This window comes from Eucyclogobius newberryi, unplaced genomic scaffold (genome assembly GCF_026437365.1).
Source record: "Eucyclogobius newberryi isolate DKJ021-1_F unplaced genomic scaffold, fEucNew1.0.hap1 SCAF_8, whole genome shotgun sequence".
In the NCBI taxonomy this organism is placed as follows: Eukaryota; Metazoa; Chordata; class Actinopteri; order Gobiiformes; family Gobiidae; genus Eucyclogobius; species Eucyclogobius newberryi.
In genome coordinates, this window is record NW_027316500.1 from 18,247,608 (window position 1) to 18,355,377 (window position 107,770).

Here is a 107,770-nt window from a genome sequence, read left to right on the forward strand (position 1 = left end):
TGTCTGTGTGTGTGTGTGTGCGCGTGCGTGCGTGTGCGTGCTGTATGGCAAGGTCAAAATATGCTATGGCCTTCATCGTCTTTCTCTTGAGTGAGACCCCATTTCTGATCCTCTCTTCCAAGAGCAGCAATCACGCTCTGCCTTGCCCTCCACTCTTCAAACATAAGAGCACTCAAAAGGCTGATTTCCTGCTCCTCAAAGGGAGCAGATTTCTTTTGTCAATTGAGGAGCCAGGTCAAAACAATATCTGTTTGCAAATCATGTCTGAAAATATAAAATTGTCATTAGATTTGGATATCTACTCTCCAAGTCTCCTCAACAATTCTTATGGGACTTTAAGTATGTATGGAAATCAGGTTAATTCGCAGTATCTTTTCGCATGTATGTTATAATACACCAGACTATTAAGTATGATGTGTTGAGGCTATAGTTGTATGGGATAAGAATTATTAACCCATTGTTTACTGAATCTATTTCTTTTTTAACTCTTTCATTCCTAATGTGAATTATTGTTCTCTCTCTTAGATGGCATCCAAGCACCTTAGAGCTTTATGTGAATGGGCTACAAAATAATGTGCTGTGCATGCGCTTATGACAGTGAGACTTTGCTGCCACTTGTATTTTCTAGCCAATGTTCTGATCATGTTAGTAATATTCCATAAGAAATAATATGTTATAATATATTATGTCAGAATACAGCCTCTGGATTTAGTATGTGCATGTATATTTATTTAGGATATTTAGGATTTGGGATGAAGAGGTGAATAGATATGACAATTTATAGTCACCTGCAAGTCTCATGACCAGTTTTGAGAATAATACACATTATTTTCTACAGTCTGTTTGTTATCAAATCAAATCAAAATCACTGTCTTATGTTTTCTTATGGAACCAATGAGAAAGCTAACTGACCACAAGACGGAGAATTCAAACAGTAAATTGTGTCTGTGTAATCATCCAGGTAGGTACATGATACACAAACATGTAATTCTGTCACCTGGACATAAGTTTTTATGTGAGTACTATATGTTTTGCCCCACTCATGCAAGTAGCTTCTTCAGTTCTGAGTTGCGGAAAGAAAACTTTTGTCCAATTGACAGAATTCCTCATATCTTTTATGATCAAATAGTAAATAGTTTGTGTCCATTGAAATGTGTACAGATGAATACTGTCAAAAAATAGCCTAATCATAATGTGCAAAGTTATATGGGGAAAAAATATCTATTTTACAAGACAATACACACTATGGACACACTACTGGTAATCCTAATGCCTAGTAAACCTCAGTGTCTAATGCATTAGGAGCAAAAGTGGCTTAGAAATCCCATGCAGTGCAATAGGCTAAGGTTTAACTGTAATTACAGTACTGCTAAAATATCCTGCTTCAGAAAGGTTGGTCTTATTGTTACTGACTTGGTAAATTGGAGCTCTTGCTGAGTTCACCCACAGTGCAGCCTCAGCTATGAATGACCAGCTCCGGTGACCGTGTAGTAGTATCACAGCCCCATCTAGTGACAAGTATAGGTAAAATGGCACATATTCGTTGGGCCTTTAGGAAAGGTGAAAAAAGGAAGTTTACTTATTTTGGTCAGGACAGTGCGTGTTAGTGAACATACATGATATACATGCTGTAAACACACCACACTATAGCTATGGGCCATCCGTTGTTTCACTCTCACAACACACTCTCATTCATACTCTCAGCATACTATTGTACATGTTTTTAGTGGTAGGGGAAACCAGAGCATCTAAGATAAGATAAGATAATCCTTTAATATCCACACAAGGGGAAATTTCGTTGTTACAACGCAGTAGAACAGGAGGAAAGGACAGATTATAAGAAGTTTCAAAACACACTCTTAATAGAACTCTTATGAACAAAACAAAAAACTCTTATTGACAAAACTCCTCTCCTATCTTAATAGGGGATGGAGGGGGGGAAATAAAATAAAATAAAATAGATAATAAAAATACAAAATAAAGATAAAAAACAGATAATAATAATAATAAAATAATGATAATAGAATAAAATTAAAAAAATAAAAATAAAGTAAAAATAACTAGCACAAGACTAGGTAATACTATTAGCAGGTAAGTAAACCGTATAAAAAAACAAAATAGAACACTCTTATTTACAGGTATTGCACATGGTTGATTCAGTATTGCACATGAATATGATGGTATTGCACATGGTTACATCAGTATTGCACATGTTCAGGGCTAGCAGTGTTTGTTGTAGAGTCTGACAGCAGCAGGAAGGAAAGATCTGCGAAACCTTTCCTTCACACAGCGAGGGTGGATCAGTCTCTCACTGAAGCTGCTCTCCAGAGTGGACAGAGTGTCCTGCAGAGGGTGAGACTCATGGTCCAGCATAGATGTGAATTTAGCCAGGACCCGTCTGTCCCCCACCTCCTCCACCGAGTCCAGAGCGCAGCCCAGGACGGAGCTGGACTTCTGAAGGAATCCAGAGAAAACACAAGGAGAGCATGCAAACTCTTGCAGAAAGGACCATGCTGCTTGGAAGTCGAACCCAAGACCTTCTTGCTGTGAAGTGAGAGTGCTAACCGCTGCGCTACGGTGCAGTTCAAAATTGGGAAGGGCGTTGACAAACAACCTGGAAAGTTATTGAAATGGCACTAAACAGATTGATTTCCTGAGCTGTATGCCAAGGTGACCCAGAGCCAATCTTAGTTTATTTTTTATTTTTATGTGATCTCTCAGTGATCTCTTTTGACTGATATTGGAGAAGGAGGTGAACCAGAAGAAATCCTTTAACAACAAGCAAGGACAATCTTCCTCCTGAGCAGGCACACTGAAGTCTTTTCATCATCCACGTTTCTCCTTGTCATCTCAGCCCTCTCCCACTGCGGGATGGCATCAGCCGGTCTTCAGAATATTAGCCATGGTGGAAAAGAGGGTCAGGAGATATGCACTTGGCCACACAATGCATTGTTTTCAAAACGTCTTGTAAATGAGCATAAATAAGAAATTACAATTAATCATATTGCTTGAACAAATTTGTTCATTCAGAAATAACATCTGAAGATGGGTTGCAGACCAAAAGCCATCAACCAAAAAGACACTCTTTAAATTTGTCTCTTTGCTTATTTTGCTCTCAGTCCAGACTCAGTTGTCCAGAAATCATTTAAACTATTGTTCATAACTACAAGGTCTGCATGTATTTGGAATTATGATTTTATTGAAACAATTATAATTATATCAAGATTTTTTTTTGTCGACGGCATTTACGCTTTTAAGATAGGTATAGTCTTTATTTTTTATTTATTTTTTGTTACATTTTGTTGCTTCATTCCACATTCATCATCAACATGCATGACTTAAAAACACAAATACATGAGCTTTAATCACAATTGGACCAAGTAACAGAGGCAAAAACCAAAGTCTGAACTTGTCTGAACCTATTTCTGATCAGTGCCATGATCCTACTAACTCTGCTCTTTACTGTGAATGATTGATATTACATATTATTGATTTATTATATTTTAGTAATTCAAATATGAACAAGAACAAAACAAGTGGCACTGATGAGTAGTCTATTACTTAATTACAATGCACCTTAACACAATGAGGCTATTTAGATTACTCCAGGGTCAAGCAAGGCAAAACTTTGAATGAATACAGAATTAATTTAAATTTGACACTGCTGTTCATTTTGGCCCATTTACTCATCTTAAGTAAGTTTGTTTTGGGTGTGTGAGTAGTGGTGTGGGTGCAGTGCAGTGTGATCTAACAGCAGCTGACAGGCAGGTTCCAGGGCTCTCTCTGGGGTCCTCGGTGTGTGTTTGTGTATGTGAGCATCTACCGCTCAAGTGATGTGTGCTAATTGGCGGCTCAGCAGGACAGAGGGAGCTGGTCTTCTCAAGTGCTCATGTACAATCATACTCACACAGACTCTCTCTCTCTCAGTACCGCTCACACATGTCTATGCTCTTTTAGCCTTTCTACATTTAACATGAATCCACCGGTCTGCAGTCTCTTCACTTATTCATTTATCCGCCACTATCCTCTAACCAACCTCTCGACAGAGTTAACCTGAAACGACAGCTGTGCGCCTCTGTCTCACTGGACATATGAGAGATATGCACATAGCTTAGTGTATGAAGTTACACAGAGGACGAGACAGAGAGGAGATCAATGTTGAGCAAGGGTGGCAGATGTGCCGTGTGGGATCGATGTGGCTTCACTGGTGTGTGATGTGTTATGTACCTGGACAGACTGGGGACAGAGGAGATGAGACCTTCACCTTTGAAAGGCCAAAAACTCTGTGACAGGCAGGAAATATCCACGAAGAGGACGTTCAGATCAATTCACTATAGGCAGTACAAACAGATGAAAGTTTTGGCGTGAATATTAATAATCTCCTTTACAGGAGACCTTGGTGGTCTTTTCAAGTTCCTGTCCAAGTTGAATGTCTAACAAACAGTACACAACAGTTTTCCAGTAGCCTATTATATGTGTTTATATATAAAAACCCAAATGGATACATTTGAAAATAAGTTTTAAGAAGCGGAGAAAAAAAGTTAAAGCACACAAGGTCCAAAATAAAAGTTCAATTTAGTCCAGCTTTTTTCACATTTGTCTATTTCAGAGTTGAGTCTTTGTGTTATTTCCCCCCCTAGTCTGTATGTCAGTTATGGTGTCGATCCAGTCCATAGTCGTCGGTGCAGTTTGTGTCATCAATTTTTTTTGCCTTTTTCCCAGCTGCCAGAAGTATGTTCCAAAGGTATCCATTTATGTTCTCCATGGCAGGGGTTTTGAGGCCCAATACATAGTTTTAAAATTGAGTGGGACGGCGGTGTCAAAAACAAAAAACAGTCTGCAATTATTTGTTCATTTCTGTCTAATATTTTTGTGTAACAGGACACTCCCAGAACACTCTCCAACATTCAGTCCCTCCCTGTGAGTAATGAGCACTTTGTCATGGTGTTATAAAAATGGGTGACATTCTTCCAACATAATTCCTTCCAAATATGAGATTTTGTAGTCCTGTATTATAAATGTGTTCATATTAAGGCAGTAATCGTGGGACTTAATTGTCCTAATCATGCAATTCCCAGTTTTACCTTCTCTTTGCTCATGCACCAGAATGTGAATGTTTGGAGTGTGTCAGTTATTTTTACAGCATGTCTGACAGTCAGCATATGATCTTGAGACAGCGTGACAGCCGCCTTCACACCTCACTCACACAACAACACTACAACATGTGAGTGGTGACTGACAAGCTCCCTCCCAGAGCCAGACCTGCTGCACTCACCTGCGGCCAAAGGGCCCTCAGACACAAGGTGACAAGGTCAAGGGTCACGGAATGGACTGGGGGCAAAAAAGAGGAATAGAAAAGGCACAAAAGGGCTGAAGATTGATAAATGTCAGGACCTACGAGCTATTGTGTTACTTCAAATACAGTCAATACAATTACGTTAAATACATTATAAACATGCGGTTTAGGGTGATCTACAAGCAAAACTTCTCACCAACAACTACTAAGGAACCATGAAAACATCCAGCATCGAAACAAAACTTGGTTTGATCAGGGGGTTCTATTGGTGAATTAGTTAATTAATGAAAAAGACAGATATTAGGTTATAACCAATTTATTAACAAATACCAATTCCCAAACTCACTAACAGTACACATCAATGCAATAGGTAATGGCCTTCTCCAGCTCCTTCACAATTCAATACTCAAATACAGAAAAAATAAACAAAATTGTTTATAGGTATAGATGTAATGAAAAAATTAACAAAAATATACCAAATGACAACCACTTTCAAAATAAGCTAAAACCATATTTCACATAAAAATATTAACAAAAAAGCCAGGAAATTGTATGATCTTTCTGTCAAATACTTGAAACACATGCATCCACATTTACTAACACTTACACTTATGTGCAACATGTTAAGGTTAAAATGTGCAGAGATCATTGTGATATTACCCATCTCCTTGTCTGACAGGAGAGTTATGACGCTGTTCAGAGTATAAACAAGATTATTATATACCTTTTGAGCAATTGGTTAGAAGGGATTTAATCTGTATTGAACTTCACTCGAACGTTTAGTTATTAGTAAATGACATGTATTAATAGGCTTCGTCACTTGTTCTTCAGTAAATGTAAAGTTTTCAAGAAAATAAATAATCTACTTTTGTTTACCTTCATTGTCGTGCTTACATTGTGCTACTTTATGAATCAAGACTTTCTGACCTATTGTAGAATTGTTAATGAGACAAATTCTGTACAAAACAATGTATGTTATTGTTTGCACACATCAGACTGAAGGAGATATCTGATAAGAGTTATTTTTCCCATTTGCTCTGTATCATTACGATGGGCCTCTCCCATTGCCTGTGTGCCAATTTCATGTCACGGTTCAGCGGGTCTGTGTGTCCCGTCGGACAATGACAGGCATGTTGTTGACATGAGCACTGGCTTGTTCATCTGCATGCTTGTTTGTTTGTGTTTCTGAAGTCCTCAGCCATACACTATATTCTCTGAAGGTGGCACACTGACATTTTGAGGAATATAAAAATGTATTGAATTTGATTTGATTGTTTTGGGGATGGCACCGAAAAACAGGAGTCAACAACAAGCTCATGCAAACAAATTTAAACTGGGCGTAGAAGAAAACTCACCAGGGCACATTGTAGCATGAGGCTGTGAGTGAAGAAAAACAATAGAGATAATTTATATAGATATTAAAATAAAGTAGAGAAGAATGTCTGACTTCATCTTCACAAAATTCTCAAATGTACACAGACCTAAATGAACCACGTGCTGCGCTCAAGGGCAGCCTAGCTGTAGGCCTCCTCCCAAAGCAGACGTAAAATGTCCTGCTCAACTATGTCACAATTGCAGCCAAAGCCTGAGCAACGTCAAACACACTAACACACAACCTTTTCCACATAACAGTAACAATACGTGAGTGCGTTACATGTACAAACCTAAAATGCCAAGTCTTTCCTACCTTTTTATTGCTTTCCCCCAGGTAACTTGCCGCATTTGACGAGTACCCGAGTACCATCGCTATGGATTTTAACATGTCATTTTAGATTTCCTCAGTTGAAAGGCAATAAAGCACAAACGTTGGAAAATAATTTGTGGCTAGAATTTTCTTTGCATTTTGCACATTATTCTGGGCTGTACAGAAAATAAGAAGATGGATATACTTTTAATGTTAATAAGATGCTTTGTCAAATAATATAATACAAAATATATTAACTATATATAAATAACTAAAAATAGCATTTAACTCTTTTTCTTGGCAGACTTTAAGACCCTACACTCGACATAGGGTTGATACACAGCACATGCCATTTTTAATGTTATACATGGCCTGTGCGTATGTGTGTCATGCATGATTTGTCAAGGTATGGATAGGACAAACGTGCACACAAGAGACATACATGACTGCGAACAGGCATCAAATTAGTGAGATAGCACGCAGAGAAGACATTTAGGTGTTGGAGCGTGAAGGGGTTCCCCTGCTAATACAGATATAATGATGTGGCTATAACAGCACTATAATAACAGTGTCCTTCTTACTCGTGCGTCTGCTGCCAACCTACACTTGTATTTGCTCTGTGACTCACACCTAAAACATAAGAGAAAGATAGACAGCGGAGAACAGAAAAGTCATAAACAAGGTTGAGAGGGTTGTTTTGAATGTAGTGAAAGGCAGGGAGACCAACAGCATCCCAGATAATAATTGCTTAACATGCAGTAGAAATTGATGTGCATTCTACCTCATTATATGTGTTTGGATATTAGAAGTTGTATAGAGTGTACCTAAATGTTAGACTTTGTATGTCCAGTATAATCATGTTTGCTTTTTTTTTTTTTTTTTTTCTTCCAGGTGACTGCAATAACCTAGCACCCTGCTGAAATATTCCAAGGGCTGCAACCCTAAGGTGGCTTGTTAGAACAAAGATCAAACCCACTAGCTCTAGAAGTATTACAAGAAAAGAAAAGCATTAAACCCGAGTCAGGGTCACATAGGACACACACATTCTTCTACACATTCGTTCACACAACATATCACAACACACTAGTCCCTGGCATTTCAGTGATTTTGAGCATCATCTCTGGTCAAATCGCCATCTTCACATTTGTGACACCTCAGCTCAACAAGGTCCCTGCAAACACATGGGTGGTGAAGGCATGCCTCTGCCTTGTCTCTACTGCCATCACATTCTCACTTCCTGATGCAGGCAGACAGACAGTGGTCCTCTGGGACACAGAAACACTTCTCTCCTTTGCCCCTACCTCCCTGTCCTCCCAGCCCTCCCCTCTTTCCGTGATCCAGTGCTCTCTCTCATGGGGCAGGAGAAGGTGGGGGCATCGAGGCTGGTGATACTCGGATGCAGCAGTCTCAGGTTTGTTCCTGTGGGAGTGCTGCAATAAAAATATGGTATAGTCAAGATAGAATAGTGATATTCTTACCGTTATATCACTAACAATTTTCTCTGTGTTAAATTGCATCATTCAAAACAGACAGTCCACAAATGTATTAAACTCTTACAGCTGTAGAGTCCATCAAGTGTCATAATTTCATAAAACACATGTTTGTTTTTCAATGTATAACAGTGAAATACAGATTAATTACATACACCTCTGCTTATCGCTGCACTGTCACTAGGTAACTGCAAGGCTACTGCTCCATCCACCTGTATTTTAGCACATGCCACACTGCACTTAACACACAAACACACAGTCATGTTCAGAGTCAACAAGAGGAAGCTGACCCAGCAAAGCATATGGCAGTTGATGAATGGACAGGAAGTGGAGATACGGGGTCAATGGAAGGATGTGAAAGATATTGGGTAAATAATAAATAATACTCCAGATTAATTATTGAGTGGGTCCATTGATGCATTCCTGCTGGAGAGTTGAGTAAACAAGTCTTGGTTCATTCATGAAAAATAAAAGTGATGTGTTGCAGAAGTTTCAGTCCTTATTTGGTGAGTGATGTATTTCCGGCACTTCATCAACTCTTACCGTAAGTAAAGTTTTGGTGAACGGGATCCTGAATTTAGTTTTCTAAACATGGGTTGCAAAGTCTGCCAATTCTTCCAAGGGCCAAAACACATTGTGTTTTTTTACTATTTTAAACTATACTACACTATTTTAATTAGTTTTTATTGATTTATTGTGACTTACTCTGTGTTGCGTTTTTAAAATGTGTTTTTAATGTTGTAAAGGACTTTAAATTGCATTTTTTCTACTAAACGTGTCCTACAAATAAAATTTGATTGATTCTTTTATTTTTAACTTAAAGAGAATAGACACAAAGATGAAAATTGTTTGATGGGTAACAAATAGGTAACAACATAGCCTCTACCTTTTGGCCATTTTAAGCTGCAAAAATCATCAGGTTTGACTCATGAAATTTCCCCATGTGTGGACAATAAAGGATTATCTTAAAACAGATGAGTGTGTTTTGTATTAATGTTAATGATCAGTATGGGATGAGAAAGCAGACAGCGACAAACACCTTTTATGAGCCAACATTAGGTAAAACAGATTTGGTATTCTGAGCACCAATAAATTCTACAGTGCATAGTGCCACGCAACACATTTAATCAAAGATTAAGCAGCCTTGAAATGTTGGTATGGCAGCAAGGGGTGGGGGTCAAAGCAGCATGCCCATGTCAGCCTTAGACACCCCCTTCATTGTGTGCTTTCCCTATGGGCTGACAGGAGGCACGGGCGCCTGGTCAGGGGTAGACAGCCACCTGACATCTCCCACCTGCATGACCTTTACCATGCTTGACCCCCTACAGGAGACAATCACCTCATGGCAAACAGCCCCATGGGAGATGTCCATGCACGGAACACTTCTGGGTGGTACAGATAAAAGTAGGCATATGAGGATAAAGTGAATAAAAAAAACAAAAAATCCAGATATAAAGCAAGCAAAATCCATCCATTTTATAGATCAATCATTCATGGCACAAGTCAAAGGCTCCTTTAAGGACTATCAGCGTGACGTCATCAAAAGTGGACAACTTCCCCATCAACGTTGGGTTTGGTTTTATCCATCAAAAGTAAGTTTAGCTCTTATCTATTTACTAAATTAAAAATAGGTTTTATTGGAAAGTGTTCTTGGAAAGGTATTTGACATGTTTCATTGTCCCGGGGATCCCACACTTCCTGCATTATTCTTTTTTATTAACATGCGCAGTTGTGTTAGCTTTGTGGTAGCATTTGCTAAACATTATGTAAAGCTCTCTTTCTCATTGGCATCACTTGTACATCTCATGATCTATTTTGTATTATCTAACATGTTTGTATCTTATCTTTAGGGTACCTTTTATATTTTGAAGTCAGTTTTCTGCGTTCATGAATCCAATAACCAAACGCAGACTGCCTTCGTCTTTGAGGAGTCTGTTGACAGACATCAGCCCGAAAGAAGAATGCACAGACCTACAGCCCGACCCGGAGATCAGGGATGGGATTATACTACCGCCCAGGGGAGCAGCTGTGACACCAGAGGAGCTTCTGCCTTCACCCCACGACCAAAGCACTGTAGAAGGCATAGATAAAAGCAAGAGCAGAGCAGTGTGCATGCTTTGCAGCTGTAAACCCTCGTTGTATACCTGTCCTCGGTGTAATGTGCCTTACTGCAGTCTGTCCTGTTACAAGAGCCCCGAGCACTCGGTTTGTTCAGAGGACTTTTATAAAGAGTCTGTTCTTCAGGAACTGAAGGAGATGGGCAAAACTGAAGAGGAAGGAAAAAAGAAAATGCAAGAAATCCTCTTAGGACTCAGAAATCAGGCAGAAAACACAGAAGGTGGCATGGAGAGTCTGTTGAAAGACGAAGGGGTTTTGTCAAGGGAATCAGAACATGCTCCAGAAGACTCAAATATCGACGTAGAGGCCATTGAACTTTTGGCAAGACTTGCAGAATTACAGGAGGATGATGAAGAAAATACAGAGGAGATTGAGACTATTTTGAGAAGCCTTCAAAAATTAGGAACCGGGGACAATGGTGATGCACTAGAGGATGAAGATAGCCAGGATGAAAATGATGAGATGGATATAGCTGAACGACTCCAAGAATTGGATATAGATGAACTCTCAGAGGAACAACTGTGGAGCCTTTTGAACAAAGACGAAAAGAAAAAGTTTGTAGGTTTAATTAAACATGGTGCTTTTAATGGACTTGTTTCTCTGTGGAAGCCGTGGTGGGAAGAACATGAGGAGAGTGAACGGGTACTGATAGAGGTGCTCCAAGATGAAATGGATAAAAAGAAAAAAAAAACAGAAGCACACAAAGAGGAAAAGGAATCTAATACTTTAGTTAAACAGGGGAAAGGGAAAATAAAAGACTCAGACTACAGCCAAGTGTCTGCCCAAACTGGTGGTGTCCCTCCGGTTTCTTCAAAAATCCCTAAGTTGAGTTGTCTTTGTCCAAATCCTTCCCCTTTGGTTGGCTTCTCTTTGGTCAATGCAGTTTTCAGTTACTCATTCACTCTGTCTTTCTTTAATGGAGACAATGCCTCTCTCTTGTTTGAACTGTGTGACATGGTCTTAGCGTTGTCTGAATCACTGAATTCAAACAAAATATTCAATTCAGTCCAAGAGGCATTAGATTCTGGGGAAACTTTAATTCTAGGTGAAGGCTGCCTCAGTAAGGATGACCCCTATGCTCCTGCCAGAGCAGTAGAAGCTGTAGCTCACATTCTGACAGGAAGAAACAGGGAGGATTCAACTGGATACTGTCTGTCTGCTCTGAGTCAACTCCGCTCAGTATTGTCACAGGCCAGAGCAGCCTTATCTAAAGAGGGAGATGGGGGAAACAAGAGAAAGAAGTACTTTATGGCCAGCAAAAAATGTGAGTTTCTCCAAGCTTGGGTGGTGGAAAACGAACATAATATAAATATTCTTGCTATTGAGTTGTGGAATGAACACAGTAAAAGACAGAAAGACATTGTTTCAATGACTAAGGCCAAGGCTGAGGTTGAGCAGAGCTGGAAGAAAGGAAGGCGAAGAGGAAATGGTAAATTGGTAGAGGAATTGTAGAGTGCTACCTATCTGAATGTGTGGTCATTTGTTTTTGTGTTTTCCAATAAACGTTTAAAACACTGTGGCCTTGTTAAGATAATTCTTTGTATTATGACATAAACACTGATTTGAATAGATCTATGAAACAGACGCCTACAATACAACATGAAGTGCTGCTACTTTTAATGGCAGCCAACTGAAAAAGGTACATCTACCGCCACTTTCTGTAGTTGTACGTCTTCAAAAAATGTGTTTACGCTATATCGCAGAGAGAAAGAGGGCGAAAAAGAGAGGAGAGAGAGTTACAAAATTAAGTAAAATAAAATAAAGGATTTATGCACGGGCGTCTGTAAGTGACGTCTACGTTGACATTTGATCACGTGGTGCGGAAGCTCGTTGACGCTGCAACAGAAAACATGGCAGCGCTCTTGAGATCAGCCCGGTTACTTAACTACAAGCCTTCATGCTTGCTTCAGATCGCAGGGACCAAAAGTAATGGAGTGACGGCTGGCCGATTGTACAGCGGAGTAAATGGAGGCAGAATCATTGGAGTGTGTCCCCGACCGCTCCGTCCAGCGTCAGGAAATGCTCACAGGTATCCGCTACGCGTTAGCTAAGGGGCTTTGCACGCGTGATGCTGTAATGTCATTGAGGGTCAATGACAGACTCTCACACACACGTATATATTATTATAGCTCTGTACAACGTAATCATTCACATCATATTAGGCATTTAGAGTTTGTTGTATTTATAATGTCACTTTTGTTTATTGCACAGTCACAGTTGACAGTCAATTTGAGCCATTGTAGATCCATCACAAATATTTCTTTGTCTTTTTTGTCTTAACCAAAATAAGACAAAAGACAGAGACGTTGAGCTGTGTTTTTATTTTTTGTAGATGCGATCTTACTGTATGTATTTGTCCCATACATTGCCCTTCAAACATTTGGTCCAATATTACTGTAATAAATGTTTGTACAAAGGGCCCTGTTATTATGCACCTCCATTATTTGTAAGAGCTTTTATAAAATCCTTACACAGTACACACTCACTGCAATATTCTTACCCTAATTGTAAAATTTTTGAAGATTTGGCAAATATTTGGCACTGATCCCGTGGACAAACTGGGAATGACAGACTGGGGTAGCCTAAAAAAAATCTGTTCCAATATTGGAATCGATAGAATATCCATCCTTATTATAAATTAATATATATATGCTCTTTACTGCTGCAATATTTATTATTCTCTTCTCATTTCAGGCGTTTATTACCATATACAACTGGGTTGATGCGTAGCTATGCAGTTGCCACAGAGCAGAAAGAAGAGGGAAGTGCAGCTGTGCGGTCAAAGCAGGCACAGCAGTTTGACTGGGCTTTGAGCAAGTTAGACAGTTCTGTGAGAAGGACTGGCCGTATCACTAAAACACTGCTCCTCCGCATCTTCCATGACATCTGCAGAACGGGTAATGTTACAAAAATATACAAGTGCAATAGGACTAGATCTGTTTGTGATTAACTCTTGCTTCTACGTAATATTCAGGTTATCCCAGTGGCAATCAAGCACTGTTATTACTGCGGAGCTGTGGATCACTGTTACCAGAGATTCCTCCAGGAGAACGCACAGAACTGGCTCACCACATCTGGGAGAAGTTGCAGGAGCTGGGTGAGAAATCGGAATCAACTGTTGTTTTTTTTGGTTGCAATTTGTGATTGTATTTACACTTTTGAACTGGCATTGATGTAACATTTTATATGTCATTATGTCACCATTTCACAGGTGCTCAGTATGATGTTAGTCATTACAATGCCTTGTTGAAGGTTTACTTGCAGAATGAGTTTAAATTTTCTCCTATGGACTTTCTGGCAAAGATGGAAAGTGAAAACATCCTTCCCAACAGAGTCAGTTACCCACAGTTTACTAGCAAATTACCTGTTTGCATGTGTTACATTAAAACAAGTATTGTATATTGTCTATATTATTTTGTACAGGTTACCTATCAGAGGCTTATTGCGGCATACTGTCAAAATGGAGACATTGAAGGAGCGAGGTAAAGAAATGTGCTGGTGATTTGAACCTGTCAAGCGCGGAGACGTTTTTAAAACCCTTAACTATTTTGTTTTACTGACTTGTTTAGTGCAATATTAGGATTCATGAAGAGCAAAGACTTGCCAATCACAGAGGCAGTCTTCAATTCTCTGGTCACAGGCCATGCTTGTGCAGGGTAAGGGTTGTTTTATATGTTTTCACTGGAATGAAAATTAAACCGTTTATTTATTGAAATTCTGAGAAATAATCTTGATGTTCCTTCATTGTGCAGTGACATTGAGAGCGCTAAAAACATCCTAACAGTGATGAGAAATGCTGGAATTGAACCAGGCCCTGACACCTATGTCTCACTGCTGAATGCCCATGCACAAAACGGAGACATGGAGAATGTGAAAGCGGTTTGTGAACCTGTTCTACTATTATGCATATGAATCAAATCTTGTTCACATATTTTGGTTGTTCTGCGGTGTGACCCAATGGCAATTAGATTCAGTTGAAAAAGCTATTCCCTTTTTTTTTGGCATCACATTGACAATCTATATCAGTGAAACCTTATTGATGTGTCCGAATAAAAAAATCACACTGCATGGGACACTTATCACAGAAAATAGAAGAGATTAATCTGAATAATACCGGGTTCTGATTCTGATTCTCTAATTCAGTTTGCTTCTACTATGCAGTTCAACTGTAGTGTGCAACAAGAGACAAATCTGTAATGAGCTGTTTGGTTTTGTATTTGTTACAAATTTACTCACAGTGACACAGTATTGTATCTTAGACCCTGGAAGCTGCAGGAAGTGCAGACTGTAGTTTGATGGACAGAGACCTTATGCAAGTTATCTTCACGTTGGCAAAGGCTGGACATCATCAACACACCTTGGAAATAGTAGAGCGTATGAGGCACGAGAGGGGCTACATCCCAGGTAAAATTTCCCGTGCCCATTCAGATCCAAGTATAATTATTTTGTAATTTTGCTTATCCTTTAACTTTTTATTGTAGATGCTATGAATTTGTGTTTGAATCTTATCACGCATGGCCAAGAAGACACTGCCTTTCACATGCTGAAGAGTTTCCCCACGTTGCAAATGGATAATGTTAGCCCAGACTCGTTAAACCTTGGCAACTTTTTCCTCAGACATTGTGTCACCATGAAAACGGTAAATGGGAACAGAACGTGGGTGAAATCTGTGTCAAAATATTTACGTCCAGCCAACGTAATCATATGAATTCTGTTTTTTGTTTTTTTTCCAGTCTATAGAAAAGATTGGGCAGTACTGCAAAGAGCTTCATGAGGCCAACATGCACACATCACCTCTTATTTTTGCATTGTCTTGTGCTCTGGAAGCCAAGAAAACTGGTAAAGACGTTTACTGAATTTACTTTACTTTAATTTTGTTCGTTCTAACTAACTATAACTATATATTTTTTTTATTTTACAGCTATGTCTATTGAGCTGATGAAGACGTTGAAAGACCAAAATATGCCAGTCAGAGCACACTTCTTCTGGCCGCTCCTCACTGCTCATGTCAAGGACAAAAACAGTGCTGGTAAGAAGACACTTGCAATAAAAGGCACTAGGGGCAAAACACCGGCGGGGCAAAACACCGGCGGGGCAAAAAGCAAAACACCGGCGGGGCAAAAAGCAAAACACCGGCGGGGCAAAAAGCAAAACACCGGCGGGGCAAAAAGCAAAACACCGGCGGGGCAAAAAGCAAAACACCGGCGGGGCAAAACACCGGCTACCGGCCACGCTATAACAAACATTGAACAATGAATACAAAAACAATGGACAATGAGCAAACTCATCCCCGTCCGAGATGAGCCCGATGAGGGTGGTGTCGTCCGCAAACTTGATTAGTTTTACGGAGGCGTGGCTGGAGGTGCAGCAGTTTGTGTACAGGGAGAAGAGCAGGGAAGAAAGTACACAGCCCTGTGGAGCTCCTGTGCTGATAGTCCGCGTGGCTGAGACAGTCTTCCCCAGCCGCACGTACTGCCTCCGATCCGTCAGAAACACCAGGGCGCAAGACACCAGGGCATTTATGAGCTGTTATGAGCTCTTACATGCTTGTACACTTTAATTGGCTCTTTAATCAATAGATATCACTGTGAATCTTTATCCCTAACTGACGGGCCATATTCCACCCCTGCACGGCTCACCCCTATACTACCCACTTTTAAACCTAATAATAAGCCAATAAGCTTACACTTAATTGAATACTCTTTTCTTTTCCATGTTGTTATGGCTCTGACATAGAGCTGTCTTTTTCAGTGGCATATTAAGAAAATGTGGTAGTCTGGTTTGGTTTTGTGTATTATGACTTCTACGTCCTCTGTACCAGAAAGGGCTTTTAAAGGAGTGTTTCTCTCAAATATTAATGCAGCTTTGAGTGGTACTGGGACAGGTTTCACTGTGTGAGGGCAGTCAAGGGCAAAGAGGTTTGATCCTTGCATGGGAGAGTGAGAGGGTCTGAGGATAGAACCATGTGGGTGTATGTGTATTTTATACACTTAGATGAGCACCCTCTCTGCAGGAATCTAGGAATAGATCAAAGTTTTGAAGGAGTTTCAATGCTTAGGGCAGATGAACTCTAGTCTAGACTAAAACGACCCTTGACCTTTAGCCAGAGCACTCAGACATTAAAATATCATGAATGTTGTTGGGATGTTTTGAAAATATGCAGAATTTCAATATCATTACAGCTATATCGTTTATAGTAAAAAATGCTGCAAAAAGAGCTGATGATAAAAAATAACATTTTGAAAAGTAATGTTGAAAACTTTCAACTAGGGTTAATTGGGTGAAATTTCTGCTCTTTTGTGATTGACATTTTACAGACATTTCACATTTCTCTAATAATTAAATGTAAACTATATAAATAAATATATAAAGACACAGTTTTGTTGGATTTCAGTCATCGGTTTAACAAAAAATATGGAGATATTTGTCTTTGTCAAAATTGCTCACCCCTACCTTGAAATAGATTTGACTTTTGAAAACCCTGCTTGCAAAAGGCAAATTTTTTAGCAAATGAACATGTTTTTATTGATTACCGTGTAATGTTCAGGTGTCTGGAGGGGTCAGCAGGTGAATTCATTACCACACAAATGCTGTCCAATTTGTTAAGGAGCTGCTTAACTTGAAGCTGTTTTTTATGTTGAGCTCTAGCTCTCTCTTTGGGGTTTTTAGACTTATTAATAAGTCATGTATTTTCCCCCAGTCCGTTAATTGAGATAATTTGAGCTGGCAGAAAGGAGAAATTGGATAAACAAGGTTAGATATTGACTCCATTGGGTTGAGATGAATTTGCTTGTTTTGAATGATGAAGGGGATGTGAGGTTAGATGGGAACGATAAAGAAGGAGACAGACCACAATTAATTCACTCTGCAGATGCCTTAACCACATAGTCCTAAGATCACAAGGACCTCTGTCTGCATCCGTTTTGATATTAGAAGGCAGCATGATAAAGAAACTTGCTTTCAATGGTGTTTGCCTTAACCCTCTCTCTTTCTCTCATGTCTACCCAATGGCCCAGTGGCTGTAGGAGGTGTGTGTCCACATGTGTGAGGGGGACTTTGGGCGGCCAGTGCAGGTGATGTGACTGATTCAGAGTGACTTGATTTCATGTAAATGCAAGCGCTCTGAGGGAATTCACTTTGGATTACGCGCCCCGCTGTGCACGTCCCATGAAATATTAAGCTCCATGTCACTTTTTGTCCACAGGTGTCACTAGCGGGCAAATTCGTCCGGAGCCTTGGAAATGAAGGGTAGCAATGGGGAGAGTAAAGGGGAGGGGGTTGTGGCGGTGTGGTTTTGGCGGGTGTAGTGGAAGCATATGCTAGCCTGTACAGCCCACCTGCCGCTAGCTACTAGCTATTGCTTGTCAGTCTCAAAGACGCACTATGTTATTACTTCTGACACAAAAGTGAGAAGTGAATGTCTTTGAGTTGCTCAAATAAATGTACCGTATATATATTATTATAAACATTTAAGATTGAGTCCATCTGCCAACTAAATATTTCATAAACTTTAAAATAGGCACTTATCCTCTCGCATCTAGAACACTTGTTTGTGCTCAAATGGCCAAGCTTAGTTTGTATCATGCCAGATGTTTGCCCAGACAGGATCATGAAGGCAGTCTTTCACAAAAAAATATATTTGCACATTCTTCCACTTGTGTAAAGTTTTGACATTGCCTCTGAGCTTGTGAAGACTACCTCTGCAGAAGAGCAGAGGAGCTGTAGAGACAGATGGTGCCGGAGTGGGGAAAGAGGAAGTGACAGGTACTCATGTCCAAGGACCACTGAGATGACAGCGACCGGATCCTGTTTTCCTCTCCTCTGCGCTCTCATCTGTGACAGTTAACCTGGAGACATGAATCTGATGTTGATATCTTGTGACCAGTGCCATGCTTAACTCGCTGCTAAGATACTTGCCTGCTTTGATGGTATGTCAGACTCGGTGCTGACCAACCTGCAGAAGCCCTCACAGGTCCTCTTATGTGCCCAATGTTTTATTTAAACAGTTCAGACAGGACAGAGAGCAACTGGGCTTACTCGCATCCAAAAACTGGAAAGTGACCATGAGGGACATGGATGCAAATGATATTCTAAAAAACGCTTTGGATTGTTTTTCTTATACTTGTGTGTGCGTGTGGTCCTGTAGTTGCCCTGAAAGTTTTTAAGTTAAAAAAAACGACTAAAACCGTAAAACTATAGGTGCTTACCAAAAGTCCAAAAGGCGGGCAAAATGGCATCAGCTCATGTTTTCAGTTCTCATTCACTTTATGGTTTGTGTGGCACACCGTGAAATTTATTATGGATTATTCAGAAGGAAGGTAGGTACATCTTCATCCCGTTCATAAAAAAGGCCAGGATGAAAGCGATTAGGGGTGGGAATAGACAACATGACTGCCGAATGGATGGATCTTTCCATTGAGAAGAGAGCCTAAGATTTGCTTGTTTCTTGAGAGCTGCCCGGCCTGATAGTGAGAGGGCCGGATGAATGAGTGATATGGTGGGAAAGCTGAATGGATGGCTGGATGGACTGAGTGCCTCAGGTAGCCATATACCTGGGTTAATGCAGGTTTTAATGGCACATAAAAGCCCAACCTTCATCTTTTATTTAACTTCAGTGAGAGACTGCCAGGTAAACACATGTGTCCCATGAGGCTGGGCAACAGCGAGCGTCTATAAATGTGTATGTGGTAAACAGCATGTGTCAACTCTAGAAGCACTTTGGCTAGTTTGCAAAGGTCCTCATGAGAACAAGGTGTATTGGTACTCTCAACGGGTCAAATTGGGCCATTACTATTTTTGTCCTAAAGCTGCATAGCAATACACTCAAAGATCTGTTGTTAGACAATCAGGTCTATTTTGTTTTTGATTAAGCATGTTCTCTTACAAGGCGCCTTGTCCATATGCACACAGTCTTAAGGGCTTTTTGAGTGGCTTTCCATATGCATGTCTTTTCTGGCCTACTTCCTCAGGTTTAGACCCTAGGCTTAGCCATAGAGTTGTGATTGTGGAAGAGCCCACTTCATGCTAAGTGTGTGTATTTGTTCACATTTAATTTGACTGACTTGCATTACTTTGCTCTTAACTTGAGCTGCTCCGTTTCTATGACTAGTATCTACGTTTAAACATACTATATTTAAGTCTTATCAACTTATTTTTATTCAGGCTTCAGCTGCATATTGGTTTCATCAACTTCATTATTATTATAATTAACTAAATAATTCATTTCTTTCTGTTTAAACGGTCATAATATTTATACATTGTGACAAATAAAAATTGTTCCCTTTCATATGCTGCCACCTTATTTTAAGTTGAACCTAGTCAGTTTCTACAGTTAAGTGTCTGTTCTGCTGTTCTTTGCAGCTGTTGTAGAAATTGTGAAGGCCATGCAAGATCTCGGTGTGCCCCCTGATGTAGACACACTGTCCACCTACATTCTACCTGCTTTCACCAGCTCGGAGGAGGCCCGACAGGCCCTCAAGGTATCTCTCTTTCTCACTGTATTGTTACTTACACAGAGCTTGTCTGTTAATACCAGTGCATATTTTTCTGTTAGGATGCCGGCGTCTCACCAGAGTCAGAGGGTTTCTTTTCTTCAGAGGTTCGCGCGCTGGCAGTCCAAGACCTGGCTGGGCTGTACACTTTATGTAAGTCTTTTCCACACACTTCTCATCTCCATCATGAGCGCCTGTCATCCTACCAAACCGGTGCTTCGCCTGCGGCCGAATTGGTACTGCATTAACACTCTGCGTTTGCCCACTTAGTCCTGTGTGCTCATCAGGCCTTTTAAGAGATTAGCCTGTGTGAATATGTAAAGAGCGGAGCAGGAGAGGTGCCTCCGCTGACAGAGGGACTATATGGAGGAGGTGTTTAATAATGAATAGCACCTCCTGTTTTCTGTTTTCTTATCATTTTGGACATGGCCATCTATGCCCCCCTTTTAAACTCTGCTCTTTATATTTTAAACATTACTGTCATGGATAAATATTTTATTGGATTGTACGCTTTTACACATATTTAAGATGAATGTACACATAAGGAGTTGAAACATTTTGTTTCATGATTATAGTCTTTTGGGTGCTTTATATTTTGCTTGTTACTTTCAACTTTTTTTCTTTTTTAAGTATCCAATGCCTCTGTCCCCACGCCTGAACTGATATCTTTCCGTGGGAGTCTCATCATGGGATTCAGAAAGTGAGTATTTCCTTTTTATCCAATATTCTATATCAGGCCAAATTTTGTCTTGTGTCAACTGAGTCGTTTAGGGAAGCTTGTAGCACTATAGAGGTCACAGCAGCAGCATATGCTATGATTGTGACATTTGCAGCCTATCACACCATCTACAGCGCCTGTGTGCGCATGGCCAGCTGCAGGGAAAACCTCACACTCACATACATGGACGCCTCATGCATATGGAGGCAGTTGTCCCTTGGCCGCAGCCCCAAAGCACCGTGGGAGATATGTAAATTACCAGATGCCCAGCAACATTGCCCCCCCTGTACACAAACCCCCACATATATTTGTTGTCTTTTTTACTCCCTCCCTCATAAATACACAGTTAACCTGAGCCAAACCAGCCTTTGACCACTGGGCTTTTGTCAAGGGCTGTTTATGAATATTTACAGTACTACACACCCACTCAAAAACAGTCAGGCCCAAAGCAAAGCTGGAGGTGAGCAAAAAGCGCTGACTTTTCCAATGGGACTTTGAAATATTAAAACTTTGTTGAACTTCTGCTTAACTTTGGTCAAAACAGCTCTGCGAACAAAGTAAAGAGCTGGTTTGTTAATAAAACAATTGCTAGAGCTTTGTAGTTTATTTTGAATAGTTTATATAAACAAAATACATTACATTCTTTGAATAGTTGAAAATAAACGTCTAAAGTACATTCAAATACAAGGTGAATTAGATGCGAAAAATAGTTTTCTGCAAATTTAGTAAATGTGGTGCTGCTCTTTGAAAAAAAAAAAAAAAACAGTCTTTTAACTGCACTGGCATACCCGTTACCTGCATTATAGTCAAGCTTCCCCTGCTTTTCCCGAACCTGGCGTTCTGCCCTTTCTCGTATAGCTCAACACACATGCACAATGTGCTCCTCTGACTGTTTCCTGACAGGGTCATAATTGGGCTTGTCACTGGAAAAGTGTGTGTGTGTGTGTCATTGCAATGCAGGATTTGCCCTGTCAGCGACAAGGTCAGGAGATAATTTAATCATTTAAGCCCTTTTCTACTCTCTTTTCACACCCTCTCCCCTTCACTGACTCCCTCCTTTCGTCTAGTGAGCTGACAACACCACAAATGTCACCCAGTCATCATTTAGCCTATGCGTCTGCACCGTTGTGGTTTCCCAGGCTTTTGTCCTGCTGTCTTCTTCGTACTGTGTGATTGGAAAGAAACTCTAAACTGTCTTGTCCTAATGTATTGTGTTGCACAGTCCCTACAAAGGAACATGACACTTACATGACATAGCTTTGATTGTTACATGAACTCACACATCCTGAATTTTCTGGAGGCTTTCTGCCTGTAAAGAGATGAGAAAGTCTCTTCTGATTTATTTTTTTATTGTATGTCCCTCACTAAGATTTTTCTCAAACAAATCTATCAATAAAAGAAGCCACTCTTCTTAAAAACGGTCCAACTTGAGATCCAGCACGTTCATCATGTTTTTAATAGCACTGTGAGCTCATGTCTTGTCCTTTACTGCCCCCTGCAGATCGACTGATGTGGAGAGCATGGTCAAGGTAAGACATTGGAATTGTTTTAGGTGGTGTTTTAGTGGCAGTTATATTTTTCTTAGCAAATGATTTGTCTACAATGTCTAAAATAAAGTATACTTTTAATAATACATTATTATAAAATGTAATGGTAATGCATATTTTCTTTAATATATTTCTAATAACTTGTTAATACTACTATTACACTAAAATGTCTAACTATACAAACAAAGTAATTGACTTTTACGTAAATCCTCATATGGCACAAAAGGCGGTTTAAAGACAAGAGATATATAATCTGTAAAGACCTATGCATTTCTTTTGTCCTGATAACTTGTCTGATCTGTGCATTTGGATTATTTTTTTTCTATGTGTCATTCATTGTTACAGATTACGGAGTTGTTGTTCCAAAACGAGAGCTTCTATGGGGAAAATACCAAGCCTGCTGGTAAACACTTTCTTTCTGTCACTGACAACTCCTAAGCTGACAGTGTCCTTGTAAGCAAGTTTGGTGTTGGCAGAAAGAGAAGTAAGCGAGTGGGTGTCTCCTTATGTATCATCTATCACAGATCTAACTCTGAGCATGACAAGTACATCCACAGTCACCTTGCAGCTATAATCCAGATGACAGAAAAACGCACACTTCCTCTGCATAGGAAGCAGTTGTGTTTTTGAATCTCGACAGTGTCATTGGCAGTAGACCGCTGACTCGACTGCTTTGCGTTATGAAGCTGGTGTATTTACATCTAGGTGTTGTCATCGGAAATAGAGCCAGGCTGCTGACAAAGTGTTGAGAAATTAAATTGTATGAATGCATATTATTTATGGAAATTGGACAGTGGTGACCAAAGTTATAAGAACCCATAAAATATGATGTACAATATTCATACAGTTTTGCTAAAGCCCCTAAAATATCATACAAAGCGGTTGCATTTGTTTTCTTGTATGTGCATGGATTATGTATGTCTCTTGTTTCAACAAAGTAAATATATTTATAATATCATAATTGCTTTATTCAAAAGCTTATAGGCACATTCAAATTGCTTTATTGACCTTTAAGATTCCTGAACATGCAAGACACTGCACATGTGAAGTCAAACATTACAAGTCGACATGAAATACAATGACAGAAGTAAAATTACCCCAGATATTACAAGACTTATTAAGATTACAAAACACAACATTACTTATATTTTTGCTTAAGAAATTTGTTTAGAAAGTTACAAGTTACAAAAAAGCTGATTAAAAACAGAACCGCCAATCTTCTTATGCGGCCTTCAGTAATTACGGACACTACTCTGTGAGGGTGAGTAGGTCCCACTGGTAGAACCACAGTGTTTGTGTGTATGTGCTGGTGGAAGAGATGGAGACTGTTATCCATGTCACATCCAGTTAGCCGCTCCGTGTGTGGCTCTGTGTGCTGAAGTAGGGGGAGGCTGTCACTGCTAGCTATCGCACATTCACTCACACTCTCAAACGGTCTGATAGCAGCCTCCGTCAGCACATCTGTAGAGGTCACGGAAAAAATTGTATAACCGCACAAATTCGCCAAGTGACTGACACGGTGCCAAATGAAATGCATTCCCAAGAGAAAATTCCTTTTTTCTGTGTTTCCCCTCATCCAGAAGCAGCAGGCTTCTTTTTGTACAACCTGATTGAAAACATGCCAGAGAAGGAAGTGCAGGCGCAAGAAGACAAACTGAGGAAATACTTCAGTCAGCTTCGTGAACAGGTACAAGCATCAGACCATTTATACACGTCTCGCATCAAAACGGTTTACGACTTGTGAACTGGGATTATTTACAGTGTTGACACAGATTATTTGCCAGAGGACCACCGCCTCCCTGTGTTCTACTTATGAGGGTAAAAGTCTGATTTGGACAGTGAGGCATGTCGTGGAAGATTAAACCATGTTTTACACTTTGGGGTCAAGGGTCCTCTCTGGCCTTTTGGAGTTCACGAAAATGTGTGCCGTACATGTGAACATTGTTATGTAGGTTAAACAACTTACCCTAACCCCTAGTTATTTGGAAGGCAAACTATTTAAATTGTAATTGTCCTGTTTTGTCTTTCTGGTCATGTTTTTTTGCATTTGTCCTCTTGTGTTCATTTGTGTGCTTTGGGACAACAGATGAATGAATGGAGGACTTCTGTCTATTACACCTTGGGTTGTGAGTGAAGTGCAGTTTTTAAAAATAAATAACAAGTTTTTTGTGTGTTTTTTGCAGAATATAATCATTTCAGCAAATATCTACAGAGGCATCAGAAACCAACTAGAAGCTCACCATGTTCCAGAACTAATCAAAGTAAAGAAGTTTACCTGAATATCTTGAGTTGGAGTGTTAAAGCTGTAGCAAAGGTTCCCCTCCGTGTGATTGAAGAAACTAGAATTTTGGGGTGCATGATAAAACAAATTATAGTAAGCATCATGGATGTTTGGGATTAGATGGTAAATTAATTGATACAAATTAAAATGTATAATCAAGCCAGTAATTAAATAATAACTGCAGAAAGTGAATCCTTACTGCTATGTATATATTTAGCAGGTACAGTATGTAGGTTAGGATAATGGCCCTATCCAATGGGTTGGCTATCCACTGGGAGAGTGAAGGTTGTATGCATGCAAGCTTTTTGTTTTACCATACAATTGGTTTCTCTTTAGGATGTGATTACTTTGGTGGATCCTAAAGAGAAATTGTCTAATGGATTTGCACAAGCTGCTCCTCGTGTCATTGTAAGTTAAGTTACAACCAAATCTTATCTTTCCCATTGTGCATACCACTTACATTTATTAAATTGCTGTTCTTAAAGGACGGTGAGAATAAGCTGTTGACTTTGGAAAAGAAACTTGAAGAACTGAAAAGTGAGAACAAACCCTTGGGCCCCACAATGAAACAGATATTGCAGACTCTTTCAACTGAGGAGGTTTGACCTTTTCAATAAATACAATTTAAATTATAATAATGTTATTTGTTTTCTGATGCCATGTTCTTTGTGTGGCCAGAACCTCCAACGCGCTCTTGAGCTAAAGCAACAACACGAGGAGGAGATGACTATTGCATCGTACGCCATTCTCATCAGCCTGTGCTGCCGCCACGACAACGTAGAGGAAGCGCTCAACCTGAAGAGGGAAATGTGCGTGTTTTCAGACAGAGACAGGAATAATCTACTCACACAGGCAGCACTATGACCACTAGCACCACATTAAAGTTTAACTTGAGTGGTATTAGGGGAGACATTAATGCAAGGTGCAGCCACTTTAAAACACAGAAAACTCCATCACACCGCTCATGTTTGCCATTTATTGTCTACCTGTTTTTGTGTGTAGCCTTAGATGGGTTGCACTTATCGGTACTACCCAATGCATTAATGTGTTGAATTCATTATTGTCTTTGTAGGAGTCGTATGGATTCATCTGTGGCTCTTGATGCCAATAAATACATTGCGCTGGTGAAAACTCTCTCTAAGAATGGCAAAGTGGAAGGTAAGTTTTTAGCGTGTAATTAAACTGCACAGTGTAAGAAGTGTGAGTTTGTCTAAAAACGTGGCGTCACAATTACTATTTCTTTGACATTAAGTCTAAAAGTACTTCAGCTTAAATACTTCAGTGTTGTGTGTGTGTCCCCAAATCTGTCAAATCCCTCCTACACTTTCCACAAAACCACATTAGCCGTCCATTTTCTGAATGCTACGGTGGGTTTCCTTCAGCCTATCGAAGACCCAATTACCATCAGTTTGGCTGCTCTGCTTTTTGCTCACAATGACAGGCAAAATGTTTCCCTTGTCTGTCCTCTCCTCCCCTTTTCGCTCTCTTCCCATCTTCCTCCACATCTCTCTCTTTGACCCTCTCTGTCTCCGAGCATGTCATTCTCTCATTCGACCCCCCTCACCCACATCCACGTCAGGGAGAAATGAGAGGGACCCAAAATTACAGGACTGTGTATTTTGGAGGAATTATTGAAATCTGCCTTGATGCTAATGGCATATCATGTCCAACCAAAGTGCTTGAACATTTCACAGACACACAGATGGACACACAAATTTGCATGTGAATTCAAGCAAAAGGCATTTGGTCGGGATGACGCTTGGGGTGTATGCGCAACGCTAACGCATTTGCCATTAGCCAGAGTGTGCATATGGAGTGGACGCTTGTCACCCACATTAGCACACATGGCTAACCTCGATGTTAGCTTGTCCCGCCCAGACGCTGGTCCTGTGGGCTCCCAGCGCACACCAGGCCCAGCTGAAGATCATGTCTCCTGGCATCTCGATTTATTTCTCACCCTCCTAATGGCTTTGTTGTTTATGCCCTTGGTTCAGAGCCAACACTCCCACCTTACTTTTTACTTTGTTTCCTTAAAACTTTGCCCCAAAGTCACCTTAATTTTAACTTTAGAATCTCTCTTACAAGCACCGTCAGTGAGTATTCTTTGTCCATGTATCTTAATACACGTAATTTTGTCCACTAGTGGCACAAAATTTGCATTTGCTTGCATAAAGAACATCAAGATCAACAGATGTTTTTAGTGACTTGATCCTGACCTGCTTGGAATCGGTCCATTTTCTTTCATAAATAATCTTAATCCAGCATAATGCTGTTATTAATCATCTATAGGATAAACCATTAAAAACTTGACCCCTGCTGTAAATCATATAATGTCCCATAGCCCACTATTTGTATAAGAATGATCAGAATGCGTTAAGGTAATTGGGGGCAGTTTCCCTTCATAGCAGTGCAAGGTTCACACCCATGAATACTCTGTTAACTCTTCTCCTATCACAGCCAGTGTGTCTTTTTGACCTGTCCTTGTACACATACTCCTCTAAACACAAGGTGCTAGCCCATCGCTGGCCCTCCACCCTCAGTGTGTTGGGGAAAGAGTAGCAAGTGAAGTCTTGGAGCATTAGATGAACCAGTGGACTGTGTGATGTTTGTTTACCTGGCCTGTCTGTCTCGGTTTTTGGGTGTGTGCGTGCGTTGCAGGCCTGGCTCGCTTAGCTGGCATGATGCTCCGTTGAGCTGATGGATATGCATACTGGCTAAACGGACAGATGAAAGGAGATGTGGGGGTTGAGTACTGGACGGGCCCATGTTTGCTAGTGAGGCTCCATTTGGGCAGATTATGTCCGAGCCACTGGTCACAGTGATTAGCGGGTCTGTCAGAGGGTGATGGAGAGAGCTATGAATAGAGGGAGGCCAACAGGGATGCACACACACAGAGTGAAGTCCATCTGCTTTGATGAACACTTCTCACTAATCAACAGGTCGGGTCATTAGAGCGCCTGTTAAATTATGATACATCCATTAGATTGCTTTACTTTGGACACTAGTTTGTGTGTAAGAAATGAAGAACAGGTGCGGAAAGTAAAATGAAAAATTGCATTATTAACACAGCCATTATGCTGTTTATATTAATTATGGAAAAAGTTTGCTAACAATTAAACGGGACATTTTGTCACTATTTGATACAATCCATGAGTCATTAAATGGGCTCATGGGAAACATGGGGTTGGAATTGCCGTGACTTTGTACCACTAAACTATTACATTTCCTCAATGTCAATTCCCATCATCTGATAGATACCCAAACTCAAATCTATTCTAAATACACTGTTGAATTTCCTTTGCTATAAATGAAGTATATTTGATAAACAAAACTGTTAAACTTGGCTTGTATGTGCTTCTATTGCATTAGTCTTTAAAATGTTAAATTATCTGTACAGCAGAGGCCCACTATAAATGTATTCAGATGTATTCTGTCTCTGTTTCAAACTGTTGTATGGATTAGTATCTGTGCTAGAGAGCGGCTGTATCGCTGTCAACCCATTAGCAGCTGTCTAAATAGACGGTAAATGTGTCTTAATTACCTTACCCCCAATACATCTCATGTACACACATACACACATCGTGTATCTGTTGGCCAGATGGGCACGTGGCCTTGTAAAAAGCCCTCCATTAACGACTGGACTTGACCAAACGGATCCACCCTCAGCCCGCTTACAGGGTCTCACTGAGGCCACGGCAGCCTCTTGTCGCCACATACCTATAATTTAGCCCCCCAAGTACTTTGCACATGGCCACAGCAAAAAGCTGGCTTCCATTGTAGGTGTTCAATAATTGTAGTCTCGTTTAGAAAACCGCAAGTAGCAATTAGCACAGAGTTGGCATTATACAGGGTTGCATTTGCATCCCTGCTGCGTGCAAAATGCTGTTTTAATATGGGTTTGTTTTCCCCACATGAAATTAGCTAAAGAGGCCATGTGACACACCCTACACTTCCTACAGTCAAAGGCTGCTTGCCTTTCCATGTTTACAGCCTTGTTCTTTCTTTCTCCGTCTTTGTTTGGCGAACTTTAACAGTAAAAGTTGACTATAGGACTTTGATGTAATAAAACACCTGTTCTACATTACAGAGGCAGTGGACATCCTGAAAGAGATGAAGGAGAAGGACGTAGTGTTGGTTGACACTCATCTCACCATGCTCTTCCACACGCTCAACTCTGTGGTGGCCAAAGGAGATGCAGACGCTATTCGACGCCTTCAGGAGACCATCTTCACCCTAGGACTGGCCAAGCCCACTGCCAACCTCTGCTCTCCACTTGTTACAGCCTATCTGGACAGGTAAATGTGACACATGTCACCAGGAAAAAGGCACACATCCTCCTAGTCCAAATATAATAATCCCCATTTCCATGTTGTTTTCAGTTTATTTCCATGGCAGGAGCTTGACAGTCAGCAGCCAGCCAGCAAGCTGACTTTGTTTACAGATTTGTCTCTTTGTATGCCAAATGTTGTTGCCAGGAGTGTGCATGTACGTGTGTCTAAATAGGTTGCTCATGCCTCACTATGATCATAGCTGTTGCTGAATTCTGGGTCAGTGATTTAGATACAGAGCATGTGGATGTTGATCATGTTGTGTGTCTTTGTACCGTCACATTCACCAGCCAGGCACAGTTTGTTTGACAATTCACCAGCTGCCACTATTCCACGAGCCCCTGCTCTTGTCTGCTGACACGCCCATTGGCTCTGAGAAAAGCCTTTTATAATGATGCCCATCATATACTGTACATACTATGTGTGGTCAACATTCCTGGGTTCACCATTCAACTGTTCCGTTGTGCTGCTTTACTTGGATCTGGTCATTGTTAATGCATGTTAATTATGTACAGATCACTAATTGCAGGATTGAGCACAGCAGCAGAGTGCAATGTTAGGGGCCTGTAGAACTGTAGCTAGCTCTTACATACACTTTGTTCACCTGCACAGTAGAACACGCAAAGCTTTATTTACATATCAGCATGCACTTGGGTTCCCCAGTTGCTCTTTGTTTTGTTAAAACTCTGGCACAAATTAGAGAGTTTCTAGGTTCACTCGGTAATCACTGCCTCAGTGAGATTAGCCGGCTAATTTACTCCTGGGTCATCAGTAGCAGCCAAAACACACATACACATGCATGCATGTGGTTTTTCACAGCCATGATCACAAATCGAGTGCCAGTTGTACACCATCCAAGTGATACTGTGTTTATCGGCAGTTAGCAAAAAGGCAAAACTGCCTCTGTGATTGTATCATCACCTGCTCGCCATTACAGACATAAGCTTTGTGAGCCACTAGTTACAGATGGTTGTATTAAATGTTTTGCATTCATTTTTACACAGTCTAGCCTTTTATTTATCACATTTTTATATAGAACAAAAATACACAATGGCCTAATCAATAACATTTAAATACTGTATATTCAAGTCATAAATGTCACATGGATGTTGATGAAGACTTTGTTTATGTTTTTGAATGCATTCCCCTATTTGTGTCTGGGCTTCGACTCTCATATCTGGGCTCTTAAATGTTGTGCCTCTAGCTTGAGCTGCCTCCTTCCTGATTCTTGTTGCCTTGGACCTTCATTCCGTCAGTCAGAGGACAGACAGACGGTGGGGTGGAGGGACAGAGAAGAGCCATGAAAGGGGACAAAGCAGGCATCACTCCGCCTGCTCCCAGCTCATGGCTGCGTCAGCGCTAATGACTTAATGAACACTTCTACGACAGATTAGCCCTTGACAGCCCATCATACGCACCGCCCCGTTAGCGCTCATAGCGTCCGATCAGCATTGTGTGTGCTAGCTGGCTAGCCTGTCTTGCCTCATATATGTGGTGATTAGTGACACAAAATGCTAATGAGACCACTGAAATGAAGAGCTGGCTGAAGATGATAAGACGGGAGGATGATTGCAAATAAAATAAGAGAAGAGGGCTGACTAGAGATGAGTGGCTCTTCCACTCCCACTCATTTCTGTTGTTTTAAAGTGTGTACACTAAGGGGGCAATTTAAGCGAGACACCAACCATTGAAAAGTGTTGTGGCTAAATGAAGTCACAGGTGGATGGATGGCAAATGTAAAAAGTTTACTCGAGAGTAGATTGGCCTTAGCTGTTTTTACATTACTCATTCACCTTGTGCTTGTTCACCTTTGTTCATATTGGCAAGAATATTAGTACTTGCTATTTTACAGCATTTATAAAAGCGGGCTAGCGGTGTCAGGATCAGTGTCAAACGCGTTTGAAAACACTGATTTGGTCCTCCCCCTTTGCTGAGGACAGTGGCTTGATAACAGGCTTGCCAATGTGCTCAGAACAAAGACTATGACGGAGGGGGAGCAAGACGTGGCTAAATGAGCTTCCTTGTCTAATCCTTCAGGTTTCTTCAGGAAAGCACTCATTTTTTCAGAGCTTAATTGGCTGGAAAGTGGCTGACATGCAAAGTTAGGGACATTAACGGGGCTGTGCGTTGTGCAGTAAATGGCAATGCAAAGTGACAGTTAAATTGTACCTAGGGGAAATTATCCTTCTTTCGACATGCTTAGCTTTTTTGGGGTGGATCTCCAAGTGGAAAGATAGCGAGAGGGGAGGGTGTAATTGCAATGCCAGGCCATTTTTTAGCCAAGAGTGACAGGATGTTTTTTGAAGATGTCTCATTAGAAAGCAGGGATTATAAGTAGGTGTGGATGATCATGTTAAGGTGGACAGGCTCAGGAATATTAACACAAAAAAAATCTCTCAAATATCCTGCAGCTTGATTACGGTATTTTAAGTCCAGTCACGGACAGCCTCTACAACAGGCAATTACAAACGGCTCGTGATTTTTATTTTGGCAAGCAAGCCCATAGTCTGTACTTGTTCTAATAATTATTCACACTTTTTTAAAAATCTCTTTGTACTTCCTCTTGGATGATATTCAATCACTGTTGTGCAGTTGAACATGCTCTCGACTGGTGCTTCCACATGATGTTGTCCCTCTTCATTTCAATTAGCAGACCGCTTCACCTTATAACTCTTAATAATTTCTCTTCCGTTACACCGCGCTTTCTCAGGTTCTCAGTCAAGGTTGCTCTAAACATTTTTGAGTTTTATTTTTTAACATACTTTTTGGATATGTTTCTCCTATTGGCGTCTCTAATTGACCAAAGGAAAAAATACTTCAGAAATTCTACCCATGGGCTCCACGTCTGGCCCCGTCTCACTCCCTGTGTCTGCCCACTACCTTCCCCTCTTGGTGCCCTATCTGCTTTGACCTCTACGTGATTGACATGTTAAGTACCCAATCAACAGTTTGATGGCAACGTTGTCACAATAGATGGGATTGAGTGGTCTCTCTCTCTCACTCCCCCTTTTTGTTCTACTTCTGGTTTTATTCCTGTCATGACTTTGAGTGTATATTTCGAGTTACCGCTATCAGTCAGTGCACACATTTGGTTGGTTCACATGGGTTGAATGGACAGTTTGGTGGTTAGGGGGGAATGGATGACATGAGACCACTCAAAACCGTGGAAGGAGGGGGTTGCTAATGTTGTTGCCATATTCTGGTAAATTGCTCAGTTGGGGGCCGAGGTCGTGGCAGTGGAGTGTGAGCTGACAGCATGCGATCTAAAGGCAAGGACGGTTATAAAAGAAAATCAGGACAAAAGTGTAAGTTCATAGAGGAATCGACATTGAGAGGGAAGGAGATGACGATAAGGGGGTCAGGAAATGGGAAGGGGGGGGGCATTTCAGGGTTTTTGAAAGGCTAAAGATCATGTCTGTTCCTTTGTCCGTGCTTATGTTCCTCTGTAAAAGCCTGTCTAGATTGGCATAGACAGGTGTGTAGCGCTGCCTGCTCGTATGAGACAATGATGTACGAGGGGCAAAAGGCTTCATCTGCTGCACTTGTGCTGTCATCAGTTCAAAGGCCTCTATTGTTGCGGCCGGTCATGGTACTTGAATACGAGGTCATAAGGTTAACGCCCCCGCGATTCTCTCTTCTGACACTTTCCTGTACGTGGCTGATTGGATGGAGCGGGCGTCTAACTTCTTTTCTCCGTGTGTCTAATAGTAATGACCTCTCCGGGGCTCTGAACGCTGCGATGGAGTGTCAGCAACGCTATAGACATCTTCCTCGAATTCATGACATCATTGTGTGCCTGGTGCAGCAGGGCGACACAGAACTTCTTCAGAAAGGTAGAGGAAAAGAACCATAAAGCACCACTACAATCATTACTACTACAATTACTACTACGGTACTAACCCTGATGTACAGTGATGGACTCATGCCATGTCTTGCAAAAGAAGCTCATCCTATCATATATTACATTTTGAAAGCCATTGAGTAAAAGGGTTAAGTATGTTCAGGGCAAGTGTGTTTCAAGAGACAAAAAGTTTTAAATCAAAGCCTCAGAGCACCTCTTTACTTTGTCTCTTCTCACTTTCTACTGTGTCGACTGCAACTCTTTCAAAGGTCATTGATTTACTCTTTAATCAGTAAATCCTGAACAAGGAGCAGTTGGAGTTGACTATTAACCCTAATTTGAACATGAATGTACTTTTAGCATTATTGTTATTATTATTGTTTTTCTCTTTTTCCATTGTGCCGGTTTCAAAGCTGCAAAAGTGAGATAATTTTGCTGAAATAAGCTTTCAAAAGTTAGCTAAGAGAGCTTAGGCAAATGTTTGGGTGTTTGTTTTAGACAAGACAACTTTTTTTGTTTTTGGTGATTTGTGCCAGAAATATTTGTTATTGTAGTTAGTTAACCCTGCTATTTAATTTTCTTTTTTTTTCTTTCTCTCTTCTAGCCATGGACTTTGTGAGCCAGGAGCGTGGAGAGATGACTATGTTATATGATCTTTTCTTCGCCTTTTTGCAGACGGGACGCTACCGCGAGGCTCGCAAAGTCATTGAGGTTCTACCATTATTTTTCTGCTTTAGTTGTTTTCTTGCATGTTCTGTGATAACGTGACCAAATGCATAACATAACTACTGTACAACTACGAGCACTCATTTCACCCGGCACTGCAGATATTACCGTCTTTCCTTTTGTTATTATGCCTCACCCAATCTCAATATTTGTCTCCTGTTTTTTTTCAGGTCAGTCAGGAAGTCAGGAAAGTGCAGATTACTTTAGAGCAAAAAAGAGGGCAGATTGTTGTTTTATCCACCCTGAAATAGAATGACTACACGTTTGTGAGATTGAGCCCAACATCAGAGCAGTCAAAACAAGGCCTTTATGTCAGATTAGGATAAGAACAAAATAAAGGTCAAAATGCCTCCCTTTCTTTTCTGCTGATCATGTCCTAATGTACACTGTAAAAGAAGGATTTGTCAAACCCTCTGAGATATTAACCACATGTTGTTTTTGTATTCCACCCATGGATTTCCCTCTTCTTAACCTTATTCATTTTGTGACATTGACTATATATATATATATATATATATATATATATATATATATATATATATATTACACATCATTGTAGACACATCCAGGAGAGTTGATAAAAATAACATACGGTAATTCAATTCAGAACATAATCTCTAAACTATAGGGTTAGGAGTTTTTATCAAGATAAAATGGGATATTTTGTTATTTGTGGAGGAAATTATGCTACTTCAAAAATTACAGTCTTTATAATTTACTAAGTGCATCTACTCAAGTTGTGTCTCCTAATTTTAGGTTGTTGTTTTTTTGTTTTGTTCCCCAATTCAAAGTACCTCTAGACACAGGCTACATACCTCTGATGTCTTTTCTAAATTGAACCAAATAACAGCAGTTTTGGAAGATTTTCTTGTCTATTGTTTTGTAGCCTCTCTTCATTGTTCGTTATATTTACACTTGCACAATTGACACATTTGAAGAGTCCTAAATGTGCCTCTTAAACACTTCAAATGGTGAAAAAAACCTGTGCTAAAGTTAAGTCCCTCACGTCCTGTAATTAGATGATACAGAATATAGTGTTTGTAGCAATTTAGATAGTCCTCTCTTATCGCTTTAATAGCCACACGGCACACATACTTTTCCTCAGAAGGTGTCAAGTGGAAGTCCAGAGTGGAGTCTCGCTTTAGGCTGTGTTTGGTATAATTGGCAGCTGATTAATCACTGCTAATTAAATGTAATGATAGAGAAAGGTGGCAGTTAGGTAGAGGATTGTCAGGTGGCCGTGCCTATTATAGTCTGTGTTGTGATGGTCAAGGTTAGGTAGTATTTCTATAGAGTGGGGAGTCATTATGTGTTTTTGACTGTTGGGGAGAGGGGTTTGCTGCATCAATCCGAATGTGTGTGCCCAGTTAAGTGGCTCAGTGATTAGTGGAATTGCAACATCAGGAATTGAGATGAAGAGCGTTAAGTGGAAGAGTGTGCCGTCCCTACTTTTTATTAAAGCAAGAGTAAATTGTTACAGAGTATTGTATGGACAGGAACTTAACATGCCTGTCTGCTTTGTTGTATTTTCTGATTCATGGCACATCTTGTGACCGCTGGATTTGGTTTTCTACAGATTAGGGAGATTTGCACTGAATCGCAAAGATGGAACATGGTGTGTATTTTCAAAACCCTCCCTGCAGGAGCCAACAAGACTTTAGCAAGTAAATAGAATCTAGGCCTTAGTCCCCATAAGAAGATTAGACGAGTGAGAGAGAGGGAGAGAGTGAGGGCTGCAACACATTTTAATTTGTCCCTTTTGGCTGGTTAGGTAATAACATAATTCCTCTGGCAGGGACAGATAGAGGGATGGATGGAGAGGCAGAGGAGAGAGGCGGCTGAGATTTGAAGGGAAGGTTTGGATTGAGGGAATGAGGATTGGAGACGTGTAATGATGGCAGCCAAGGGTTAGTCAAAGAAAAAAGATGAGGCAGGTCTTTACTGGACTTTCCCTCCTCAAGATATGATGAGCTTCCTCAAAGAGGCCAGCGCGGCTTGAGTGCAGCTGATCCTCGCTCAGATTAACCTCCAGCAGATCACTCTTTTTTTTTTTTCCCCTTCAGACAGATTACCAGAAAGGAAGGGATGGGAGATTTCTCAATCCTGGTTTTATTCAGATTGTATCAAAGCCCCATGAGACAGATGAAATTCTGATCACTGTTGTCCATGATAATAATCATCTAGTCAGTCTGTGTATCAAGCTAAATCTGAGCTACAAAAGCCCACACATCACTCTATATCAGCCCTTATTGGATGGGTAAGCCCACACTCGCTCAGTGAACAAGCATCTATGTCCGAAAATTCTGCAAAACACAAGTTGTTCTCACTGACAAAAGAGGCATTTATGGAGACACTGTGATAACATTTGTTTCATTCACCAGTTTGTCATAGATACAGCCATTATATAAAGTGTTCAAATGGAACGTTTGTACGGTGTTCATGGTGGCAGAACGGTTAGAGCTCTCGCCTCCCAATAAGGAGATCATGGTTTAGGTAACTGTAAATTGGCCCAATTCACTTTCACAATGAAAGTGAGAGTGAATGTTTGTCTCTGTGTCTGTGTTAACCCTGTGACAAGCTGGCCTCTGTCCAGGGTGCACCCCCCCTAAGGCCCAAAGTCACTGGGATAGGCTCCAGTCACCTGCAACCCCCAACTGGAACGAGCAGTAGAACATGAATGAATGAATGGAACGTTGTACTTGTGTGGCATAATAATGTGGCCTCCGTGTCTTGAGAGATCGATTCCCAGTTCTGAAACTTTTCTGGACCTCTTCAAACCCTTTTCATGCTGTATTCTGTTCAATCCAATAAATCCCATGGAATTAAAATTCTTTGAAAAAATGGATCATCATCGCACCGTCCCTATAGTGAATTTGTGCCTGAATATTTCATGTGACCTTTTGACCTCTATCATTCATATTGATGTCATGTCATCCCTGTATAGATGACAGCTCGTCTCTGCTCAACTCGGGCAGCTTGGCTTTGGTTGTTATTTATTAATCTCACTTGTCTGCATTTTGTTTTTTTGTAGACTCCGGGGTTGAGAGCGAAACCTGGACGTCTAAATTGGTTTGCCGAGAAATGCATTACTTCAAACCAGGTAACACTTATAGGTAATAATGCTGATGAAAAGCAGGATCAACTCATAGCATCAATATATTTCTTTATAGATGGAGGCCTTGGAACAAATGGTAGAAATTACATCAAAGCTGTTTGAGTGCGACAGAGATGAAATGTATAATTACATCCTCCGACTATGCAGTAAGTTTATTTAAATATTTTTGTTGCCTATTTTGCCTATTTCTTGCGTTACATTTATGACTGTCGGGATGCCATCTTGATCCATGTCCCGTGCACCATCAAGGCTTAATATAGAGGTGGTGAAAAGTCTGCAAAAGCATGGTGTGATTGCTGTGGTGGAGAGCAGACCGAGACTGTTTGTGATTGAAGTGTTGGAGCTGATTGTGCGTGTTCAGAGAAGGAGAGGCTAATGGACGGACACACAATAACACATACACACAACAATAGATCGTGTATCTCCCAAATTACACCATAGTTGAGGGTCGGTCAGTTGATCAGATTAATACTTTGATTGCCCTCTCCCAGCACAGGGGGCTTTATCTGAAATTAGCCACTGCTGCAGGCTGAGTGGGCTATGATGACCAATATTTATCTGTGATGCACAACACACAGGTTTGGTCACGTTACAATACAAATGTTCTCATGCGCCGCTCTTTTTTTCAGAGGACACAAATGACTGGCAGAAAGCAGAAGTCATATGGACAAAGATGCAGGAGGAAAACGTGATTCCCAGAGAGAGGACCTTGCATTTATTGGCGGATGTCTTGAAGAATAATGGCCAGGAGGTCCCCTTCGAGGTTCCCCAGGTAGACTACAGCTTCACAATGTGCCTCATATTTTAACTACTCATTAGGTTACTCCATTATTCAGAGAAGTAATTGCCCCCATTGTTTGGGGTGGGGGATATTAAAGAAAAGCAGAGAAGGTCCCCAGGAGCTTAGGAGAAGTGTTTGAATATGCCTGAGGTCACACCTACAGTCATGCAGCAATAATGTGCAAGCGCATTGTACAGAGACTGAACTGGCAAAACAATACAGCCAAACCTTTCGTTTTTAGCTAACAGTAATGAAGAAAGGTGATTCTAAAGGTACAAATGCTTAATGACTTCATACCAAGTGAACCTTATCAAATGATGTAATGCCAGAAAAGCCTCTGAAACCCTTATCACCCCGGCCTTCACCCGTCTCTGCTCTTCAGATCCTATTTTCTGCATGTAATGAACAGAAGCTTAAGTGCAGTCAATCAGAGCAACCCTCTGATGAAAGACATTAATGCCTGATCTGTGTAAATCTGTAATGCTAGACCAATTTAGCCAGCAGCTAAATGCCACCGTATGGCGGCATCTGGACATCTTAATGTTCCAGTGTTTCACTGGATTCAGAGAAGGAACTAAAATAATGGAGTGAATGGAGATGTTTTCTGTACAGCCAATGCATTCCTTTGTTATTCTCATTTTGTTCATCGTTCCACTTGTGAGCATCCTGTAGCCTGGAGCATGACGAGACGAGAAGTGATTGCTGTAGCCTCGAGCACTGAACTTTGTGACCCTTGGGGCTCCTTGAGTTGACACTACTTCTCTCCGCACACATGCTCTCAAACACACACATGCACACACACACACTTCTGCCCCTGGGGTGCAAGACCTAATTTGCCCCCAGCCAATACAGCTTAACCCCTCCCCTTGGCGCTGTATGGGTGAGCGGGCATTAGGAGGCTATGGCCTGCATACCCAGCAGTGAGCATTGTCATACACAAACACGCAGACTCGTTCCAGCAACTTGTCTGAATAAATGTTTGTGGTGGTAAACAAAACAGTGTTTTGTTGTGATAGAAACTTCACATTTTGATTTTGCGGACTGTTGTTTTGCAGACATGGTTTGAACGCTCTGCCACCACACAGAAGACCAAGTCAACTGCATCCGCCCCACCTTCTGACTCGACTTCCACTGACACTGACTATAATGTGAAACTGCTCACCATGTGTAAAAAAGGCAACGCCAAAGGTAATCCTGTTCACCCTGATGACATTTCACAGTTTAAACCAAGATATCGGTGTATTTGATATTGAGAGGTGGTTCTGTGTTGTTCTGTAGAGGCCTATGTGATGGTGAAAGAGATGAACAAAAATGGGGTTTCACTTGGCCCTGCCTCCTATGATCAACTGATTCGTGCCCTGCTGGCTGAAGGAGCAATAGAGGATGCCATGGTGGTGAATGACATGTAGGTTTATTTCAGCAACAACTGTGATTTATGACCAATTCAGTTTTAAATTAATGCACAATTACCTAAGTTGCGTGACAATAGTTTTCTGATGTTAAATAATGGGATGCAGATGGCCCTGGTTGTGAAAATGGAAAACAAATGTAGTGTGTATTTTGGACTTCTTTCCTGTCCAGCCCCAGGTTACCTCTGGGTGAAACTATCTCCTCAAAAGACAGCAAGATTATAGCCTGATTGTGTTTTAACACAGCCCTTCTAGATATGATCAATGATTCCCACTAAGTCCTAAAACAAAATCACATGTGCAGATTAATTTAGGTTTTCAGAGAAGAGGTTGAGTTTGTGCAAAAACGTCAATCTCCTTCCAATTAGTAATGTATCATGTGTTTCCGATGTACGGGTCGTATCGGGGCTGTGGCCTGAGGACAAGATGAAAAGACGGGTATTAAAATGTGAGCTTAGAGCAATGATCTTCTGTTTGTCTTTTTAGATAATCTCCTGCCATTTTGTTTATCTCTTGTCCCTCTCTTTATAATATACTAGCAAAAACACAAATGTTCTGAAAAAAAAAGATGCCATTAATAATTTATGGAACAGTAGAAAGATGTGTAAAACCATCTCTTACACAATCAGTCTATTTACACCGCTCAGTCCCTCACAGTATGAGAAATAATTGTATCAATTTTGGTGCAATGTTCTAACAAGAGCAATGCAATATGAGCGATAACCCATCTCCTGTCTCTGTTTGAATTAGTTTGTGTCTTCCCTGCCTGGATAAAAGCTTAGTTTATCTGTGGGCTAAATGAGAAGTGGAATGAGCTGAGCGCAGAGCCAGCCAAAGATGGAAATGAACAGAAACGAAGATAAAACCATCTAAATGGAACCCGTGTTGACTGAGGGGAGGAGGGCTAGATTTAATCACATATGAGGTTAATGAAGACGCTATAGGACTTAATTCTTGGAGCAAACAGGAGGGTGTGTGTTTGTTTTTGGGGTAATCTGAACAGAATTGAGCAGCAGGGCGCTTATAGTAAGATTAACAGATTGTAGGAGTGTGGTGATGCAGATGAGAAAGAGGATGTTGGATTCAGTGAGTAAAGCAGCTGCATAGAAGGAGCAGAGAGACTGCCAAGTGTGTGTTTAGGAAAGGTGCGTACTGAAGACCCTCTAGATCTGTTTTGTGATAAATCATTTGAACTCCACACTCCCACAGATGTGGCTCTGCCCCAATCCCCCTGCGACCCTGTTCCTGCCTCAATCTCTATCCTGACCCTGCCCCAGCAGCAGCTCCTGGTGTCGCCACGGTGATGAGGATTGCATGGCTGATGCTCAATTGAGCAGAAGGATTAATCCGGCTGCAAAGCTATATTATTGAATAGACAATTTTGATTGAGGTTTTAAAGGCAGAGAATGAAGGGCGCTAACAAACTGTACCAGCGGGAGGGAAGTGAGAAGTAGGTTCCCATATTGTAACAGTATTAAGGAAGATTAAATTGATCAAATCATCAGTTTTGAGGCTGCTCAGCAGGTGTTTTACAAGATGCTTATTAATTGTGTGTGTGTTTTAATGGTTATTCACTAAAGTTATGTGGAAAAGAGCATTTGCTTTCTCATAAATATTTTCAGTGTTTACTATTGACTGTTTTTTACCTTCAAAAAACATGCATTATCTATGTAATCCCTAGAGGGTTTTACTGTAACAAAGGTTTCACACAATAATCTTCTGGACAAAGTTGTAGACTTTTCACATTCCATCAAATTCTGTAAAGTATTTTTCCTATAGTGAACAAATCTTTGCCTTTTTAATAACACAATAATTTTGTCTTTCTCTTTTTCTTCATCAGTGCAACCTCGCACATCTCATATTTTAAACTGAGTAATATTGCAACAAACCTGCTCATCATTACTCAAAGCAAGAAAGGACAAGTGGACGGTAAGAATCAATGAATGGATGTAGTTTATACTAAAACACTCAACTGAACTTTTGCTCTGATTTGCAGATGCACTTCTGAGTCTTAAATCTATGATTCAGGCCAACCATGTGCCCTCTAAACTCGCCGTTACTAGACTGGTGCAGGCTTTGGGCAGTCAGGGCAACGTGGACAGTATCCAAGAGGTGGAGACCATCATGAAGGAGCTCAATACACCTCTCAACCTGTCCGGCATGCTGTTTATCAACAATACTGCACTGGCCCGTATCAAAAAGTATGTATATACTGAATTTAAGGTTTTAGTATTACGTAGATCATTATTTTGCATGATGTTGTTCTTTGTAAACTGTGATATTGATCTAAAATTGCTAAAACAAATTGGTACATTGACTTCCTGTTTCAAAACTGCAGAACTGAGATTTTATCCAGGCAAGCAGCAGATTTTCATTTGTGTTTTTATGGTTGAAAAAATAGTTACTTACGATTTTATTCATCCCCTTTTAATATGTTGAAAGTATTTTGATAAATATTATTCTCCCAAGTGTTCAGTATCACAAGCCAAGTTCAAAGCTTGCGTCCTCTTTAAGTAAAACCGCTTAAAGCCTGCAGCATGTCATGTTTGAATGGAAAAACAAAGGCTGAGTGGGATTATTCATAAAACCTTTTAATGTAATAACCCATCCTCCACCACTTCTTTGTCGTTTCTCCAACACCGGACACCAAATCTACACAATGCGCATCAAATGTTTATCGCGGCATTAGCCCTGTTGTCGTCCTACAAACTCGGAGGGACGTAGGAAGTGAAGAACAGCGCAACAGCCTCACGCCTGACTGGTCATTGTGGCGCGGGCCTGTCAGCTTGAACCTTGACCTCTGGAAGCTGCGCCCTGAGCCGCTCTGACACGTGCATCCCCTGTGTGCCTGAGTCGGGCTGACTGGTTAAGAGCTCGGACGGAAAGAACGGCGCCGGACTGCAACACCGAGCGCCACATTTAGAGGGTCCCAACTAAATTATTCAGACGGACCCATTCGCAACAATCAGCGCTGATATGTTTCCCCACCAGCCAACGCATGTACATATACATAGATGCACACGCCGGTACATGTAAAATATTTATTAGAACTGGTGGCGGCGAGGGAGCGCGGACCGAAACAAGTGTGACTAAAGCGGGGCTGCCTAATTGAGCTGTTTGAGATTTTTTTGGGGTGGATTTTGTGAGCTTTTTGGGGTCATGTAAGAAGTAAAAGAAGCAGCTTTACTCATATCGTGAGGAATTCATATGATGGAAAATGTACCAAAAATGTGTCTCATTAAGAAATATCTATCTCATTAAATATAAAATTAAATATAAATGGATAATTGAACCTGTGTTATAATTTTAACTTTTTTTTTTCAGTGGTGACCTGGAATCAGCTGTGGAAATTATGGACTCCGTTTACAACAGTCCGGACACGGCTCCACTCAGCATGTCTTTTGTTTTCCGAAAAGTCTTAGAAGATGGCAATGACAAGGCCTTTGACAGATGTAAGGCACACACTTTCCACCTTAAATAACCACTTTATAACTGTGTTTAACCTTTCAACTTGAATTCAATCAATGCAGTGAGTGCCACAGCCGAACGTCTTGCCAATCACTTTGCCTGCTACAGACCAGCTGCAGACATCTTTCTCCAGCTTCTGGAAATGGACAAAGTGGAGGACGCCAAGTTCATGCTGGCTGTGAGTATGACAAATCAATTAGGACTATAAGATTAGTACAGAGTTCAATGTTAGACCTTTGCTTTCAGACGGTTTACTTTTTTTAAGATGCCATTTAGATATAGACAGAAGAGGCAAGTTTACTTTCTAGAAGAACAGCAGTTTAGTACACAATATTGACTTTTTTTAGAAGTATCCCCATAGCAATATCTATATTATGTCAGTCCTTCAGGACAGGAATGTGTTAAACAAATGTATTACGTTTAAATATCAGATGAATATGATGTCCACAAAAGGGCGTCTATCGCTACCAGGGCCGGTTCTAACCCGTGTTCTAATCTTGGGTGGGCGGACAGAAAAAGTAGGTAGACAATTATATAATACTACAAACGGTCTCATGTGCCCCTGTTTTTTGCACAGAATGTGACCATCATTGGCTGCGTTACACATTTTGTTTTTTCTATTATAGCAAACAGCAAAACAAGATGACAAGAACAGATCATTGGGTATTAAAATAAATGTTAAAAGTAGAATGGATACTCATTTAGACTGTGGACCTAGATTGACAATAGATTGTGTGTTGTAAATTCAGTTTGGCCGTTCATCACAGATATTGAATGGAAAGTACAATTATTAAGTTCACATCTGCAGATAAGTGTTGGCATTGTAATATTTAGATTATTTGTTCACTTTTACTGGCCTAATTGTTTTAAGTACAGCTATGTGACAAATGATGCTTAAAGACCCAGGCTACATTCCAGGCACTGTCTGGTCATTGTCTAAGCACAAAGCTGTTGTGGCCAGTGGTCATTTTGACATGACGTGACCTCTGAAAGTCAGCTTCTCTCAGCCTCGCACACGGCCAACTGCTTGCAACTCCAGTGTCTGCGCAGATGAGGTGTCTTGATAAGCGGATTTTAATTTTTTCAGTTTTATCACAAATGGTGTTTCTTTTTCCAACAGAAAGCCCTGCACTGACGACACTGCGCTCTCACATACGACTGATTGAATTTAGTAATATTATTTAGCTTCTGTGTGCGCCCTAACAGAGCTGAGTCCTGCACGCAACCAACAGTGTGAGAAAGTAAATGAGCTAGGAAGATAAAACAATTGCGTGCGTGCCGAGTCTCTTGTGTACGGAGTCTTTCGCTGCTCAATGCCCACTCTTCTCTATATCTAGAACTGGCCATGCACTATATCTTTATTTTGTACAGTTAAAATGAAAATAAAAAAGCAGATGGTAATCAGCTCTTCTTCTAGTGTATTTGTAGAGCACATTTCATACACAAGGCAATTAAAAGTGCTTCACACAACAGGAAAAATGCGTTATCATCACAAAGAAATTACAGACCACATACATAGCATTACAGACACTCTTTCCCATATTTATTTGACATTGCAGCATGACGGGTGTCTCCGGGATGGACACATCACTTTTAGATTGATTCTGTCCCATATCAGTGCGCTATCTGCAAACTGCAACATGTCTGTGCTGAGCGTATGTGTCTTACGACGACGCTCTCGTAACAATATACCGTACTTTAGATTCAGATTTCTTTTTATATACCTTTTAAAACATCTTAGTCAAGTCTTTGCCATTAAGAAACATACAAGTTTTAAGGCTCAATGGAAAGAATATTTACTATTGAACTGAACAAGATGATTTCATGTAGGCAGCACTATCAAGGGTGCTTGCAATGTTTTCCGATTTTAAATAAAGGTGAAATTGAATATTTGAGTAGTACCGGAGTTGGGTGGTACGCATAGTCTGAGACAAATCTTAGGAGGTCCTCAAGACAAAAAAAGATTGGAAACCAGCCTGAACCACAGTCCTAAACTTTCTTACCAACATATGGATACTCATAAGTCATACTGGGATTGCGTTGACCTACATTTCAATTGAAGCTCACAACGTTTTTGCAGTTGTGTCAGAACATTACAGCTCCCTGATGTATTTGTTGGCAGTAAAAGCGAACAATCTTCTTCTGCCGTTGCTAACTTATTTATCAAACCTCTTTGGATTTATGCCTTTATGTCCTCATCTTGAAATGAATGTACAAAAACCCTTGGCCACATTCACCCATGAGTCTGGTGGGCTCAAATTGGCCTCCTACTACTTAATTTATTTAACACAGTTCATAGATTACAGCTCAGTGACTTTGGATTGAGCCTGGGGATATGAAGATGAAGACTTTAGATGGTTAGGAGACAGGAAGATGGAAGATAGATGGTGTAAATGAAAGGGAGGAGAGGGAGAGGAGGAAATTGAAAGATCCATGTTGCTGATGTGCACTTAAAGTTTCTTCTCATTGCTGCAGCATTATTCCTTTTTCAGTTGCTAAATAATTACCCCACATGTCGGACGGAAGTGCACTGTAATGATTCTTCAAGGCATTCATTTCTTACATTTTGTTGACTTGCATAAAATGTGAAGATGGGCTGAAAGAAGCCACTCTTTTTTGAGAAGCAAGAACGGCCTAGATCAAAAGGGTTCTTTTTGTTGTTTTAGTACCAAAATGTTAGCACAAGATTAAGCTACAGTCTCCATGCTGAAAGTTCAGTATGTACATTACATCATAAAACATGAACAAAACTGTAAATTACAACTTCTCTTTTGTAGCGCTGTAATGCAGTGGCTGAGCAGAAAGACATTCTGACATCGTATCTCTCCAAAAAGTCTCAAACTCCTGGACAGGTAACATCATCCTATATTTTACAGTGACAAGTATTATTCTCAGTATGATTATTTTTCCTTGCATTCTTATTACTGCAAATGTGTGTAATATTATGGTCAGTTAAATACATCATGACATGGCCACTTTATGTTTTTGTCCACAGCTGGGTAAGATAAAGACTCTGATGGACCTTATTCCAGACTTCACAGAGAAGAAAGTGCTGTATCCGTACCTGATGAAATGCCATGGTACAGACTAAGAACATTACTCATGCTGTTAGCTCTTGTGCAGTGAATGGCTGGGTGCTCTGTGTAGCATTAGTGAATGCATTAACAATGCATTAGGTCACGACTGGTGTCTTAAGTGTGTCGGCCTGTAGAAGGACATTCAGAGTTACCAGAACACATGTTGTCTAATGAGTTAGCCGCTCTGGTTAGCCAAGCGTACTAATCTCAACACCAATCACCACTTAACTTGTTCATTTTCAGAGTGTTCACTTTTATTGTCTTTTATTAAACTTGAGTTTAACAAATATTATAGCTCCACCTATTTTTAAATGTGACAGAAATGGGTTCTTGGATCCTACTTTTAGGCTGCATACAATAGGTAGGACTAAACTGTTTTTCTACATTTAAAAGGTTGTACTCAGGTCAAGTTGGTAATACAAAAAGAGTTCAGCAGATTGGTTAAAATTATTTTTCATACCGTGTCTATTTGGGAACAATGGACCTTTTACATGGTTAACAAAGTCATACGACAAGTACTGGTATCTTAATCATTATTCTTTCTCCATAGGCAGAGTGGACAGGATACCAGTATAGATTGACATTGTACTCTGTGCCTCTGTCTCTGCAGTTCTGGATAAGGACTTGGATTCAGCCAAAGCTCTGCATGAGCAGATGCAGAAGGAGGGAGTGGAGGTGGATGAGCTGTCACTCAAGCGGTTGGCAGTGCTTTACCGTCAAGTTGGAGAAACTGTGCCCTTCCCTGAGCCCCCTGTGAGTGTCTGAAATCATTTGATGATTTATTTTTCAAACATTAACCTTTTTAGGATTGAGCACTACTATTTGAATAACTTTTTAAACAATGTTTGTATTTGTTGTACATTATCAAAGCACAATCATCCATCATTATACATGCAGGAATTATGTACATGGAACATTAATAAGTGTCACTGGTCCACCCCTTTAGATGCATCTCTGTTGTGTTCTTGGTGTTGGTGTAGACCACACTGTTTCACACACAAAGCACAAACTGGTGTGAGTGCGAGGGGTCCGACAGTATTCCTCCACTTTAGCTGCGAAGCTCTCATAATAGACCTACCCCCCCCAAACAGCTGACAATGTATATATCTTCACACTGCATGTCCATATACTTTTCAACACATGCTTCGCCATGCGTCAATATTAGGGCTCCACCACCTCCCACTTTAACCCCTGGCCACACATGATTAAACGATAACAACAAAATGACAACTGATTTGGTGGAATTGAATGTATTATGAAAATATGGATTACTATTAACCTGTTATAGAAGCACAAAAGACAAATCACACACAGATTTAGGATTTTACAAGGTTGATTTGTAGCCATGGATACATAAAATATCACACTCTTAACATATTATAATATTGATCATAATTTTTACTTTGTGCAAGCTTGTGTTTTTTGAGATGATGAAATAAACATAACAGGGTTTGTTGGAATGTTCATTTAGACTGAGGTGAATTTGTTGTGACTAAAGTAATACTATCAGTTTGATAATAAAAAGCAACACAGCCGCCAACTCTGTGTTGTTCATTTAAGGCTTCAAAAACAGAATTTGTATGATTTTTAAATGCCGTAACAGTAATTTGCTAATAAACTACCTGTCCTTAGGACAATAAAACAATCTCATAGTTGCAGGCTACATATGCAGCGTGTAAGTGAGATGGCGTCACTCTTCTAGTCTTTTTGACTCCTATTGCTTTTGAGTAGTGGTCTACATGGCACATTTTGTAAGTCTGTGTCTGCTTATCTTTGGCCCTCTAAACCTCAGCACTTTGCGGTAGCAGTGAGTCCCCTCGGGGCAGGTGTATAAAGAACCTTACCTTCTCTGCACTCACCTACGCCAGAAAAATGAAGCAGGAGAGAGAGCGAGAGGGATGGGGTGAGCGAGTGAGGTAGAGGTAGCAGCTGCTGCATAATTCACAGTGTCAGGATAGTTAAGTGAGCTTTAAATGCACAAGAGGGGATGACAGAGAGGTGAAAGTCAAAATGGCCACTGTTCTCAAAAGTTTGAATGTTAGAAACTTGCCACACAATAACACTTGGGCTTATCTATTGTATTAAAAGTGCATTATGCAGCTTCTCTGGCAACAGTCCCTGGAGATGAAATTCCTTGCCTGCAATTGCAGAGTCTTATAGCAAAAATACCTTGCATTCTTACAGGGACGAGGTTACCTCTCCACAGATCTGATCTGTAATGTGGTGGCTTCACCTGTTTGTCTACATAGAGATAGATTGTTAAATGTGGAACATTCAAGAAAAAGCAATAGCAGCAGATTCTGGACCCACCACCTGAAACGTTACATAATTCACTTATAAGAGTTGCTTAATTAGAGGGAAGACAAACTATTGTTTAAAATGTCACCAAGTTTAGCTCATTTTAAGAAAGCTCCATAATAATATAACAAATGGTAGATTTTGTGGTAAACTTTGGTGAGCTTTAATTTGACTGGCTTGTTGCCTGTTCCTGCATTTCTTATTTATTTTAAAAGGACAATGACTTCTTTTTACTAATCTCTAAAACAAATCACACATTTCACCCGAAGACCTTTATTGAAACATGTGGCACCTGTAACAAAGCTCAGCTAAACCTCCCTAAACTCATTTAGAAAAAGTTGTATTTGTAAAATAAAATGTTTTTTCATGGTAGGAGAAACATTTTAACTTAATTCTTTTTAACACTAGTTTTGTTTTTTCAGGAATCATTTAAGTTTTATGCAGACAAGTTGAGAGAGAAGTCTCCCAGAGCCCAGGCGACAGAAGAATAAAGACTTTCCTCTTCCTCCAAACATTGCTTGTTTTTCTTTTTTTTTTACCTCAGTTGTTGAAATGTCTAATATTTTGTAAGTGTGACTGTCCAATCTCTATAAAAGCAATAGAGAAAATAAAAGAAAAATAATAAAAAGTTGAGGCTGTACATACATATTTATGCAAATAAATGTTACAATCGGATAGCTGTGTCTTGTGGTTAATCCATTCTACCCGATCTTTTTAGGTATGATTAGTCTAATGTTAAATGTAGGATTTGTATATACCTCCCTGTTACTTATTGTAATGTGTGAAAGTAAATGCAATATTAAGAACAACAAAAGATTTGAATACGTAATTTATTATATATATTATGCTGGTGTTTGTATTGTTGATCATACTTTGCACCAGTGCATAAGTACTTTACATAATCATCAATCTGAACTTGTACCAGCTTTTGTGACAGTGGCTTACTAAATCTCTTTTTAGTGCTGCCTTTTCTGGCACACATTGTTGGGCTTAATATCCTTATATATACATAAAGATCATGTTGTAGAAAAAAAAAAAAAGATTAAAATGGAACAAGCAAAATCTGCAGATGGATATCTGCCAATGTGCTGCTCTAATCACTTGCCAAGATCATTTTACCATAATCTTTGACGCAGAACTCTGCTGCCATCCAGTAGCAAACAGTGTTACTGCATTATTGACTGAGAATGTGTGGTGTTCCCAGTGAAGTAAATGGCATTTTCTTTTCTTTAAGTGTAAGGGGTACACACGCCATGCACAGCACGGGAGACTGAATCTATTCACTTCATTTTGTTCATTCTATATTATATCTTACATCTATAATCATGCTCCCCCATGTAGAAGGGGACTATAGAAATTTGAAGTGAAATTATTAGTCATAAAATTGCAATAGCACATTTTCCCTTTATACCATAACCATAACATTGGCTCATTATCGAACCAGTCGAAGTAGCTAATGTGTGGCTCAAGTCAATTGCCATAATGATTTTCACCAGTCCTGGCTGGACTTTTGTTTGATGAACTTAAGACATATGAAGTAGAGAAGCATGAATCCCAGACAAACTGCCAGCAGCACCAAGTAACATGAGTACAGAGGGTAGCTGTTCATACCCAACACTTCTACCAGCTGCAAGAGAAAGACCAAAATGAGCGTTCCATCTTCAACACGTTTCATCTTTGAATATACTCAATTGCAACTCACTCTTATGCCATCGACCTGAAAGGTGAAATTCCCCACAGTGACCGGATACTTGACGCCTTTGAATTGCACCTGTAGCATTCCCTCAAAGCCCCAGCGCATGAAGGAGGCGTAGGACAGCCACGATGCCACTGCAGGAATGTAGAACACAAGGATGACACAATATACAGGGCACACAACAATTACTCAAATACTTTTCATTTTAATCGCACCAAGCCACATATTCTGCATACTGATGACGAAGCCCCCCGTCAGGTAGAAGATGGTGAACAGAGAGTTTCCCATGAAGGCAGAGGTCTGCAGCGTGGGCAGAGCTGCAGCCACAAACAGAGCCATGGCCCGGCTGCAATAAACCATGAGCCACACCAACAAGAAGTTCAGCAGAAAGCGGGTTGGAGCAGTGTTCAGGCCGGCAAGCCAATAGATGGGCAAACCATAAACCAGTGTGAAAACGCAGTGTTCTGGCAATTCCCCCAAGACCTGAAAGTAAAAGTATAATGCATCCAAAGTTGTTAACCTCACAAAACCTTGGGAATAATACTAATATAATTGCTATTGGGCTTTCTGGTATAAATTCAAGCTTGAAAAGCAGTTGGGCAGCTCAGATATAGTGTTGCACTGACCCCTACTGGACATTATTGTTATTAGGAGAATTACCTTAGCAAAGAAGTAGGATGAGACTGAATACATGCCATCCTCCAGCTCATGGTAAAGCATTGCTCTTTCTGTGTGACCTTCAGACACAAGTTAGAAAATATATTGATATAAAAGATATAACTTGACATAACCTTTACCTACTCAACAGTTGATGATATCTGTTCTTATTACTCATTTTTATTGCATGCACTTATCAGTATAAAACAGAACTAGATATTTGACATATGCAGACTCACATTTAGCTATGACGTCCAGCACCACAGCGAATGGCGTGAGAGCTCCGATCATGTAGAGAAGTGCCACTGTGTCTTGTATGGACAGCGGCTCTGGCCCTAATCCGTAGTAAAGGAACCCGACAAGCAAAGACATGAGGAGGGCCTCAAAACCATGGACCAATATCGTGACCAGGTCTCTGTAGTCGTTATATATGTGACGCCTGAAAGAATATTTAGGTTGCACTTTACTCTACAGCAATGACCATGAAAACACTTTTACTTACCACACTATTTCTACCTTTGTACCATGTTATTACTGTTCTACAAACTTCAAGAAGACACATTATGCTTTCATGGGATATTTACTATTAAACTATAATATTTGTAGATCATTATTTTACATTTTGTTAATTGTAAACAACAATAATGATCTAAAATGACTTTGTAGTATAACTGGGTCTATTGAGATCCTGTTCAAAACTGATATGACCCGCCATTTCCACTTAAGAAGATTGTGCAAACATGAATGAATCAAAATATAATAAATGAGAAAGCTGATGATGAGGGAACACTGTTATAACAAGCGCATAAAAGTCGGTTTTACATCATATGTCTCCTTTAAGTGACAATAGTTATAACTGAGTGTGTAGAATATTCTGTAAACTGCCGTTACCTGATCAGTACTGTGAATTGATGTAATCTGCCTGGTAGTTCACTGGCTTGATTTGTAATTGTGATCAACTCCTCCCCTGCGACAATATCAGGCATCGAATGGCTGTAAAGTAATTGTATATATTATTACATATAAGGTCAAAGAAAAGCACAATAGACAGGCAGCTCACTTGTTTTCTTGGGAGGAGGAGGCACTGCTTCTGTCTAATTTCCACATGTGGTCATCTGTATCTTTCACCTTTTCTTTGAACTGCTCGGCTAGAACTCGGGCCCTCTGCAAACACTCGGCCTCCAGCTCCGCACTGCGTCTGTTTATACTGATGAGATCCACTGCATCCAAACGGGTAAATAAATAAGACTATACACACGAGTCCTGCTAGAATGGCTTGGTGTGAATACAATAAATACCATAGAAGTCAGAGGGGTTGCAGTAGCGGGGGCAGGGGTATCCCAGAGCGGTGAAGTAAGGCACTATGTCCCGCGCAGCACCGCAGTAGACCGCCGAGCCAGAGGACAGCAAAACCACTTGGTCAAAGAGCTGGAAGATGTCGGAGCGAGGCTGGTGCACTGAGAGCAGGACGAGGCGGTTTCCACGGGCCAGCCGGGACAGAGTGATCACCAGGTTGTGAGCGGTGAAGCTGTCTAATCCTGAAGTGGGCTCATCGAGAATCAAAATACCTACAATACATTATCCAAGGGGGTTATACATTTCTTTATAATGTGCTAGAAAGCTCAAATGTGTGAGTTTTGCTTAATATGGCCTGATTTAAATGTACTCATAATAGTGAAAAGTGAAATGAACTTGAGTGAGGGATTGAGTCATGTCTGAATAAATTGGAGCTCCTTTATCTCACCTGGATTCCACAGAAGCTGCACAGCTATGCTCACTCTGCGCCTCTCTCCTCCTGAAACGCCCCTCACGTAATCATTCCCCACCCTGGTGTTGGCGCACTGTCGCAGCCTCAGCTCAGCAATGACATCATCTACCTGTGATTTGTGACCACACACAAGTCAGAGACAAGGCACATTTTAAGAATACTTATAAAGGTTTGCTTTATTCACCCTCTTGTCCCTCTGGGCCTTTGAGAAGTGAGTGGGCAGCCTCAGTTTGGCCACAAAAACAAGAGTCTCTCGCACAGTGAGATGAGGCAAAAGCCGGTCATCTTGACGCACATGAGCGATGGTCTTCCTCACGACTCTGGGTGTGTTGGGTTTGCCATTGATCAGAACGTGGCCCGATGTCATTGTACCACCCTCATCTCGACAGGTTATAATGTCCAACAGGGATGTTTTACCACAGCCTGTGGAAACGTGTTCAAAGTATGTTGAAAAGCATGATTGAAAGCATGTCTATAATTAAATCAATTGCAGGTAACTTCTACTTATGCACACACTTTACCTGAGCTGCCGATGATGGCCAGCATTTGTCCACTGCGCACTCGCAGGTTGAGTTTATTTATAGCAGTCTGTTTATTCCCTTTGATCTCCCAAGGCAATTTGAACTCTGATAATCTTTCATACCAAGGGATCTGTGCAGCGGTGTCCACCTACATATCAGTAAGAATATGAATTAATAACACAATAATATATTGTGTTATATGCAGAAGTAAAAACTGAAACAGTGGGACAGAGCTGCTGTGCTTGCCTCATATTGTAGGTTGTTAACCTCCAGCTCATTGCACCCTCCGCTGTAGGTGAAGTAGAGACTGCTGTCTTCTTCAGAAAAAAACAAGTCCGTGTCTTTGTCCTGTGAGTAAGAGGCAGAAAAATTCTAACGCACATGCTTTAATGTTTTTATATTTACCAACATTACTCCATTTCTTCCAAATTGAAAAAAACCCAAAACAACTTTCTTTATGTCAGAGAGAACATAATGTTTTTTTTTAAATAATTTGCTATTGTACTTAGTCACAGTCTTCAAAGCTATAGATTTGTCTGTATCTATTGCACTTTACATGTACGTTAAGTTACCGGTAATCACAAAATGTGTTTGCAATGGGAATTCATTCAGAACTAACCTGTGATGACAATCCGCACGGAGAGGCGACACTGGTGTCCATGTCTGAGTCCATAGCGATGCAGGTCACCGCCCTCTGCTCGGTCCTGCTGCTCCTCTCGTTCTTATGTTGACCGGAGTTAGACTTCAAACTCTTGTTTCATTTAGTGTCCTAGAACTGCTAAGCACAGTCAGTAACTCTCCTTTGGCATCTTGAAAATGGGAGTGAGGTGTACTACTTGAGCCTCATGCCCTAAAATGCCTACTCAAGGCGTTTTTTTTCTTTTGAACCATGGATCAAAGTTCTTGAGATAACAGTATTAGTGTTTATTGTCCCAGTGGGACCATACTGCTTAGCTGCAGCAGCAGTCTGTCCCTGATTGTGCACCACAGATACACTTGACTTACACATGTCTCTGTAGATATTATATTATAGGTGAAGAGGCTGGCGACATGAACGGATTTTACTCACTCAAGTCAGAGGAGCAGGAGAAGGGAACAAGCTTCAAACAGTCGTTCAAACTGGTGAAAGGAGAAGCATGGAAGAACAGTGGAGAGGGACTGTCCGAGTCATCCTGCTGCCTCAGTGTCAACAAGATCTCCTATACAGTCAGGTACACACTCACCTTTATAACAGTTAAACAGCCTTTGTGTTTACTTATACTAAATTGAGTATGCTTTTCAGTGAGCGCGTGGGTCCATGGTGGGACTTGCCCTCCTACAAGAAGAGATGGACCCGGCAGATCCTCAATGATGTATCTTTCCATGTGGCCAGTGGGCAGATCATGGGAATCCTGGGAAATTCAGGTTATCACACAACTTTTAAAATATTATGTAAGTAATTATATATTATTAATTCATGTTGATGGGAAAGTTTGTGTGTAAAGGCTCAGGAAAGACCACACTGTTGGATGCAATTTCTGGGAGGATTGGAAACAGTGGCGTACTTTTGGGTGAGGTCTTCATAAATGGGAGGAAACTGAAAAGAGAGGAGTATCAGGACTGTTTCTCCTACGTACTACAGGTAACATCCAACCAACAACTCAACCATTATCTTATAATCAGACTAAACATTTTAAGGCAAGATCTAAATGCAAACTAAGTAGTTATTGCCAAATCATAGTTGGTTAAATAAACTACAAAGATACTAATTTTTTTCCTGTTATTAGGCCCGAGCGCCACAAGCTGGCGAGAGGCCTATTAATCTCGTAAGGCCGTGCGAAGCACGGCTGCGAAAGTGCGCACGTAGTGCGCACGAAATCGAGCGCGAAGCGCTCGACCACTTCCAAACACTCACTAACGCACTCCTTCACTCACGCACGCCCCGTGCATACTAATTAGTAGTAGGAAAATGGAACATTACCGTTGTAAACGGGCGAAGCCCGTGCAAAAGTGCGCACTAAACGAGCACTTTACATTGAGATGACGACCGCGAAGCAGTCGTCATCCCCATATAAAGCACTCATTTGCGCTAAGTAGCTCACGAATACGTTCCCCATCTCTTGCATGTTCCGTGCATATAAGCATGTAATGCAAAAATTGAACATTATTACTGTATAGAGGGCCAAAAACACAAAGTGGGCGGAGCCCACTCAAAATTATCGAAAGTACCCGTCAGTGACCAGGGACCCACACCATGAGGTAGGAAAGCGCGAGCGCTTTCCGAAAATGTATAGTTTATGATATTTGAAAAATGGGAAACATTGTTTTCGCATCGGAATATTCTTCTTCTTCTTCTTCTTCTTCTTCTTCTTCTTCTCGGGACCAACCCCCCTATTTTTCACCCAGTGAACATTGACGAAAAGTCACAAAAATGTTCACACCTCTAAAAATCGTGCCTCTCTACATTCTGGCTATTTCCCTTTTCTAAAATAAAAAAAAATTGGCGCGTCAGCGCCCCCAAATGTACCAAAAATGCATTGAGAGATGGGAAATGACCCAAAAAAAATCTGATCGTAGAATCATGAAATTTGGCGCAGAGGTAGATGGTGACAAGAGAAGTAAAAAATATTATTACGGCAACGCCGTCCGCCCAACCAAATGTCGGCCATATTGCTTCAAAAATGGCTAAACATGACTTCTGAGTTTTTCCAAACGTCGTACTTTTATGAACTCCTCCCAGGGCGTTAGCCCTAAAAAGCTGAAATTTGGTAAAAATGCTACTGAGGAGTGGGACATCAAAAGTTATCCAAATTACATTGATACCTCTCACGGTCTCTGTGCGGCGAAGCCGCAAACTGTAGCTAGAATTTCAGAAATCTCCCATATTTAAAATTTCTGCCGTTTGCGCGGATAAAGTCCGAATTGCGTCAAAATTAGAATCAGTTGTTAAACTCTTTGCCCTAAACCTACTTGAAGTGAAATAAATTCATTTGGCGCCACAGCGCCCCCTACAGATTTTATATGGAGGTTAAATGTTTAGTTTTGCGAAATTATATGAAATTTGACACACAACTCAATTTTAGCATCCCCATCAAAAAAGTCAATGAGACCCATGTCATAATTGTTATGGCGTTGCCGTAACGATGACCGAAACCTTTCATGTTATTCCAATGGGGAAATCGCCAGAACATGTTTACACTTTAGACCTTCACAAACTCCTCCCAGGGCGTCAGCCCTATTAACCTGAAATTTGGTGAGACTCATCTTCAGGACCATCAAAAGTTATCCACATTTTTATTCAAAGAGTCACGGTGTCTGTGCGGCAAAGCCGCACATTTTGCCAAGAATTCAAAATAAAATAGCTTTTTGATGGTAAAACAAAGGGGAGAAGATGTGACAGCGTCACAGATTCAGCAGTAGGCGTAATAAAAGGACAATTGGGGCGCGTTAGCGCCCCCTCCTCTTGCGGCGTGGCGGCGGCGTGGCGGCGGCGTGGCGAGGGCCGATCATTGCCGCTTGCGGCTATATTTACTTATTACTATTGCTGCACCATTAAGACTAACCTGTCTCTGTACAAAGTTAACTTAACACCCCTGATTGCCTCCTCATATTCTTAATTTCTCCATGAGAGGTGTTCATGTGTAGCCAAAGCCTGAATTAAAAGTGTGGGATTTAAGCTGGCCTCTTCTCGGGCTGATAGGACCCTGTGCTCTCTCAGCCTGGTTATTAACTTCCCTGCTAAGCTGCAGTTGAGGAGGCGATTTGGTCAGCTGATACAAAATTCATTCTGATGAGTGACTAAGTAAATTAAGGATTGGGGGGGGGGCAGTGTGTGTTAATTAACACAGTCAATTGGTGGAGCAATATGTTTTTGTGGACATAATATATATAAGACAACAATCAGCTGCACCAATGGTCAGCAAATACACCGACTATCTCACAACATCAAATCATTATGATTTTAAAGAAGCCCAATGTCTGACTATGCATATCCTTATGTATTAAGTGTTTTATTTTATTTCTTGTAGAGTGATAACTTGTTAAGTTATCTGACAGTAGAAGAGACGCTGACTTACACAGCACAGCTCGCTTTGAGGAAACATTCAGCTGAAGCAATAAAGAAAAAGGTTATAAGAGAAAGTTCACACCACACACATTTCATAGATATATATTTTAAAGTCACTGTACCTCTACATGCTTCTTGCAGGTGTCTGCGGTGATGGCAGAGTTGAGTCTGACTCATGTGGCCCACAGTGTCATTGGAGGTCGAGTATTTCCTGGGATTTCAGGTGGAGAGAGGAGAAGAGTGTCTATAGCCAGCCAGCTACTTCAAGATCCAAGTAAATATTTTCTTCTATTTCAAATTAAATCTAATCTAATTTTGAGAGCATTCCTAATTTGAGGCTAGAGAGGGATTCCTCAATAAAATGTTTCACATCAATTAAAAGAACTTTGGACATTTGAGTGGGTATAAAAAGGGACACTGATAGAACTCTTGAAGAAAGTTTAGTGCAAAAGTGGCTTCTCCCCAAAGGGTTTCAAAAGTCCGGACTGAGGGAGACAAAGGGATCAGAGCAGGAGATTAATGAAGAAAAACAGCATAAAGGACAGAAGGAGCGATGGAGAGGAGTAATGAAAGTCTGGGTTATCTCACAGCAAAGAAATAAGCAGGACCCACCTCAGACCGGATGTGTGCGCCGGCACATCCCAGGTGGAGTTTATCTGCTCTGTAATGCTCCCGGGAGGATGAAGGGTCTCGGGCCTCATTCAGGATTAAATGGCCGTGGGCACACACACACACGGGCACACACACACACACACACACACACACACACACACTCTCCTACACACACTCCTACACACACACACTCTCTCTCCTACACACTGAACAGCACTTACACAAGGAGTAATGAGAACTTCCCATTTGATGCTTCTCCAATCAACCAGGAAATGAATTAATCTCACAATTAAAGTATCTGCTAATTCCCCTCCACTTCCATAAAGCAAAGAGACAATCTTTTAATTGTCCTAATTAGAGTAATTACCTAAAATAAGAACTCTCTTATCTTCACAAGTCAAGTTGGGCCCACTGAGATTCTGCCAATGCTTAAAAGTTTGCAGAATGAAACTTGAGGAGTCATTTGTGTGAAACAAGTACTAAAGGTGTGTGGTGCTGTCACAGAGGTGGTCCTGCTGGATGAGCCCACCACAGGCCTGGACAGCATGACAGCCAATCAGATCGTGATGCTGCTGGCAGAACTGGCCAGCAGAGACCGCATCGTCATCGTCACCATCCACCAGCCACGCTCCGAACTATTCAGAGTTTGTATCCATGATGTTCAGAGAAATGCTGAGTGAGAATACAAACACGCTTTGTCAAACTGCCACCGTTTGGTCTCAGGTCTTCAGCAGGATTGCCGTCATGAGTCGTGGAGAGCTTGTGTTCTGTGGACAACCTGAGGAAATGGTGGACTTCTTCAGCCAGTGTGGATATGAGTGTCCAGAATACTGCAATCCTTTTGATATTTACGGTACTCCCTGCACAGTCCGACACATGTTTATTATCAGTCACTTACATTCACAGTGGAACATGATGAGTTACAGTGGACTTGACCTCTGTGGACACGCGCAGCAGTGAAAGAGAAGCAGCCACGTTAAACCGCATGCATGAGATCACCTCATCTTATCAGAGGTCCGGCATCTACACCGGGATGTTGGCCAAAATAGAGCAAAGCTTGCAGCAATTAGACAAAGCAACAATCCCCTTCAAAAGCAAAGAGTCACCGAGTGGAGCAGCTAAACTAGAGGTTCTGCTGAGGTAAGTGAAGGTTTCAACTGACATGCAACAATAGTTTTCTCCTGCGATTAGAGTCACGTTATTATTTTGAAACGTTTGGTACAAAAATAATGATCTTATGCCAATTACCACTTTAAATTATATTATATTATTATTATTAAATTATACTACAGAATGTCTTCAGTGTTCAAATATAGTTAGGCATTTATGGAACCGTTTTATTCTGTATCACACATCAAATACTAAAAAGGTGGCCTTTACTTTTGGCCTCAGATTCTGTAATGTGTAGATGCAGGTCAAACACATTAATAATAAAACATCCAATGTATTAGCTCCACAAATAATAAATGTGTTTGTGTTGTGTATGTAGACGAACAGCAAGAAACCTATCCAGGGACCGAATGGGTGTCCTGATGCGCCTGTCCCAGAACCTGATCTATGGACTCTTTGTGGCCTTTTTTGTCATGCGTCTGGATGCTGACGTGTCCAAAGGTGCCATCCAGGACCGCATTGGCATCATCTATCAGAGCATTGGTGCCTCTCCCTACACCGGCATGCTCAACGCTGTTGCTCTCTGTAAGTGCCACAACACACACCTGACATGCATAAACTTACACAGTGTGTTAAGGTTCAATAGCCGCGAGTAACTCCTAAAGTACAGATATCTCTATTATCTGAGCTCATGACTCAAAGTAACCCTCACTCATCATTAACCTAAAAACATAATTAAGATATGGACAACCATGTTGTAACATTATTGACAAGAGGTCACAGACAGAGGACGACCTAATATTTAGACAAAATTAGATACAATGTTTGTTTTATGGTTATTAATGTCAATAATGTTACCTAAACTACTGACTGGCAGACTGCTGACTACTGCACTGCAGTGAAACTTAACAACCAACCTGGCTGAGTTATACAGATATCAATTTGGCAGAGCCAGGTTACACATCAACTGCCTCTTATCAGTTATCCTTATCATGATGTCCTTCAGCATCATAAAATAACTGTTAGTTTAAAGGAGACTGGGATAAAACTGATTACTTGAACAAGTCAGTTTAAAATACAAATGTAGTAACATATCAACAAAGTAATAGGCAAGGCAAGGCAAGTTTATTTGTAGAGCACATTTCATACACAAGGCAATTCAAAGTGCTTCACAGCAGGAAAAATGCATTCAAATCACAAAGAAATTACAGAAACAGAAATACAATAAAATTAACTAAATTAAAAATTATCAATCCAACTGATTTTCTAAACTAATAAAATCACAAACAAAAGAGAAGAGTGCAAAGAAAAAATCCTTTCAGTCATATGCGCAGCTAAACAAAACTGTTTTTAGCTTAGATTTGAACATTGTCAGAGTAGAAGCCTGTCTCACATCTTCAGGAAGACTGTTCCAGATTTTAGCTGCATAAAACTGAAATGCAGATTCCCCATGTTTTGTCCTGACTCTGGGCACCAGCAGGAGGCCGGTCCCTGAGGTCCTCAGAGTCCGAGATGGTTCATATGGCACTAACATGTACGGGATGTACTTTGGTGCTAGGCCATGGAGAGACTTGTACACAAGCAGAGCTGCTTTAAAGTCTATTCTCTGAGCCACAGGGAGCCAGTGCAGAGACCTGAGAACAGGACTAATGTGATCATACTTCCTGGTTCTAGTCAGGACCCGAGCAGCAGCGTTCTGGATGTACTGCAGCTGTTTTACAGCTCGTTTGGAGAGGCCAGTGAGCAGGCCGTTACAGTAGTCTAATCTACTGGAGACAAATGCATGGATAAGTCTCTCTAAATCTGGTTTAGACACTATATTTTTGATTTTGGCAATGTTTTTTAGATGGTAAAAAGCTGCTGATGTTATTGATTTGACGTGGCTATTAAAGTTCAAGTCTGAGTCCATTATTACCCCCAGATTTCTAATTTGGTTTGTAGGTTTTAGAGCGAGACTCTGGAGGTGACCGCTAACACTTTCTCTTTGTTTCTGTGGGCCAAAAACGATTATTTCAGTCTTGTCTGAGTTCAGCTGGAGAAAGTTGTTTTGCATCCACACACTGATCTGTTGGATGCAGTGACAGAGTGAATCCACTGGTCCATATTCACCTGCCGATAGTGAAACATAGATCTGAGTGTCGTCTGCATAATTGTGATAGGACACATTTTCACTGCGTATCAACTGACCTAACGGCAGCATGTAGAGGTTGAACAGAAGGGGACCCAGGACTGACCCTTGGGGCACTCCACAGGTCAGGGTCATGTGGTCTGAGACACAGCTACCAATTTCAACAAAGTACTTCCTGTCTTCCAGATAGGACCTTAACCAGTTTAGGGCAGTGCCAGTGATGCCCACCCAGTCCTCTAGTCTCTGTAAGAGGATCCCATGATCGACAGTGTCAAAAGCAGCACTCAGATCTAACAGAATTAAGACCGAGGCTTTGCCCGTGTCAGTGTTCAGGCGGATGTCATTTGTCACCTTGACAAGAGCAGTCTCAGTGCTGTGATGAGGTCTAAAACCTGACTGAAAAACATCAAATGAGTTGTTTATTAAGAGGAAATCTGTGAGCTGTTGGTAAACAACCTTTTCAAGGACTTTGCCCAAAAATGGCAGAGTAGAGATGGGCCGGTAATGACTCAGTACTGCGGCATCAAGACTGCTCTTCTTTAGGAGAGGCTTTATGACCGCAGTTTTCAAAGACATTGGGAATGTTCCAGATTGAAGCGACATGTTAACTATGTGAGTGAATGGTGCTAACAAACTGTTCAGCACAGACCTTAGAAATCTGGTGGGTAACACATCAAGGCAGCATGTAGATGAACTCAGACTGGTGATGATCTCATGGACAGTTTTGTCAGTTACTGGTGCAAAGTGAGTTAGCTCTAAGTGTCTTGGTGGTTTTAGGGTAATTTTTTGCATTGTGGGATTTATAGCATTTTTAATGCCCTGAACTTTGTCATTAAAGAATAATGCAAACTCATTACACTTGGATGTGGAAATGAGTTCTAACGGCAGCTGAGCTGGAGGGTTTGTTAATCTGTTTACTGTGGCAAACAGGACACGCGAGTTGTTACTGCAGCTTCCAATTATTTCAGAAAAATATCTTTCCCTAGTTCTACATAAGATTAGGTTGTACATATTCAGCTTTTCTTTGTAAATCTCTTTTTGAACCTGGAGCTTTGACTTGCGCCATTTCCGTTCGGCCCTGCGGCACTCCCTTTTCTGTGCCCTGACCGAATCATCATTTCTCCACGGCGCCTTCTGCTTATTTTTAACCATTTGTGACACCGATGGTGTCCAGAACATTCAAAACACTAGATGTAACAGAGTTCAACAAATCATTTACATTAGAACATGAGACATTTTCAAAGTGTATCATTTCCATAAACAGTGCACCTGTGCCATCACTTATGTGTCTCCTCTGAACAACTGCAGGACCAACCGGAGGTTGGGGAGAAACAGACAGGTCAAAGAAGACACAGAAATGATCAGACAGAGCAACATCGATCACATTAACATTTGAAATATTTACCCCCTTTGTAATTATGAGATCTAGAGTGTGTCCTTTGCTGTGGGTGGGGCCTCTCACATGCTGAGTAAGACTGAAGGTTTCAAGGACAGCATCAAGCTCTTTAGCGTTTCTGTCACAAACATTATCAACATGCATGTTGAAATCACCTGTAATGACCAAACCATCAAAGTCTGTGCATATGACTGAAAGCATCTCAGTAAAATCATCAATAAAACTTTGGCAGTGCTGGGGAGGCTTGTATAAAACAATGAAGAGAATGGATGGAGACCGTTTTAGCTCCATTTTAAAGGATACATACTCAAATGATGAAAACACCCCAAAAGACAACCTGCGGGTAATTATTTCATCTCTAAAGACAGCACAGACTCCACCCCCTTTTTTGTTTTCTCGTGTTTCAGATTCAAACTTAAAGTTGGGTGGAGCAGATTCTATCAGAACTACATTTCCTGTGTTTTTGTCAAGCCATGTTTCAGTTAAAAACATAAAATCAAGATTATAAGAAGAAATAAAATGATTAATTAAGAGAGATTTGTTACATAAGGATCTGACATTTAGCACAGCAAGTTTCAGACTAGTTTCAGTGGGACTGGGCTTTATCTTTTCACAGGGAATATGAATCACATTTCTCAGATTGGGCCTGACTCGCATTTTGTTTTTCCATCTGTGTGATGATGTGACTACAGAAATAGCACTAGGGGGGGCTCTTTTTACATAGGGCCCCGGGTTGGTTTGATTTTTAATGTGACAATAAGTCCCGGCAACGCTGAGACCCAGTGCATCCTAGCTATGGGAGATACCAGGTAAAAGGCGAGGTTGGATGGGTGGTGGGGCTTTTGTAGCCAAGGAAAGTTTGGGACCAGGTGAGAGGCGAGGGGGGATGGGTGGTGGGGCTTTTGTTGGTGTAGTCGGCATAGCCCTTGCTATATTGGGCGTGAGTGGAGCCATCTTAATGCCTGATTTGATCAGACTTTCAAAATGGCTGGGAAGGCCCATGGGTGAGAGTGGAGATGAGAAGGAGAATGATGAATCTTTAGTGGGAGTAGATGTTGCAGGGGGAACCCAGGGCTGGTGTGAAGGCAGGGGCGATGACAGGGATGTTGTTGGGCTTGTCACAGATGGGTCCAAGGCCTTTGAAGATTGTTCCTTTGCTGGAGGTGGTGGAGGTGAATATGGAGCAGCTGGAGCTGAATCCTTTGCTGGTGGTGGTGGAGCAGCTGCTGATGAATCCTTTGGTGGAGGCTGAGGTTGTGGTGCTTTTGATGTTGAAACATTGGCTCGGTCTCTGGCTGAGGGAGCAGGAATTCTTCTCTCATTCCTCTCTTCTCTAACTATCTGCTCAGGACCCTGTCCAGGCCCAGTCCAATGCCTCAGAGCGTGGAGCAGGTTCTCTGTCAGCACCCTCACTCCACCTCTGCATAGGTGGGGGCCATTTCTCTTAAACAGGTCCTCTCGTTTCCAGAATAGATAGAAGTTCTCAATGTAGTGTAGTCCTCTCGGGGAGCACTCTTTGGACAGCCATGTGTTCAGCTGAAGAAGCCGGCTAAACTTGTTTATCCTCTTGTCGATGTTTGGAAGAGGTCCACTTATGAAAGTTTTGATTTCCATTTTATCAAGCACGTCGAATAACTTCAAGAAGTCTTTTTTCAAAACTTCAGTCTGTTCCCGCCGCATGTCCACTGCACCCACGTGCACAATCAGCTGTTTAGCTCCTCCATGCTTAGCCATAATATTTGGATGGAGTGACGTTATCTCAGAAACAGTGGCGCTTGGAAAAGAATGTGTGTTTATCTTTTCATGCGTCATGTGACTTATCGCGCCGTCCCCAACTAAAACAATCTGCGTGACCTTGGCAGATCCTCCTCGCTGTATTTTGGCCACGTCATCTTTCCTTTTTTCATTTAATTCCATCTCTGAAAGTGGTAAAAATCTGTTGGTGAGCTGTATTTTAGGTGACTTCACGTTATCTTTGTATCGTTTAGGCTTTGCTCCAAGTTTGTTCCAAGAAACAGCCTGGTCTTTCTGGTTTTTAGACAGTTTTGGAAACGACACAGAGTCACTGCGGTTTAGGTTGAAAGTAGCAGTTTTTCTTGTAAAAAGTGTGCTCTTCTTACCGTCGGTTGACACCGGAATGGTATCGTGAAGAACTTTTTCAGATTCCAAAACAAATATCCGTGTTTTCAGCTCATTAATTTCTTGTTGATATTTCCGACAGCGTTCACAGTCTTTCTCACTTCTTCTCCCGGACATGTCGCTGGCGTCAGATATGTCGTTAAAACTGGAAAAATGTTCTTAAAATCCTTGGTTTACTTGAAAAAGTCTAAAGCAAAAATGTTTGGAAGACAAAAACTGATTAAAAAGCAAAATAAATAAGGAAAGCAGCGATAGCAAGCGGAGCGAGCAAAAAAGCGTGTGCACTCTTCGGAAGCAGGAAGCAGAATGGAGCATATTTAGTCATACAAATATATACTAACAAAAACAACACATCCATTCCCTTTCTCCAGTCCCTGCACTTCGAGCCATTGGAGACCAGGAGAGCCAGGACGGGCTGTACAGCAAATGGCAGATGTTTCTGGCCTATGTCTTCCACATTCTGCCCTTCAGCATCCTCAGTGTCTGTATCTTCACATCATTCCTTTACTGGTACATGATACTTAAAGCAAGTTAAAGGAATAATAGTAATAAAAGCCTTGGTACAATTTAACAGGTTTTCATTCATTTCAGGACAATTGGAATGAACCCAGACACACTGCGTTTTCTCTCTTATACTGCTGTAGTCCTAGTGCCTCATATCATAGGTGAGCACAAGTCAGACTTTGATCATTGTTTTCTATTAAGTTGGAACTTAAAAATATAAAACTATACATTTGAGAGAGCAGCTCATAGGGTTGTTGCACTTCATAGGGGAACTACTAACAGTTGTGCTACTTGGAGTGGTCCAAGATCCAAATATGGTCAACACTGGTGTGGCTCTGCTGAATATCGCAGGGATTCTTTTAGGGTCTGGTTTTCTTAGGTATCTATTTGCACATCAATATTTATCAAAACTAAATATTTAGTCACACCAATAACCTAATATTGTTTGCTTTCACAGGGGCACGCAGCAGATGCCACAGATCTTCCAATGGCTCAGCTACTTGACTTTCCAGAAATACAGCTGTGAACTGCTCATTGTCACAGAGTTTTATGGTCTGGATTTCACATGCAGTAAGTTGTGTCTCTTATCATTATGGCTTTTAACAAAACTATTGAATTAAAAAAAAAATGTGCTGAAGTTATGACCTAAATATTAGACAGAGTAGGTTTTCAAGAACACAACTACTGACAAAAGACTGAATTTGTCTTTTGCGTTTTAGATGCTTCCCAACCTTTGCCAGGAGCGTGCGCGATCACTAAGGGCGATCAGCTCATTGAACAGGGCTATCCTGGAGCTCTGTCGCGTTTCACACTGGACTTCATCCTCCTCTACGCTTTCCTCCCCGCTCTGCTGTTGCTGGGAATGATCAGCTTCAAAATTAGGGACAAGATCAACCGGCACTAAAGGCACAGAAACAAATTTAATGGAAACAAAAGTTAGATAAAACCCAAGAAAACCATAGATGTCTTTGGCATTTACTAATATATAAATCAAAACATAAACAATTCCAGTATTTGTCTCAAATGTTTTTTTTTTCACTTTGTAGCATTTTTTTCAAATAATACATGATCGTTAACAGAAGGCATTAGTAATAAATAATTGAAAGTGATACACTGCAGCGCTGTTCATCAGGACAAGTTCAGTCCTTTCCATGACTTGGCTGCATTTCTTTTATATTGATCCAGTTCCTAAAATCAAAACAAAAATAGAAATTGAAATACAAAAAAATGAACAAACCAGAGAGGAATAATTAAAATGAATGGTGTTTTTATGATTTGACATGTATATAAAGCACTATGCATCTAAAGAACCAGAATAAATAAACTATACATCTTTTGCACTGGTCGGTGGAAAAATACAACTCCGCTGGAATAAAGATGATGTATTATTATGTCAGTGTGTTGGGTTACTATAGGTTATTGCCATCTGGAACAGTCAGTAGGAGAAAGGTTGAATTTGTCAGTTTATGGAGGTAATATGATAAGCTCAATATTAGTCCAGACAGCACAGACACACTGTAATAATTGAACAATAAAAACAGTGACGAACAGAACGCCACAGTTGTGAACCTTACCGAGCTCAAAGTCTGTACAATTGCATTTGGCAACATCATTATTTTACACATGAATTTCTAGTAACAATGGCACAAAGCAGCAGGACATGAGCGAACTCCAGATTCAGTAAACATCTGGCTGGCTCTACTGCGTCTATATGCAGTTAGTTTCTGCAGACTGGACTTTGTATAACTCTGCCACAGCACACAACACTGAGCATATCTCATCTGTGAGGTGTTCCCCTAATCAGCACTGCCATAGAGAATGAACTCAGGAAAGCCCGATTTCATATCACTTTTGGTTCTCACACTCATTACATTATGTCCTTTTGAAAGCCATATTGAGAACAGACATTGAGGAGCTGCTCAAGTCACAACCCAACCAAGTCAAGTGCACTGTACGGGCAAAAAACAACCAAGTCATCTGCGCACATGAGATGGTTAATGAGCCTCCAAAGACACATCCAGTTCATGTTAGCAAACAGATTCATACTGAGGCCTTGTTTTGACCTTGACAGACGATTTAAGGCAGGATGTCACAAAGACAAGTACAGTTCACATTGTTACAGGGTCTAAAAGGCACCATTATGCAAATGGTTCACAGACTGTGATACAAGGTCCAATTAGAGCTCTGTATTTAATTTGCACATTTGCACACACAAGGAATACATTTATTTTTTTCCCCTAGTAATGCTGCACGGTTTGAACACAAAGTTGCATGATTTTGAAAAGTAAGTATATATTAAAGGCCAACAAATGAAATAGTAACTGTAACTAAATAGAGTTACTCCAAATGTGTATTTTTGGTACATATATTACTTCCCAATAATCATATATATTGTATTACTTATGTGACATGGAGAATGGCTGTATGAGGAGGAGGAGAACACTGAATAGTGATCCATGTAAATGACTTTGTACCTGATCTTTTTGGGCTCTCATCACATCGATCTGAGGCTCGCTGTACTGTGGGTCCTTGGCTGGATCCTTCAACTCCTTTTGCTCACCGACAGTCTAAAACAACACATGACGGTGCTTTACTCTTATATATTCTTTCTAGACTATTTGTGGGCTTCTTTTTACCTCTTGAGGGAAAATGGACTCATACACTTTCTTCCAAAGGTCTTTAGGGTTTTTTGCATGTAGTGAGGTCACATCAGAAGTGGGCGGTGTGCCTGTTTAATATTTCATGTTTCATTCATTATACTTTATTATTCGTTTTAACCACATGGTTGTGCTGTGCTCACCTATTTGGCTGAATGAATCTGCACCAGCGGGAATCATGAGAGGTTTGGTGGAATCAGTGGACACAGACTTTCTGAGGACATAATTAGACGAGGTTTTTTTTCCCCACCATTCTTTGTATTTTTTAAGATACTGTGGATGTTTTGTCCTCACCCTTTGTCCACCCCAAATGCAAAATGAGAGAAAAATACTTTGGTTTTAGACATCAAGCTCTCCGACTTGATACTTGTGAACTGATAAAAATAAATTGGACAATTCATATGGTAAAAGCTCAAAAGCGATCACACGTAGTACAATATTGCTTGAGGTAAACTTACAATTAGGGAGGCTGCATAGTAGTGAGCAATAAAGCGAAGTGTCTTACTAATCAACTTCTTTTTATCAGACTCAAACTCCTGTAACACAATGCGATACAGTAATAGACAATATTCTTAAAAATTAAAAATCAAATGTACTTACCTGGAATATGTCATATTTACTGCCAATAATAAGGAGAGGGACAGGAAAAGGATTGACGAGCTCACGGTCCTATTAAAAAACCCACAAACATTTAATGTCAGCGGTCAATCTACACACACAAAACTGTGTTCTGCTCACAGGATGGTCTTTAGGCAGGACATGTTTCTGCTGGACAGAGGTCTGGTGTTTAGTGCCGGCCTTTTGCTGTGACTGGTGAAAAGCCTTCTCAATCTGCTCTTGTGCGGTTTGCAATAAAAGCTCCATTGTTCCCCACAAACAATTGGGTTTTGATAGATCCAGGACAAGGATAACAGTAAGAGATCTACAACAATCAAATCATATAAAGCACATGTATAATAAGCGCATTCGCTCCACAACTTCAATCAAACGTGTGTCATCCTCACCTGATGGTAGAAGGACTGATGGGGATCTGTACAAGATCTGACAGAGAAATGCCACCACCCAGCTCCCACAAGTGAGCAATATCTTTAGACTGAGGATGGAAAATATGTGAAGAAAACTTAAGACAATTATCTGTAAAAAGAGTTGTCAACATACTGTGTTGTGTCCTCTAGTGCGCCGACCAAAACTGTACTCTAAAGCCAAAGTGGGCTTAGGAGGTTCATCTCTGCAAGTCACAAGAAGCATCACAGACCATATGCTGCTTTGTTTGTGCTGGGACTCAGACAACATGAGAATATTTCATGCGTCTTTTCAGTATTATTTGTTTCATTCAAGAGCAAATACTCACTTGTCAAGGCAGCGGTAGAGAATAGATGTCTTTCCCTATTGGGCAGATAAGGACACTGAGGCTAAAACACAACTGTGCATGCAATCATACTTCATTATAAATATAAAGACATACCCCGGCCTTGCTGCCCATCAGAAACACTGTCCTGTCGCTTGGCTCTGCACCTCGCTCTTCTTCCCCGACTCCACTTTGTCGCTTTTCAACATCGGCAGCAGCAAGTTCCCACAACGTCTCCGACCTGACGAACACAGGAAAGAAACGTGAATGTTTACGACAAAATAACGTGGAATTTGGGTCATTTGATACAATTCTCACGTTATTTTCGGCATTGTATGGTTTTGTTTACTTTCTCACAAACTGACGTTAGCTTGTGTGCTAATCCCAAACGTTACCACAGCAACGTTGGCGCCTTTTGATGACGATTTAGGTGTTGGAGGTATTGTGGGAAATGTAGTACATTTTTAGAGCGATTAACATGGATTTAGTTATGAACCAGTATTTGTCAGGGGGCTACTGGGGAACTCGCCCGCCTTTGATGTAAAACATGCACAGTTATATGTGATGTCTCTGTTTGGGAATTGGCTGGGAATACATATCTTTCACAAATAATCAATCACAGTTTATTTGTAGAGCACAGTTCAAACAAAAGTAACTCAAAGTGCTTTACAACAGTAAGAAAACATATTGAAACCACAATACAGTATAAATTACAAAACAAAATAAGAACATAAATCATTATGTTAAACAATAATTAAAATGAATGAATTGTAGATAAAATACCTTCACTCAAAGCCTATATTTCAACACTGCCAGCGTAGAGGACTGACTCACAACCTCAGGGAGACCATTTCCGATTTTAGCTGCATAAAACTGAAACGCAGATTCCCCATGTTTAGTCCTGACTCTGGCACCAGCAGGAGGCCGGTCCATGTTTAGTCCTGACTCTGGCACCAGCAGGAGGCCGGTCCATGTTAGTCAGAGATGGTTCATATGGCACCAACATGTCCGAGATGTACTTTGGTGCTAGGCCATGGAGAGACTTGTACACAAGCAGAGCTGCTTTAAAGTCTATTCTCTGAGCCACAGGAGCCAGTGCAGAGACCTGAGAACAGAAGTAATGTGATGGTACTTCCTGGTTCTAGTCAGGACCCGAGCAGCAGCGTTCTGGATGTACTGCAGCTGTTTTACAACTCGTTTGGAGAGGCCAGTGAGCAGGCCGTTACAGTAGTCTAATCTACTGGAGACAAACACATGGATAAGTCTCTCCAAGTCTGGTTGAGACACTATATTTTTAATTTTGGCAATGTTTTTAGATGATAAAAAGCTAAAATCGGAGTCCATTCTTACTGTGATAAAATGTGAATATATGATTATATTTCTGTGATGTATTTTATCTGCATAATAGTGATATTTTATCTGCATCATTAGTCTAAGAGAAGAGCGGGTGTGTGACAAACTGCATTTGTGAAGGGGTCGTAAAGATGGAGCAAAGGATGTTTACCCCAGGAGGGGGGTGACAACCCAGAGGAGTCTGGGTAATGTTTACCCAAGGCTTGATCTCTACGGAAAAATACCAAGTGTGAGGCTGACCAATGAGAAATGTGACCCGCCTATTCCAGAATATCTAATAAAACCAACCAGCATGGGAAAAAACGGTGTGAGACGCGGGAGGATCAGCCAGGCTCCTTACAACGGCCTGGCTGACACAGTCCCCGCGTTTTCTCCCATGCATGCCACACAAATGTCTGACGTTTCTGTGTCGTTTCATATTCTAAGTTGAATTGTGTTCTCTATGTGTTAAGGAATAGCATCGGTGTATGTCTAATTCCATGACACTTACTCCTAAATTTCTCACTTAGTTTGTAGGATTTAGAGTGAGACTCTGGAGGTGTCTGCTAACACAGTTAGACAATAAGTTCAGTCTTGTCTGAGTTCAGCTGAAGAAAGTTGTTTTACATCCACACTGATCTGTTGGATGCAGCAACAGAGTGAATCCACTGGTCCAGGGTTGTCAGCATGGTTGTGATAGGACATATTTTTGCTGCGTGTTAACTGACCCAACTTAATCTATAATCAACACTGATTTGACACTGGGCCACTGCCACAAACGTTATTCAGATCAATTTGGAAAATTAGCCCATCACAATAAAACACAATTGTATTGATGAAATCCAAAACTAAAATCATACGCAAGCCAAAAAGGGGTCCAATAAATTATATAGGTTCCATACATGTATTAAAATAAAACAACAATACAATTTCATTCAAGACAAAAATACAAATGTGTTCTTACAGTGAGAAAATGGTTGAATGAACAAAGCACAGATTGATTCAGTGCATCCCAAAAACATCCCAGTCTGGACGTTTGTATGTAATAAATAATAGTATTTGAATTACATTAGAAGGGTGATTGATTTATCAGGATTTTTTCCGGGGCTTGTCACAATAAGGAACATTTTCCAATAAAAGACTTTCTCTGGGGCGAAGCACTGAAAGAAGAAAAAAAGTGTTCATAAATCATCATTGTATTAAATGTCAAAGTGCAGAGACATACTCTCAAACTTACTAAGTGTGTCATTTGTTACATGTTCCATCTGGAGAACAGCATCTTTCAGAACAACATCCACATCCAAACCCATTTTTATCATCTTTACAGAAAAGAAAGACGAACACGTGTCAATGGATTTACTCTATACTTTAAAATATATACGTACTTGTCTTTGTGACATCCTGCCTTATATGTATAGAAACAGCTAGATACCTTTTGAATATTCTCCTCTGATTTTTCATTTTTATTTTTACGAAACTCTTCATTGATTTTTAATCTTGTAGCTTTTCAAAAGAAATGTCATTGTTAGGTTGGAAATTAATGTTGATGAATGCTCAATTCTACAAAGTACTCACCTGTTAATCCTGCATGATCATCTTTAAACACGTCCTGTCTTGTTCTGTGCAAGGCTTTGAAAACCTTCAAGACCTGCATGGATGGACAAGAAAGTGAAAACGTCACAATGGCGTTTGAAGCCGTAGCTCTAATTCAATCATTATGACACAGAGATTATACGAAGTGTAAACCTCCGACATAACACAGAACATTAAAATATGAAACCCAAAACAAACATCCTCACCTTCACACGAGTGCCCATGTTGACTTCTGACGGTCACTTCCGGGGGACGCTGATGCTGACGTACAGTGGACCAATCAGCTTTGATGTTGCACTTCCGCTTCTTTCTGGCCAATGAGATTTCTTTGAGGTTTCACAAGCTCTGCCAACATGGCTGATGAAATAACGAAAGCGCAGGCGGCTCGGCCAGGCGGAGATACTATATTTGGGAAAATTATACGGAAAGAGATTCCTGCGAATATAATCTATGAAGATGACCAGGTATAAATGCACAACAGTTAGCTTAAGTACATTTGCGTATAGTTCATTGTGCGCTAAAAGCAAAAGCTAGTGCTGCAGACATCTCTTTCTGAACCTGAGGTGTGCAAATCAAGACAGAAAGAACATAACATATTTGCAAATCCTTTCATGTATTCCTTTGTCTCTCTGCTGTTCAATGTACATATTAATCATGTGAAGTGATAAACTGTAAATAATAATTTTCTGTTAACTTGCATGTATATATTTTTATCTGCATTACAGTGTGTAGCCTTCAATGACGTTGCTCCTCAGGCTCCCACCCACATCCTGGTGGTCCCAAAGAAGCCGATTGTTCAGCTTTCAAAAGCGGAGGAGAGTGATAGTGCAGTAAGTGTGTCTGCTGCACAACAAATGCTTCATCACTAAACTTAATCATGTGTTTTGTTTTTCTCTTTCAGTTGCTGGGTCACTTGATGATTGTTGCAAAAAAGTGTGCAGAGAAGGCAGGTCTTTCTAAAGGCTACAGGATTGTTATCAACGATGGATCAGATGGAGGCCAGTCTGTCTACCACATCCATATTCATGTTCTGGGTGGTCGACAGATGGGCTGGCCCCCCGGCTAAGGCACCCACTTTGTAATCTTCATGTATGTCATGTGAGACAATAGTGATATAAAGGGAATAATATGCACTTGTAAAATGCACTGTCCACAAGTTTGCTGCTGAAAGTGTCAGAACAGCTGGAACAATTATTGTTGAATAAATCTGAAGATACAAGTGAATGATTCTGTTTTATTAACAGTAAGAAACAATGCTGAAAGTTAACAATATAAAATACATAAGACATCAAATTTTAAACAAAAAATAAATAAAATATATTTTAAAAATTGTTACAAAATGACAAAACAACACTGAATAGGTGAGACAAATGTACCTTGTATTCACAGTCCCCAATTTATGTTTTTCAGTCATTAAAATATATCTAATAAGCTGATATCAAGCAGAGAAAAACAAAACGTTGGCTACCCAGACATGTCAAAATTAAATATTAATTAAAAATAATGTGCAAATGAGTATGTTTCTTTATCAATGCCCTTTTGAAGTCAATATATTGGCACTTGGAGGCATTGAGAGGAAAGATATTACAGTAAAATTCAGGGGGACATATTAACATACCAGGGTGCCAAATCTATCTAACTATCTACAATATTTAAAGTGATCTTACTCTAGAAGAGTAACTAGGCTGAGGGGGTAGAAAATCTTTTTTTCCCAAAACAAGTCATGCAAAAGCAGCATTGAGAGAGGTGTAATTTAAATAGGCAAACAACCCTTCATGGGATATGATCAAAACTAGTGGTTGTGGAAATGTATATTGTGGCCTAAAAACCGATCATGATTTTTGATGCAATTCAACTGACATTGACAAGATGAGCACAATGCTTTGGTATTTTTTCTGACAGTAAAAGTAGTATCTCCGGTGGCTGATGCCATAACGGATAGTGCAAACTTAAGACATCGGATACAAAGAAATGTTTAGGATTAAAAAATAACCACCAGAGATGCAAGAGTCATATTTTAGTATGACTACATGAAAGAGCAGTAGGCCACAAAATGCAAAAAAAAATAAAAGTATTCTGAAAAGAAATAAAGACATCCGAATGTCAGAATGTGTGTTAAGGCTTTTATGCCACTTTTATGTAAATACTCTGTATGAAACATGAACCATTAATATTACTATCGTAATGTTTTATATCATTGTTTTCCTCTGACATTCTTTGATATACACTACGTATATTGTAAAGGGAAGTGGAAAAGCCACAGGCCAAAAACTAGTTTAAGGCATGTCAAAGAAAGGGTCCAGACACTTTGAAAAGGCAATAGACAACAATAGAGGTGAAAAAAAGTACAAGGAAAATAAAACAAAATTGAGGGTAGTGGTAAGTCAAAAAGTACATGAATTCAATGGTTGAAGTTGCAGCCACTATCGAATTAAAGGCAAGCAGAAATGGATGGCAGATCAGCTCTGGCATTAATGTTTGGCTACATTATAGGCTACACAAGTTAAATGGAATTGGCTGCGGATAATTCAGTGAAGTTGTTCTACTTCTTCAGAACGCACCATGTAGTCCCATTCTGTCTTTTTACTTTTGGGCTATGGCCTCTTCTCCATTTGGCCGCATGCGACTGAATGGCAGCGCCCCAACACCTGTTAATCCCAGACTCAAACCTGGATCCCTCACAGTTTCTTCACTGTTGGCAGAAGAACTCTTAACTCTGGTGGAGGCGGTCATTGTCCCTGGCCCGGGAAGTATTTCCGGCAATATTTCTTTGGCGGGCGGCTGGGATCCAATGCTGATGGTGGAAGAGGTGGGTGTTTTGACGCTCAGTGGCTTGGTTGGGGTTGTTGGGCTGGTCAATCCAAGACTTGTTAGAGCATCAAGCGTCCCATCTGGATCTACCATCACATTGATAACTACAGAACAGAAAGTATGTCAAATTAAATGCGCAGTAGAGCTGGGCAGATTCTCAAAATATTGATAATGTTGTGATTTTTTTTTAATATTGAGTATATCGTTTTGATAAAATGTTGCCGTTTGAAAATAAAGACCTTCAAAGTGAAAAAGAAATATTTCTGCACTTTTGTGGGTAATTTTTACAATTTCATTTTTGTTACTTAAATCTAAACATTTAAAGACATTTTTAACACATTTCTGTTTGACTAGCATGATATTGTCTAAATATCGTTGTGGGGATACTCATTAAATACATGTTTCTCAGTATCCCCCTCCCATAAGTTCAAGCTTTAGGTGTAGAATTGGACAAATACTATACCTTGAAGCTGCTTTTCAACTCTTCTAAGTTCAAGCAGAATAGCAGAGAACTCCTGAGGGGGAAAAAAATGATTATGTTACGTTATTTTACTCTTTCTTCATGACTCAATAATGGAAACTTAATGTTCAAATTGTACCTTGTTTGAGGACTTCAGGACGGGTACTTCACTTTCCGACTTCAATTTACTCTCAATTTCATCCCAGTTTCTGTCTTTATCTTTGAACAATATCCTAAAGAAACAGCACATTTAAACCACATTATTCATGGGTTTCAGCTTCCTGTTTTGCCCATTCAAAAAATATAATATTTTATTTCAAATAATTAATTTCAGTGCTAGATTTTCATCAAACTGAAATCGATGGACCTAGGTTTACGTGACATCACAACAGTCTAATCCATAGTTACATTGTAAAATGCTGGTATAGTTTCAACATTTAAATGTTTTCAAAACTGTGAATCCCCCATAGAATAATTGCCCCTGCCCTCTATCTAAATGTAAGACAGAATCATGCAGTCACCTGATCTTTCCAGCCGTTTTGTCAACAGATTGTCTGATTTTGCTGGAAAGCTGTGAAACTGATGTAATGAGCAAACTGTCCAAAATTGCCTGAACAAATCAAACAGAAACAACAATCAAAACATAGTATAAATATACTGCATATTGTAACTTTTATCTACTTTATCTGTATCTTTTAAATGTTTGTGTGCCCTTACATCCTCTCTGTTCCAGGTGCGTCTTCTCAAAGCTCGAGGTTCTATGCTGTCAGGAGCGCGGGGCCGGTGCTCTACCGGCTTCCCATTGATCTCTGGAGGTTTAATAGTTGAAACGACAGGAGGAATCTTCCTGAAGTTAATGCTCTCATCAAACACACGATCCACCAACTAAAAAAACAATGTCATTGAAATTAGTGTACAACCAATTTAAATACAACTTTTTAAAATGTGTGGAACAAGGTTTTCAGTCATGATTAGAAAAAACAAACAAAAAAGTTGGTAAAAAAATAAATACTATCTTATTTGTGACTGTTATTGTAAAATACTAATGAAGGGCATTTAAGGACTAAGCAGAGTAAAGTATCAGAGGGAAGAAGAGGCACCTGTTTCATGCTCTCCTGTTTGTCCAGCTGCGCAGGGCGTGCAGAGCCTACCTCTTCTCTAGTGTCGATGGCAGATCCCGGTGTAGTAGCGGCTGTGCTCACTGTGGTGCTGGGGGCGGTGCCAGATGAACTGACAGAGTCGATCTCACCCGCTACATCGTGGATCTCACGAGCTAAAATGGCCAGGTCCTTAGCCAGGTCCTGGCTGATCCTGCGCACACAGGGGAACAACCTGTTAAGCATTACACAGGGTTCTTTAGAATTCAGGTGGAAACAAGCATGCATACATTTGTCTACTTTCATACATATGTTCATATTTTATTACTCATACATAATTGATATCTGGTATAAATATATGGATAAATACCTGGCTATCTCTTCACTGTGCGCTGTCCAGTCCTTGATGTATTCTTCTTGCTCTTTCATGCGATGTTTCATCACTCCACTTGACCCTGTCACTATACTGGAGACTGGACTAGCAGTGCCGAGTTTTGAGCTGCGATGTGACACAAGGTGATGTGGGCGTAGGTGGGATCGCCCTCCATGTTTTGGAGGATTTCTGGTGGAGCCAAACTCTTCTTCTGATGTGGAGCCATATTCTGGCGGCAACCGTCTCCATCGACTGCTGCTGGCCACTGAAAAGTAAAAATAGATATTATGCTGCTGCATAATATGTGTGCTGGTGTGTTAGAATGTATTAATATAAGTATTATTATTTATCTATTTTACTGGCCAGCCCAAAGCAACATTTTAGTAAAATACTATGTTATGACAAAACAATTAGTTTTACCCCATAACAGGAGTTAATTAAATGTCTGTTAAATATATATAGAAAATAAATACAAAATAATATCAAACACACATAACTATTTGGCAGGCGAGAGCAAACCATAAGCAGCGTTTGAAGTAGCAATGATGATGAAGTCCCTGGTATGCCCACTAGGTGGAGCAGTGCATCAAAGAAAGACCGGCGTCAGATGAGTGGTAAATAGATCTGCATCATAACTTGAACTTTGTTTATGCTTTAGCTGCTTCAATTTAGCTTGTTTTATTTCGAAATACACAACCTGTTCAATGTCTTCAATCAATTAATGGGCTGCTTTATTGATAATGTAGGTTCTTAGATGGTACTGCATATTAAGTAGGTCCTAACTGTTTTTGTATTTTGTATCGATAAACCCCCAAAGTGGGGATTAAACAACAGATGAAGTTCACATAAGTGTGTAGTTTAGATCAACTAAAAACCCAAAGCCATTTAAAATTTGAACAGTTTCTGGAGGTGTGACATGCTATGTTGTGTGACTGTTAAGAGATCTAACACACAAATGCCACAAATCTATTGTACTGTACCCAGCACTTCCTCTTCAGCAGTCCAGCCCTCATGACTGGGCTGAGAGCTTTCTAATTAAGGAGAAACCACAAATTCAGCATAGAAGGACATCAACTTGTATGACATATTTAGATTATGAAGAAATAACACAGATAGACTAATGACATATTTTTGTAACACATTTGACTTTAAACTGCGTGAGTTTGCTTACCTGTGGGTGAACAGTATCCAGCTGTAATGGGTTTAATCTTAGTCTCATTCAGTTTGGACACACTGTTGGCTCTCATTCTGGGTGTTAACTTATTTTCTGTGGGTGTTGAACAACGTAATCCAAGGCGTAGAGCAGTCTCATTAGTCATTCGTGGTGAAGAGGCACCATTTCGGGCCACTGTACATTCAGAGTCACTGCGGGCCGAGATAGAGCCCGTACGAGTCCTTCGAGGCTGTGCCAGCAAGTCCAGTCGGGACAGCCCCTTTCGACCAGAGGGAGGTTTAGAGGTGGAGCTGGTGGTGGACACCTCAGATGCAATAGATACTCTGTCTGCATCAGCCAGGTCTGTGTCAGATGTGTCCCCCAACCTGGCACGGCGGAGTAAGGAGGCTCTCGTGGGCCGTGGTTGAGGCAGTGAGCCCTGCTTGGTCACAACAGATGTTGGAGCTGCTGCCACACCGCGATTTGCTTTTGAAGAACTACCAATGGCTGTTTTACTGGATTTGCTATCAAGTTTACAGACACTGTCTTCTGTGTGGCCACGTCTATATGTTGAGTGCCCAAAACTAGGGCCAGAGTAAGTCTCCTGGTCTGACGAGAGAATGTCAGAGATAGGGAATGAGGATGTCTGATCATCATCGGTGAGGTCCAAAGAAGGTTGGCGAGCTTTAGAGCCGGTTGATGGCTGGACAGACCGCCGTGTTGACCCATCCACTGGTCTGGTTTTTGTCTTTTTCTCTAGACGTTCTCGGGCACTGGCATTAGTGACGCTGGTCTTAGACGAGGTGCTCATGTTACTCTTCTCTCTGTGCATGCTGCTGAGAGAGCGTCGCTTGTGGACACCACCACTTCCTGTCCTCCGTTCAACCTCCCCTGTCACTTGACTGGCAGTACTGGCTGTGTCTACATCTGACTCAGGAGAGATAGAGCCTGTGTGTGTGGGGAAGCCAGGGCCTGTCTTTGCACCTTTAGTGGTTTTCTGGTCCAGTTTGTTTTCATCTCTCAGTTTGGCCTCTAAAAATGCCATTACAGCCTCGGTGTCCTTCAGGAGAGTAGCAGTGTCCATGCTGCCCACAGAGTCACTGCGGTCTCGTCCACTAGCACCTCTGTTTATGCGCGGGATGAGCTCTGCAGGCACATTGGCACTCGGCTTCTCAATAGTGAAGCTTCCTTGACGCACAAAAGCCTTTCCTGTTTCTCCCCCGCCTCCTTTCCTCTCTGTAGACCTCTTCCTCCTCTCTGTGCTGCTGGAGGTGCGCTGATTTTTTGAAGGAGAGGACATTGAGCCTAGTTTACTTTTACTGAGCACGTCTCCATTCTCCATGGGACACTCTCTGTCACTTTTGTTCCCCTTTTCTGGGGGCTCGATGTCTTGTTTCTCTCCAATTTCAGACCTCAGCCCAACAGCTTTGGATCTAGCCAACAGGTCATCCACAGGAAGCTGGGGAAGCGTTCTGCGTTTACGGTCACTCAAGCTGGAGGAGGATTCATCTTTGCTGAATGGTACACCTGACTCTGTGGCATCAGCTCCTGGAAATACAGTTGAAATAATTTGTCACAATTTAAATAATTCTAAAACAGGAAAATGTCAATAGTAAAGAAATGTTATAGATTACCCCTTTCTTTGTGCAAATATGTTGCCGTCTCAGCCCCTGAGCCTTCAGGATCAGTTCTGGTGTGATTTGCGGCCAGGCTGGCCCACTGAGAGACCCAGCTCGAGTCACCAGCGAGAGCCTAATAAAACAACATAATAAGGAAAAGGTCAATATGAAAAATGCTCAATGCACAATCGGCTTTGAAGCATACTATCTTCTAATAAATTAATATCTACATTAATATTTTGGTTGCACTGTATTTAAATTATTGAATTAATAAATACAACTGTAAAATATTTGTGAATAAACACTTTTCTGAAAATGTTTATAGAAAATTGCCTCAAGGGCAGAGTGTGTTTCTCTTCACCAGGCACAATCTAGGTCAACCTCCAACTGTAAAGACCACTCAACTCACAGGAACTGGGTTGGGAATTAGTTCAATCAATCCATGACAGTGATGATCACATAAATGGCTCTTCACCTACCACTATAGCAAAGATGTATAACTAACAAACAAGTTACTGTAAATAAAACCCGTAGTGTGTTTGTTTAAATACATTTTGTATTACCTCTTTTATGGTTTTGGATGTTTCTTTGCCTTCCTGAGCGTTTGACAGAGTAGATGAGCTCTGGTCCGGCTGTACACCAAACACCTGCAAGCATTTAAAATGTATTTACAAAAATAAATTGATTTGATTTGATTTGATTTAATACATGGTACAGGTCACTAATCTGCACTGTGCATTTATGTAAACAAAAATCAATAAGATGAGAAGAAGATAATAAAATAAACCACAAATAAAAAACTCAGGCGTACAATGTGCCACATGAATTAATGCCATGGTAACTAACTGCTCTCGAAGTACATGGACAAGAAGTTGAGCAATTATGGTGTCAGTTAATTACAGGAATTAGCATAACAACAACTTCCCGAGGAGAAAGTAATACACATGGAAGAAGCAGAGCTTGAATAAAAAATAGCACAGCAATCACTAGACTATTACCCAGATGATGGAATATAAAGAAAACAGAGCTGTTGTATGATTTTTTACAGGCCTACTGTACACTGTTAACAATGTATTTTCTGTCCAATTGTATTATTTACTTAATATAGCTTATGGGTGATATCACATAGCATCTAGAGTGTTACATCATGATTCAGAGCTTTTTTTTTGCCATTTTGACTTACTATATTGTGCGGTGTGCAGGTTGGAGAAAGGAGAGAGTAAGTGCAAGTGAAACTCCCTGCGGGATATGAATATAAAGGATGATGGAAAAAGTATCTTTTCTTTGGACTATAATAGAAGCATTATGTGTGTAAGTCAACAGTGAACTGTCTCTTAGATACTGCTAATAATATAAAGGACTATTTATAGGGTATGAAATAAATTTTACTGACATTTAACAATTGAATGATGTAAATAGACACCGAATAAGCAAATACCTTATCTATCATGCGCCTGGCCTCTTCTTCCTCTGCATTCTTGTTTTCCAGCTCAATAGTGTATGTTCCCTTATCACTGTGGTCATCGTCTGCTGCGCCGGTGGTCTCTGCTTCTCTGCCTGCAGTGGAGGTGTCTTCGCTCGGGCTTGTGGGGCTGCCTGTTGCAAGCCCAGTGCTGGCTGTACTCTTGATGCTTAGATCTTCTGATCTCTGCTTGAGAAGGACACGAGCAGCATTGGGAGCCCCTGCTGCCACTGTCGCTGGTATTGGAGCGGGGAATTTACCTAAAATTCACATTATATAGATTCAACACACCGATTCAGGTAAATCTTATAAATTGTATGTGGTCCCTAAACTTTTTTAAGTCATCAATGTAATAACTATTGAATTTTAAGTCCACAATATACAATAGGAGCCAATGATTGATTATTGTTATCATAAAAATATGACATGGATACCTGCGTCTGATGCTGTTGTTGCTGAGGTGGATATGCTGAACACCTTTGGGTGTGCAGGGGGGTGTGGGTAGAGGCCCTCTGCACCTGGCCCTCCAGCTAGTAGAGGTGCAGTCTGGGAAAAAGAATAGGACCGTCTCTTGCGAGGATTTTCCTCATCGTATAACTCGATCATGAAAGCAGTGCGAGTCCCAGATGCTCGAGATCCGCCAACATTCAAACTTCCCGTTCCCCCTGCTCCTGGTTGGCTGTGAGCAGCTTTTAGCCTTTCTTCGAGTGCATGGCGACGACTAGCAAAACGCAGGCCAAGTCCATTCTCAGAGTCACTTTGGGTTCCGTCCTCATGTTTGCTGCCTGGATGGACAGAAATCATTTTAAGTGCCATTGACCTGCATGTTTACGCAAGTCTCTTTGGCAAATATTAAGTAAGTCACATTTCAAAAGGAGCATAGTAAGGGTAAAATGATAACAAGGCACTGACTGATCACATCAAGAAAAAAACATTCAAGAATTAAAACCTGTTTAATACAACTATACATTTCTTTTAAACCTCGTCTTATACACATAGTCAAACCAACATGACATGAGACACGATGATTACAATCAAACTTGTTATGCAGTATATAAATGGCATCAAAATCCACATCAAAGTCAAATACTATACAACAATCAAGAATACCTCTTTGAAAAAACCACATTATCCAAGCTGTATCCTCATCTTCCAACTGGCTTGCAACAAATTATGGTTATTTCTGCAGTTTATTGCATCTGGCTTCAATAGGCATATCCTCGTATGACTGTGCAGTGGCAGACAGTGTACCGCGCTAATCCAGACATGCCACCCACATGCTTACTGGTCCAGCCTACTTCACTCCTCGAGGGGGAGGGGACCAGGATACAGAGGGTTGTATAAAGAGAGAGATGGGCCTTTAGTAATGGAAGATGATGAATGAATGAATGAAAGGAAATAGGACTGAGTAACAAGCAAACTCGGGTATGTCAAGTATTTCTACTCCAACTCAATGTTATTCTAAAATACAAATTTAGAAGCTTTTGCCAATGCCAGAATTATAATGAACATTTTAAGAAAGACAAAATTTGTGTTACACATTTTTCAAAGTTCAATCTACATCTTGTTTTATATCCGTTTAAAGAACAACATTGACCCGGCAGATGCACATATAGGAGAGCATAACCTCCCTCTACTGAACAAAGACGCTGTTTCCAGAGTCATAGAGAACAGTGAGCAGTCTGTGAGAGCCTGGTCCTCTCTCCTGTTAGTGCTGACATTACTCAGAATGGAAGAAAATGTAACAATGAACACACACACTAACCAGAAAACATAAATAAAAATACGACAAAATGTATGAATTCATTCATCTAAATAAATAGAAAGCACAACTTCTGCCAGTTGCTGTACATCTATAACACAATCACATATAACACTCACCCTGAATGGCTCACATTGTCTTCACAAAAAGATGTGCAAATGTTGAGAGCTATATTTAAAAGGTTTGCACACTGGTGTCTGTTGCCTTCTTGCAAGCACCGAGTCCCCACATCTGCATCATGCTTACTACAACAAACTGCAGTCCCCACAAGCCTGCCTCCTATCTGCTTTCACTGCAGTCCAGCCAACCACCCTCCTCTCTCACTCTTTCTGCCCTGCCGGTCCAGTAAATGATCAATTCACACATTCTTTCAAGATCTGAATTAGCTGGATTAACTGATTTTGCTTTAAAAGTAACAGAAAAGCTTTGATCTCAGTGCATATGTATTAGGTATTAGGATGTTCACCTATTATCGGGAAATGTAGTAAACCAAGTAGCTAACATGCATACGTACATAACACAGAACTAGTACATGTATTTAATGACTGGTACAAATAACAGTCCTTCTTGCTTCAATAGCCAGCCACAATGTAAATGACCATCCTTTGCATAACCAGCGTCAAAATATATGCTTAATGTACAGATAATGTTCACTTGTAGTTTAGAGCATATATAGAACACCAACTATCATTATTGCTAAAATCCATACACATATAGTAGGACTGAACATTGACCAGTAGACACATACACACAGAGACACATACAGCTCTATAATTTCCCTCCACAATCCAATATGATAATGGAGTGTGTCAGTGGGGAGATTTGATTCAATAGGAGGTGTAAAGAAAAGTCGTATCCTAATCATACAGTGCCTTTTTGTCACCACAACAGCAGCATTTATTGGGATTTGAGGTTACTGTGTGTTGGCCTTACTAGTTGTATACACCTTGACAAGCTGGAAGTTTTGTTTACTGTATAAAGTGTGAAGTCCTCACCTTTCAACCTTTTAAGATGCATTGGTACGTCACTCTTGATGCTCTTGCTGTCTTCCTCTGTAGATTCGCTGCGCATGAGGGTGGGATCGTTCTGTGCCAGCCAATCTGCCACCTTGCTTTCAGATGCAATCATAGCAGCCTGTAGTGTGCTTAGATCCCTTGCGCTCGCCCCTCCACTTCCCGGTCCACTCTTTTTGGAGCGTGATCGCTGGTGGTCTGATGTGCTCTTGGAAACATGGTCTTTGATGGTGACTTTCCCTGGCAAGGTGGTGTCAAACTCTATGGTGAAGGAGGCATGTCCTTGAGCTAATGAGAAAACAGGAAACGCATGAGCAGTGACACAATGGTGCAAGGTTCTGTTATACAAAGTTAGAGACCGTTAAAAGTGACTAAGTCTGTAGCCACTCTTCTTTAGATGCTATGCTTTGGATGATACACAAAATGACCCTCTACCTGACGCGGATTGATTGGGCCCCTCTGTGTCCTTAGTGGGAATTTCATGGATGCCGTTATTAGCCAGGAGATTCTCCTTAGTGAGGATATCAAAGAGACTTGAGTTTTGCCCGGTGGATGCATGTAGACAGTCTTCTGTTGTCCTCTCCTTTTGCTGTGCCTCTTTACTGTCTGTTGTAGAATAAAAACATACAATGCAACTTATGTTTACGCAATATTTGACATTAAAATGGATGGGGCAATGCTAAATTATGGAGATGCATTTTTAGTCGAATTTGTAAGCTCTCACATAGAAAAACTTACAATAAAATGTGTTAATTGATATTTTTTGTAACATATAGTTCTGCTTAGATAGGTATAGCAATTGCCATATATTTTCCTAATAATAAAAGAGCCTGTGCATCACAAAAAGAGGGTGTTTATCAGAACACCCACATGTCAAAATGATAAATCACTCTCTCGAAAATTACAAAAAGACTCAAGAACTAACTTAGGCGGATTACGAGGCTGTGGCAAGCACTTTCGAGTCACAGCACAAAGGTTATGGGTTCGACTCCTGCATTTGGATCTCTGGGTGGGTTTCAGCTAAGCTCCAGTTTCCCCCATCAACCCAACACATGCACAATAAGTAAAAAATCCTCCATCTTTGGTACCCCTGACGGAGTCTAGGGTCCTCGGGTGCTGCACTGTGGTACACTGCTCCTGAAATGTTGCTCCAGTGGAATTGAAGGATGGGTCAAATGCAGAGAAACATTATAACTTCATGCAACACTACAAGTCTGTCATGATTGTTACTATATAAACTTGTTCAATAATAATTTTAAAAAAGAGCATTTTGGAGCAAAATGTTGTGATAACACTTTAATTTGCATAAGTGGATTTTTTTATTGTTTTAAGAATGATAATTCTTAAGTGTTTTATTGTGCCATTTATGATTCCACCCACAATATGGTTAATTTAGATGCATTTTAGTGCGAATTCTCATTATAATTATCATTATTGGGGTGCACGGTGGCAAAGGCGGTTAGAGCTCTTGCCTCCCAAGAAGGAGATAATGGGTTCGATTCCCGGACCAGACCAACATCACATGATCTCTCTGGGTGGAGTTTGTCTTCCCCGTGTTACCGTGGGTTCTCTCCGGGTTCTCCGGCTTCCTCCCACCGTCGAAAGACATGCATGTGTTAGGTAAAAATTGGAAAGTCTAAATTGGCCCTAGTGAATCTCCTTTTAGGTCTTTTTAGAGCTCTTTCTTCAAAAAAAAAAAAAAAAAAGCAATACAATAAATAAGGTTTGATTTCAGCAGCCAGGATTGTAACAGTCATAAAAATAATAAAGCAATTCTCAATTAGAAGGTAAATGCTAAAGTTTGGTGCATTGGGATTACTCACTAGAGAACCACAGCTACTATTAGCTAATCAGCACAACAACAGCATGTGTGCATGGCTTGTGTTTGTTAAGTGTGCTTTTATGTGCGCTGGGAGAAATGGGGGAGCTGGTGCAATGGCGTAACCCAATCAGCCTGAGTGACAATACACAAGGAGGGGGCAGGGACTCTGACAGCACCGCCTATTCACTCACTAAGGAGAAAAGGACACACACACTAATCCACATGAAATGGGACACGCAATTCAAAAAATATAAAAATAAATATAAATATCTATTTATTTATTTTAAAGAAACAGGTTTTGCCATTCCTCACTTCTATATGACTCTAGCATATAGTTTGTAGGCAGTTAAAAGTTATAGAAGCAATTTTGACACAAGTTCAATGATAATGTTATCTTTCAAGTCAACTTTTGAACTTCAGTAAAACAGCCAAAACCACTCCTGCTTCCATCTGACAACCCCAAGACTCCAAAAGGCTTGTGCAGAGCAGCAGTTGGCTAAGATAACCGTTTCTCACAGCCAATGCTTATTTTTATTAAAATGTAAAATATAAAACAAACTACCAATCAATTTTAAAGTACAGACTGTAATTTTGTTTAATGCTTCAGTAGAATGAGTGTCCTTTGGTGACATGTTGTCAGCAACATCCACAACAACTCACTGTTCACTGCCTGATCTCATAGTATTTATTCATTTCAGACTGACTTGACTGAGAAAACTCCATAGAGATAGAATTAGACAGGAAGTACTGACGCTAACACTGAGCCAGGTGCTGTTGTGCACGGACCCCATTATTAAGAAAAAATCTAAAAAAGTATTAATACTTAAACTCACCCACTTCCAAAGCAGAAGGAACCAACCCCATTGCTTTTGTTATTGCTTACTGCCCTATCCACATTTACTGCAAACTGTTTTACAAAATATCTTCTTATAGCAGGAAAGCAGTCCAGAAAATTCCTCTAATCTCTGTGTAGTTGAAAATGTCCGGCCGGCTAAGACATTGTCCTGTATCTACCCAGATGTGACAAGAGATTTGAGAAGCTTCAGTCCTTATCCTCTCCCTCGTCAGAATAACTACCAGCTCCACTCAATCTGCGAAGAGTGATTTTATAAAGCAGTCTCCTATTGGTGTAGCCTCTAATCCAGTTACTCTGATGGCCCACCACCAGTGTGCAGAACCCCCAAGTCCAACAACAGACACAGCCTCTCTGACGCACACAGATGCTCTGAAACAGGCCTTTGTGCACACTAAATGTGCAGACTATTGTTACACACACATACAAAGTAATCACAGCCTCAAACCACAACTGAGGGACAGAATCTAAATAATGGAGGGAAACAAACCTGAAGCTGAGCTGTCATGTTTTTTACTGGAGGGTTTTGTTTCCTGTTTGAAAGAGTTTTCATCATCTGCATCTCCGTCGCCCCACCAAGATGGTTGTCCATACAGCGGTGTCCCACGATGTGTGGAGGACATGTCCCCTGTGGCTGATGGACAAATGCAGATGTGCTATAAGTAAATACATACTCAATTGCTTATCAATATTTACACTGTACATATTACAACTGTATTATGTGTGGTTCATAAGCTCTTGACTTGTATCAGAACTACTAAAAGACCACATAGTACAGTAATACCAAATAAACTACATTATCTATTGTATAATTACTATATGATTATGATGATCATTATTAATATTTAATTATATTAAACAAGGCAAAGTGCTTCACACAACAGGCAAAAATGCATTCAAGAGAAGCGTGCAAATAAAATCCTTTCATATGCACAGCTAAACAAAACAGTTTCTAGCCTAGATTTGAACTTGGTCAGAGTGGAGGCCAGCGCAAAGGAATGAGTCTGATTCCTTCTGATGTGTTGTGGCAACACTAGCATTGAAAAGTCTACCTGCTCTACACTAAAAACACCATAACAAGGATGTACAAATAGCTCATTGAATTACAGTTAGTGTCTAATAAGCATCCCGGGACATCTAGTTAAGACTAAAATAGAGGTGAAAAGAGAGAGTAAATACAGTCTTGTCTCTTTTATATAGTAGTTGATTGTTTAACTACATCCGTCACGCCTCCCTCCAAAATACTCCCTTCTGTAAAATATAGGTTTAATGGAAGTCTATGGTTAATTATAGATGTCATATACCAAAAGGGGTGTAAAAGCTTGAGCTCTTTGTATAAAAGTGACTATACCCACAGCACGGTGCTATAATATCTGGTTTAAACCTGGAACACTGTAGGATTATGTCTTTACGGTGAAGTAAGGGTGTCATTATAACACATCTGTGACATGTGGGAGTAAATAACACAGTTCATTTGAATACCAGTATGTGTTCACATGGGCAGTGGGCGCACACTGTAAACATATGTGCATTTCGGAGACCAGATTAATTGCTATATATTGATGAGGTGTACATTATGAGAAATTCTGACCCTATTGTTACAGTTGCTGCTTAATCTGCACCGACGTACAAGCCCCATGGCCTTGTTTCAACATCTGGAGCTTACTAAGGACCCCTGCAAGCACTCAGTGTGTTTACTGATCTGTCATTAAGGAGACACACACATGTCGGTTACAATCATGGACAGATTTAAAGTTTACGGCTATTCCAGCTGGCCAGGTACTACGACTTAAGAAACACTCAGATTGATATATCATAAATTATTGTAGCTTTGCATATGCATTTAAAACCCAAAATTTGAATGTTCAGTGTTGCATTAAATGGAATGCACATAAAAAGGAAGATTGCCATTACAATACAATGTTTGCAGTCTGTGCTTTACCTCCGTTCTTGTCCTCTGCTTTCTGAGTGTCTGTTGGTTTTGCTGATGACTCTTGAGAGGAAGTGGCCCCATCAAGTGGCCTCTGGGTGCTGCTACTGGGAGACTTAAGTGCCTTAGTGGGAGACGACTTAGCAGGAGATCTGACTGTGGCGGCTGTGGCAGCGGTTTCACTATTGGGCTTTTTGCTGAGCTGCAGTCCACTGGTGAACTTCTCATGCTAGAAGAGAAATGTCACATTTCATCCAACACAAATATGAGACATGAAAATATCTCTAAAGATAAGGAAGATGAATAAATATTACCTTAAGTGCTTCCTCTGGCACGGTAAGTTCTCCTTGAACCACTGTGAATAAGTTGGTATGTGAAACCAGCAGGTTAAGGAAATACAGAGCATCCATAACATGCACAATATAGAACAAGCAGTAAGAAATGTGAATATGATTGAGTATATTGTAAAAAAGATAAAATTGTCCTTTAGGGAAGATCGCAAACATTTGATTTGTTTCATTACAAGGAAGTGAAAGGATATCATAGCCAAACCTCAGCTTGTCCTCCAACTTTAGAGTAATGTACATCTGCTCCTGAATGCGGACATCGTTGACAAATGTCTAGAGAGGAAACAAACAACATGGCACAGAATTATTCATTTATGATCCTATTATTAATTGTAGAAGGAATGTTTACGTGAAATGATCTGATCAGATCCCATGCCTCATAGACCAGTCAGCAAACATTCCCCTGCCTCAATTGTGCAATCTAACAGCATGTGGTACCTTTATTGTATTTTCAGACATAAGCGGCTTATTAGAAACGTGGGCCGTGGGATGAGGTCAGATAACTCCCACTGTCAGGGCAAACTTAAGACACATGATTGACAAAGTAGCATATAGTAATAGTACTGTCTTACTCATTCTGTTCCCATTTTCTATTTCTACCTCACGCTGTAGTAGTCATGTTTCACAGAGCTGCACATGAAATCCAATACCGCCACGCTCACATTCCTGTCTTTACCAAAGCAGCAATAAAATCTCCAAAATCAGTTCACTCACTCGAGTTACACACTCCCAATGCAGCCATTGCACTGACTCAGCACAAGAAAAACATCCTTTGAAACCAGCTAAAGAAAGCCCACGCTCAATGACCAAGCAGGAAGTGGCAGTGACTCCGGCTTCCTGTCTTAAAGCTGGAAAGGATGTGAAGGACGTGGTGCAGATGTGTCCAGTGCGTGGGCTCCAGTGCGTGGGCTGCCGGTATCGCCAGAGTTGACTAATGCGGTATATAACTATAAAACAGGTCAGGTTGAATAACAATAAAGTCAATATATGTTTTCAGGGAATAGCTTAAAATTCAATTCATTTAAAGGCGGGTTTAAAGGTGACCTAAAGATGAGAGATTACACCAACCTTTGGTATCTTTTTGAGGTGCCACAGAAAATAATTTGCATAATTAACTTCATTGACTTCAGGAGTGATGGAACTCTATTGACTTGGATTGATTAACCTCTATTCTTATCTTTTTTTCCCTGTATCTTAAATTATGTAGTTGTTTCCTTTCCTCTCTCACCTTATTACTGATTCACAACACTTTCTACATTTTCAGCCCTATTTTGGTTGCATCGACATGCATTGTTGTCGTTAAATATTCATGTACTTACCCCATTCAGACTGCCCAGATCTTTAACCTTGTGCTCATCCGTTCCTGGCTCATAGTTGATGACTGCATGTTGTTTGTCCACACTGCGGGACTGCGGGACAAGAGAGATAATATATTCGAATTAATAAATCTGTTAATACTATGAATCACATGCATTCAATACAGTCGAATACTAGCACTGGCAACGAGCTGCAGTAAAGGAGACTGCTATGAAGGTTTATTTATTTATTTGTTTTCTTTCTTCATTTATTTTTGGAAACCCCATTGGCTTCCACCTATATTGGTTGATCTTCCTGGGGTCCCGAATAAAAATTAAGTGTGCAAAACGAACAACGTACATTTTCGTAAAACATTGAACAGTACAACAATTATAAATATCAATAAATAGCACAAAGTTATCTCATGTTTTTTTTGTCTTTTTTAGGTACGGAAGGTATTGATTTTCCAGCTATTGAGCGTCTGGTTTAGATATAACATGTTACATACCTTGAAGCTCTCCTCAGTTACAGGGAACGACACTGTGGTCACAAGAATTTTTAAAGAACGTTTGCAGTCAAAAGGAACAACGCAAGGAATTTAGTCAGACCTTTATGTATAGTGGGTCGTTTATTTTATTCTCTTTATAATCATGTTGTTGTTTTTTTTATTGAAAAAGGGCATTTAATTCTATTTTTAGTGTAACTGTTGTAATGTTGGTGGTATCACACACTGATAAAGACACAATTCACTTGAGGGGAGGACAGATTAGAGTATTTTCTTTACAATTTGAAGGAACAGGCTTTTTATGAGAGAAAACACATCGTTCAGTACTCCGCGTACCATTTGATTGAGAAACAATATAGAGTGTTATATAGAGCGTAGACAGACAAGGAGAGTCTGAAAGGAAAATAGTACACAGTGTTGAGGAGTGGTCTGACAGGTTTGGGGACAAAGACAAATTGAGTTCAGTGAGTGAGCATTTGTCTATCAGGACAATAGATTGTTTTATTGAATTAAAAATAATATCATAGCTCTTAATACTATTTATGAACTACATGAACGCCAACAACAAATCACAGTAAATAATAATTCATGTGATGAGTCCTTGGCTCAATAAAGTAAGTCACATGGAGGTGAGCTGCAAATGCACTCATTGATAAACTGTCATTAAACAAGAGGCATCAGGATATAAATCTCAGCCATAAACACATGATGACAGTAAGTTATAAGTTGAAAAATTGATTTAAATGTAGAGGCCACACACAAAAGTTGTGTTGTTGTCTCTATGTCTTTATTGTAAAATCATGAGCATAAACAAAAGTAGTTGACCAAAACAAAGTACGTCATAACTCTGGTGCCACCCTTCACGTATCTGCCCCACTTACTAAAAATAGTGACCAGTGGGACTTCAGGTTGTACACACAGATCTACATGTGACCTCTTTTTGTGTACTGCGGCAAATACACAGTGCATATTACAAATACTCCTAAATACAAAGTTGAGCAGTTGTTAAGAATATGTTATTAGCATTTAAAAAGACAAATAAAGACACTTCTAACAACTTTTATACTGAGTAAGGTTGACATTTAATACAAGGATCTAATTTATTGCTTATAGTTATATATTATATTTTATTTTATTGATTCATTTCTTTTGGATCATTTATTTTTCCTTAATATGTGTCACAATATCTACGTTTACCACACTGCTATACTGTCTCTACTACATTTTAAGTGGCTGTGTCAGCAGTATTCTTACCTGTAGCATGAGTTCGCAGTCATCCCGACCAACAAAGATCATCTCCCGGGGCAGTCGGTGACGTGTGCCTCCACTGCTCACCAGGAACCAGGATGTCACACTCATCTTGGCTCTCTGCGGTACACGCCTCCAAGAAACAAAACGACATTTAGAGTGAATGATTTCTTCTTGGTTTTACTGTGACAATGAAGATGTAGTGCTTTACCAGGTTTTATACACCTCTGGTCCGGGCTCACTGTTGATAGATCGCTAGGAACACCGGACTGCTAGGCCATCCTACCGAGAAATAGAGGAAAACACTGTACAAATGTATTTTTGTATTTGAATTTGAATTAGCACTTAAAATTTACCATCTCTGCGGAAGAAATTGGTGAACCAAAAAACATTTTTCAGCGTGTAAATGAGGACTAAAAACACTAAAGCGTCCCATAAGACACATCCTCCCTTCCCTGATTATTGCCAGATGTGAGAGGAGGAAGTGATGTAGGAATGTTGGCTGGACTCCGCAGTGGGACGTTTACTTTCTCTGCACGGCCTCCCCTCCTCTCTCCCCCCTTCAGATGAGACACAAAACCAGGTCAAACCCAGCCAGAATCACTTCTAAGTAGTTTCTCTTGACCCTTTTGAGGCATGGCTCTTTGACAACACAATAATAAGAGATTCAAATCTGCAAAGAAAGAGTAACCTCAAATAACATTTTACTTGTTTATTCATATATTAATTTAGTAGTAAATATGGGGGTTAGCTTAGTTTGCAACTGATCATATTTGAGGTAAATCAAAAGACACTTGTTTCAAACTGTCACTGATATGCTGCATGAAATTAAGAATAAATAACATAATGATTTTATTTCAGATCATTAAAATTAAATCGAAAACTATGCTTGATCAAATGAGGGAAAGATTTCTTTTTTTTGATAACGATTATTTTTGTAGTTGACTGCTCTTCTACATATAAAGTAGAGCAGACAAGTAGAAGAAGCACTCACGTCACACACAGACTGCGGCGCTGACTCGTACTTCTGCATTTATGATTTGTTTTTAAAACCCTTGAGATAAAAGCTGAAAGGAATCGAATGCAGTAGCAGAGCAAGTTCAAAAGTTAGATTCAAAAAGGGGAGTGAAGCGTCCAGGCCAATTGAGAAGGCCAGAACTGATGGTTAAATGAGTTTTTAGGTTTTGTTTCCATTTCGTGTCATTCAACCAGTGTCAGAGGCAAGAACAAATAAAGAATAACCATTTTGTCCATATAATCACATATATATATATAGACAGACAGAGGGGAGACAGAAGAGGAACAGAGGAGAGACAGAGGAGGGACAGAGGAGAGACAGAGGAGGGACAGAGGAGAGACAGAGAAGAGACAGAGGAGAGACAGAAGAGGGACAGAGGAGGGACAGAGGAGGGACAGAGGAGGGACAGAGGTGAGACAGAGGAGGGACAGAGGAGGGACAGAGGAGAGACAGAGGAGGGACAGAGGAGGGACAGAGGAGAGACAGAGGAGGGACAGAGGAGGGACAGAGGTGAGACAGAGGAGGGACAGAGGAGGGACAGAGGAGGGACAGAGGAGGGACAGAGGAGGGACAGAGGAGAGACAGAGGAGGGACAGAGGAGGGACAGAGGTGAGACAGAGGAGGGACAGAGGAGGGACAGAGGAGGGACAGAGGAGGGACAGAGGAGAGACAGAGGAGGGACAGAGGAGGGACAGAGGAGGGACAGAGGAGGGACAGAAGTAGACATGTGTGAGGGACACAGAAGCAGGCTGACACACTCCTCGGCTGCTCTCTCATGTTGGAAAAAGGCATTTTTCTGTTGCTCAAAACACATCTGTGACACGTAATGTGCACATTTCTCCAAATGTCTCACGCCCCCTTTGGCTCTTTCCCCAGTGAAACAAGCATGAAGAGCAGAGCTGCTTAAATAACCACAGTAATGAAAAAGTGTCCAAGGAGTGGACACTTCGCGAGTGCGATGCAAATACAGTCCAGAGCCGCTAAAACCCTGACACACTACACATGAAAGGCACGGCACAGCTGGAGGTATGCACTGCAGAAGGATAGGCTCCGAGATAAATGTTAAAATATGCGTCCGTGAGTAGAAAAATGCAGGGAGCAGATTAAAAGTCACTTGGCAAAACGTCCTTGGAAAATGTAACAAGACCCTCTTTGTCTCTCAGAGCATCCTTCCTTGTGCCTCCCTAGGAACCAAACTCATGTCACATGTTTGGGTTGTAATCCAATCGTCTATAGTACAATAAAAATGAGAGACTGTTGTTTGGTTATGGTAGAGGTGGACAATATATCAATATTTAGATACCGTAAGATCGTGAAGGTTTCTACTTTTTCCCACAGGGTTTTAGTAGTTTGTCCATGCCGAGAAGGAGGGTCTAAGGACAGGGGACGTTGGGACATTATCCATTTACTAATTTCCTATGAACATTGTTTAATCTGTTTTTCACTGTAGCCCTTTGAGGAAACTGCTGATGTGATTTTGGGCGTTACAAAAATACACAGAATTGAATTGAAAAAGAGGTGATTTATTTTTCTATTCAAAAGTTCAAGTTAAAAAATAAGGGTATATGGTGATATTTCTGCCCTTTTGTGATACATTTTAAAACATTTCACATTTGTCTGATAATCAAACCTCAACCAATGCATTTCAAGTTTTAACACATTTCTGTTGGACTGACATCATATTACTGTCAGTGTACTCTAAACTATTGAGATTTGTCAATATCGCCCACCCCTAGATTATAGCATTATGTCATAACTGAAAATGATATAAATAAAAACCATAAACATGCAATAAACTGTGGACCTCCACACAAAAAGCTGGATTAAAATTGAAAAGCAGCTCATAATAATACGTACACATATTTTATTTATGCTCTATCCACTCACAGATCGTATGCTACTGGATCATAAATTTAAGGTTCCTTGTATTAAATCGTGTCAGAGATAAGTTTGAACACAGCCAAGAACAATTTTGGCCCTGGACCATTTCTCTTACGCTCTTTTATTCCTGGAGCTGATAAAAATGAACGGCTCCCTTGTGGTTTTGGCAGAAATTCCCCAACCCCTGACCAAGACTTGTACAATCGCTGCACACAAACACTCACATACTATAGAGAGGGAGGGACTGAGGCAGACCAGATTACACTCAAATGGCTGAAATGTTTAGAAAATACCACACATGAGAAACATATTTTCAATTTCTAGATTATCATTTGCAGCTTGATAGCAAACATGCAAAGACTGTGGTGTAAAAATGACTCTGCAGGCATTACGACGTCCATCTCGCTTCCCCTTTTGTTACGTACACAACAATCCCCTCAATTTGAATTCAAATCTCATCCTCCCTCTCTATCTGGGCCAACCGCACAAAGCTGGGACGACGCAGGAAGTGACATCAGCGGCCTGTTAATTCACTGTCCGCCTTCTCCACATGGCATCTGGCAGGAATGTGTCCCCGGATGACGCAACGGCAGGGTAACGCACCATCATTCCCATCCCACACATCAGCGAGGCAGACAACGACCACAACACACTCTCCAACAGCTGCTCTGGACACTTCAGGGGATTATTTATACAAGTTTAGAGATACAAATCTGAAGGAAAACAGTCAAATAGACTAAGGCGACTCAGTCAGTAGTCACACTTGCTCTCATGATGGGAGCCAAACTTAGTCAGGGTGAGGTTTCCTTTTGGTTTCATAAAGAAATGTTGCTCAATCCGAGTGATTTTTTAGTGCAAAATGGGTGAATAACATGGTGTTGACAACCATACAAGCCTTAATGTACGAACACGATTAATACTTGATGTGAAAACTTGACGGGGAGCAAAGTATTTAAGTACTCAAAACGGGTTCAAACGTTCAACGACGCATTGACACTCCATCTTGCAATTATGATTTTTCTGACAACGTGTGTGACAACTACGAAGTTCACATTTTAAACAAGCATTACCATTTGAGCGAGCTAAACTAACACAAGAATACATTTGCAAACATGTTTGTAGAGGTCTAAACTAAGGGTTAGCATATTTTTACATTATAAGGCAGGATAATTTGCTGTTTGCAAAGGAAATTATTTTTGCAGCCTTTGCAATTTGCCCATTGCAGTGAGACAAACGGCAATTTTGATTCAATTGTGATAGATCTTGCAGCCCTTCTGTTATATCAAATATATTTTTGATTTGGCTATGTTTGTATCACAATATATTCTTTGTATCAGTGTTTAAGATCCAGGCCAAAGTAAAATGGTCCTGTCCCGTCACTTATCAATCGATATCCAACTAAATCTGTCTGTTATTTTGCATAAAAAGCAACACAAACATTGCAGTTTCAACCAAATCAAAGACAGTGTCAAAGCTGTGACCTTTTCCTTTGTCAATGCTGATGTCGACTGGTGCCTCCAGAATCAAGTCAATAAGTAATAAAGAAGCAAGGACAAACAGTTCTTGTAAACCTAGAGGGGCTGCGAGAGCGAGGCTGCTCCAGAGCCTGGAGGAGAAACCAAAGACCCAGACGAGGCACTTTGGGGCTGAATATTTGAGGACAAAAGCTGCTCCCCAAAGGTTACTACATCTATAGATTCACCACAAAGACGTGCATCTTCTGATCTGCTCCCTCCCCACACTCTCTCAGCAGAAGCAGGTTGGGGTATTTATTTAAAGGGGTATTTATTTTAAATGGTACCGGTATTTACTCTGTTTACATCATCATTAGTCTTTATGATGTTTTGAAATCTATTGCAATGAATAGCTCTTCAGAAGCCAGCGTGTACTATGAGAACATGCCACGCTTCTCTAACTCCTAAAAGCAGATTGTAGAGTGGTCAAAAGTATCGAAAATAGATACTAAAACTAGAAACCTAGGTGCTCATTTAGGTACTCAACAAGTACCGATACTAAATAAATCACATTAAAAAACAAAATATGACCTCAAATTATCTTGAGCTTTGAGTATTACCATTGTTTTGTAATGTGTGTTATGTATTTGTATTATTTGTATCAGTCAATTGTCTGAAACATTGACCCCCAAAAAAGAGTATTTTACAGTTTATAATCGTGACATCTCTAGCAGATTGAATTCTACTGCACACATAAAAGAAAATATTGTCATATATTGGGGATTGACCATGTTACTGTTAATATTTTATGGGTGAAATATTTTTTTATTCCAGAATCAGAATTAGAAAAAGGTTTATTGCCATTGTCACAGTTCACAATCATATGAACTTCTTTTGGCGTTGAAGGTGCAACATACAACAATGAATAATAAAATAATAATAATAATAATAATAGCAAGGTCTATAAAATGAAATAAGGCATGCATAAATTAAGAATGAACTAATAAAATTAATTATACATAAACATAGTCTAGCATGTACACAGACATTGACACAAAATACCATTAAAGCTGGGGTACCTAACAATGAAATAAAGTATTTAAACCTTTCTAACTCATTCCTAGCTCTCACATATCCTTTGGTACATTATTCAAATGCACTGATTTTTTTGGTCCACTAGAACTGCAAAAGTGAAGCAGAGTGACATCCCTGCACAGCCAATCAGCTCTCATCCCACAGTGTCCATAATCTCATATAGTGACTCAAGTTTGAAAAGATAAAATGTTAGATAATTAGATGGAGCCAACATGTGGAGGTCTGATTTTTTTCACAATCCTCTGCTTTTACAATACACTTTGTGGGGTGGAAACAAAATGTGTTCAATAATTTATAATGAGAAAAATGTTGGGCCCCTCAGCTAAAAGCGAGCAGGCAGCTAAAGACATTCACCGTGGTACTACACACCCTTGGTTCAGAATGAGGTGTAATAAATCATTGCGAGGACTGTCTAACTCAGCATAAAATAAGTGTGTTGGTACCACACTGTGGTGGGACGTGTCACCTTGTACAAAAAAGTCCTATGCAGCGAAAAGACCAAACGGCAACAGCATGAGCATTTAATAGGGGCAACAAACAAAGCAGAACCTTCGTTTATCCAGCATGAACGCTCCTGCTCCGCTGTTGTTACCAAAAACAAGCCTTAAGACACGCATCCTCCCGCCCCCATCGCCCCCGTCTCTGTACCCCAGTGTTCAAATGACCTACAGACCTACATCTGGGAATCAACCATTCACTGCCAGGAGGAATGGCTAGTAACGGTTGGAAAAAACAGTCCACCCTTGGGCGCAGAGTCAGAAAGTGTGGCTTTGTTCATGCGGAGCACATGGGGAATACTGGCTCCGTCTGATGCTCAGTTGCTGAAGGAGGCAATAAAAAACAACTGAATTTAATGAACTGCATTTTCTACAGATCATTTATCAACACATGTGATTACGCTCTTATATAGATATCAACACATACTAGTTGACATTGTCGTAAATGTATTAAGATCATGCCATTAAAACTGTATTAAAAAAGACATTTATACTTTTACTAGCAGTTAGAAATACTTGGCTATACTACACGCATTTAGGGACATCAAACATTTAACTAATAAAAGTAAACATGTTCACATAATGTATCGTAACCAGGTCTTATTCTTAAAAAAAACTAAGTCCAGATTAGTACAAAATTTGGTGCAATTTAAGACAAAACTACGACTAGTGTGAATGCTCCCTAAAGTACAGTTAAATAATTCGGTCATAATGGTCACTCCAGACTGTTTCAGGCGTGCTTTTGCTGCCACTGACACATGTGGCCCAAAAAGCAGCACCCACACTGCCACGTGTATATGGAACCAGCGTGTCTTCTGCCTGTAACAGCAGCAGACTGAAATAGTTAACCTGTGACACAATGATCCAACTCTGCCAATCTAAAAAGTCAAACAAACATGAACTCATAGATTAATATCTGTGACTGAAGCACTGGAAATCACATGTTCCACTCTAAAACAGATGTGCATCCAACTTATTTGTGTAGTTAACTGTGGAAAAAGGCCCACACCCATAACTTTCCAAGAGGCTGATTATATAAAAAACATGTCCAGTGGTTATTCTTGTTATTCAGTTTTGGTTGCTTTCATGGCTGGTTCTTCTTTCGACTTCGACTGCCTCCCATTTGACTCCCACAACCCTTTTAATGATGCTTCTCCACGGATTACAGAAGTGAGAATCACATATCTATTTTTAGCCAAAGAAGCCCCTCTAACAACATCTGAAACACAAAACAGAGCGGGGTCTTATGTGTGTTTTCAAGCTGCTGGTTTTCAGTCACATAAACAGTCAGACTAAAGCTGAAGTATAGTGAACTCACTTCCTAAACTTCCTACTTTACACAATAGGCAAGGGCCGGACTCACAGCAACAAAGGACTGAAAGTAGAAACACTGAAATATTCTGATTCAAAATGTGCGTAAAATCTGGAGAAAGGCTCTAGCATACATGGTCTAGACTCTATTATGAACATGTTATAACAGAATCGATAGCAGTTCATCAAGTTAGTGACTGTGACAGAATCAGAATCAAAAAAGGTTTATTGGTGTGGTCAATTAACATAATTTGGTGCATACAACAATGAATAACAATAAAAGCAAGATATATCAAATCAAATAAGGCATGCATTTAGAAAAGACAATTAAAATGTACTATAAGCTAGTGCAATTTGATGGCATTACAATGTGATCTTTATTAACAACCGCAGTAGTGCCATTATTAAACTGCTTCTATTCAGTCATGGGTGTCGAGCTATGGCAACGGTCCTCCATTTCCATAGAAAATAAAGGCGCACTATGTAACTTTTCTTGTAGAAGGTCTGCCCATTGCTTGTCTCCATAAAGATGTTATTGCTTTGCCTGGAGTGTATGGCATTAAACTGGCATTTATTCCATTTTTGTTGCAACAGTACTTCAAAAACATGCCTTCTGACTGTGAGCGGGACGTCACCTGCATGTCTCTGTGGGGATACATTTAATGCCATTCTGTGGAACATCCCAGGCAAAGCAGTAACATCTCCAAGGAGACAAGTCTGTGGCAGCCCCTCCAGCAGAAAGGTTACTGGTACATAGTGCACCTTTATGCAAAGCAAAAGTCAGAATCAGGAAGGACCCATTCATCTGAAATGTATAGCTGTTATGTATGTAAAACCGCCAAACACAAAACTACACTGGCACTAATGTTACAACAATCGTGTGATACTGACACAGTTTTTAAAAACCGCCAGCTGCTTGCTAGAATATACAAGCTGCAAGAGGCAAAGGGAGAGAGGAGAAAAACAAAACACACCACAGTCCCGTACAGCACTATCCACATTCAAAACAAAACCTGAAACTTCTGCTCTGTACAGCTGCAGGGGGAAGATAAACACTGGTGTTTTGCTTCATGTAGCTGTCCAAGAAAAGTCCCTCATGTGGCCTGACATTGTGTTATAAACCAGACATGAACTGCACCTTCACTACTGACAGTTGGAGGCTGTTAAACGTAAAAGATCCAAATTGAATTTCCAAAAAGGTCAACAACAGCTGAATGAATAGCAGCCACTGTTTCCAGTGCTTTTAACAACAGTGTAACGTACTCTGTCCAATCAGGTGATCACTACACGGTAATTAACCAGTGGAGAAGACTAATTGTCAAAAGAGGCATAAAGGGAGGTTTAACGGTACATTTATTGTTACATCCATGTGGTTGCTGTTCACAATAGAGCAGTGGGCTATCTATATTGTGAAAAGTGACTCAATGGTATGATGATGACAGCTCAAATCAAAGTGAACACACAAAGAGAGCGGCTACATAGGCTACAGGCCAGCTACATCTGCCCCATGAAAACAAAGCCCCCACAGATGGAGAGGAGGGGTCCGGGGCTGGAAGCAAGATGCAACCACAAAAAACACTACACTAAAACAAAAATGCAGAATATATGTATCCGTTTTGGTCCTGGATTGTCTGGGTTGAGAAGTATCGGTCAGACTGAGCTAAACACAAAGCGTTCAGCGCGAGCGCCCGTCCTCGATGAGCGCCGCTGCGCGTGGATGATGTGAAAAGCAGGTCAGACGGATAATAGCGGCAGGAACAGACCCACAAAGTGCATATTCCAGTGTTGTAGAGGCTGTTCACAAAGGCAGAGGTGCCACAGTGTGGTCCGGCTGCAGCGGAGACTGACAATAGTGTCACTCCAGAGAGCACGGCCCAAAATACACTCTTTCTGTGCGCGCTAAACGTCCAAAGCCACATGACCACAAGCTTATGAGACAGACAAAAAGAGTTAGAGAAGCAAGTGGGAATAGAAGGGAAACGGGACAGCTGGAAACGACCAGGGTTTCAGCATCGAATAGGACACACACTGAGGAGCGGGTTAGAAAAAGACGCGCATTTCTTACCCTCTTGGCGTCTTGTTGTTGCTGTGCGTGAGCCGTGAGCCGTGAGCCGTGAGCCGTGAGCCGTGAGCCGTGAGCCGTGAGCCGTGAGCCGTGAGCCCAGCCCTGTCTTGTCTTGGTGCGGTTCAGTGCAGCGGCGGCGGCGGCGGCGGCCTCCCGTTGCTCAGCAATAAACGCGTCTCGCTCAAACAGCGGAGCTTCAGCCCGTAAGCGGCACAAGCGCACCGGACGTGCGTACGCACAACAGGACTATTTCCGGTGCCTTTCAAAATAGAGGTGATGCTTTTATTTAATTTCAGTCCAAGTCCCGATTTTTTCATGCGTAATGAAAATAATAGCTCATAATCTTGTGCAATATAAAGTAGTATTGGTGAAACGATTTGACTTGATGGAAATTATATACATTTTGGTGTCCTTATGCTAAAGATCCTTTTCCGGTCTGCTTTGACTAAATGACGCTTTACGTCTCTCCTCCCGCAGCGCCTGCGTCTACATTTCCAGCGTGCTTCCAACTCGACCGAGCGCTACCGAGGCTGGATTTCCTGAACGCACTCACGTCAAGGGTCTTGTGACCACCACCCTTGTATTTTAATGTCATTTACAAACCAACGCGCGTTAGTCTATATGTGCATATAATACAACAAAAATTGAAATATGCACGATTGAGCCGTAGAGGGACCTTCAGAGGTCTGACTAAATGACCAATCATTGTAAAATATGACTAAAGAGATGTGTTTCCTCATTATTGTGCAAACAGGCGCCATAGTAAAACTCAAATACTCAGTTACAAATAGGGTCTAAAAGGAGTCGGCTGGATTTTGTGAGTGGTCTTTTTGAGTGTGGTGGGCGGTATTGTAGTAATGTGTGGTATAATAAAGGCTAAAGGGATATAGTATTCTGTTGCCGTGGGAATTGAAGCGGCCATCTTGTGACTGTAAGGACCGCAAGATACAAAAGCATGTAAAACATGGCCAGATAATTCATTGATTAAAGAGTTTAACATTATATATATGGTCCTAATTATCAGAATCAGAAAAGTTGTATTGCCATTGTTATTGAACACAGTTTGCAAATGAATATTTGCCCCAAAAATACAAAAGTTTGTGCAGAATTAAACTAAGTTTGTGTCTCAACAACACACCATATGGACACAACCATTGAAAAGGATTTTGTTAAACCTTTTACTTTACAGGGTGTGCCTGTTTAATATTTCATGTTTCATTCATTATTACTTTATTATTAGTTTTAACCACAGGGTTGTGCTGTGCGCACGTATTTGGCTGAATGAATCGGCACCAGCAGGAATCATGAGAGGTTTGGTGGCAAGTAAGTAAAGCATAATGTATTTCTTTAAATGGGGCAGAGACACATAAAAAACAATTATCAAAGAATTTTAGAGAAAATTATTGTTATACTGATAATAATAATAATAATAATAATAATAATAATAATAATAATCATGATAATGATACTACTACTACTACTACTACTAATAATAATAATAATAATAATAATAATAATAATAATAGAAATAAAAGTCCAGTTCCCAGTGAAAACATGGCTGTTGAAACTGGATGTTGGTCACCACAGGTTGCCATGGCGATGATCTTTCTAGTGTTGTATTTCCCACATTGTTGTTGAGTGTGAGAAAAACACTGGCCCAGCCCACTCAAAGGGAGCGCTTGATTAGCTCCTCGGGGTGAACCGCACTATGTGTGCGTGATCTGTTTCAGGAACTGAAACACAAAAACACATCCAGTTATATTTATAAAGCAAAGACACAAATATCACATAATAACGTGCAGTTTTATATAATGTGCTCTCAGTCAGTTAATGACAGAGGCACAAGCTCACCCCGCCTTCCCCAGAGGTCCCGCTGAACACCGAGGACACACCGTCCGTTAAGATTTGAAGTGGGAGCGTCTGGATCCGGGGCCGCACGATGGACGACCAGCGGGAGGTTCAAACTTACAAACGAAATATGTCTAAAATATGTGCAGGTTCCGCGGTGGACATGGAGATAAAGAGACAGCGGATACGACAGAGCACTTTGTTCATGCAGTACGAGGTAGGTCTGTGTGTTTACGAGTCTGATCCGTGTGTTTACGAGTCTGATCCTGACCCGCGGCGACACTTCCTGATCTGTGAATGAAGGACAGGTGTTTGTAGCGGAGCTCACGAGGGACTATAGAAAACACAAAGTGATCCAAACATGACTAAACTACATTTGTTTGTGGTCAGTTATTATCGCAGCGCGTTATTCCACATGTGGTCAGTGCATTTTAATATTAGTGGTGAAACTGATCGTGTTGTGAAACTCTATGTGACACATAACATGAGATACAACTGCACTGATATCTAAGTGTTTGACGCCAAATTGTTTTATTTCAGCAAAAACAAGAATATGTTTTGATCTTGACTGCAAAGTTGTGTTTTAATTTGACTTAGGTCAGAATTACACTGAAATTGGTGCAAGACATGCATCGACTGCACACTGCGCAGAGAGGATGAAGCTTGTTTATTCTGCATGCTTATTTACAATGGTTTTTAATTCATTCTTTAATTTAAACAACAAAATTTGGATTCAATACATTTGTCAAAGGTTAATATCCTAGTTTCATTTTGATAATACTTATCTGGAATATACAGACTATAACACATGCACAAAGACGGTGGGTGGCATTATTAAATTAAAAGTTAAAACTGAATAAATAATTTTCAAATTTTCCTCAATAAACCTTTTTATTCTTAAATACTCTCGCCATATTTTAACGTTTATTTTTTGATTATTTTAAACACTTCAATCTACAATAAAAATAATAGTTTGACTCGTCGACCACTAAAATTAACATTAGTTGCGGCCCTCTTTACAATGGTGGAGTGGTTAATGTGAGTAAAGTCTGCTGTATTTCACGTTGTGTCTCTAAAGGATGGAAACATCCAGAGGAAACTGGACTTTGAGGTGAGGATGCGAGAAGGAGCCTATAAGCTGCTGCTCGCCTGCACCAAGAGGGAGCAGGTTCTGAGCGCCTCAAAGAACCTGCACACCTCCAACACCAGAGTCAAGGCTTACCTGAGCGAGATGCACAGACGCGACGCTATGGACGTGGCAGCCAGGTATACACACAACTCTGTTCATTCGAAAAGAAGAAGAATGATTGAAAAGAGGTTTAATGCATGTGTCAGACTTTCAGATGCACACACAGATGAGCGGAGGCCTTGCCATGGCACAGTCGCACTCTCTGGTAAGTGTTGCTTATTTAGATTGTATATTTCAAACATATTCTGTATAAATATAAGTGTGTTATATATTTTTTGGTTGCAGGGCTTAGGATTCCTTTGTTGTGGCGAGATTCTGATCACTTTAACAACAGAGGAAGTGTGTATAAGTATCCTATTTATGTCATATTCTTACAACACTTCTTCTGATGGTGTTTGCTTATGTTCTCTTCACATCTGAACTCGCCACAATCACACCAATCCTGCCAGGTTCTCGTCGGGTGGCTCTCTTCTGCCTCATGCTGATTGGCTCTGAGGTAGTTGACACAGAAATGGTGGTGGTGGACAGAGCGATCACTGACGTGTGTTTTGAGGGAGTCACTGTATTGTAAGTGATCCAGTAGAGAACAAAATGAAAGCACAAGGCACAAGACAAGGCTGAATGATGTTTCATCTGTTTTAAAGCCAAGAGGCCCTTCCTCAGTTTGAGCTGAAGGTGGAGCTGTGGAGCTGTGCAGTGGAGGAAGAGCTCACTTTGGTGAACACTCCAAAGAAACTGGCCAAGAAGTTCCGCAGTTCCTTTGGAAAATCGGCTGGGAAGAAGCTTGGTCATTTGCTGGACACTCCAGACCCGGAGGCCTTTCTTCAGTACAACCCTGTGCCTGCGTGAGTGAATAAACATTTGTATCATTGGGACGTCTGATACTAGAGCACCACTTATGACGATTCCAAAATTACATTACAGATTTATATTTACAATCAAAAACTAAACTCTAAAAACCCCATCATCATCATCATCATATGACTTTATTAATAGTTTATACATAGTATCAGTAACTGACATCATGGAATATGTTACCGCTATAATTTGTGATCAGATAATTTTAGTTAATTTGATATTTATTTGTGAAGCTGCTTCTCCAGTAACCACTTTCTCGTGTCATTATTAGTGGATCTAAATTCAACCTTTTGGCGTACACCACTCTGCGTCTGCCTCAGGCTGAGGGAAGTTTCCAGTCTCATTCACTCAATGTTGTACAAAATGGTGAGACATTTTTGCTGAGGAAAATCACACTTTCAAACCAGCTCTTTGGTGATTCTAAATATGAAAATGTTCTAAAGTTGACTCTTCTTCTCCACAGCTGAGTGGTCCTCCTGGCTTCCTCTCTATGGAAACCTGTGCTGCCGCCTGGTAGCTCAGCCTGTGTGCATGACCCAGAGCGTGATGACTGGATACCTTTGTCAGAAGGTTGCAGAGATTACACCAAAGCATTCTGTTTGTAATGACAAAGTTTGTGTACATTTCTGATTTACTTTATTGTATTTGTTTTAGCTAAGTGTTGAAGGCATGAACCGATCTCGTCATCTTTATTGTGATCTGAGCGCTGGTTTATTGTCCTGTTACTTCACCCCTGAGGAGATTCAAGCCAAAGTGGGCCCCACTCTAAAAGTACCTATCAATCAGGTACATGTAATTTAAAAGCTTCGAATACAATCAATTATAATTATTTTTATTTTTTTAAGTTGAGTGTATGTTGTTTTTGTATTGGTCAGGACACTCGTATTCGTGTCACGGAAACGGGTTCAGCTGGTCAGAGGCTCAGGACTCTGTCGATCAACAACCCCACAGCAGACGCCCGAGACATTGTGAGCTTCAGCACAGAGTCCAGAGCGGAGCTGGACGAGTGGAGCGATGCCCTGCACCAGCATCTGTTTGACCAGAGTGAGTCTCTTTGGAAACAAAGGAGCACAACAAGCTAAAATTCCTATTTGGCATAATGTGTTTTTGTTTCAAACCAGGTCAGTGGCTCCATTGTTGTGACCGGCTAATGAAGATAGAGCTCCTATCACCACGGAAACCATCACTCTTCCTCAGCAAAGAGGCCGATTCAGTTTATAATGACCTGAGTGAGTACAAGCTGCTGTGTTGATCTGCTCTGCTGTGTGTAACTACCATGATTTGTCTGATTGACAGGTATCAATTCACCCAGTAAATTTGAGAGCATCACTGACATCATTCACGACAAAATTGCGCAGACGGATGGACGTTTCCTGATTGGTCACGAGGATCGGAGGGACGCACCCAATTGGTCCTCCCTTTTTGAAGGCTCCCAGTCTGCGCTCGTGCAGAAGAGTGTCTTTTCCCAGAGCAAAACCTCCACCCCTCACTCCAGCCCACTCCCGAATAAAACCACCACGCCCGGCAGCGTCAAAAAGCGCCGCGCCCCGCCCCCTCCCACTGACCAGGAGCCGTTCACCCCTCCCAGTCAACCCGTCAGACCTCCTCTTCCTGCTCATCCCTCCTTTCCTCTCCTCGACAAAGAGAACGCCAATGCCCGTCACTCCCGGCCCGCTCCACACTCCAAAAGCGGCAGGCCTTCTCTGGACACCAAATTTGCCTCCATCATCCAGCAGCTCCAGCGAAACAACGCCAGCGGAGCCAACGCCGCACCGAGCCGGAAGAACGCTCCTCTCGGGGTGCTCGATATCCAGCCGCAGAGCCAGGAGATCGAAAAGCACTCAACTCCAGAGTCCAGCGAGCCCTGCTTTGTGCGCCCCGGTCACGCCGCCGCGCCTGTCGCCGCTCCAAGGAGTAAATTAAGAAAGTCCTTCAAAGAGAGGATTAGTTTTAAACCCCTGTGATCTTCTAGTCTTAACCATTTTAATTATTTACATAACCACTAATATGATAGCCATGCTGACGGCTGACTGAAGTGCAGTCCATCATTTTCCATAAAAGCAATGAGCTCTATTATGTAAACATGGAAAGACGGCCTCGTATTAGAGCCCTGTGTAAAACCTTTCTCGTGCGCCTAAACCATGGATGATTTAAATGCCCGTTGGCCTGTGCATCGCCTCATCAATCCTACTAAAATGGAAAGCCTTATTTCTCAGCCTGATGAAAGAAAGTTTGCAGAAAACACTCCGTTTGGCATTGATCCACATGCTGACTGCAAACCACTGACGACTCGCTACTTTCTTTAGGGCTATTGACTTGTTCTACTTACTGTGAAGACTTTATGGCAACTGGCAGGTTTTAAAGAGGAGAGGGTTTAAAGAGCAATTTGAGGCAGTAATGCGACTTTCTCATTCCCATAGTTCCTATAATAGAACGACTTTGGCTCGGGTGAGTACAATGTGTGCCGATTTCATTGAAAACACGACAGCATTACCGTAATTGTATGCACACTACAGCTTGTTCAAGAAAATAAATTAACACCATATTGACAATGTTTTAAAATGCTGTATAGTAGAGCTGGACATATCTAATCAGGATCTGATCTTGAGATTAACTTTTAGAGATGTCAAGATTGTTGTCAAGATTATTTGGTTAATCAATAATTTTGTTTTTTCAGGTGAATATAATTGAATAAAAAAATATTGTGATAGTTTGAATTGAAAATACCACATTTTACTTTTAAATATATAGTCCTTAGCTGGCTGGTTTTGTCATTCAGAAAGTTTTGTTTTGTAAAGATGTTCTGAAACTCGAGGAATATTAACTCGTGTATTATTATCATTTCAAACTAAGTACCACTTAAGCAAATATTTGACCCTCCGAATACCACTAGATCTAAACCAGGTGGAGCCCACATAGCACCAGTGGTACATGAACCACAGTTTGAGAAACACTGTTAGACTGTAGAAATGAATGAAAAATTAAAGATTTCACTATTGTCAGTCTCAGTAATTGTGAATAATCGTTAAATCTTGAGTGTTTTTTTTCTCACAATATTCACGACACTAAAATGTGATACTTTGGCATTGTGATTTGGAGATATCGTATGTTGTCATCTGCTATGCGCAAATAGATACTTTTCTTTTTTGTCTTTCTGGGTACGAGAGTAGAAGCTGGCTTAAGTTACATTTTAATGGTAAATAGAGTTAGTTCTTTCGGTTTCTGGGAAGTGGATTGAGAGAATGTTTTATCTTTTCTTTTGTTGTAATGCATTTCACGAGCCACTTTGATGTCGAGCTGCACGTATTCTTTCATATCCAGTCAATATGCATTTTGTTCTTTATTAACCTTGATCATAAAATAATGTCTAGAGTTTGGGTTAAAGCAATTTCAAGTTACCTTTTATGTAGGTATAGATCACTCTTATAAATGACCAAATATTTTAGTGTAAACTAATCTAACGTCGATTCTTATAAACTGAAAAAGCAGAGATGATTCCTGTTGTCATTTTCACATGATTTAATGCATAATCATAGTTTATTTTTGTCTAAAAGGTGCAATTTCTAATCTGTTATGATCCCATTTATATACTACATATGTCATAAAATTGCACAGATATGACCCTGGTG

General features: G+C 40.6%; 9 protein-coding genes across 14 annotated transcripts; 5 read left to right on the top strand and 4 right to left on the bottom strand.

Moving 5' to 3' along the window:
- The first annotated feature begins 10,320 nt into the window (after nucleotides 1-10,320).
- Nucleotides 10,321-12,107, top strand: znhit2 (zinc finger, HIT-type containing 2). Its single transcript, XM_072436720.1, has one exon. It carries the CDS (start codon nucleotides 10,358-10,360, stop codon nucleotides 12,038-12,040), a length of 1,683 nt encoding a protein of 560 aa, XP_072292821.1. The 5' UTR covers nucleotides 10,321-10,357; the 3' UTR covers nucleotides 12,041-12,107.
- Nucleotides 12,108-12,373: 266 nt separating this feature from the next.
- lrpprc (leucine-rich pentatricopeptide repeat containing) lies at nucleotides 12,374-48,263 on the top strand. Its single transcript, XM_072436360.1, has 38 exons — nucleotides 12,374-12,617; nucleotides 13,283-13,485; nucleotides 13,563-13,685; nucleotides 13,800-13,921; nucleotides 14,012-14,070; nucleotides 14,158-14,244; nucleotides 14,341-14,467; nucleotides 14,848-14,992; nucleotides 15,070-15,227; nucleotides 15,322-15,427; nucleotides 15,510-15,617; nucleotides 19,949-20,067; nucleotides 20,142-20,232; nucleotides 20,710-20,779; nucleotides 22,299-22,326; nucleotides 22,690-22,747; nucleotides 23,925-24,031; nucleotides 24,528-24,605; nucleotides 24,962-25,033; nucleotides 25,111-25,224; nucleotides 25,304-25,434; nucleotides 25,698-25,783; nucleotides 28,713-28,920; nucleotides 32,662-32,786; nucleotides 33,399-33,505; nucleotides 36,552-36,620; nucleotides 36,691-36,781; nucleotides 37,265-37,407; nucleotides 38,472-38,604; nucleotides 38,695-38,821; nucleotides 40,666-40,754; nucleotides 40,822-41,026; nucleotides 42,150-42,277; nucleotides 42,356-42,471; nucleotides 45,071-45,145; nucleotides 45,289-45,373; nucleotides 45,981-46,123; nucleotides 48,091-48,263. Exons 1-38 carry the CDS (start codon nucleotides 12,439-12,441, stop codon nucleotides 48,157-48,159), a joined length of 4,284 nt encoding a protein of 1,427 aa, XP_072292461.1. The 5' UTR covers nucleotides 12,374-12,438; the 3' UTR covers nucleotides 48,160-48,263.
- A 219-nt stretch (nucleotides 48,264-48,482) lies between these two features.
- abcg8 (ATP-binding cassette, sub-family G (WHITE), member 8) lies at nucleotides 48,483-53,061 on the bottom strand. The gene is made up of 13 exons (XM_072436459.1): nucleotides 52,930-53,061; nucleotides 52,557-52,658; nucleotides 52,311-52,458; nucleotides 51,974-52,212; nucleotides 51,766-51,898; nucleotides 51,320-51,589; nucleotides 51,082-51,241; nucleotides 50,913-51,014; nucleotides 50,261-50,460; nucleotides 50,025-50,101; nucleotides 49,580-49,847; nucleotides 49,371-49,498; nucleotides 48,483-49,295 (listed from the first exon to the last, which is right to left on the bottom strand). Exons 1-13 carry the CDS (start codon nucleotides 52,981-52,983, stop codon nucleotides 49,158-49,160), a joined length of 2,019 nt encoding a protein of 672 aa, XP_072292560.1. The 5' UTR covers nucleotides 52,984-53,061; the 3' UTR covers nucleotides 48,483-49,157.
- abcg5 (ATP-binding cassette, sub-family G (WHITE), member 5) lies at nucleotides 52,380-65,252 on the top strand. Of its 3 annotated transcripts, none has more exons than XM_072436462.1 (15): nucleotides 52,380-52,468; nucleotides 53,330-53,521; nucleotides 53,593-53,714; nucleotides 53,795-53,931; nucleotides 56,318-56,416; nucleotides 56,497-56,629; nucleotides 57,472-57,611; nucleotides 57,691-57,820; nucleotides 57,894-58,107; nucleotides 58,457-58,662; nucleotides 64,112-64,250; nucleotides 64,332-64,405; nucleotides 64,512-64,623; nucleotides 64,702-64,814; nucleotides 64,964-65,252. In XM_072436462.1, the coding sequence occupies exons 2-15, from the start codon at nucleotides 53,361-53,363 to the stop codon at nucleotides 65,146-65,148; spliced, it is 1,965 nt and encodes a 654-aa protein (XP_072292563.1). In that variant the 5' UTR covers nucleotides 52,380-52,468; nucleotides 53,330-53,360; the 3' UTR covers nucleotides 65,149-65,252. The 3 variants fall into 3 exon arrangements, with proteins under 3 accessions (XP_072292563.1, XP_072292562.1, XP_072292561.1); XM_072436461.1 differs by lacking the exon at nucleotides 52,380-52,468 and adding an exon at nucleotides 52,607-52,660; XM_072436460.1 differs by lacking the exon at nucleotides 52,380-52,468 and having other exon boundaries at nucleotides 53,217-53,521.
- Nucleotides 65,253-65,305: 53 nt separating this feature from the next.
- Nucleotides 65,306-68,663, bottom strand: dync2li1 (dynein, cytoplasmic 2, light intermediate chain 1). Its single transcript, XM_072436464.1, has 13 exons — nucleotides 68,568-68,663; nucleotides 68,367-68,490; nucleotides 68,253-68,287; nucleotides 68,060-68,129; nucleotides 67,906-67,994; nucleotides 67,640-67,823; nucleotides 67,502-67,570; nucleotides 67,360-67,437; nucleotides 67,196-67,275; nucleotides 67,045-67,115; nucleotides 66,881-66,972; nucleotides 66,719-66,811; nucleotides 65,306-65,432 (listed from the first exon to the last, which is right to left on the bottom strand). Exons 1-13 carry the CDS (start codon nucleotides 68,579-68,581, stop codon nucleotides 65,373-65,375), a joined length of 1,059 nt encoding a protein of 352 aa, XP_072292565.1. The 5' UTR covers nucleotides 68,582-68,663; the 3' UTR covers nucleotides 65,306-65,372.
- A 1,794-nt stretch (nucleotides 68,664-70,457) lies between these two features.
- Nucleotides 70,458-71,426, bottom strand: lyrm7 (LYR motif containing 7). Its single transcript, XM_072436934.1, has 5 exons — nucleotides 71,381-71,426; nucleotides 71,157-71,229; nucleotides 71,014-71,084; nucleotides 70,819-70,900; nucleotides 70,458-70,741 (listed from the first exon to the last, which is right to left on the bottom strand). The coding sequence occupies exons 1-5, from the start codon at nucleotides 71,396-71,398 to the stop codon at nucleotides 70,671-70,673; spliced, it is 315 nt and encodes a 104-aa protein (XP_072293035.1). The 5' UTR covers nucleotides 71,399-71,426; the 3' UTR covers nucleotides 70,458-70,670.
- A 55-nt stretch (nucleotides 71,427-71,481) lies between these two features.
- hint1 (histidine triad nucleotide binding protein 1) lies at nucleotides 71,482-72,534 on the top strand. The gene is made up of 3 exons (XM_072437413.1): nucleotides 71,482-71,638; nucleotides 71,900-72,004; nucleotides 72,076-72,534. The coding sequence occupies exons 1-3, from the start codon at nucleotides 71,528-71,530 to the stop codon at nucleotides 72,238-72,240; spliced, it is 381 nt and encodes a 126-aa protein (XP_072293514.1). The 5' UTR covers nucleotides 71,482-71,527; the 3' UTR covers nucleotides 72,241-72,534.
- cep170aa (centrosomal protein 170Aa) lies at nucleotides 72,394-91,053 on the bottom strand. 3 transcript variants are annotated; one of them, XM_072437411.1, is made up of 21 exons: nucleotides 90,932-91,053; nucleotides 89,196-89,285; nucleotides 88,068-88,149; nucleotides 87,844-87,899; nucleotides 87,542-87,758; nucleotides 86,090-86,227; nucleotides 83,360-83,530; nucleotides 82,907-83,212; nucleotides 80,584-80,934; nucleotides 80,126-80,409; nucleotides 79,251-79,334; nucleotides 78,703-78,820; nucleotides 77,087-78,616; nucleotides 76,896-76,946; nucleotides 75,913-76,180; nucleotides 75,546-75,777; nucleotides 75,163-75,330; nucleotides 74,967-75,055; nucleotides 74,585-74,678; nucleotides 74,449-74,500; nucleotides 72,394-74,089 (listed from the first exon to the last, which is right to left on the bottom strand). In XM_072437411.1, exons 1-21 carry the CDS (start codon nucleotides 91,034-91,036, stop codon nucleotides 73,758-73,760), a joined length of 4,818 nt encoding a protein of 1,605 aa, XP_072293512.1. In that variant the 5' UTR covers nucleotides 91,037-91,053; the 3' UTR covers nucleotides 72,394-73,757. The 3 variants fall into 3 exon arrangements, with proteins under 3 accessions (XP_072293512.1, XP_072293511.1, XP_072293513.1); XM_072437410.1 differs by having other exon boundaries at nucleotides 86,090-86,233; XM_072437412.1 differs by lacking the exons at nucleotides 86,090-86,227; nucleotides 87,542-87,758; nucleotides 87,844-87,899; ... (1 more) ...; nucleotides 89,196-89,285; nucleotides 90,932-91,053 and adding an exon at nucleotides 85,580-86,054.
- An 11,085-nt stretch (nucleotides 91,054-102,138) lies between these two features.
- On the top strand, nucleotides 102,139-106,656 carry rtkn2 (rhotekin 2). 2 transcript variants are annotated; one of them, XM_072437405.1, is made up of 12 exons: nucleotides 102,140-102,311; nucleotides 103,173-103,360; nucleotides 103,430-103,488; nucleotides 103,569-103,622; nucleotides 103,733-103,850; nucleotides 103,928-104,128; nucleotides 104,413-104,507; nucleotides 104,605-104,711; nucleotides 104,796-104,927; nucleotides 105,017-105,185; nucleotides 105,263-105,370; nucleotides 105,438-106,653. In XM_072437405.1, the coding sequence occupies exons 1-12, from the start codon at nucleotides 102,186-102,188 to the stop codon at nucleotides 106,103-106,105; spliced, it is 2,025 nt and encodes a 674-aa protein (XP_072293506.1). In that variant the 5' UTR covers nucleotides 102,140-102,185; the 3' UTR covers nucleotides 106,106-106,653. The 2 variants fall into 2 exon arrangements, with proteins under 2 accessions (XP_072293504.1, XP_072293506.1); XM_072437403.1 differs by having other exon boundaries at nucleotides 102,139-102,311; nucleotides 103,173-103,488; nucleotides 105,438-106,656.
- Nucleotides 106,657-107,770: the final 1,114 nt, after the last annotated feature.

Excerpts from the sequence above, each read along its gene's own strand:
- rtkn2 (XM_072437403.1), top strand. The coding sequence starts at position 102,186 with ATGGACGACCAGCGGGAGGTTCAAACTTACAAACGAAATATGTCTAAA. Across the intron at positions 102,312-103,172 it reads CTTTGTTCATGCAGTACGAG|GATGGAAACATCCAGAGGAA; the intron begins GTAGGTCTGTGT and ends GTGTCTCTAAAG. Across the intron at positions 105,186-105,262 it reads CCAGCATCTGTTTGACCAGA|GTCAGTGGCTCCATTGTTGT; the intron begins GTGAGTCTCTTT and ends GTTTCAAACCAG.
- abcg8 (XM_072436459.1), bottom strand. The coding sequence starts at position 52,983 with ATGGACTCAGACATGGACACCAGTGTCGCCTCTCCGTGCGGATTGTCA. Across the intron at positions 52,659-52,929 it reads CGTGCGGATTGTCATCACAG|GACAAAGACACGGACTTGTT; the intron begins GTTAGTTCTGAA and ends TCTTACTCACAG. Across the intron at positions 51,015-51,081 it reads TCCTCCTCCCAAGAAAACAA|CCATTCGATGCCTGATATTG; the intron begins GTGAGCTGCCTG and ends ATTACTTTACAG.
- abcg5 (XM_072436462.1), top strand. The coding sequence starts at position 53,361 with ATGAACGGATTTTACTCACTCAAGTCAGAGGAGCAGGAGAAGGGAACA. Across the intron at positions 57,612-57,690 it reads CACGCTCCGAACTATTCAGA|GTCTTCAGCAGGATTGCCGT; the intron begins GTTTGTATCCAT and ends GTTTGGTCTCAG. Across the intron at positions 64,406-64,511 it reads CCTAGTGCCTCATATCATAG|GGGAACTACTAACAGTTGTG; the intron begins GTGAGCACAAGT and ends TGCACTTCATAG.
- dync2li1 (XM_072436464.1), bottom strand. Across the intron at positions 67,824-67,905 it reads ATCAGTCCTTCTACCATCAG|ATCTCTTACTGTTATCCTTG; the intron begins GTGAGGATGACA and ends TGATTGTTGTAG. Across the intron at positions 67,116-67,195 it reads GCATTTGGGGTGGACAAAGG|AAAGTCTGTGTCCACTGATT; the intron begins GTGAGGACAAAA and ends TTATGTCCTCAG.
- lrpprc (XM_072436360.1), top strand. The coding sequence starts at position 12,439 with ATGGCAGCGCTCTTGAGATCAGCCCGGTTACTTAACTACAAGCCTTCA. Across the intron at positions 38,605-38,694 it reads TAAAAAAGGCAACGCCAAAG|AGGCCTATGTGATGGTGAAA; the intron begins GTAATCCTGTTC and ends GTTGTTCTGTAG. Across the intron at positions 45,146-45,288 it reads AGTCTCAAACTCCTGGACAG|CTGGGTAAGATAAAGACTCT; the intron begins GTAACATCATCC and ends TTTTGTCCACAG.
- cep170aa (XM_072437410.1), bottom strand. The coding sequence starts at position 91,036 with ATGAGTGTGACATCCTGGTTCCTGGTGAGCAGTGGAGGCACACGTCAC. Across the intron at positions 86,234-87,541 it reads AGCAGAGGACAAGAACGGAG|CCACAGGGGACATGTCCTCC; the intron begins GTAAAGCACAGA and ends TTTGTCCATCAG. Across the intron at positions 78,617-78,702 it reads ATATTTGCACAAAGAAAGGG|GAGCTGATGCCACAGAGTCA; the intron begins GTAATCTATAAC and ends CTGTATTTCCAG.
- znhit2 (XM_072436720.1), top strand. The coding sequence starts at position 10,358 with ATGAATCCAATAACCAAACGCAGACTGCCTTCGTCTTTGAGGAGTCTG.
- lyrm7 (XM_072436934.1), bottom strand. Across the intron at positions 71,085-71,156 it reads TGATCATGCAGGATTAACAG|CTACAAGATTAAAAATCAAT; the intron begins GTGAGTACTTTG and ends TCTTTTGAAAAG. Across the intron at positions 70,901-71,013 it reads CAGAGGAGAATATTCAAAAG|ATGATAAAAATGGGTTTGGA; the intron begins GTATCTAGCTGT and ends TTTTCTGTAAAG.
- hint1 (XM_072437413.1), top strand. The coding sequence starts at position 71,528 with ATGGCTGATGAAATAACGAAAGCGCAGGCGGCTCGGCCAGGCGGAGAT. Across the intron at positions 71,639-71,899 it reads TAATCTATGAAGATGACCAG|TGTGTAGCCTTCAATGACGT; the intron begins GTATAAATGCAC and ends TCTGCATTACAG. Across the intron at positions 72,005-72,075 it reads CGGAGGAGAGTGATAGTGCA|TTGCTGGGTCACTTGATGAT; the intron begins GTAAGTGTGTCT and ends TTTCTCTTTCAG.